At 52.9% G+C, this 137,207-nt stretch overlaps 9 protein-coding genes across 11 annotated transcripts; 3 read left to right on the top strand and 6 right to left on the bottom strand.

Moving 5' to 3' along the window:
* The first annotated feature begins 1,958 nt into the window (after positions 1-1,958).
* Positions 1,959-10,247, top strand: PAIP2 (poly(A) binding protein interacting protein 2). 2 transcript variants are annotated; one of them, XM_059483558.1, is made up of 4 exons: positions 1,959-2,089; positions 5,429-5,594; positions 7,734-7,913; positions 9,117-10,247. In XM_059483558.1, the coding sequence occupies exons 2-4, from the start codon at positions 5,457-5,459 to the stop codon at positions 9,180-9,182; spliced, it is 384 nt and encodes a 127-aa protein (XP_059339541.1). In that variant the 5' UTR covers positions 1,959-2,089; positions 5,429-5,456; the 3' UTR covers positions 9,183-10,247. The 2 variants fall into 2 exon arrangements, with proteins under 2 accessions (XP_059339541.1, XP_059339542.1); XM_059483559.1 differs by having other exon boundaries at positions 2,022-2,089; positions 5,435-5,594.
* A 1,809-nt stretch (positions 10,248-12,056) lies between these two features.
* On the bottom strand, positions 12,057-17,483 carry SLC23A1 (solute carrier family 23 member 1). The gene is given in 17 exon segments (XM_059483502.1): positions 12,057-12,763; positions 12,874-12,969; positions 13,092-13,235; positions 13,396-13,525; positions 13,602-13,707; positions 13,827-13,974; positions 14,131-14,287; positions 14,388-14,508; positions 15,089-15,270; positions 15,898-15,965; positions 16,042-16,130; positions 16,205-16,362; positions 16,451-16,552; positions 16,742-16,813; positions 17,286-17,355; positions 17,357-17,411; positions 17,414-17,483. Coding segments are annotated over 17 exon segments (2,004 nt in total). The 5' UTR covers positions 17,481-17,483; the 3' UTR covers positions 12,057-12,524.
* On the bottom strand, positions 17,475-18,860 carry MZB1 (marginal zone B and B1 cell specific protein). Its single transcript, XM_059483503.1, has 4 exons — positions 18,601-18,860; positions 18,239-18,345; positions 17,959-18,063; positions 17,475-17,883 (listed from the first exon to the last, which is right to left on the bottom strand). The coding sequence occupies exons 1-4, from the start codon at positions 18,790-18,792 to the stop codon at positions 17,709-17,711; spliced, it is 579 nt and encodes a 192-aa protein (XP_059339486.1). The 5' UTR covers positions 18,793-18,860; the 3' UTR covers positions 17,475-17,708.
* Positions 18,861-19,428: 568 nt separating this feature from the next.
* Positions 19,429-24,079, bottom strand: PROB1 (proline rich basic protein 1). The gene has a single exon (XM_059483877.1). It carries the CDS (start codon positions 24,077-24,079, stop codon positions 19,775-19,777), a length of 4,305 nt encoding a protein of 1,434 aa, XP_059339860.1. The 3' UTR covers positions 19,429-19,774.
* A 3,091-nt stretch (positions 24,080-27,170) lies between these two features.
* On the bottom strand, positions 27,171-42,326 carry DNAJC18 (DnaJ heat shock protein family (Hsp40) member C18). The gene is made up of 7 exons (XM_059483783.1): positions 42,227-42,326; positions 41,970-42,115; positions 40,461-40,646; positions 36,845-36,954; positions 34,977-35,086; positions 33,144-33,316; positions 27,171-29,637 (listed from the first exon to the last, which is right to left on the bottom strand). Exons 1-7 carry the CDS (start codon positions 42,262-42,264, stop codon positions 29,513-29,515), a joined length of 888 nt encoding a protein of 295 aa, XP_059339766.1. The 5' UTR covers positions 42,265-42,326; the 3' UTR covers positions 27,171-29,512.
* A 1,832-nt stretch (positions 42,327-44,158) lies between these two features.
* Positions 44,159-62,607, bottom strand: ECSCR (endothelial cell surface expressed chemotaxis and apoptosis regulator). 2 transcript variants are annotated; one of them, XM_059483625.1, is made up of 11 exons: positions 62,473-62,607; positions 52,963-53,004; positions 52,398-52,448; positions 50,976-51,092; positions 50,458-50,511; positions 48,577-48,645; positions 47,947-48,045; positions 47,075-47,173; positions 46,479-46,515; positions 45,283-45,382; positions 44,159-44,778 (listed from the first exon to the last, which is right to left on the bottom strand). In XM_059483625.1, the coding sequence occupies exons 1-11, from the start codon at positions 62,522-62,524 to the stop codon at positions 44,770-44,772; spliced, it is 729 nt and encodes a 242-aa protein (XP_059339608.1). In that variant the 5' UTR covers positions 62,525-62,607; the 3' UTR covers positions 44,159-44,769. The 2 variants fall into 2 exon arrangements, with proteins under 2 accessions (XP_059339608.1, XP_059339607.1); XM_059483624.1 differs by having other exon boundaries at positions 45,199-45,382.
* A 2,140-nt stretch (positions 62,608-64,747) lies between these two features.
* On the top strand, positions 64,748-66,558 carry SMIM33 (small integral membrane protein 33). The gene is made up of 2 exons (XM_059483938.1): positions 64,748-64,840; positions 65,274-66,558. The coding sequence occupies exon 2, from the start codon at positions 65,290-65,292 to the stop codon at positions 65,671-65,673; it is 384 nt and encodes a 127-aa protein (XP_059339921.1). The 5' UTR covers positions 64,748-64,840; positions 65,274-65,289; the 3' UTR covers positions 65,674-66,558.
* A 6,633-nt stretch (positions 66,559-73,191) lies between these two features.
* On the top strand, positions 73,192-83,606 carry PCDH12 (protocadherin 12). Its single transcript, XM_059483602.1, has 4 exons — positions 73,192-76,095; positions 76,534-76,628; positions 77,733-77,944; positions 82,823-83,606. Exons 1-4 carry the CDS (start codon positions 73,192-73,194, stop codon positions 83,185-83,187), a joined length of 3,576 nt encoding a protein of 1,191 aa, XP_059339585.1. The 3' UTR covers positions 83,188-83,606.
* Positions 83,607-84,472: 866 nt separating this feature from the next.
* DELE1 (DAP3 binding cell death enhancer 1) lies at positions 84,473-102,782 on the bottom strand. Its single transcript, XM_059483945.1, has 11 exons — positions 102,667-102,782; positions 102,476-102,572; positions 102,247-102,367; positions 101,644-101,787; positions 95,326-95,381; positions 93,525-93,618; positions 92,666-92,808; positions 91,696-91,854; positions 90,777-90,869; positions 87,341-87,497; positions 84,473-86,496 (listed from the first exon to the last, which is right to left on the bottom strand). The coding sequence occupies exons 1-11, from the start codon at positions 102,771-102,773 to the stop codon at positions 86,177-86,179; spliced, it is 1,491 nt and encodes a 496-aa protein (XP_059339928.1). The 5' UTR covers positions 102,774-102,782; the 3' UTR covers positions 84,473-86,176.
* Positions 102,783-137,207: the final 34,425 nt, after the last annotated feature.

Below are 137,207 nucleotides of genomic sequence, written 5' to 3' on the forward strand. Positions count from 1 at the left end.
TGACTTTGTGTTGCACCCTCACCCGAGGGGCTGCAGTCCCTCACAGAGCTTGAGCCACCTCCAGCGAGGGCAGCAGGATCTGGGGGGCCCGGAGAGGGGAGAAGTGCTGAGGAGCAGCTCCAGTGCAGGGTTTGTTGAAATAGCGCATCCAAATTAAAGTTTTACCATGCAGTGACTCATCCCTGTACAGAGAGCAGTTATTGCTCTGTACAAGACACTCATTAGTATGCAAAGTGATGTTTGGGTTGGTAGGAAATGGATTAAATGTCAGGCACTGATAGAATCTTAAAGCTTTCTGAGGCCCCTGAAAGAAATCACAGGCACCAGCAGCTCTGCCCTTAGAGCAGAACTAAGGCATAAGGATGGGCTTGGAGCCCTGGTTAGGTGGCATTTGTCACTCATCTGTCCTGAAAGGCTGTTGAGTCTGCAGACCAGGCACCCCTTCTCTCTGAGGTGGGCAGATAATTTATTTCCAAGGTCCTTTAAGTTTCCTTACAATGTTCGTTTAAGGTTAATGTATCAAAATCCTACATTCAGTTTTTAAAGTAGCCTTTTGTTAGCTAATACCCATGCTGATCTTGTAACTGTAACTTGTGTGAGTGCTGACCTGTGTACAGGTAAATGTGTACATCATGTTTAGCATTTAAACATAAAGCATTCCCGGGTGTGAGTGATTTTAGGGTGCTTTTACATGTCAGAAGTTGAATCAAACCCACTGCTTCTGCAAAGTGTCTTCTGTTCCCGTGCAGAGGTCAGGAAGAACAGAGCCCTTAGGGTAATTTCTGAGGAAAAGGTGCCAGAAAAACCTGATCTTGAGGACAGATTGCAGACACACACGTTGGTGTCATGGGCTGCTTATTTGGGAGTAACTGCACTGTGAAGGGTGAGGGAAATCCCAGAGCACAAGGGTGAGTGTAAAATGTCAGGCTCTGCTTCAGACACAAATTTCAGTTGTAAGGAGTAACCTGGAGACTGCTGTCCCATTGCTGTGGGGAGTGAGTAGGAGAATCTTCTTCCAGGTGAGAAAACCACATCCTGCTGGATTTGTAGAGTTGGAAATTGTGGAAATAACAGTAGCAAGAGCACAGTGTTGCTTTTTTAAGGATGATGCTTGCAGAGGTGTTTTGCAGTGTTGGATGGAGTGTGGGAAAACCCTTGGGCCCTGGGACCAAGTTGGTAATGGTGGCTGGTAAAATCAGTATAAACTAACATAGACTTGGGCACCTCCAGCTGGGGCAGCCGGCTCAAGGAGGGTTTGTGGCTCCAAATTGTGAGGCTGTGAATGGGCCAGAGAGGCATTCCCACCTTCCCCTGAGGAAAAGGGAGAGCAGAAACAAAAGAGAATAAAAATGGCTTTCTGAACCCATTTTGTAACTGGGGCTGAAGCCTCGGCACGTACTCGAAAGGAGCCTGTTATGTCCCTTTTCCTGATTCAGCGCCGTGAAACACACGAGCCCGGCAGAAACACCGCTGTGAGCAGCAGTGTTGTTCCTCGGTGTTCCATTATCCCTTCCCTCAGTGAGGCGAGGGGTCTGCGCCTCCCGGGTCAGCCGCTGTCCCGAGGGAGGCTGGGGGAGCATCAGGGGGTGCCCAGAAACGGGGAGTGTTGGCACCCCCTGTGAGAGCCCCGGGGCCGTTCGGGGATCCCTCCGTGAGTCCCGGGGGTGTTCGGCCCACGCCCCCTCACCGCCGCTGCCACAAGATGGCGGCCGCCCCGCCGGACTGCGCTTCCCGGTGTGCCCCGCGCCGCCACGCGAAATGGCCGCCAGGTGCCGTGAGGGACTACAGCTCCCAGCATGCCGCGCGCCGGGAGGAGGGTGGGGCAAAAGACTACATGTCCCAGTGTGCAGCGCGCCGCCCCCCCGCCGATGCTGCTGCCTGCCGCGCGCCTGCCGCGGCCGCTTCCGGGGGAGGGGGGGCGGAGCCGGCGGGGGCCCGGCGTTGGAGGAAGTGACGTCAGGTCCGGCGGTGTGTGGCGGAGCGGGGCGGGCCGGGCCGAGCGCGGACCGGGCGGAGCGGAGCGGGGCCGGTGGGTCCGGTGGGGTCCGGGCGGGTCACGGCGGAGCGGCGGCTCCTCTGCGCACCGCAGGTGAGAGTCGGGGAACGGCTCCGGGCACGCACCGCCGGCGCCGCCGCGGGGGCTCGAGGGCGCCGCCCCCTCCCCTGAGGCGGCGCCGGGCCGCGGCCTCCACCCCCCGCGGCGGGGCCGCCCCTCGGTATTGTCTGCGGCGCCATCCGGGGCCTGCGGGGGCGGCTGGTGCCGAACAAAGCGGGGCCGGGGGGCGGCGGCCCTGCCGCGTTACCGCCCGCGCGGGGCCGAGCGCGGGGCGCGGGGTTACCGGCACCGGCTACCGACAACACCGGCTCGCGGCCCCGCTGCTGCCGAAACGTGGCCCCGGAGCGGGTCCGCCCAGCCGCCCAGGGGCCCCGTCCCTGGCGGGGCGCTGCTCCCACAAGCCCCGGCTGAGCCCCGCGCGGGGGAGGCGGCTGCGTTCGGTAACCTCCAGCGCAGCCTCCCAGGCGTTTCTATCAGATAGCGCTGGCGTCCCGCGTGGATTTGATTAAGAAATCTGTTTATTGGGCGAGTATAATTATTAGGCGGTTTTAATCAGCTCCCTCGATAAGAGCCGTGTGCTAATCTCGATAGATAAGGAGGAGCTGGGCCGGTGCTGCCGACTCGCAGGGGCAATCACCGGCTGATAAACAAGTTGCTGACTTCTGTCCCAGCTGCTCTAAAACACCTTCCTTTAATCTTCGGCTCCCACTAAAACCATGTTAGTTTTGGGTGCCTAAAGCAAATACTGTATTTTTTTTTTTTACTTAATAATTCTCTTTTTTCTGTGGCGGGTAAGGAGCTGTGGTTGCTGCTTGGAATTAGGCCTGACCTCACCTCCGGAGAAGGCAGTGGATAATCTTCTTTCGTGACTGGGTTTTAAATGCAGCCTCTTCAGTCACAAAGCTCTGAATTTTAATGATGGTCGGTCAAGGGCTCTTCATGGCTGTAACTGCAGCAAAATTCAGGGAAATGGGTGAATTACTGGGCCTTAGTAATGTTCTGGAGTAACAAGCTGCACACTGCATACAGAAAACAGCTCAGGGTTAGCTGAAAGCCTGTTGTAACAGGATTTTTTACTTCTGTCTTCATTCCTAAGATACAAGTACTATTTTTTATTAATATCTTTCCTTATGCACTTGCAGTGTGCTTGCTCCACCACCCCCACTCCACACCAAAATCCCAGAGGAGCTTGGGTCAGAACCTCACAGTGTGTCACCGTGGCAGAATTCTCCCTGTTTTCTGTTCTTTAGCACTGCCAGTGTTACATTTCCTCTTCTACAGTGAGGAGCTTTGAGCTCCTCTGCTTCCCACCTACTCCCAGATGGAAAATGGGTTATTTTTATTCCCAGCAGCAGTGTAGCCTGGCACTGGGGCTTGTTTCCTGCAGCAGCCTGCTTGGATTGGGACTTTTTGCAAGACTGAGGTGGCATTTGGCTCTGGCCCTCAGAATTCCCTGACTGAAAATGTTGTACCAGTACTGGTGGAACAAGACTGAGCTTGTTCCCACACGTGAGCACAGAAACCTGGTCTGTGTCTCAAAGTGGAGAAATGGGAAGGTTTATTTGTTCTGTTGGAAGCTGCAGAAAATTAAATCAGGGGTGCTGTGAGTGAGGAGCCAGCCTGGGGCTTCCTCAGAGTTCCTGCAGGATAAGTGAGTGTGGGAAAGGCATGAATGGTCTGAGGGCTTCATCAGATAAACTTTAAATGTTCAGGCTGAGAAGATGAGCCTTGAAGATCCTCCCCATCACCCTTGGGCAGTGGTGGACAAAGCTGGTTTGGTCCAAGCTGCACTTCCCTCCCTCCCTCCTAAAGCTGGAGCTCCTGTCTGGTGGGAACGCTTCAGAAATGGGAAAGCTGGCCCGTGATTCAACAAATTACCCTTCCAAGCTTTTACACAAACAAGTAGGGTTGGTTTGTTGGGTTTGGGTTGGTTTTTAAATTATTTTTACCATTCTGGACTTGTCTGGGTACAGTCACCTTTGTGTAGAAGCTGCCTGAGTTCCTCACTGCTGAGGCAGTTACTTTCAGGAAAATAATTATGTCAAGACTAGCTCCATAAAAGAGAAGGTGAAAAGACATGACAGTCAAAAGTGGGGGGGAAAGAAATTTGGGGTTTTTAGGCTTTATTTCCTGTACTCCATTCCATGTGTTGGTTTGGGAACAGCTGAAGTGGCTTAAAGCAATTTCAAGCTTGAATCTGGGTGTTAAACACAACGTCCTTTCCTGTTTTATGTAAATGCTGCCAGTAATCCTCAGCAAGTTTGTGTTGAAAGAACACCAAAAAGAACCTGTTTTCCCTGGTGGAATACCCAGTGGAATACAAGCATCTGCTCCAGTTGTGGCACTTCCCAGGGAGCTGCAGTGACTTCTGTGCTGGGGTTTGCCTTTGATAGAGAAACGTGGAACACAGCAAGCAGGCAGGTTCCTTCTGCTTTGTGCTTTTCTTAACTGGTCACTCAGATGTGGCAGGTTTTTAGCTGGTATCAGCAAGAGTTTTGAACCTGCATTAATTCCCTAGATAACAGAACCAACTGGAATGCAAAGAGAAAATGTGAGGTGCTGGGTGATAAGCCCTTGTACTCTAATAACAACAAGGCTGCATTTTAACACCCTCCTCTCTGAAGAAGGCACTCTTTGATATGCAGACAACTAAGTTTTGTTAGTAAAATAAAAATATTTTCACTTTTGCTGCAACTTTCATTGCGAATTTTAACATGAGAAAAACATTAAAATTTGACTTGAGTAATGGATTTTTTGGTCAGGTTTTTTTTAGGTCTTTTTTTATGACGTTGCCTGACTCTGTGTACTGTTTAGAGAAAATTGATACTCCCAGTGTTAGTATCCAACAAATACTGAGGTTTTCCAGTGTTGATCTGTTTGTTTGGGCATGGCACAGAAGGGCAGCAATGTTGTGTCACCTCAGAACACACAGATTTCCAGGTGGCCCTGTGCAGGGTCAGTTCCTCGTGGTTTCTGCTCACTGCAAGGTTTCCCAGCAGGAAAGGGCTGTGAAACCTGGCTCGTGCCATCACACACAACACTTAGAAGTGCTTTGGAAAACAAATTCTCCTTTTGCGTGTTTAAATATTTTCCTACTGGCAAGTTTCCTACTGTTTTTTCCTGTCACTTTTCATTGGCTGTGGTGCTTGGCTTGGGTGAGGTTCAGTTTGGGAAATTAATTTGTGCCTGGAATCCGCACACAATGGGAACGGAGCTTGCGATGCCGCTCCTTGCTGTGATCTCACAGCTCTGCTGCAGTCAGGGCCAGGCTGCCTGGGGCCCCTGAATGCAGGTGCAGCCTCTGCTCCCTTGGGCTGGGCTGGTGCAGCAGGGAATGAGGAGCCTGCAGGTGTTTGATGGTGCTCTCCTCAGTTGCAGGTTTGGGATCCGAGTGGCAGCCATGAAGGACCCGAGTCGCAGCAGTACCAGCCCCAGCATCATCAGCGAGGATGTGATCATCAACGGGCACTCCCACGAGGATGACAACCCCTTTGCTGAGTACATGTGGATGGAGAACGAGGAGGAGTTCAACAGGCAGGCAAGTAACTCCCTGCTTTGCATGGCCCCTCTGTCCTTTGTCCCTTCCCAGCTGAAGGGACAGAGCTGGGGTCCACCACTGACCCTCCTTCAGATGGGCTCTCTGGAGTGATCCTGGGGAACAAACAGCTCTCCCTTGCCGATCTTCTGCAGTCCTGGTGGAAAATACAGGAAGTGCAGCACATTCTAATGCATCCATTAATTAATTCCCTGCTTCTGCAGGAGGGAGGGGAGAGCAGAGAGCTGACAGAAGTACGTGGCACTTGGCAAGGGCTGGCCCGGGAGGCGTTCGTGTGTGGACGTGCTGAGTGCCCCAGTGCTGAGCTGGGGAATTCCAGGTGCACACCTGCCTTGGGAACAGCCCTGCTGCTCCTCAGGGTGCTGGTGACAGCTGCTCATTTTAATACTTGAGTCTTACAGCTCCCTTCACCATCCCGTGGGAAGGAAGCCTTACCTCCCTCTGCCACCTTGCCTCTGTCACCCTTTTCTCTCCTGCTCTGGAGACTGGGGACAGCCCACCTCTTTCCACACCCCTTTCCCATTCCCAGCTTGCTCTGTGCCCTCCATAGCTGCTGCCTGTGCAAGGTGTTGAGTTACCAGCACAGGATCCTCAGGGTGCCAGCAGCTCTGAGCTCCCTCAGAGCCAGGTTTGCTCACAAAACCTCTCTTCTCTTGTGCATTGTTTCCTGTTTGGTGGCTTTTTCCCCCTGGGAACTATCCCACAGTTGGTATACAGGGGGTGTAGTTCTCTGGAAAGGAGCTCAGCTGTGCCATGATTTTTCAGGCACAGATTCCATTGTCAGAGCAGAGGAAAGGTGGGAGTCAGAGGGGAGAAGGGTCATGCTCAGACACAGTTGGGACAGCCTGGTCACCTGCTGCTGCAGACACAGCCCTCTGGGAGCCTGAGCAAGTTAAACTGGAGCTGGAAAATAAAAACAGGCAGTCCTAATTTCCAGCATTTAGGGAATTAAATGTTATTTAGCGCTGCTGGAGCTGCCATGGAGGCGCCTGTAGGGGTACAGGCCTGTAACCAAGCCCCTGGAGCTGGGCAAGCCCTGTGTAACAGGAGCCTGTGACCATGTGCCCCCAGCAGGAGGGAGGCAGTGCCTCCTGGAGGGAGTGCTGCTCTGGGGAATCACTAAGTCAGCCCTCAGTGCCTCGGCAGTGCCTGGGCGGTGCCTCTGAGCATGTGAGGATGAGTCCCCGTTCCCCAGAGCACCAGGTGAGCTCGTGGGTGTGTTTGCCCCAAGGGCAAGGACCCAGATTGCACAGCACTCCTGATAATCTGGTGTTAATGTTTTTGATTTGGTGTTTGTGGTAACTGAATTTCCACTCCAGGACTGAGGAGGTGTTTGATTTCAGAGCAAAGGGTAGATGGGAAAACTTGTTCGAGCTTCCACTGAGTGAACTTCTAAATCTGTCCTGAATCAATTTTCCATTCCCTTGTGTCTGGGCCAGTCCTTCACACCAGCTTCTGTTTCCCTGCTTTCCTCTCACACACTCTGATTCAGGACATGGAAAGTTTGTAGGATGATCTCGCTCCAAATCTCCTTTACTGAACAACCAGGGAAAACTGCTTTAATCTCTGCAGTGCCAGTTCTGCCTGGCTTGGTTTGTGCTGCTCCCAGGACAGCAGGGCTGCATTCCTCCCAGCTGCTGGCATCAGGTGGGGTTCCCCAGGAGAGTACAGTGGGTGAGCACACGCTGGCAGCCAGCAGAGGCTGCTTGTTCCAGGTGACAGGCAGGGGTTATTTTTTCCCCAGGAGTCCCGCAGGACACTTTCCTGGGGAGTGTTTCCTGGCTCTGTGTCTTGGCACAGCTCCCTTCCTCATACTTGCAGCGAGCTCAGTCCAGACCAGTTGGTACAGCTGAAATCTTTGCTTGGGACCTACATTTTCCTTCTCCTTCAGGTCATAACAAGCTACAAACCAAACAGCTGGGGCTGGGGGGTTCTCCTGCCTCTCCCTTTCAGCTGCAGCCCCAACCCCTTGCACAAAGCACTGATGTCCTTGCTGCATGGATGTGGTGCTGGGGTGCTGCTGACAGCTGGGAAGGTCAGCTGGGTGCACACACCTGGGAATGAGCCCCCCAGGAGCCCAGAATGGATCTGTTGCTGAAACAGTTTCTTTTCGTTGCACAGATCGAAGAGGAGTTGTGGGAAGAAGAATTTATCGAGCGCTGTTTCCAGGAGATGCTGGAAGAGGAGGAGGAGCATGAGTGGTTTATTCCAGCCCGTGATCTCCCACAAACAATGGATCAAATCCAGGACCAGTTCAATGACCTTGTTATCAGTGACAGCTCATCGCTGGAGGATCTGGTGGTAAGCTCAGCTTCTCATTCTGTTTCTAGAGCTCAAGTCTTTGTGCAAGGCTGGGGCTTATTGCTGCTTATGGCAGGAGAAAGTCCTTCCAGCAGAAAGGAGCCTGCTAAACCCTGCCTGGCTGTGCAGAGTAGGTGGGAAGGAGGTGTCTCCATGGGATGTGACCTGTTTGGTGGCTTTCTTCATACCCACGTGGAGCCTTTCCCATGGCACAACTCCAGGAGTGGGTGGGAGGTTATGAAAGAAGGGCACTGAGTGGAGCCAGGGCTGGGAAAGGGTCACTGGGCATCTGCCAGCACTGACACGTTGGGCTGGTCTGGGCCCTGTCCCAGGGTCTGGTTGGGACTGGGAGAGCCACAGCAGATCCCTGGAACAATTCTAGGGAAGGGGAAAGCAGCCAAACTGTAACTGTTTCCCTCTTTTTGCTGTCTGACTTCTGTGCAGAGCTCAGCCCAAAGGAAAGGGCAGCATGTGCTTCTTTTCCCTCACAGAATCCACAGTTGCTCTAACAGAGCACAGACCCCACATGATCCTGTCACACAACTGCTCTGAGATTCAGATGCAGACCATGACTTTCCCAAGCTGAAGCAGCTGCAGGCAGCAGTTTCAGCCTCAGTGAGGATCAGAAAAGCCTAATCCTTCATTTCTTTGTGATAAAGAACTCCTTTTGAAGGTGCTGGTGCCCACCTTGAACTGCAGGACATGGAGCAGCAGCAGCAGCTTGCCAGGGGGCAGGACAGGGGAGCCACAGACAGAGACATGTAAAAAATCAATACAGTGCTTATACACATGAAATTCCCAGAAGTGGCTGAAGTTCCTGGAACAAGTCACCTCTTGCTTAAATAAGCAAAATTTAAAAAGCTCATGGCACGTTTTAACAGCTCAACTTGAGAAAAGGCTATTTCAGCATGAGGAGGAAGCTGCTGTGTTTGGTGCATGCCTGTGGTTTGCTGCTTATTCCCTGAGCCCTCATCCAGCTGAAACTTCAGGTGGAGCTAAGGAAGGTTGGACAACTCAGGGAGTAGCACTCAGGGAGAGGAATGGGCTTTTCTGGGGATTATAGACTGCTGCTAAGTGTAAGAAGCCTATTGTATACCTGATTGTTCCTCTAAATCCATAAACCTTTGCCTCTGATTGCCTTCAGCTTGAAAATGGAAGCTGAAAATAACAATTCACCCTGATTTCTGTTCTTCCCTTCCTCAGGTCAAGAGTAATCTGAATCCAAACGCAAAGGAGTTTGTTCCTGGGGTGAAGTACTTAAACATTTGAGTAGACTGGGCCCTCTTTTGGTGGATGTAGCACAATTTCCACACTGTGAAGCCAGTATTAGAAGATTTAATTGTAAAAGCTCTCTCTTCTTGTCACTGTGTTACACTTATGCATTGCCAAAGTTTTGTTAGTCTTGCATGCTCAATAAAAGTGCTGAGACTGTTATTAAGTAAATCTGTCAAAAGTTTAATGGAAACATAATTGGGCCCTGGCTCTGTGCGAAGGAGGCAGTGAGGTAAGAAGCACCAGTCAAGTTGAGACAAAGTACCACGTTAATAAAACCTTCTGCAGACTCTGACTTTTTAAACAGGACTTGGAATTTGCGGTGAATGGTCTGTTTTTAACTAAAGATGTGTTAACTGGTGCTAGCTTGCACCTGATAATGCCTTAACTTCCAAGTGAAAGTGAGGAGATCTGATTGTTATGCAAATTAGCTAACTTTCCTTTGAGGTATCAGTGTTGTTACTAATGTTAATTTCCCCCCTTACAAAACATCGTGATCCTGGGAAGCAGCGTGAGCTTACCCCAAATCTCACAGACCTGTGCAGAGTCGTAGATCTCAGCTCCTGAACTAACATCCAGGCATTTGGGAGGAAGCAGTTCCCTGTCCTTTGCAGTGTGTGATCATGTTAGAAACCTTCCCTTCCCTTCCCGTGCTGTTCAGGGAGGTGTGAGATCCATCACAGTTCCTGCCAAGAACAGGCATCCCACACAGCACTGCCTATGGAACCCTTAGCATCCAACTCCCCACAGCTGGATTTAACCAGGCAAACCCCAGCATTAGTGATTTGAGTGGTGCTTTTCCCTTGCTTTGTTTAATCATCACTACACAATAGTCTACAGCACAACGACTTTTTGGGTTTTTTTTGTTTTGTTTTGTTTTTTGGTTGTTGGTTTTTTTTTTTCTTTTAATAAAGCTAGAACAGTTTTGGCTTCTTAAACTTCATATTTGGGTAGGTTAAGCTGCCATACGTGTTCAGTGTGAATAGTGTTTAAGTTGAAAATATTGTAAAAAAATTATATTTTTTCAAAAATATTTAAAAAAATAAATAATAGTAGAACTGATGTGGTGGCTGTCTCATAACTGGGCATCTGGCACGGGAACTCACTTGGCAGCGTGTGGAGGACAGGGCTGGCACTGTGGAACCCCCAGGATCGTGGTTGGAGCTGGACTCTTCATGGAATCACAGACTGCTCTGGGTTGGAAGAGACTGGAGAGACCCAGTTCCATGGGCAGGGATGCCTTCCACTGTTCCAGGCTGCTCCAAGCCCTGTCCAGCCTGGCCTTGGATGCTTCCAGGGATGGGATTTGTTCCTCTCCCTCTCCATGCTCTCCCATCATTTTCCCTGTGGCTGTTCCCAGGCTGGCCCTGCTGGCAGCCCCGGGAGCAGCTGAGGGCTCTCAGAAGCTGCTGCTGGTGCCTGGCACTGGAGCCCCAGAGCTGGAGTCGAGTGCTGGCCCAACAGCTTCTGCAGCCCCATCCAGTCTTGTTTCATGGAACACCCTGAGTTGGACCCACAAGGATCAAGCCCAGAGCCTGCTCAGGACAGCCCAGCCTCGCTGTATCTCCTTTTTAAGCTTGGATTAAAGTGAGGCCCAGCTGAGCTGCAGCTTTGCAGGACGGGCAGGGTGAGGCGGGGCCTTCCCACAGGTGCTGCCCTGTGTCAGGAGAGCCTCTCCCTGCTGGGGAAGGTGCACCAACCCTTCTGCTCTGCTCCGCTCTGCTCTGCTCTGCTCTGCTCTGCTCTGCTCTGCTCTGCAGAACGGTCATGGAGCTACCCCGGCTCCGTGCTGGGCACTGCCTTCCCTTCCAACACACAGAGCTGGCAAAATGTCTCCAGGATTTCCACTGACCTGGGAGAGTTTAGACTCGAGCACCTAAAGGAAAAGGTCAGCAAATAACACACAGCTGGTTTCTATCTGCAGTGGGAGTTCCACAGCGAGTCCTGCGTGGCTGCAGTTTGTCCACGAGCATTGGCCTGGCCACTGTCACCTCGGGGTGGTGGCAGCTGAGTGCAGCAGCCAGGAGCCAGGACGTGGAGCAGCCAGGCTGCCCTGACTGCCGTGGCTGCTCTGCTGGAGCTGGGTTTATGCCTCTGCTGTGTCCCGTAGCACTGGGATGTTCACTGGGGAGGAGCTGCCCTGTGATGCTGGGTTTGGGGTGTGACTGCAGCAGAGGGGTGGCACCCAGACCTGGCACAGCAGTGCTGGCCCTGCCCCCAGACTCCCTCTTAGTCCTGCTCCTGCCCCAGCGGGTGGGGACAAGGACATGGGAGGGGATCCCACTGGCCAGAGCAGTGTCACACACTGTCACACTCTGCTCAGCTCCAGGACAGCAGCCAAAGAGGGGCTCAGAGCCTGGCTGGTGCTCTGGGAGGTGGGGAGTGATTGTATTGCATCCCTTGGGGGTTATTTTAACTTGGGGTGGTTTTTTTCCCTCAACTTCACTTTTAACAGATTTTCTCACTTCTCTCCCTGCTCAGGCTTGGGAGTGAGTATGTGACAGTGCCACCCCGGGCTGTGACAGGTTGCGCAATGTTGCCTCAGCTCAACTTTGGTGCTAAATCCAGGCCAAGGACTGGCCTGACCCCGCTGTGGTGTGGGTCAGCCACCTCCGTGGCTGCAGCTGAGAGCAGCCTGGGGCATTGGGGCAGTGTCACCAGCACGGCCAGGACAGGGCCAGCGCTCCAGAGCTCCCGGGCCAGGAAGGGTTTGTGCTGAGCTGCCTCTCCCACAGCCCCGGGTTCAGGCAGAGCCCATCTGGAAGAACTCCAGGGTGTCTGAGTGCCTGGCAGCCCAGGAGGAGCAGGATCAAAGGTACACAAAGGGCGAGGGAACGGCGCAGGAGGCAGCACAGACACTGGTGGCGCACGTGCACTTGAATATATTATCTTATTTAATGCGACATCTTAAGTTAGGCATCCTAAGGCTGGTCTGGACCCTGCCCCACGCAGAGTCCGTGCCAGCTGCTGGCTCACCGTGCCGGAGCCGAGGGCACAGCGCGGTGAAAATCCGCGGCCCCGGGTGGGAATCGATGGCCCCGGGTGGGAGTCGGTGGCTCCGGGGCTCTGGCCGGCTCCGGTGTGGCTGAGGGGCTCCAGCGAGCGCTGCACGAGTCTCAGCCAGGAAAGCTTCGTGTGGAGCCTGGCACGGGGTGGCGGTGCCCAGGCTGTGCCCCGGAGCTCGGGGGGTCCCCAGGAGCAGCGTTGTGTTTCCCCAGCCCCGCGTTCAAGCCGAGCAGCCTTGGCTGTGCCCTTGGTGGGCGCTGCCGAACCCCGAGAGCCCCCCGGGAGCTCGGCTCGGCTCCTCCGGCGCTGGGGCAGGACCTGAGCGCCCCTGGCTCAAACCTTGGTGCACACCGAGCCCCCGTCCGGGCCCTCTGCGGCCACCGAGCCGCTGCCGCCCGGCCGGGCCCGGAACCCGGTGAACACCGGGCAGATGGGCACGTTCCGGAGCCAGCGGCTGCTCCGCACCGCGCCCATGCCGAAGGGGAAGTCGTAGCTCCTCAGGCTGGCGCTGCTCGAGCTGTCCGAGTGCGCTCCTGCCTTCCACTGCACCAGCCCTCGTTCCTCCTGGGTCCCTGCGGGGTGTCCGGTGTCACCCCCGGCCCCGCCATCCCCCCTGGCAGCTCTAAACCGACAGGAACCTGCCCCAGCCCCGCTGCCCCTGCCCGCCCGTGTGCCCCGTTACCCGGGATGGTGTTGTCCAGGATGAAGGCAAGAGTGCCCCCAACGAACATCTCCGTGGTCAGCAGCACCGTCAGGATCTGGTCTAGCTCGGGGACACCTGCGACAGCGTGGGACGGGGCCGGGATGCTGTGAGGAGTCGGATTTCCCCGCTGCTCCCCGGCAGATCTGCGCTCCTGTCTCCCCAAACTGCCCAAACCGCGGCTCTCCGTGGGGCCGTACCTGTGTTAATGGCCCCGGGGTGGGAATCCAGGTAGTTCGGCAGCACCAGCCCGAAAAACATGGCAAAGCCCAGCACGAAGAGGTTTCGGGAGGAGTTCATGTCGACGAACTGCAGGTTGGAGAGGCCGACGGCCGTGATCATTCCTGCCGGCAGAGATGCGGCGATGCAGGCGGCGGAGCCGGGGCTGGCCCAGCCGCGAGTGGGTGCGAGGGGCCCCCGTTCCCCCCATCCCCGCCCTCGGGCTCACCAGCCCCCGGGGCTGCGGGGACCAGGCCCAGGGCTGCGTTTGGGGCATTCAGTTACCGAACAAGGTGCAGAACATCCCGCCGAGCACGGGGTCGGGCAGGGAGGCGAAGAGCGCCGTGAATTTGCCGATGGTGCCCAGCAGGAGCATGATCCCGGCGCCGTATTGGATCACCCTCCTGCTCCCCACCTGCACACGGACAGCGGCAGCCGGTGACGGTGCCTGCGCCCCCCGGCCCAGCCGGGACCCGCCCCGGCCCCGCTACCTTGGTGATGCCCAGGACGCCGATGTTGGGGCTGGAGGACGTGGAGCCATTGCCGGTTCCCAAGAGCCCCGCGATGATGCAGGAGATGCCCTCGGTGAAAATGCCCCTGCGGAACAACACGGCGGGGCTGGTGCCCATCCCACTGTCCTGCAGCCTCCCTGACCGGTGTCCAGAGATGCTGCGGTGCGAGTGAGGTGCCGTGGAGGGGAGAGCAGCCGGCTGTACCTGTTGATGGCGTGCACCGGGGGCGGCGGTGCTCCTGCCAGCCGGGCACAGGAGTAGTAGTCCCCGATGGACTCGATGATGCCCGCCAGCGTGGCACTGAACATGCCCAGCACGGCTGCGGAGGTCACCGTGGGCAGCCCCCACTGGCCTGCCCGGGGGCAGAGCATCTCAGGGCTGGGGACAGCCCAGGACCCCCCAGGCGGTGCTCACCGGCGCCATTTGGGCCCCCCGGGTGTTTCCCAGCCCCGGTGATGCTGCACCAGGTCCCCACATCCCCAGGGCAAAGGGGTATCGGGGCACTCACAGGGGTAGGGGACACGGAACCAGGGTGCCACGGACAGGATCTCCCCGCGCGCGTCCGTCCTGGCCTTGTAGCCGTACTCGTCGGGCCGGCTGGGGAACACTCCGGTGCGGGTCAGCACGTAGCAGATGAGCCACACCAGCATGATGGCCAGGATGATCTGCGGGCACACACGGCACCCTCCCGCACCGCTCCCGAGCCCGCCTGGGGCAAACGGGGCAATGTGGGGCCGCCCCAGGATGCTCCCAGCCAGCCCCTACCGGGAACATCTTGAAGATCTGGACGCGGAGCAGGACAAAGCCGCGGCCCCGCCGGTAGCCGGGCAGGCAGATGGCGACCTGCCGCAGGTACTGGGCAAACAGGACAATCAGGAAGATGGTCCTGGGGGAGAGACAGATGGGATCCCTCTGATGCCTCAGGTTTCAGCTTTTATATTTTTCAGATTCTGTGCTGCTTTAGTGTGTAATTCTGAGCTTCATTTTAGGGGATGATGAGCTCTCTGCACAGAGCATGGAGACAAAACAATTCCTTCTCTAGCTGGGCACCGAGGACAAATTGTTGTGTTGTGATCCAAATCTCAGGCCCAAGAGCAGAAACAACGTGGGCTGAGGAGAGATAAACAAGCAGGATGGGACTGCATGGGCTGGAGCTGTAAATGGACAATTAACTCCAATATGCTAACTGATCAAAGTGAGAGACTCCTGTGACCAGTTGTGCATTTTGTGCCCATTTTGGTTCATCTTGGGTGCAGCCTTGGTTGGGCTCTTGTGCTGCCCAAGGTGGATCCATTGAGGCCTCCTAATAAATCCCTGCTTTATTCTTTAACTCTGTCCAGCCTCTGTTCTAGGGCAACCTTCACAAGGCATCACCTCCCACCCCTGACATCCTCCTGGCTCTGTGTTGGACAACCCTGCCCTCCTGTCCCCATGTCCCCCTTGTCCCCCGTGTCCCCATGCCATACAGCACAGAGATGCCCCAGTGGGAGCCAGCCCGGTCACCGGCCGCCTGGAACACGGAGAGTCCGATGAGGGACACGGTGGGGGTGACGGTCAGCGGCCCGATGTAGCTGAGCAGTGCCCCGGGGAGCCCCAGCAGCCCGATGAGCACTTCCACCAGGCTGGACACTATGATGGCCCCCTGGATCTGCAGGGCACAGAGAGAGTGTCAGCAGCCGTCTGGGGAGTCAAGGTGCCACGGGGTGGTGGTAGGATCATGGCAGGGTGGTGGCAGGGAGTGGCAGGGTGCTGCAGGGTGGTGGCAGAGGGTGGCAGGGTGGTGGCAGGGTCATGGCAGGGTGGTGGCAGGGTGGTGCAGGGTGGTGCAGGATGGTGCAGGATGGGGCAGGATAGTGGCAGGGTGGTGGCAGAGGGTGGCAGGGTGGTGCAGGATGGTACAGGGTGGTGGCAAGGTCGTGGCAGGATGGTGGCAGGGTGGTGGCAGGGTGTGCCAGGATTGAGGGAGGATTGTGGCAGGATGCTGCAGAGTGGTGGCAGGATGGTGGCAGGGGGTGGCAGGATGGTGGCAGGATGGTGGCAGGGTGTGCCAGGATGATGGCAGGATGATGACAGGATGGTGGCAGGATTGTGGCAGGATGATGGCAGGATGATGACAGGATGGTGGCAAGATTGTGGCAGGTTGGTGCCAGGATTGAGGGAGGATTATGGCAGGTTGGTGGCAGGGGGTGGCAGGATGATGCAGGGTAGTGGCAGGGTGGTGGCAGGGTGATGGCAGGATGATGCAGGGTGGTGGCAGGGTGATGGCAGGCTGTACCTCTCGCATGCGGGGCTGCCAGATGTGCGACGTGTTGAGTGGCAGGGACCAGTTGCCGTAGATCTCCTCTGGGGATGGAGGGCGGTGAGGTGGTCCTGGGGGTCGGGGAGCAGCCGGACACCCCCTGCACCCCCCTGCCCTCACCTTCAGGTGGGCATCGCCACTTGTCCAGGGCCAGGATGGACTTGGCGGGCACGAGGAAGGCCAGGGCGCTGGCCTGGAAGAGCGGCAGCCTGCGGGGACAGAGGGATGGATCCTGTGCCTGTGCCCGGGGTTGGGCACGGGGCCCGTGGGGCCGTGGCTCTACCTGATGCCCACGGTGGTCTGGATGAGGGTGGTGATGCCCACGCAGGTGAAGATGGTGCCAATGAGGTAGCTGACGGTGAGCTGGTCCTTGCCCACGCACAGGCTCTCGGCCAGCAGGAAGGGCACGGCGATGGTGCCGCTGAAGCACGTCAGGTAGTGCTGGGGGGCGAGGGGGGCTCAGCAGGGCTGGGGGTGCCCCACACCGTGGGGAACGGGGATTTGGGGTCTGACACTTGCCAGGCTGTACCTGGAAGCCGAGCAGGATGCAGAGGTACCAGGGGGGCACGTCCTCGATCTTGTAGAGCATGTCCACCTCCGGCTGGGGGGGCCTGGTGCCCGTCCCGGGCTCCTGCTGGGGGGGCACAGCTCAGCCTGTCTCACCCTGGGGCTGCGTGCAGGGACGGGCAGCCCACCCGGCCCCATGGGAGCCCCTGTGCCCGCGGGGAGGGGAGGGGTTCCGGCTGGCCGGGCTCCATCCGCAGGTGTGTCACAGATGGATTTGGGGTGCGGTGCTGCCCACGGGGTGCCCGGTACTCACCCTGCCCGCCACAGGCAGATCCTTCCCAGGGGCGTGCGGGGAGCCCGCGGGGCCCAGAGCCAAGTTCCCATTCTGGCAGTGGGGACGAGGGAGGAGCTGGGTCAGTGCGGACCCGGCTGTCCCTCGGGGAGGGGCTGGGCTCTGCTCTGAGGGACGCGGGTGACACCGGGCCATGGCCCAGCGTGTTTCCTGTCAGTCCCACCCGGTGCCCGCTCTGACCTCCAGGAGGGGTCTGGGCTCCCAAACCCACCGATCCCTGCCTTGTATTTTGTTCCTGGAAAGTCTGGAGGGGGATCCCCCCTGCAGGTGATGGGAAAGGTGGCACGGCCGGTCCCAGCCGCAGCATTCCAGCGTGTCCCCTCGGTCCCGCGATTCACCGCAGTCCCCAGGCTCCCCCTGGCCTTTGGCAGCCCCAGCAGGGCATCCTGACCCTGAGCTGGCCGTGGCTGGCTCGGTGTGCCCGGCCACCACCTCCCTCCCCACCGCCCTGGGATGACACCGAGGAAGGGATGGGGATGGGGACAGGGACGGCGCCTGCATTCACCTGGGGCTGAGCCAGGTCTCCCGAGCGGGTCCCCATCCTCGGACGCTTCCCGGCGGCGCTGTCGCTGCTCGGGGGGTTTTATGGCCGTGGGAAGGACTTTAGTCCCCGGCCGGGCGGTGGCGGTGGCGGGGGGAGGGCGGCCATTGGCTGGGGGTTGTGAAAGCGGCGAACGCAGCCCCGGCACGGATCAGCCATTAACTCCTTTAATTGGGGCTGCCCCCGCCCGGAGCAGCGCCCGGTGAAACATTAGAGCCCGTGGGTTACACAGTAATTCCCCGCTCGCCCGAGCGGACACCGAGCGACAGCGGCGACATCGGTGACAGGCGACAGCGGCGAGGCGCCCACCCCGGCACGTGTCGGCTCCCGCTGGGGACGAAGTCGGCTCCGAAGGTCGCCGGGGCATTAAGCATTAACCACGGCGGGCTACAGCTCGTTCTGCGGCGCCTTGCGGGGCTCCGGGCGCTCCTTGCGGCCGGCGCACGGTCCCTTGTCGCCGTGGCACAGCAGCTGCCGCAGCGCGGCCGGGCCCCGCCGGTGCGCGCTGTAAATCTGCGCCTCGCCCCGCTCGCCCACGTAGCCGAGGCACAGCTTGGAGAGCCTGCGAGGAGCCGCGGGGTCACCGGGATAGAGGGGACCCGGCCCGGCCCCCCTGCACCGCCGAACCCCCGCTCACCTGCCCGGCCACGGTCCCCCCGACACCAGCACGCTCAGGGACTGCTGGCTCGGCAGCCCCGGCCCCGACAGCCGCTTCTGCCCGTCCAGCTCCAGCACCCCGTAACTGCGGGGAGAGGGGGGTTAGAGGCAAAGTGGTCGCTGGGGACACCCCTGTCCCTGGGGACACCAGATCCTTGAGACACCGCCATCCTCAGGGACATTCTGACCCCTGCGGACTCGCCCGTAGCCGGGATCACCCTGATCCCAGGGACACCCCCATCCGGGGACACCCTGCTCACCTCTCCCAGTCCTGCGAGCAGCTCCTCTCCAGCACCTCTATGTAGTCCGACTCCTTCAGAGCCTTCTTGCCCACCTTCCCTTCTGCCTTGCGCAGTTGCTCCTCAATCTGGGGTGAGAAAAGGCAGAATCGGGGCACTGGGGGTGGCAGCCTGTCCGTGACCCCGGTCCCCAGCGGGGCTGGGCTCTGCACCCCCGTCTGTGCGGCCCCAGCAGTGGAAGCACATCTGGGTCAGAGGGTCCATGAAGAGCCCAAAAGGCTTCTTTAAGGCGCCGATGAGGAGCAGCAGCATCTCCCCAGGCTGAAGCCTCCCCACAAGGGTTCTCACTGCCGCTTTTGGGGCGCCGTGTCCCCGCTCCCAACCTGGAAGGCGATGGCGTGGCAGGCGTCACAGCGCAGCGATTCGGGCATGTGGGGCGAGAGCCGCTCCTCGGGGCTCAGCTGGGGCGCGGGGACGGAGCGGGACAGGACTGCAGGGGGGTCCCCGCACGTGTCCTCGGCCCCTGTCCCCCCCAGCAGGGTCAGCACCAGCCACGCTGCCAGCGGCGCCCGCATCCTGCTCCGAGAGTGCGGGGCGGAGGCGTGGGGTGGCTACAAACCCCCCGGCCGGGCTGCAAACCGGGCTATAAACCCCCGGGGCGGGCTGTGAACCGCCGGGGCGGGTTATAAACCGTGGGGCGGGCTATAAACCCCCCGGGGCGGGCTACAAACCCCCCGGGACCGGCGAGCGGCGCCGAGGCGCGGGCAGCGCACACCTGCATCCGGCTGGGGCGGCCCGTCCGACCCGGGCATCGCAGCACGAATGGGGAGATGTGCAGGGCGTGCCCCCTCTCCAGGAGGGTTTTGCTGTAATTCCGTCCTGTAACTGAGCATGATCCCTTCTCCTCAACCTCAGTCCTTCCTGGGATGGTGTGGACCTACAGGGGCTGGGCGAGGGTTTGGGGTTAAGGACTGGGGTTTGAGGCTCATGGTTGTGGTTGTGGCTCATGGTTGTGGTTTAGCGTTCAGGGCTGGGGTTTGGGGTTTAGGGCTCACTGATGGCTGCAGAGTCCCCTCCTGCTCCTCGGGACTGGGATTCATGTGGGGGACTCTCCAAGACAGACAGAAGGATTGCAGGTTCCAAGTGCCTCAGCGCCTCCCCTCCCTTTACCACACAAACACAGGATGAAGAAGCAGATTTAAAGCCGTTTCAGCATTTTTATTACTATTTTGGGGTGTCTGTGCTGCAGCTGTGGTTGGGGGAGCTGGGGGTGGCCAGGCCATCAACCCCTGTGCGAACCAGCCCGGGTCATCCTTGGGATGGGACTGGCAGGACAGGGGGAAGCGGGGCCTCTGTGGTCCCTTTGCTGGCCGGGGCCACCTCAATGTCCCCCTCGGGCTGCCAGCTGCTGACACCGAACACGCCCTTCCTGTCCCCGTTTCCATGAGAAGCCACTGAAGTCCAACCAGTGCCCGCTGCCCCTTCCCGTGCCAGGGGTGATGATGATTTTGGGCCAAGCCGGGCCAAGGGAAGGGACGTCCCGGCGGCTCCGTCCCGTCACATGCGGAGCAGGGAGCCCTCGGGCGCGGCAGGGCTGGCGCGGGCCGGGGGCTGCTCGGGGCCGGGGCTGGCCCGCATGCCCGTGGGGATGTAGTAGAGGCTCTCCAGGTAGCCGCAGTCGGGACCCCCGGCAGGGGACGAGCCCTCGCCCTTGGCAGCGGAGCCGGGGGTGCCGGGGTTGTCGGCCGGCGGCAGCGAGGGGTGCGGCGGCGAGGGGGCGGCGGGCGCCGGTGCCGGCAGCCCCGGGAAGCCGCCGTAGGGTGCGTAGGGTGGGCTGTAGACCCCCGGGGCCATGACCAGCGGGTTGAAAGGTGCCTGGTAGAGCCCGGTGTGTGATGCCACCGGCGGGACCAGCACCTCCAGGTACTGCCCGGTCTCGGGGTCGTAGAGCGTTTTCATCTGCGGCTGCCGCGGCGGCTCCATGTAGTAGCACTTGCCGCTGCTGGGATCCACGAGCATCCTCCGCTGGGCGGGCACGGCGGCGGGGAAGGGCTTGGGGGGGCTCTGCCGGCTCCTCCCGCTCGGCGAGGGACCCTCGCTCCTCCTGAGGAAAGGAGGAGCATCCTCCAGGTGGGGCTGGGCTGGGGGCTCCACAGCAGCCGAGCCCTCGGGGGGTCGGGGCAGGGGGGGCTCAGGGCTGGGCTTGCTCCAGGGCACTTCCCCAGCAGGAAGGGAATAGGCACCGGTACCCAGCGGAGCGCTGGCTGGGCTGGGGACAAAAGGGGATCCAAAGAAAGAGCCGGCCACGTTGGAGACTGAGGGATGCCCAAGGGAAGTGGGGACTGGATTGCTGACCATGGGGGACCCAAAGGATGAACTGCCTGGGTTGGGGATCAAGGGGTTCCCAAAGGATGCACTGGATGGATTGGGCACCAGTGGAGACCCAAAGGATGCACTGGATGGATTGGGGACCAGTGGAGACCCAAAGGATGCACTGGATGGATTTGGGATCAAGGGGTTCCCAAAGGAGGCACTGGATGGATTGGGGACCACTGGGGACCCAAATGATACATTGGATGCATTTGACACCAGCTGGGACCCAAAGGATACACTGGACGGATGGGGCACCAGTGGGGACCCAAAGGATGCACTGGATGGATTGGGGACCAAGGGGTTCCCAAATGAGGCACTGGATGGATTGGGGACCAGAGGGGCACCAAAAGACTTGTTGGAGTTGGAAACCAAGGGGGCCCCAAATGATGTGCTGGCCAGGCTGGAGGCTGATGGGAAGCCAAAGGATGAGCTGGTCACGTTGGTGACCATGGAGGTCCCAAAAGAGGCACTGGCTGGGTTGGGGGCTGAGTGACCCCCAAAAGAGGTGCTGGCCGGGACGGGGACAAAGGGGGTCCCAAAGGAGGCACTGCCTGGGTTGGGGACCGAGGGCAGCTTTGGCATCAGCGTGGATTTGGGGGCTCTCTCGGGGATTGCCAAGTAGTTGGAGTTCTCTGCCGGGGCAGCAGGCGGGTAGGGCTCTGGAGCCGCCGGCCACAGCGGCGAGTGCTCCCAGGCCTCCCTGTGCTCCGGCAGCCGCCCAGGGGAGCCTTCGCCGCTGTCCCCGGCTCGGAGCGGGGCGGCGGGGCCGGAGCCACCGGCAGAGCCCCCGCTGCCCACCGAGAGCCGCCGGCCGCTGCCGGGCTGCTGCTGCCGCTGCTTGCCGGCCCCGGGCTCTCCCCCGGCGCTGCTGCCGCCCGGGGCTCCGGCCCGGGGGTCCCGGCTGTCCCCGCTGCGAGGTCGCTGCCCCGGCGGCTCCGGGCCCTCGGCAGCGGGGAGCGCTCCGCTGCTGCCACGGCCGCGCAGCTCCTTCCCCTCGGCGGGGCTCGGCGGCGGCAGCAGAACGGTCTTCTCTGCCCGCAGCAGGGCGCTGCTCTGGGCCGGGCAGCTCTCCGGGCCCGGCCGCCCCACCAGGACGTGCAGATGGGTCTCCACGTGCGGGACCCGCTCTGCCCGCGGGGGCAGCCGGAGCTCGCTGCGCTCCCGGCGCGGGGGCGACGCCGGCGGCTCCTCCGGGGGGGCCGCTCCCCTCCGCGTGGCCTGGACCCTCGTGATGTTGATGGGGGAGCTGTGCGGGGGCCTGGCGGGCCCCTCGGCACAGGCCGGGGCCGGCTCTCGGCCGGGGGCCGCCGGCACCTCCTCTCCCGGCGGCTCCGGCGGCGGCTCCCGGCGCACCGAGGTGCAGTGGATGACCAGAGGGGCGGCTGGCGGCGGCTCCCCGCTGCTCGCCGCGGTGCCGCGGGAGGCGCCGGCAGTCCCGAACTTGAGGCTGTAGCTGCTCTTCACCAGCTTGCGCACGTCGCGGGGCTGCGGGACGCGCCCCTTGCCCTTCTCCTGCGGCTTGGGGGGAGCGGGGGGCGGGGACCCCCGGGGTGCCGGGGCGGTGCCGGGGCTGGGCGGCCGGCGGGGCGCTGCCGGCGGCTTCTCCGGCCGGCTCGGCGGCTGCGGCCTCGCCTCATGAGCCCGGGAGGAGGCGAAGGGGCGGCGCGGCGGGGCGGCGGGGAGCGCCCGGCTCTCGGCCTTGAAGGGGAGGCTTTGGGAATGGATGGGGCCGATGGCTCGCTCCTTCAAGCTGGGCCACGGCCTCGGCGCCCTCGCAAACCGGGGGGCGACATCCAGCACCTTCCCCACCCCGGGCTGGGCCTCGAACAGGGCGCGGGCTCGCTGGTAGCAGATCCTCTCCGACGTGTGCTCCTCCGCGGCCGCGGGCAGCCAGCGGCCCTCCAGCACCTCCTGGTACTTCATCCTCTGGTTGAGCTCGTTGAACGTCTTCCTCAGGTTGCAGACGGTCTCCCTCGTGGCCTCGCTGAGCACCACGCCCTTGGTGGGATGGGTGGTGGTGGCGGCGCTCCCCGCGGCCGCCCTGGCCATCCCGCCGCCCCGCAGGTCCTCGGCCGAGAAGCTGCAGTCCGAGCGGGACAGCGAGCTGGACTTGCCCTCCAGGGCATCCCCCAGCAGGTCGGTGCCGGCCGAGGACGGCCCCGAGGAGGTCGAGCTGCCCCGCAGCCCCTTCTGCTCCATCTTGATGCGCTGCTCGTACTGCATCTTCTTGGCCAGGACGTTTTTCACCAGGCACGAGGCCGCCCTGGTCCTGTCGGTGCCGGCCTCCAGGGACGCCGCCTTCATGAACTGCTGGTAGTTGAACCTGAAGTCCTCTCCGACGGCTCTGCCCTTGCTGGGGGGCTCCTTCCTGGCCGGGGGCTGGGGCGCTGGGCCGTCCCCCCGCGGGCCAAAGCCCGTCTCCTTCCTCTCCTTCCTCTTCAGCAGGATCTGGCGCTTGGGCACCGTCCTCTTCTTACCGTGGCCCTTCCTGGCCTCGCCGTTCTCTAGCTCCACGTCCACGCACTCGAACTGCTCCTTGCCCAGCAGCTCCCCGTCCACGCCGGCGGGGAAGGGCCATCCCACCCTGCCGTGCAGAGCTGTCCCCGCAACCCGGGGCTCCCCGGCGCCCGCCGGCCACCGCCGCGGCCGCCCGCCGTCCTCGGACAGCGAGTTGGAGAGGCTGGAGGAGGTGTGGGAGCTGCACATGTCGAGGCGAGCTCCGGGGAGCCCCGAGAGGCTGCGGAAAGCCCTGGCCGTCAGCGCCTGCACCTCGCCGTCCACCTCGTCCGAGTCGCTGGGAGCCCCGGCGAGCATCGGCCCGGGCTGCCGGGGCACGGCCGGCTCCCCGGCGGCCGGCACGGGCTGCCGGTCCCCGCCGAGGGGACCCATCCTGCCCCCCTGGCCCGGCGCTGGGCTATTCTTAGCCGCGCTGGACAGCTGAGCCCGCTGCGGGCGGGCGAGGGGGCCGGGCGGCGGGGGAGCGCCGGGGGCCCCCGCCGGAGCCCAGCGGGCCGGGGCAGCCCGGCCGGGCGATCCCTCCTCATCCGGGAACTCCAGGCAGTCCTTGAAGGTCTCCGTGCCGTCCGAGCACAGGGCGGAGTGGTAGGAGGACAAGGAGGAGCTCGACATGCTCTTGGTGAGGTCGTCGCGGGGCAGCCCCGGGAGGTGACCGTCCTCCTCCTCTTCCTCCTCGGCGGAGCGCCGGCCGTCCCCAGCTCCGCGGGGACCCTCGCCCTGCGGGCCGGGCAGCTCGGCGGGGTTCAGCAGCACCGGCTCCCTCTTCCCGCGGGGCATGGTGGCAGCGAGCAGCGCGGGGGCTTCGGCCGGGGCCGGGGAGCGCTGCTCGGGGCCGGGGCCGCTCTGCCGGGGCCGCTGGCTCGACCTTGTGCTCCCTCCCGTCCCGGCGGCTGCAGCCGGCGGCGGCTCAGAGCAAGCCCGGATCACATGGACCCGGCCAGCGCCAGCCGGGGCAGCCGACGCCAAGCGCATTGCAGGGATGCCACCGCCGCCCCCAGCCTCGGGGACCTGCCGGGGGCCGCCGGCTCATCCCTGCCCCTCAGCTCGCCCCGCTCTCCCCAGAGCGCCGGACAGCTCCCAGGGCACCCCATACAGGTCCCAGGGCACCCCATACAGGTCCCAGGGCACCCCATACAGGTCCCAGGACACCCATACAGCTCCCGGGTGTGACCCCATGGAACGGCTGGGCTGCCCCTGGACCCGCAGACCCCTCTGGGGATGTCCCATCCGCGGTGCTGAGGGCACGGCAGGACCCCGAGCTGCAGCTCCATCCCCACCACGGCTCCTTTCCCGGTGCCACAGCAATGGTGTGTCCAGCTGGCCTTTCCCCTAAACACACCCTGCCCCTGGCAGGAGCTCCCACACAGCCAATCCAAGCGGCCAGGAGCAAACTCAAGGCTTGGGATCAGCCCAGGCATGGAGCAGCGCTGGGATTCACAGGAGCTGACCAAAGGACTGCAGCCATGTGTGTCTTTTTTGGGGACACTCCAAGCCAGTGGTGGGGTGGCTGGGGTGACATGAGGATCTCTGCAGTTTGCCCACCCCAAGTGCTGCTGGTGCAGCCCAGTCCCAGCTTTTGGGGGAATTTTTGCCATGAAACAGCAGCAGCAGGTGCTTCCCAGTGCTGCCAGTCCCGGAGCAACCCGATGCCCACGTCCTCTGGGTTCATGCAGGGACTAAAATTAAACCTTGGCAAGGAGGAGAGGAAAGCTTCCCGTAGAGCTGGGCTGGCACTTAACCCTTCCCTGCTGAGCTGGGCTGGGCTTGCAGGTGGCATTTGTGCCCACAGGGACTGCAGGGGACCTGCTGTGGGCAGTGCTCACTGGCGTGGTGGCCTTGTGCAAGAAGGAGTGTGGATGTGGGGTTTCAAACCCCCAAATCCCTTTCTCCATGGTCAGGCACAGGCACAGACTGCCAGGGCAGTGCTGGGGTCGCCATCCCTGGCCCTGCTTCTCCACGGGGCTCCAGGGGGTGTCTGGGGCCAGCCCAGCTCCCACAGCACCCACAGCAGTGCCAGGGAGTGCATGGACAGGGGGTGGACAGAGGATGGACAGTGGGTGGACACCACAGCCAGGTGTCCAGTGCTGCTCTCCTGCCACCCTCGCAGCCTCCAGTGGTGGTGTGTCACTTGTCACAGCTCTTGTCCCTGTGACTATTGTGGCCTTAGCAGGACCTGAGTGTCACAGCAGTGGCAGCAGCAGCAAGGACTGTGCTGATACGAGTGTTGGAGTGAGGCAGGGAAAAGGCTGGGAGAGCTGGGGGTGCTCACCTGGACAAGAGAAGGATCCAGGGAGAGCTCAGAGCCCCTTGCAGGGCCTAAAGGGGCTCCAGGAGAGCTGGAGAGGGACTGGGGACAAGGGATGGAGGGGCAGGACACAGGGAATGGCTTCATACTGATACAGGGCAGAATTAGGTGGGATATTGGGAATGAGGAATTCCTCCCTGGCAGGGTGGGCAGGCCCTGGCACAGGGTGCCCAGAGCAGCTGTGGCTGCCCCTGGATCCCTGGCAGTGCCCAAGGCCAGGCTGGACACTGGGGCTGGAGCAGCCTGGGACAGTGGTAGGTGTCCCTGCCATGGTGGGGGGTGGAAGGGAGTGGCCTTTGGGGTTGTTTCCAACCCTCTCCAGTCTGTGATTCTGGGATCCCAAGGATACCATGAACAGCCCCTCTGGGGGTGCTGTGGGAGCAGCAGATCTGGCCGGGCATTGCTGTCACTGCCCTGGCTGCAGCCCCAGGCTGCCACCAGCCCAGGGCACGCTGCACACCTGCACCTCCTGCTGCTGCTCCGGGTTTGTCCCTCGGTGTGGAGGCCATGGAGAGACCCCTGGGCTCCTCCTGCCACAAAAACCCAACCAGCACCTCCAGCACCCAGAGCAGGCTGGGCTGTGCCTGTGGGGCACAAACGTTACAGAACAGCGGGTGGACCCCGGCTGAGCCACACTTGCTAATTAAACGCTCATTTATGTTTAAGCCAGCGTGATACTGCCTGCAGCCTCACCACTGCATTTGCTTATTAACCTGGATTTCGTGCCAGCTCGGTGCGTGCTCACCTCAGTGCTGGCAAGCCTGGCACGGGCAGCGAGGAGCAGGAGGAGGAGGAAGGCTGCGGGTAGCTGCTGAAAGCAGGATGTGCCTCTCCCACGCTGGAGCTACTTTTTGCAGCTCCGGAGGAGCAGGAAACACCGGCCCAGCTTGGCAGGGGCTTTCAGAGCCGCCTCCGTTCAGCAGGGACCGGGGCATCCGGGACACGGCAGCAGCACCGGGACAGCCCCGGGGCTGGGGCACAGGGGCGATGCCCGGGCAGGGCTGTGGGCCCCGAGCCAAGGGACAGAGAGCGGGGCCGGGCTGGGACAGGCGGGGCAGGGGCGACCTGGGAACGGGAGGGGGGAACGGGACCACACGGCGCCGTGTCAGGGGCCAGCCCCGCTCCCAGCCCCCCTGTTCCATTCCCAGCTCCCTTGTCCCGTCCCCAGCCCCCTGTCCCGTTCCAAGCTCCGTTCACAGCCCCCTGTCCTGTTCCCTGCTCCTGCCCCATTCCCTGTTCCCTTCCCAATCCCATGTCCCATTCTCAGCCCTCGGTCCCGTTCCCAATCCCGTGTCCCGTTCCCAGTCCCGTGTCCCATTCCCAGCCCTCGGTCCCGTTCCCAGTCCCGTGTCCCGTTCCCAGTCCCGTGTCCCATGTCCCATGTCCCGTTCCCAATCCCGTGTCCCGTTCCCAATCCCGTGTCCCGTTCCCAGTCCCGTGTCCCGTGTCCCGTTCCCAGTCCCGTGTCCCGTTCCCGATCACGTTCCCGCCGACTCCCACGTCACGTGCAGGCCGCGGGGCGAGGCGGGGCCCGCCCAGGCCCCACCCCTGCCATGAGGGCGGGAGCGCAGCCCCCCCCCATGGACCCTCCGGGCCCTCACACGCGGGGCAGGGCTCGGTCCCCGATCCCGATCCCGATCCCAAACCCTCGGCCATGTCCCGCACCCTGCAGCAAATGGCGGCCGCCTCCTCCTCCCCGGCCCCGCCACCCCCCACAAACCTCCCGGCGCCAGGCTCGGACCACCACAGACAGGCACAGCGAAGTCACATCTTTATTTAAAAATAAATAAATATATATACACACACAAACTCACGTTCAAGCGCTTGGTGCACCCAGGAACACCCTCTCCTCCCGTCAGAGCTCCACAAAGAACCCCAAGTACCCCCTGGAGAAGGACAGCGATGCATTTCCACACTGGGCTCCTTTTCCCCGAGGAGCACCAACAAACACAAGTGTCCTGTTTGTCACCGCAGAGGTCCCAAGCCACACGCCCTCCCTCACAGCACACGCCAGGACCAGCACCCTGACCCTGGCTAGGAACACAACACTTATTGCTTTTGGGGATGTTTTTACCTCCCTCCAGCGTTTCCCAGCTGACTGTGCTTCCCACAGGAGGTCTCCATCAAGTACTCGAGGTCTTTGGATGAAAGGTACAAGCCGGTTTCAGTGCAAAATGCTGTAGAGGAGTTGAAGCTCCGTGCAGGACATTGTGAGTCCAGAAAATTGCCAGATTTGGTCTCCCTACCTGCATCCCTCTACAGTCACACAGGAATGGCAGGGAAGATTCCAACCCTGGAACAAAGTCCAACCACTTAAATAGATTCCTAATATATTCTACAAGCTATTTACTATATAAAAAGCAACATTATTTTCAGTTTTGTACACTCATGTGCTGAAAAGTGGGAAATACCAGCATTAAGGCTGCCTGCTGTGCCAGCCACCAACCTGGAATCATCACCCATTCCTGCCCTTAAACCCTGGCACCAAGAATGCTCCACACCAACCCCCTCAAAATGCCCTTTTCACTGGTGCTTTTCCTGTTCCAGGTGCCCCAAAATTTTAACTCAACTCCCCACATTCCTACAAGGTTTCCTACAAATGGGGCATAAAAATGAAATTTAGAGTCACTGTGTCATTTTTTTTCCTTTTTATGACATCCAACCAGAGCACTGCTGCTGTCCCAGGACTGTTCTCCTCCTCTCCTGGGATGTTCAGGGCTTGTGTGCAGAAGCACCAGGCCTCAAACAACCCCTCATCCTCGTGCAGACCCCAGAAAACCCAGAAAAGAGTTTTTTCCCAGCTTCCTTTCCTGCCAAACCTCCCAGGATGGGACAGGGACATGGAGGGACACACTGTGGCACCAACATCCCCACTTCCATCCAGTGGGACTCCTACACCCCTGCACCAGTGCCCAGCACACAAACAGTCTGAGCTTTAAATCCTGGCATTTCCCAAGCTTTTGAGCAGTTACTCCTTAGGTTTCAGCCAAGGCCACCTGTGCATCCTGTGTGACTCAAGTTTCAGGCTGTGGCAACAGCAGAGCCTTGCTCAGGTGTCACTGACTCCCACTCCCAGAGGGGAGCAGTGCTGCTCTGTGAGCCCCCACCCCAGGCAGGAATTCCCTGGAAGAGCAGCTCATTCCATGCAGGGCACACACCAGACTGCCTCAGGGGGTTCATGGTGCTCAGCTGGAGCAACACTGCTCTAACACTGGTCTGCTGCTCACCAGGACAACCCAGCATCAACCTGCCCTTCAAGGCCTGGCTGTGTGAAGGAGGATCAAGAAAAAACAGGACATTGCCACGTGGATTTTTCTCTTTGCAATATCATGTCTACAGTGAAACATTCATAGCTGCTCAACAGAGTAAAAATATGCTACATGAGAACTGTACCAGAAAATGCAGGATCCTGGGAGAGCTGGGGGAGTGTGCAGATAAAAACTAGAATGGAATAGCCAGCTTCAAAATATGCCACTGGAAACAGAGGAGGGAATGACCACAGTTCTGCTTTCCCAGCAGTGTGGCAGACACTGGAATGGGTGCAATGCCCAGACTCCCATGCCGGTGTCAGGATGGGCACAGCCCTCCCTTGGAGCAGCATGGGAGAGCTGGGAATGTGCTCTGGGGCTGCCCTCAGGCAGGGACTGTCCCTCCCACTGTCCCTCCTGCACTGGAACCACCCCAGCTCTGTGGCACAGCCCGGAGGGACAGGGGGAGGTGACACCAGAGCACAGTCTGGGGATCCAGGGAGCTGCAGATCCATAGGAAACACGGGAAGCAGAGGGGAGCCTGCTCTCCTGGGAAGCACACACAGCCTGGATGGCAGACAAACCACCCAGACAGCTGGGTCTGAGCTCAGAGCGTGTCCTGGGGAATGAATTTACAAAGTGCCACTGGTCCTTGGACCCAAATCTAATGTACAAGATATATTACAGCAAACAGCAGCCCTGCAGCTTGTGCCAGGCCCTCTCTGCACTGCCTGCAGAAGGACTCCAATATCCACACTCTGTACAACAGACTCCTTCCTTTTCACATGGAGGAAAATAAAAACATAAGTTAAACCAGCAATAAATAAAAAGTATGGAACGTGTGCGTCCTGGTCAGCCCCCTTTGTGCATCCCAATCAGACTGGAGAGCTTCTCACAGTGCTCAAGTTTCAGGGACTCTGCTTTCTGTTTTAACCGCTCATCTCTGTAGAGCTTGGCCAAATTGGACAAATCAGACTCTGAAAGATGAAAAAGAAAAAGTATTAGGATGAAGTCCTGAGCCTCCTTTAAAGAACTGTTTCTAAGTGCTTTGCTATTCTTGTGGCACTTTTAAATTTTAATTCTGGTGGGTACTGAAGCCAGGGAGGTGAACAGCTACCCAAGGGACTCGTCTGAAAGGCCTCCCTGCCCTTTCATTAACAATCTCAAATGTACTTTGCATTTTGTTCCCCTTCTTCTCAAAAGCCACATAAAACTGAAATAATCCCATTGTTTAAATTATTTCCTCCCAGTAATTCAGAGAAGTTGCTTTTGCTGATTAGCTGAGGAAGTCTTAATATAGGTTTTTCCCTGCAGAATAATTTGGCTTCAGGATTAGATGCACCGAGGAGAACAGCAGTAATTTACTTCTGAAAAGGTCAACATCTCCGTAAGCACAGGCTACCTGATGACACTCCATTTTTCAAAGAGCTTTTATACACCTTACAAGCCCCTCATTTTACAAAATTATTCAGAGTGGAAAGAACTTCAATAGATCCTTTCATGCCTTACGTCCTCTGTCCCTGTCCCACTGAAATTTAAAGCCATTTAACCCTCCTCCCACTTACTGAAAAGCTTCACAAACTGACAGGCAGGAATAGCTCATTTTAGAGCAGGAATCCATTTACAGGTTTATAACCAAAATGCCACTCAAGCAGTGCTGGGCACAGCCTTGTCAAGCCTCCAGTAAAAACCAGGCTCAGGTAATTGTCCCTGAGCCCAGAGTCCCTGGAGTTGTGCAGTGGAGAATCTCAGTTTACACTTATCCAATTGAGGAAAATGATTCCCTTCACTTTTGGCAGTGTTCATTCCATCACATTTGCTCCTTGTGGGTTTCAATCTGTCACAGAGTGGCTCTTCTGAAGCCTTTTCTTCAAGGAGATTCTAAAATATTGAATTCCAACTCTATTTCCATTGGATATACAGAAGGAATTCCTCCCTGGCAGGGTGGGCAGGCCCTGGCACAGGGTGCCCGGAGCAGCTGGGGCTGCCCCTGGATCCCTGGCAGTGCCCAAGGCCAGGTTGGACAGTGGGGCTTGAGGCGGCCTGGGACAGTGGGAGGTGTCCCTGCTCATGGCAAGGGGTGGAATTGGATGGGCTTTAAGGCCCTTTCCAACTCAAACCATTCCATGATTCTGTGATACTTATCCTGACTTGGTTTTCAGCTGCCTCTTTGTGACCCCAAGCTCTCTGCAGCCTCACTTCACAACTGAGCCATCCCAGCTGAACCATCTCCTGTAAAACCTGGCATGTGCTTTTTGAACCCAACTGTGCCCCAGATTTCAGAGGACCCAAACCAACAGCACACCCAACTTTCACACAGTGCTCTGCTGAGAGTCTGCTGCAGCACTGTAGAACTGCCTGGCTGAACGACATACAACCAATCCATTATATTAAATGTTTTCCTTAAGGTTGTTGGACACCAGATAATGCTTTTCAAGTCTTAAAATCAAGGACTTTAAAACCCAAGCTGTTCCTGCACTACTCATCTCTGTCTGTTTTGCTGGTGCTCAAGGGAAACGTGCCCTCAGTAAACACAACAAATGGACTATAAATAGACATTCAACTGACAAGAGGCTCATCACACCAATTCCAACACTTCAGCAAGGATTAAGGGACCAACAGCGTGCAGCAACAGCTGACTAAGAACTGCCTCAGCATCTGCAGAACTTTCCCCCAGCACTCCATCCTGCATTCAGAGTTTATTTTTACACACATGACTGTCCTAAGGTCAGCCCAGTCTCAGCTATGGCCAGGCTGGGAAGCACTCTGAAAACGGTGAGTTTTTAGTGACAGCAGTGGCCTCAGGCTGTGCTAACTGTGCCTGCTGTGAATGTATTTGCAGCTGGTGACTAACACAGCCCCTGAGTGCACAAAGCTCTGGGGGAGCACGGCTTGGCAGGCACTTGGCACTCCAGGCTGGATCATGTCCCCTCTCTGGGCTCCCTCAGCCTCACAAACCCTGTCCCCTCTTTGGGGCTGGGCTCTGCTCAGCTCCTGCTCTCTGTGGAAGAGACAATGAGGTGACTCTCATCTGCAAAAGGTCAATTAAAGGGATTTTTCTGTAGGAAAGAAACTCTCTCCCTTTAGCAAGTGTACATTAATAAGTATGAACACCCACATTATCCTGGAGGCTGCTCCTGCCAGCCACAGACACTCAAAGCTCACAAATCAAACACACCAAAAACTTCAGGGCTTTTATGGTCTTATATTGTATGTTCTTTTCCTTTTTCACTTCAGAGCCTACATCTTTTAATTTCTCTTTAAAAGCAGGATTGGTAACTTTCATGTAAAATAAGCCAAAACAAACCTTCCCATCAAACACCTGTAAAGAGCCTGGAGTCAGCAACATTACTGTTACCTCTCCTTTAGGATTAAATGAGTCTTCTTTAGATAAATTGGTAAAGAAACTGAAAACAAAGTGCAAAGGCACCTTTTAGCAGTGTGCTGAGGACTGTTCTGCACAGAGCAATTAAAAGCCCCCACCAGGGTGTGAAAGCAGCTTGTCTGCTGCTACTGAACACTCACACAACTTGTTCAGCTTCCTTTACACACAGCACTACTTGGTGTTGACTCTTTTGAAGGTGCTGAGCTCTTTAAGTGAATTAAATCAGCGAATAAAACCAGTCACAACATCCCAGCCTAAGCTACTCCTTAGGATTTGATTTGTTACTTCTTACCATTGTGCAAACAGCAGGAATTTGCTGTCTCTTCAACAAAACAGATTAGTAGCAATTAACAAGCAATAAAATATGGGGTAACATGCCTTTATTTGTGCCACTGACCCACTCAGGGCTGAGTGAGAATAATGATTTTGAATTTTTGCTCACATCTGTGCTCTTCCTTTCTGCATTCAATTCTTGTTTTTGAAAGACTTGAAAATGGTGAAAAACATGATCTCCAACCTAGCTAAAGATAGAAAATGCAAATAACAACCAAACCACAGAAGCATGCCCTGAAAACTGATACTAGGAACAGCCCACTGCAAGGGAGCCAAGAGCACCTGGACACACTCTGGACTCTCTTGGAGAAATTTTAAGGAAAACGTTACAGGAACTTTTTGTGGAGACAGTCAAAGCAAAACTGATTCTGCTCCAGCAAAGGAAACATGGAATAGGTGATGTCTCAAGATTTTTCCAGCCTAGCAATCTGTCAGGGCTAGAAAAATATGGTGGGTTGTATGTTTAAACCATCACTAAGGGTTATTCAAGCATAAAACCTGAGCGGAAAAAAGTGTCTCAAATGGTGAACTCTACTTTCCACTCATCTTTCAGAATCACTTAAAACATCTTTCAGAATCACTTAAAATGGATTTTGACAGATCTCAAGAACAGCAAATTCAGTGTCAAGAGCAGATGTGAGACACTTTAAACCAGGCAAGGCTGAGATGTTACAAGGATTGGAAACTGAGGTTAAAACCAGCAGAGCTTTGTGAAGCACAGCCACCCCCAGCCCCTGAAACACCCCTGGGACAGAAATAACTTACTTTGCTGTTTCTCCTTCCAGCAGCTGGTCTGAATATAGTCTATGTAATCTTTCTCAACTGTTTTCTCAAGCTCTTGAAGTTCTGCTCCTTGATAATTCTTTTCAAAGTTTTTATCAACATAGTAAGGCACCTGCAAGTTCTCTGTTTCTCTGCTCACAACGTGGCCTATGGACCTGTGTGAGCAGCAGGGAGAAATCAGATATTTCAGCAGTTCAGACCTCAAAAAATCAAGAGCTATTTCTCCATATTAGCATTTCCAGAGGAAAATATTTACAGCAATATTTGTACAGCTCATTTCTGCAGGATTATGGCTCCCTCAACCATCCAGTCAGGAAATTACAATCTCAGGGACAGCAAGCTGTGCAGAACAAACAGAATCCACCCTCCTGCTACAACCATAGGAAAATATCCCAGAATCTATAAAAACTTAGGGAACAATGCAGTTGGATCTGGATTTTCCCATTTTTTTGGATCCTTTAGTAGGAATAAAACTTAGTGGGGGAGATTCTAGTTACACTTTTCTTCAGGGTTTTATAATCATAAGTAAGCAAAGTGAGGCATGGAACAGGCTGGAAAATACCCTGTAGGAAGAATCAGCCCCTCTGACACAGTCACTGGGTTAAACCACACTCCTGGAGTGAATTTCCTTATTTGAGCAGATACCCAAGGCCTCTGCTCAAATCACTGCCCACAGAGAGAGGCAGGCAGCCAAAACACCAAGGTTACACTCAAAACAATCCTGTTTGCCCCTTTTTCCTGGACTCCTCTTTTCCTTCTCCTCCCTGTGTCTCAGAGGTGTCCCCAGTTTCTCTTGGTTTTTAGGCTGTTCAGTGTTTTAAGGCCATGATTTAGATAAACAGCCTAACTGTGAACTCAGGCCTGACTATCTCCCATCACCAGGAGAAGGGGAGGTGGTGAAGAAAAGCAGCTCAGCTGCTGTGGGGGCAGCGTGGGAGGTTTCACATGGGACTGGCAGATAGCAAAAACACTCCCTGGGAAAAAAAAGCCACCCTAAAAACATCCAGCCTCCTGCTCTTTTCTGAGGGCCTCACACTGACATCGTGTGGTAAAACAATGAGGGCTGCTGGGCTGCTGTGGCACAGGAGAGCAGGGAAGGCTGGACCTGAGCAGTTTTGCTCCCAGAAGGGAACAAGGGGACTGTTTGGAACACTCTGCTGGCTGCCCCAAACCTGCCAATCCTACTCTTTAAGGGCCAGCCCAGGTCAGCTCTTTCCCTGCTCCAGCCCTGGAAGCTGAGAGCAGCACATGGCTTTCCCTCTGCCCCACAAGCTCCCAGGACAGCAGCTCTGGTGGGGTCCTGCTGCTCCCAGAGACCACCAGCCCCCAGGACCCTGCTTCTCTGGAAAGGTTAAACCAGGGCATTTCAAGGCTTTAATGATTTGTTGAGCTTCCAGTGCAATTCATGCTCCAGAAAAGATTTGGATTTATACTGCAAACCATAGGTTTCATTTTTTAGCTGCTTTCCAGAGGAACCTCAGGGGTGATCCACAGATTCTGGGAGTTAGTCAGATGAGAGGCTGATCTACATCCACACTCCCCATCCTGTATCACTGTTCAAAACCATCCCACACCAGCTGAGGAAGGTTGCTGACCCTCACAGTTCAGCACCCTGTGCACTGAAGCTCCCCACAGGTAACTTCACAGCGCTCAGAACTCACCAGTGCAGGCTGGTGGTATTTCCTTATTTACAAACTGGTAACATTTTCTATAAAGAGCAGAACATTAATGTGCATTTTGTTATCAAACCCAACTTCCATCAGCCTCCATCCTGCAAACAGCAGCAGCAGAAAAATGTGGTTTGAAAGGACTTACGATTTGTAGAATAAGCTGTAGGGTGGGTTGGTGGCCATCAGCTGGGTTATAACTGACACTATTATGATGATGAAAACTGGCATCAACTGGATAAATGCGGAGTATGAATTCTGAAAAGTATAAGGATTAGCAGTCAAGAAAATAGAGATGGAAAAAGGCATCTGTTCACAAAAGCCAGGCTATCAATCACAGATCAACGTGTTCCATGTAAACTTTGAAGAAAAAAGAGGAAGTATTTTGGGATTTTGAGAGGGGAGACATTGTAATTTCTAAATAACCTTTATTAATAATATCAGAACACTCCTGAACACAATTTTCTTTCCATGATCTTTTCCCCTTCCTTCACAGTGCCCACAGCACTACTGTACCTGTCAGTGTCCAATCTAGCCTGCATCTCCTGTGTGCCTACAGCTTTCCTGCAGCCTCGGAATTTGCTCCCCTTTGTAAAGATCTCAGCCTCTGCCCAAGGCCTGCATTTAATGCCTGAGCAGTAAAGGGTTAAGAGCTCCCAGCAGTGTAACTTCAGACAGGATGCAAGCACTGGGGCTTTTGATTGGATTCATTTGGCAAAACAAAAGAGTGGAAACACTATCAAAGAAAAAACACTGCTGCTTCCTTTTGCTCTTCAATTTCTTTCTAAACTGGCTTCTAAAATGCCTTTTCTTATGCACAGGAAAATAATATATGCAACTCTTTAGGCTTTGCCCTCTGGCTTGGGATAGCAACAAGGATTCCTGATGCAGCACTAGGTGGGATTCACAGGATCCCAGCATCACTGAGGCTGGAAAATCCCTCCCAGACCATCGAGTCCAAACCCTGCCCCATCCCCACCTTGTCCCCAGCCCAGAGCACTCAGTGCCACCTCCAGCCCTTCCTGGGACACCTCCAGGGATGGGCACTCCAAACCCCCCTGGGCAGCCCCTCCCAATTCCTGAGCCCCCTTTCCATGGGGAAATTCCTGCTGTGCCCACCCTGGGCCTGCCCTGGCCCAGCCTGAGGCCGTTCCCTCTGCTCCTGTCCCTGTTCCCTGGAGCACAGCCCGACCCCCCCGGCTGTCCCCTCCTGGCAGGAGCTGTGCAGAGCCACAAGGGCCCCCTGAGCCTCCTTTGCTCCAGGCTGAGCCCCTGCCCAGCTCCCTCAGCCTCTCCTGGGGCTCCAGCCCCTTCCCAGCTCCGTTCCCTGCCCTGGACACGCTCCAGCCCCTCAGTGTCTCCCCTGAAATGAGGAGCTGGATTCACTTCCCCCAGCTTAGCTGTCTGTCAGCTGTACCAGGCTTTTTTCCTGAGCCTGAGACTCACAAGGCAAAGCTCATCTTCCTTGGAGAACGATCCCTGGAGGTTAACAGACTGTCTCCAGAGGAAGATCTTGCCAAGGCAGGTGGCAGGTGTGTATGTGCACTGACAACAAAGGACACCTTGTGTCTCATCTGTAAGTCTCAGCAGGCAGAAATGTGTCCCAGGCCCATCCTGTCCCCAGCTGGAAGAGGCCTGTGCAGCCCCTGGGCGCTCATTTACTGAAGGATTAAATACACCTTGAGGACAAGCCACAACTTCCACATCCATCACCAGTCCCCATCTGGACTCATTGCTGGATTACCAAGCACTGGAGCTTGCAAAAAGCAAGCAGCAGCAAAACCTCAGTGATAGAACCTGGAGGGCCTGAGATGCTGTAAATACAATGGATCTTTACAGCAGTGGTTCATAAAAGCCAACCCAGTGACAAAGAAAACATCCTCTGTGGCTGCAGCCCTTGAGGATGAACTCTGAGCACTCCAGCATGGGAGGGCTTGTCCTGGCTTTGCAAGAAGATCCCTCACCCTGCTGAGCTGTTGAATTATTTAAGCTGAGCAGATCTCTGCTCCTGGCTACCTGTGGCCTGTGCTCCTCCTCCTCTGGCTCCTGTGTCCACGCCCGCTCCCGGTGCCTCCGTGGGTAGTAGTGAGCATCTCTGGCTACATTGGAGAACATGTGGATATTCCCTGCAAAGAAACCAGCACAGACCCATGGCTCACCAGCTGCTGCTGCTGCTCACCTGGACTCCTCAGCTTCCACTGAATTATACTCCACAGCCTGAATTACAGCTGGGAGATCTCAGAGTAAAAAGCACAAAGCACCTCAGAATTAAACACCAGCACAATGTTATTCCAAAAAGCCTACCAGAGAAATTGTAGTGTGCCCCAATCCATCTTAATTTGAATCAAGCTGCAGAAACATGTTCTGATTTGTATGACTGCATCTCATATTTTAATGCTGTTTGTGTCACATTCACTTGCAAAGCTGTGGCAGGAAAATGAATTTGCTTCACCAGGCTCAGGCTGTGAATTATGGTCTCCCATAATTACTGAATGTGGTCTTCTACCCTCCATTCTAATTCCTCTGCCTTCAAGCCATTAATAATTTCACTTAATTATTTTATAATAAAGAAAGAGATTTTTAAAAGAGTAAAAAAGTAGAACCATTCAGGATTTTCTTTCTTGCACACAGAATGTGGTTGATTTATTTTTAAAAAATTTAAAATGAGGGAAGAATTGCATTTGCTGCTTCAATTTGAAGCTCAGGATCTGATTTTATCACCATATGAGTATCTTAATAATAGCCGTGCTCTCCTCTTTTGAAATTCAGAATATCTTTGTGTTAGAGAATTAAAATCTGTGGCTTATCATCACAACAGAAATGCAAAACTATTTTTAAGCCCTGGGAAAGATGTCACATTATTTCATACTCTTATCCTGTCCTTTTTTTTGAGTTTCCCAGAGAATTCTGCAAGAAACCTGGGCAAAGGTGACCTCTGCTATTGTGTCAAAACCTCTGTTCCACTGCTTGTTCAAAGATTTTCCAAGCTCCAGGCATGTGTGCAGTCAGAGCTCCAACAGTGAGCCAAGCCAGGCTGGCCCCAAGGAGGAAAGTCTCTTTTGGGAAAAAAGAAAGTTTATTTCCATCATTCAACATTGCTCAGACAGGATTTTATCAAGCTGGGAAAAGAAGAATGGCTTTTATAGGGGTGCCTAGAAAAAAGTTTTCCCAAATTTTCAGTTTCTCCAAGGATTTCTGGCAGTTTCTTTTGTTCCATTTGCATTTATTTTTTATGTGAAGAACTTGTAGCCTCTCTTCATTACAACTGCAACACTGCCAAGTGGAGTCTCCTTTGAGTTTCATCACATTTAACATTTTAAATTTAACTCTTTTTCCATGGAATATCCACAGAGGAAAAATGCTCAGTAAAAATAAAGCCACAGACCTGCCCTCAAAAGCCCAGTGAGGAAACTCTTGTTTACTACCAACACCCACTCCTACAAAATTATATTTTTATTTTCTTACTCTTTGCTGCTTTGCCAAAAATTCCCATTTTCTCCTTCATGCCAGTCTCCCTGATAAACCTGCCATGCCCTGTACCCAAACTCTTCACACAGCTCCTCAATTTTATGTCCTCAACTCCTGTCCCCCCCAGCCCACTCCACAAGGGTGATGTCCCACACAGGGCACATCCAGGTGCAATTCCTTGCACAGTCAGAGATGGAAAACTTGCAGACTCCATGCTGGGGTTGGCTTTGCATATCCACTGGTGCAAGTCTGGGATCTGAGGTCCCCTTAGCTGCAAGATGCACCACTCATCATCTGTGTGTCTTCAGGCTGTAGTAATTGGTGTGTACCTCACTTTTTGTGACACCTTGAAGGTGAAAAGTTCCCAGGAGGGCTAAAGCAACTCCTTAGATGCTGCCAGGAAGGCCCTTGAAGTCCCCACAACTTTCAGATTTCCTTTTAATCCATTGATCTTGCAGGATCTTTTTATTTTTCCTACAAATCCAAACACCAAGGCTGGGCTGAGAGATGCACAGAGCTACTCCAGGTGCAGCTCCCATGGCTGTGTCACTGATCCTGCACAGCCCTGGATCCTGCACAGTCCCTGGGATCCTGCACAGCCCCTGCACAGCCCCTTCATCCTGCACAGCCCCTTCATCCTGCACACCCCCTGGGATCCTGCACAGCCCTGGGATCCTGCACAGCCCCGGGATCCTGCACAGCCCCTGCATCCTGCACAGCCCCTGGGATCCTGCACAGCCCTGGATCCTGCACAGCCCTGGGATCCTGCACAGCCCTGGGATCCTGCACACCCCTGGGATCCTGCACACCCCTGGATCCTGCACAGCCCCTGGGATCCTGCACAGCCCTGGATCCTGCACAGCCCTGGGATCCTGCACAGCCCTGGGATCCTGCACAGCCCTGGATCCTGCACACCCCTGGATCCTGCACAGCCCCTGGGATCCTGCACAGCCCTGGATCCTGCACAGCCCTGGATCCTGCACAGTCCCTGGGATCCTGCACAGCCCCTGCACAGCCCCTGGGATCCTGCACACCCCCTGGGATCCTGCACACCCCTGGATCCTGCACAGCCCTGGATCCTGCACAGCCCCTGGGATCCTGCACAGCCCCTGCACAGCCCCTGGATCCTGCACACCCCCTGGGATCCTGCACAGCCCTGGGATCCTGCACAGCCCCTGGGATCCTGCACAGCCCCTGGATCCTGCACAGCCCCTGGATCCTGCACAGCCCTGGGATCCTGCACAGCCCTGGGATCCTGCACACCCCTGGGATCCTGCACAGCCCTGGATCCTGCACACCCCTGGGATCCTGCACAGCCCTGGATCCTGCACATCCCCTGGGATCCTGCACAGCCCTGGGATCCTGCACAGCCCTGGATCCTGCACAGCCCCGGCACATCCCTGGGATCCTGCACATCCCTGGGATCCTGCACTGCCCCTGCACAGCCCCTGGGATCTTGAACAGTCCCTGCACAGCCCCTGGATGCTCCTTTCCTGGCAGGCAGCACTTGCTGAGCTCCCAGGCTGTGATTCCATTACAGGCCAGGCTGCTGTGAGGCACAGGAGCTCCTGCTCCCCCTGAGAGCACAGCTCCAGGAGCTGGCCCCTGCTGGCCTGGAATGCTGGCAGGTGCCTCAAGTACAACCCAGGCATGGAACTGCTCATGTTGGAAAAGACCTCTGAGGTCACTGAGTCCCACCATCATGGAAAACAACTCTGACCCCTTCTCATTCACAGCCTGTATTACCTCCCATAGCATTACTGGCTTCAGATGATGGAGGGAATAAAAGAGAGGCAGAAATCCAATGTGAAAAAGTTTCTGCTCTTTTCAAATGTGTCATCAACTCCCTGAGCAGTCCCAAGGGAAGCTGAACTTCCTCATGGTTTACAGAATATGCTGAGTTGGAATGACCTCCCAGGGATCATCTAGCCCCTGGCCCTGCACAGACCCCCCAGCAATCCCCCCTGTGCATCCCTGGTGCCCAAAGGCTCCTGGAGCTCTGGCAGCCTCAGGGCTGTGCCCATTCCCTGGGCAGTGCCAGCACCCTCTGGGGAGAGAAACTTCTCCCAAAATCCAGCCTGAGCCTGCCCTAGCCCAGCTCCAGCTGCACCCTCAGGGTTAATCAGTGCACTGCCCTTTGAAACCACTGCAGCCAGGTACTGACCTGTAGGGAAGTGCCCACCAAAAAACACATTGAATATTTCTTCTGGTGTGATGTCTGCTTCGAACTCAGTGTAGTAATTGTAGTGCCTGGCCTGGCCAGAGCTGACGTGCTCGTGGTCACTCCCGAGTTCATCGTAGCGGAGCCGCTTCTCAGGGTTGCTCAGGACTGCAAAAGCATTGCCTATTGCTGGAGAGGGAATTAGAACCCGTGTTACATTCCCAGAGCTCACACTTCTGGAAGTGGAGCAGCAGAAAAAGCCCAAACAAGCCTAGGAAATTTGTGCTTGATCAAAGACCGAGCAACTTCTGCAAAAGGTGTGTAACAGCCCTGCCATTACCTGTGATGGAAACCACTTCCTGCTGTCACTGATGCCAGCAGAAACACAAAAGTGTCCAGGAATATGGAGAGACTTGAAATATTTGTAAAACTGACATGAGAGTTCATTTCAGCCAAGAAATTGGTGAGAATGGAGCATTTTATCAGGTCAAGTTTGGTCTGAATGCACCTCCATATCCCACAGAGAGTTAACACAAAGTTAATAACTGCAGGCACCAATTAAAATGCATAGGGCTATCCCAAGTTTCTCCTGCTGCCTGAGATGCTCCTGAAGCTGTGTGACACATCTGTTTCACACCTCACATCCAACCACTTAGGAGGGTGAGTTTGGCTCATCTTCTTCTTTGATCTCTGACAGAACAAGTTCATAGACAAATACAAGCCAAACACAAACAAATAAAGGACAGCTCTCCAGAAGCTCCTTGTTTAAACAGACTGAATGAGTCACTGGTTTTCCTCGTGCTGGGCTGCATGGAAAGGGGAAATATGTATGAGTTTAGACAGTAACACTGCAGCAAAACTGGGAACTCCAGACACAGCACATTGGATTCAATTTCATATTCCCATACATATATATAAAAATAATAATTTATTCATGACAAGGAGTAGTTATTGATGACAAATACCCAGTTCTCCTGCATGGCCAGTGTCAGTTCCAAGTTCTGAACCTTCTTCAGTATCATGGAATCCCAGAATGGTTTGGGTTGAATGGAACCATGAAGATCACCTCATTCCAATCCCCTGCCATCAGCAGGGACAGCTCCGACTTGATGAGATTGCTCCAAGCCCCATCCAAGTTGGCCTTGGACACTTGCAGGGATCCAGGGGCAGCCACATCCGCTCTGGGCACGCTGTGGCAGGGCCTCAGCACCCTCACAGGGAAGAATTTCTTCCTAATATCCCACCCATCCCTGCCCTCTGACAGTGCAGAGGCCCCAACCTGTGTCCTGTCCCTCCAGACCCTTGTAAAGCTCCTCAGAAGTATCTGGGAATGACACCTGGGATGCATTTCCCATCGTTTCTAAGGGAAACGTGTATTTTGCAGACAGAAATGCAAACCCTGCCGAGCCGCAGCGGGGTTCTGTGAGGCCGCTGCTGTGTCCGTGACCCCGCCGGGCTCCGCGGGCCCCTCGGCACCGGCGCTGCCCTCACGGGCCCCCCGGGCCCCCTCACCTTTGAAGGCCTCGGTGGCTCCGGGCGCGCGGTTCTTGTCGGGGTGGAACTTGAGGGCCAGCCTGCGGTACGCCCGCTTCAGCTCCTCCTCGCCGGCGTCCCGGCTCACGCCCAGGATCTCGTAATAATCCCGGCACCGCTTGATCCTGAGGGCGCACACGGGGTTATCCCGGGGCCCGCTCCCCGCCTTTCCCCGGGCCCACCCTCCCCCTCCCCGCGCCCCCCTCGTCTTCCGCGGGCCCCGCGGCGCCGCTCACCGCTGCACCCCGTCCAGCTGCTCGGCCGTGTAGGTCATGTCGGCCCGCGGCCGCTGCCGCCCCTCGCTCACCGCCCGCCGCCCCGCGCCGCCATCTTGTGCGCGGGGGCTGCTGGGAGCGGGCCCGGCGGCGCCGTCGGGGCGTGACGTCACGGAAAAGCATGTGACGTAATGAGAGGGGGTTCTGAGGGGAGCGGGAGGTCATGGAATGGTGGAATGGTGGAATGTCATGGAATTGTGGAATGTCCCGAGCAGGAAGGGATCCACCAGGACCACCCCATCCAGCCCCTGTCCCTGCCCAGATCCCCCAGGAATGCCCCCTGTGCATCCCTGGTGCCCAAAGGCTCCTGGAGCTCTGGCAGCCTCGGGGCCGTGCCCATTCCCTGGGCAGCCTGGGCAGTGCCAGCACCCTCTGGGGCAGAACCTTTCCCTGGTGTCCATCCCAAAGCTCCCCTGCAGCCGTTCCCTCCTTCCCCGAGCTCTGCCCTGGGCTCCTTGTGCAGCTGAACCAGCCCAGTGCCCTCAGCCCTCCTCGGGTGGCCCCTGCAGAGCCTTCCCCAGCCCGGCCCCTCCTTTGGGCATCTGGAACAGCCTCAGAAAGGCCTTGGGGACACCGGTGACAGCAGCTGAACGTGAGCCCAAGGTGGGCAAGAGGCCAAAGGCTGCTGGGCTGCGCCAGCCCTGGTGTGGCAGCAGGGCCAGGGCAGTGTCTGTCCCTGTGCTGGCACTGCTGGGCACCTCAGAGCTGTGTCCTGTTCTGGCCCCTCACTACAAGACATTTCCTGGTTGCTTCCATCGCTGCTAATGCTGTTGGTGGTTTCCCCTCATCCCACCTGCCAGAGTCACCTTCCACCATCCCAGGGTGCTCCAAGCTCATCCAGCCTGGCCTTGGGCACTGCCAGGGATCCAGGGGCAGCCCCAGCTGCTCTGGGCACCCTGTGCCAGGGCCTGCCCACCCTTAATTTAAGACCTTCAAGGGCCTATGGGAAGAAGGAGGTCAAAGGAAGGAAAACTAAAGCAGTGGTGAGATCCTATGGAATCTCAGAGGTCTGGGGAGATTTGTTAAAGCTTTACTTTCACTAAAAGTCTACTTGTTCTGCTTGATGTGTGGAATGCCAGGTCTCTGGGAAGTGGAGCTGTCTGGGTCCATCACATTGGGAATTATCTGGGACTCTGTGTTAAGGAAATTCACCAGTCTGGTGGAGCCTGGCTGAGTGTCAGCATTTTACTTTTCATGAATATTACCAGAAAAGCTTAATTTATTAAGAAACAACTTATCAAACTACCCAGTGAAGATGTCAGAGGTTAAAAGTGTGTTGGCTCTTACCAGGAGCTTTGAAAATGTTGCATTTTTTTTTTTTTTTTGCTGAACATTTCCTTGCCAGCTCCATAGCACAGCTGCCTCTTGCATTGCACAAGGGGATGCTGCTCTTCCTGGTCCCAGGAAGCTTTGGGGAAGCAGTGGTAGAGATCACACAGAATTCACAGAATCACTGGGTTGGAAGAGACCTTCAAGATCATCGAGTCCAACCCAGCCCCAACACCTCAGCTAGACCATGGCACTGAGTGCCACATCCAGGCTTTTGTTAAACACATCCAGGGATGGGGACTCCACCACCTCCCTGGGCAGCCATTCCAGAACTTTATCACTCTTTCTGTGAAAAACTTTTCCTAATATCCAACCTGAATTTCCCTTGGAAGCTCTCCTGGCAAACTTGGGCTGCCACACTCCAGGAGCTGAAGGAGATCAGCATTTTGCTCGTGGCCATTCATTTTACACTGAGATAAACCCTGATCTATGCAGGGACTTTGTTCCTTACACTCAGCTGAGCACGTGGGGAGATAACGATCTGCCTTCCTGAAGCTCATTTGTTATGAATAATAATCATAATAATAAAGTGTTTCAGATGGCAATTTGCATTTCAGCAGCACCTTTAATTCATGGCTTTCAAAACGATTTACAGACAGGGATTAACGAGGCCTCACAACAGCCCTGTGAGGTAGGGGGATGTGATGTGACCATCCCACTGCTGTGGGGACAATGAGGGCACCAGGGATAAGGGGCTCTGAGCAGTCATGCTGAGATTTGACCCAAAACTTGGGCATTTCAGTCCCATCAGGCCTTCAGCTTCGGATCAGGCTTTCCCAAGCACAGGTCTGGCTCCACGTGGGGCTATGCTGATTAACGAGCCCCTGACTGCCTGGCACAGACTATAAAGGCCATTCATCTAAGGCAGAGGTTTATTAGTGGAGTGCATGGTGCCTTGGTGCTTCTTGCTGCTGGAATTATCTGAGTGTTTGAAGGCATATCAAAAATAGAGTTAGATATCAACCACCGAGTGTGGCAGGCTGTAACTGGAGAAAGCCCTTAGGCCCCAGGTGGGGAAGCTATGTAGGACACTACTGTAAATGTACTGATCAGAAAGGACATAATAATTTAGATATAAAGTCCACCCTTGCTCTTTCCCCGAAGGAAAAATAAAAAAAACCTAGAAAGCCACTGCTGGTTGTCACGTGTCAGCTTCAAGCTCTGGGCTCTTGGCTTCATAGCACCTGCCAAAAGAACAAAACGTGGTCATCAGTGGCCTGGCTGGGCTGACAAAGGCAGTGGAGCAATGTGTTCTCCCAAACTCAGTCCCAAATCCAAAACAACTGAAAATGATAAGAATTCCTCATGTGGGATGGACCTGAGAGCCCTGATGTGCTTCAGCCACCTGAGGGGCAGGAGTGGATAAGCTGGGCTGGAGGGTGAGACCTCAATTTCTCATCGACCGCCCCATTTAATGGCCACAGGTGATGTCTCCTGTGTACATGAGGTAAAATTGGCACCTAAAGTTCAGCCAGCCCAGCTAAACCTGAGATGGGCACTCAAACTTTTCACCAGGCTCACTGGAAGCAGTTTGGACCTTTAGAAATTTGGTGGCAGCTGTTTTTTTGTCATATTTTTGAAGGAATAAAAGAGCAAAGAAATACCTCAAGGCATGCTCTTATGCTCTTATCCAGCCAGAGAAATGATCCCCAGCTGATTCCCTAAAAAGCAAGGCTGAAGAGGGAAACCTTTTCTGATGGGGGGTAGCTCATGCTGTTGTTGGTGTTGATGTTCTTCATGGAGATCAGAGTGATGCTGTTCCCCTTCTGGCTCGCATCTGCCGAGCAGCTGCCAAGGAAAGGAGATAATTGATTACTCTGGGAAACAAGAGAGGGAACCACAGAATCCCAGGGTCACTGGGGTTGGAAAAGACCTCCAAGGTCATCGAGTCCAGCCTTTGGGCAATCACCCCCTGGTCAAGCAAACCAGAGCACTGAGAGCCATGTCCAGGTGTTCCTTGGACACATCCAGGGACAAAATTTCTTTGCAGAGAGCTGGAGACAAACAGGCAAGGCCAAGGCTGGTGTGCGGAACCAGGTTTGGTTTCCCCCACCCACTGATTCAGGCCCATCTAGGGAGTTACAAGTCTTGGGAAGGTGGAATTCCCCTTTTTTCCTATCTTGAGGGCTGGGATGTGCATTCTTTGCCAGTGGAGGCTGGATGACTTTGGGATCAGGAAACCTTAGGCACTGTCCTATTTTCTGGCATGTTCTGCCTCAGTGGCTTCAGATCCCTTGAATCATGATCATTAAGGGTATTTAGTGACCACTGATGCTGATGCAAATTTGGCACCTAAATACTCACAGACTTTGCTCCCTGTGTCCCTTTCCAGGGTTTAGGAAACTATCAGATGGAAAAATAGCAGCAATATGTTTTGGTCCCTTCCAGCTCTTGTTTCCTGCTGTTTTCCCACATTCAGCCTCTCCTCTGGAATAGCAGTGATGGACCATGGGGTTCTGGTGGACCATTCTCTGCTTGATGCTTCTCTTCCAAAAGTCTCTGAACTGGGCCTCCTTTGTCCTGCTCTCACTGGGAAACAGTAATGGGCATCTTGGGAGATATCTGAGACTGCTCTGAGATCCAGAAACTCGAGTTTAGACATCAAGACTCTAGCTAGGCAAGGAAGACAATCTGCTTTGGGAAGGTGGGGAGTCTTCTCTCAGTTCAGCTTTGAGATGAGCCCCCTAAATATTGATCTATTTATGTCTCCATCAGAGGATGAGGTGTTATCAAAGCTGATTTTGCTTTTCTAACTCTCTCAAAGATGCTTTGACAAGATTCCTTCCACCTGAAATAACCAAAGCAGATTCTTTTCCTTGCTAAAATTAGCTCTGGGATAAAACAGGCACTCTCAATCAGATGTGGGTGGCAGGAGCATCCTTACCTCTCTGATACCATGGAGGTTCCTGGTTTCTGTTTGTCTGGGGGGAGAAAAGCAGGTGGTGATGTAGAGGTGAGAAGTCATAAAATGAGTCAGCTCTATTCTGAATTACTTTGTGCAGGGGTATAACTGAAATCTGAATGAGATTTGAGACACTGTGGGGGAAACTTGGGAGTTGATTAGAGAAAACCCTTCAGCTGAGGGAACATACAGGCAGGAACTGCTGGCCCTGCTGGGCTTCAGGAAGGATTCTGCCTTGCTGCAGAGCAGCCTTGCCCTCTGCTGGGCACTGCTTCGTGGAAAATGGGATTCCTAAAGGAAAAGGAGTGCCAAACTCCACGATTTTTGCTGGAAGAGCTGCCCACCTCTTGGAATTTGAGCTGCAGGAAATTTGAGACCACATCCAGATGAGGCTGGGCTGGGGCTCTAGTGAGGAGGTCACACTGCATTCCTGACTGCTCAATCCATGTTCCAGTCTGGCTTCCAAACCTCCCTACCACTGTGTAAGCTTTTCCAATGCATCTTTTAGGAATTGCCAGATCCACATGGAAACTGGTGATTTGTTGATTAGGGAAGCACAGATTCCCTCAGACAGATACCTTCAGAGTCCTTGGAGTGGTTGCACTTGAACCTCAGGCTGACCACGCTGACCAGGATGATGACCACCACTATCAGGATAACGACAAAGCTGATGACACCTGGGGATGGAGGAAAGAACTGTCTGAGCAGCAGAGAGACTGACATCAAAATTGGCCAGGAAATCAATATTTTAATTAATGTGAGCATGGTTCGTAATAGGCAGAGAAGCAAACAGTTGTTAGAACAAATAGCTTTATCCTCCTGTGTTTTAACCTCAAAGGGCTGCTATGAATACTTAATCAATAAATAATTAATTGGTAAGGCAGTGCCAGGAAGGCAGAAGTCAGCTGATTACACTGGGGATTGATAAGAGTCCGTATGTTCCTGCTACAGTCGGTAAATCTTATCCCAAAAGTGTGTAAAGCCAGATAAATAAGTAATGTAACAGGGAGAGACAAGCTAGAGCTGTGGGTGATGGTATCTGTCCCATAAACCATCTTTAGACACTTTAAATCAAGTGTGGATTTGATACTGACATCAGGGCTCAATAATTCAATTCTTTGCACAGGAAATTTGTCCTGCTAAGAATCCCTTGGACTTAGAATCCTGGAATCATGGAATGGTTTGGGTTGGGAGAGACCTTAAAGCTCATCCCACCCCTGCCATGGCAGGGACACCTCCCACTGTCCCAGGCTGCTCCAAGCCCCAATGTCCAACCTGGCCTTGGGCACTGCCAGGGATCCAGGGGCAGCCACAGCTGCTCTGGGCACCCTGTGCCAGGGCCTCATGGAGTTTGGTGTCCAAACCAGCATTTTCTCTCCCAAAACTGCCCTAAACCAGGACACCTGGTGAAAGAGAACCCCTCCTCCCCCCAGGTGGCACAAGACCTTACCAAAAGCTGCCACTGTCAGCGGTGATTTCTCATCTGTCGGGGTGGGACTGGGCAATTGGCCGGAGGAGTTGGGTGTTGGGGTGATGAGTTTTGAGGTGCCTACAGAGGGAAGAAAGGTAGATTTACATAAAAGTCATTCTTCCACAGCTGGGAAGAGGATTTCTAGCAATCCTAGAGGCCCTTACTCTCACTTGCACTTAATGAAGAGACCAAGTTTGGATTCTGGCCAGGCCCATCAATATTAACAGCAAAGTGAGCGAGACCTGTGTGGAATCATTGCCTTGGTGGGGTCCCTTTTATGGACAAGCTGAGAGCACCCACAGGGTTTCCTTCTGGGACCCCAGTGGGGAAAGATCAGAGTTAGCACTGGCACTGTGTTTGAGGAAGGAATTTGTCCAGCCTTCCTGCTTTTACAACCTTTTGCCATAATGGCACCTTTCCTGCTGTTCCCAGGCTCAAGAGGTTGCCCTGAAGTGCTGTTCCGCAGAGCTTTACAGGCTTTTCAAGGGCTGGATGGGATGTTCATCACCCCTCAGGAAATCCTTGGTGTCCATGCTGCCTTGAAGACAGCTGTGTGATGGCCTTGCTGCTGGCTGTGCAGAGGAATATAAAATATGGAGCAGGAATCACCTGTCTCTGAGGAGGAAGCACCTTGAATCGCTGATGTTGTGGTGCTCTCATTTCTCATGGGATCCTGACCTGCACAGAGAGACACAGAATGTGAGCATTGACCTCCAGTGACATTCCAGAACCAAAGGAATTGATGGAGAGGAGAATGGATTCACAATAGTGCCAGTGATATCTGGGGAAACCTGGAATTAATATTCCCACCTCCATACTAAAAGCTTCCCACCAAACATATTTTGTCCCATTTTCCATGTCCAAATGGAAACCTAGGGAACCACAATTCAAATCCCCTTTTGTGAACTCTTTAGGGTCTGCAGTCCCAGTTACAGGTTTGGGGCAGAAACAGCAAAGCAGGGCTGGAAGACTGAGCTGGGAAGGTTATAGATGTGCTGTAGGTCATGAACATTGGGACTTTAAAATAAGTCAGATTAGGGGAAAAAATATTGCAGAATTTAGGTGTGGATTGAGTGTTTGGCTTGTCCCTGGACTTGAAGTGAATGGATTTGCTATGCTGGGTTGTCTAGAAGTAATTAAACCTGTTTGAGTTGGGCTAACTTGTACACCATAGGTAGTCTAGCTGTGGCAGCACAGAGGATTGTCCAAGCAAGGACTCCAGTTCTCAGTGGGATAAACTGGCTTGTGTGAAGCTGCCTGCTTTGTGACAACTGCTTCCAGTGCCTGTGCAAGGAAATGTGAAGCCAGCCCGTGTGTTTTACTTGAACAGAAAAGAAATATCCTTTGCTGCCTCCAGGCTGTTGTTGAACAGCCAGTGTGTCTGCATCAACCTTAATGAGCATCTACAGGCCCTGTCAGGAGACTCAAAGTGATACTTCACAGCTTCACAAGATCATCTGTAGGTCAAGCAGGATCTTCTTCCCTGCTTTCCCATGCCCAGGCTCCCAGCAGCAGGGCTGGCCAAGGGTTTGTGGTGCCTGGAGAGGTGTGCACAGCTCCTGCACTGCCTGGGGAGCTGCTGAACCCAGGTCCTGTCCCACAGCAAACATCCCTGATTTGGAATGGCATTTTGCCAAAAGTCAGGAAAAGGGGAAAAGGTATGAAATAATGAATCTAGCTATTTCACAAGGAGCAGAACAGTCTGGAGAAGCAGAGTCTGCTGCTGTACAATTTTTTGCCCACTCATCAAATTCTTTGTTTAATTCTAAAATTGTTCTTCTAGCCACAGGCAGAAGCTGTGGTTTGCTGAGCCTGGCACGGATACCCCATCCGTGGGAAATGTTGGGTCTCACACAATGGGAGACATGGCTTTTGGAAGCATCAGCATCTTTATTCAAAGATGTGTGGAGCTTCTCAGTGGCAAATCAGGGCTGGAGTGGACAGCAATCTGCTCTGAGCAAAAGGCTCCTGGCTTAGCTGGGCACAGACATGCTGGGTGGGCATCTGTGTGGGCACAGCTGACCACAGCTTCCTCACCTTGCTTGTGTTTGGAGATCTGAGAGGTACTTGCAGAGGCAGAGCACTTTCTTAACCACTGCAGATTTTTGGGGCTGAATTTTTAATGGAGAGTCAGCTCAGCTGTCAGATTTCAGTTTTCCAGTCACTTGGATTCTGCCCTTATTCTGAGAAAACTCTTACTGAATTCTCTAATTTGTGCTTACAGATTGGGTTAAGCAAACTGTCAAAAGCAAATTTATATTTATTTAAAAAGATTTTCAAAGGGCTTCCCTCTCCTAAACATACATCCATTGTTTGGCTGCTCAAGGATGTTAAGAGCATTTATCTCATGTTTTATCACTGCTTATAAAGACACCAGATGTGATTTTGGATGGCTCACTCCCCAAAAGAGACTCGTGCTTAGAGAACCTGTGCCAATGATTGCCATCAAATTATCTGATCTTATTGTTAGCCTCTAAAAGGACAAAGTACCTTGAGGTGCTGGAGAAGGAGCTGCCGTGCTTCTGTTTCCACTGGACTTATCATCTAGATAAAGAAAACATGGGAAAGGACAATTAACTTGGGAAGCCACTACAGATTCCACTGTGGAGAGCTGCTGGGTGTCCATGGAGTAAAAATCTTTATTTGCATTTGTCTCTCCACACAGACATCAGGATGGCCAGGTAGCCAGGTGTGCAGTCAGCTCAGAGTGTACCTGATGGGTGAGCTTGGGAGAGGGAGCCTGGGCAGACTGGAGCTGCTCCAGTATTTGATAAACCACGATCTGGATTTTCTCATATGGGCTTGGCCTGGCTGTGTCCATCTGGGGAGCTGGAATGAGCTGCTCTTTCAGCAAAAAAACCTCTGAGAAATTCAATATTTGCAGAATTGCTGAATAACAGCACAGTGTGGACTAGGCCCAATATTTTGATGCCTGCAGTTTGGCTTGGATAAGGAGGGAGGCACAAACAGGCCCTGCCTGAGCAAATATTTGAGTTTTCCATCCTTACCTCTCTCAGTGATTGCTGTCAGAGTTGTTGTAGTGATGGGGGAGGGTTTGGCTGTAGGAGTTTGACCCACAGAGGTGAGGCTCAGTTTGGTCGCTGGTGTTGATTTTACTGATGGCTCTGTAGAGAAATTGTGGTGTTACTTCAAAAGGTTCAGCTCAGAAACAGCTTGGAGAGGGCACAGCTATTGCAGAGTCCTCAAATTTCTTGAGAGTTAAGAATCATCTGCTAGGGGAAGCATGGAAACAGCCTTCATCCTGCTCAGAGTCAAGGAGCTCTTGTACTTTGGAATTTCCTTTTGCTCTTTTTGCTGTGAGGAGATGCTGAGCTGGCAGAGCTCAGCAAACACGAGGAGAAAGTCAGGGTCTGCCACTGCTGCTTTCCCTGCTGTGAAAAGTGAAGGTGTTTTTGTCACCACACACTTGACCTGCCTGCAGCTGCCTGGCACCACGTGATCATTTCCATTGCTCTGAAATGCCAACTTCCACCTTTCATTCACTGAGAGTCTCCAAGCACAAATAATTCAGCTCTTGAAGTGGTCTGCAGAGTCCATCCTCTGCCTCAGCCTGCTCCAAACTGCCCCTGATCCAGAGCAAGATGTGAGGGGGAAAGCTTTCAATAATCCCTCTGCAGGGAACAGTGGATACCAGCTGGGAATTTGTAGGAAACTTCCTTGCCAAGCCTGCTCTTGGCTTCACAATAAATTGAGAAAATGGTGAAATGGTTTCAAGGTTAGTGTGGTGGGGTTTTTTCCCCTTTATCCAAATGCTTCAGTGAAATATTAGAATTTAGGATGAAGTTTTAAGTTTCTCTCTCTTTTTTTTTGCAAGGCTTGGAAGCAGAAGCAGAGATCTTTTTGAGATCTTATTCCTTGATATTTTTGGGATTCTCCTGGAAGGGTAGCTATGTTTATATTTAGTTTTTTCCCTGACACATAGCAGGAAGAGATCTGTCTCCAAATACCAAAGTGGACACTAACAGACATGGAGCTGGAGAGATCATTTCTTGTGCAATTGGTTTTCTGTACATATCAAAAATCATAGGAAGGCTTGGATTGGAAAGGATCTTAAAGATCAGCCAGCTTGGACAGGGCTTGGAGCAGCCTGGGATAGTGGAAGGTGTCCCTGCCCATGGGGAATGGGATGAGCTTTAAAGTCTCTTCCAACCCAAACCACTCTATGATGATCTCATTCTCCCTATTCAATTTAGTGATTATTTCTTTTTGCCCCTGGTTTTGCTCACACCTGTGCCTTGATCCCTGTGAGGTGAATTGGCAGGATCAGAAGCCCTGACACCACAAAATGTCCTTCCTCCTCACCAGTGTCCCCTGCACAGCCCCAGTTACTGTGGGGTGGCCCAGCTGGACTGAGGTCAGGCCAGTTCCCCACTGGGATGTCCCCAGGCCAGCCTCCAGCTGAGCATTACCTGGGCTGTGGTTCTTGGCTTCAGGGCTGGGTGCTGTTGGTTGGGATGGACCTGGAACACAAGCAGAGGCACAGAGGTGACATTTCCAGGCTGTGGGATCCCACAGGGAGGGTTGGAGGATGGATCAGAAAGGGGCCATGGTAGCCAAGGAGAGCAGAAAGGGTGAGGGGAACAAGAGATGCTGAGGAGAGGGTTTGTCCCTGGTTTGTCCCTGTAGGGACCAGCTCCATGGATCCACTGCTGCTAGGGAACAGGGAGCAAAGAGCAGGCAGGATCCCTCTGCCTTCCCCAGGCTTCCTGGGACACAGCCTCCTTCCCTTCTGGACAAAAGGGAGCCAAGGCAGGTCAGCCCTGGGGCACAGTGCCCTCCATGTCCCCTGCAGGTCTGGGGGTGCCTGCTGATGGATAGGGCAGGCAGAGGCAGGATCCTGGGAGAAGATCCCTCAACAGATGGGAGTTTGGAATCAGAGTCCCATTTGGGGCTTCTCCCCAAGTCTGCATCCCCCCATTTCTGCGTGCATCCACGTCCAAACAGACACATAAAGCACACCACAAGCAGAGGTACCTGTTCCAGCAGGGGTGGAGGAGTTTGTGGGAGCTGTGGAACCTGAAAGGAAAGAGCAGAGGGTGAGTGCTGCTGATCTGTGGCGGTCACTAACACACTGCTGATCTTGTTCCCTGTGGGGTTTGGCTTTTCCTCATCTTCTGTTGAAATTATTCAGAAATATGGGATTGCCCCAAAAGCTTTAGCAGAGAAGTAGTAGCAAAGAAGTTTTACTGAGTGTAAAACTATCAGGCTCTGAGTAGTGGAGTTTATCCAGCCAGGATAAACATCCTCCTCCCCTTTAGGGGAGCCACAGAAATCCATGGGGTCATTCCCTCCCCTGAGCTGTTTGTCTCAGCCCAGCCCTGGCACAGCAGAGTGTGTGTCCTGTGCTCTGGAGCTGTTCAGAGGTAAGACACAGATGAACACTTTGTTCCCTTGAGGAATGGATGAATGAAGTTTGTAAAGGCTTCCAGGAGCTGGTGGGACTGCTCTCCTTCCTATCCTGTGTGTCCTGGGAAACTGAGTCTGGAGGGAGCTGCAGCCCTGGGTTGTCCTGCAGGTCCATACAAGGCTATGTAGGTGTTCCCTGGATCCCCAGTTCCTCAGCTGAAAGGGAGCTTTGTTTGGTTTATTTGTTTGCTTTTCTTTTGGATTCATGACAAAGCATCCCTGCCACAATCCCTCACATTTCCTACTCTCAGCTGTCACAGACATGTTTTATGAAAAATCCTTTCCTTAGGATTTTTTCTCCTGAGCAGCTGAGAGGCCTCAGGAACAAAATGTAAACATTGATTATCTGCTGCTGTGGAATGCAACAGGTGCATCTGTGATTGGTCTCATGTGGTTGTTTCTAATTAATGGCCAATCACAGTCCAGCTGTCTGGACTGTCTCGGTCAGTCACAGGATTTTGTTATCATTCCATTCTTTCTCCTTTGCTTGCTAGTCTGATGAAATCCTTTCTTCTATTCTTTTAGTATAGTTTTAATATAATATATATCATAAAATAATAGATCAGCCTTCTGAAACATAGAGTCAGATTCTCATGTCTTCCCTCTTCCTGGGACCCCTGTGAACACCATCACACTCAGCATCTGTGATGTTTCCCCTCCCAGCTCCAGGGGTCCTGTGCTCATGGAGTCACAGAGCAGAGTGTTTTAGTATGGAAGGGAAGTTCCAAGGTCATCTAGTCCAACCCCAAGGGTTAGATGAGATGGCAATTAAAAATGCTGCCCTTGAAAATGGGAGAAAGAAATGCTCCACACTCGAGGACAAGACCTGAAAAATGTAAATACACTTTAAATGCTCAAATCCAACCCAGCTGGTTTAACTTTGGGAAAGTGACTTTGAGTCTGTCATTGCTGGAATGCACATCCTAATTGGGATTTTCAAATGTTTATTGCTGGTGACCCTGGTGCTCTCTGTGGTTAAGTTTAATGACAGAAATGACACCACAGGTACAGAAAGCAGCTGAATCTGACTGCCCTGGTGATCCATCTCACCAGAGTCCCACGGGAGAAAAGGGATTTGGGGAGAAAGGGACAGCAGGGAAGGTTGAATCCTTCCAGCACACTGTCCCCTCATGGTGCCTCAGGGCTCTGTGGTGGGAGCAGTGCCTTTGAAGGGTGTGCAGGGGAGGGTCCAGCCAGGGCAGCACCAGCCAGGGCACAGCAGTGCCCGTTTCAGCCAAACCTGCTCTCCTGGAAGGAAATTCTCCCTGTGAGGGTGGGCAGGCCCTGGCACAGGGTGCCCAGGGAAGCTGTGGCTGCCCCTGGATCCCTGGAGTGCCCAAGGCCAGGCTGGACAGGGCTGGGAGCACCTGGGACAGTGGGAGGTGCTCCTGCCATGGCAGGGGTGGGATGAGATGAGCTTCACGGTCCCTCCCAGCCCAAGCCACTCTGTGACTGCAGGATTTAATCCCAGGAGCTGCAGGGGTGGTGTAGATGAGCTCAGGGGCAGGTCCATGAACTGCTGGTGCCTGGGGAGGCAGAGGGCCTGGGCAGGAAGGGGTGTCTGGAGGGAGACCTTGAGCACTGAGCGTGATTCTGGCTCAGAGCTCACCCTCAGCACCCTCTGGGTGTAACAAGTTCCTGATTGATCTCATTTTCCTCATGGAATTGCTCTGAAGCCGTAATTGTTTTTGTGTCTGAGGCTTTATGACAATGATCCCAGCCAGACAGGAAGCGTGTAAACCATGGTGAACATGTAATAAAATGTGGTTTATTCCCAGACATGGCTTGGCTGTGAAAATCAGACTGGACTTTTCAGACCTTTTAAATGTTTTTCTTTTCTGATTTACTGGGCAGCAGGCTGAGAAAACTGTCCTGTTCAATCCATGAAAAAGGAGTCAGGATCAGGTCTTTAAACACACAGAGAGGAAGGGACTGGTTGATTTTCTAACTCCATTTGGAGCAGGATCAGATCAGGAACTAAGGACCTTTATGTTCAGCAAGGAAAATGGAGGCTGGGAAATAGGAACCTGCTTTAGCACAGGGCTAGTGAGGTGATTGTGTTGGAGAATTTATGGGATATCCTTCCCTGGGGGTTTTGAAGAGCAACTTAAAGGAGCATCAGGGTGATGCCTCAGGTTTTAGCTTTTATATTTTCAGATTCTAAAGATGCTGCTTTGCTGTGTGGGCCTGGGCTTCATATTATGGGATGGTGAGCTCTGTGTACAGAGCAGGGAGACAAAACAATTCCTGCTCCAGCTGGGGACCAAGGACAAATGATCCAAATCTCAGGCCCAAGAGCAGAAACAACGTGGGCTGAGGAGAGATAAACAAGCAGGATGGGACTGCCTGGGCCGGAGCTGGAATTGGACAATGAACTCCAAGATGCAAATGGAGCAGAACTGATCAAAGTGACAGATTCCATGACTGGTTGTCCATTTTGTGACCATTTTGGTTCATCTTGGGTGCAGCCCTGGCTGGGCTCTTGTGCTGCCCAAGGTGCATCCATTGAGGCCTCCTAATAAATCCCTGCTTTATTCTTTAGCTCTGTCCAGCCTCTGTTCTAGGTCGGCCTTCACAAGACATCAGGGCAGTAAGAGACAGGGTTATGGGCAGCTGTACCATCACCTACTAAATCAATTAATATAATGGGGAAAAAAAGAATGTTTTAGGCACATGTTTGCCCTTCCTCAAGAGGTAGAGATGCTTCTTTTGAGGAAGGAGGATGATTCTGGACATTGGTTTGCAAATGCCTTAAGATACTCTCTACATTCAGCACAAAAAATAAAGTGCTGAGATTGTCCTGGGGGTCAACATCCTCCAGCAGCTGCCAGACTCACACAGCTCCCCTTTCTCCAAAATTCCTTGCAGGACCCATTGCCATGTTTTCCTGAGGGGAGAAGTAGCTGTGGCACACTTATAGAAATGCTCCCAGGTACTTTTTCATGGACATGGTGGAAGCAACCAGAATTGCTGAATAAAGAGCTGCTGTCTGCATTCAGCCTTTGCCAAACGGAAAGGGAAAATGAAGGTGCTCAGCTGGACATTTAGTCCATCATTTTTGGTGCAGATGAGGAGAAATCTATTGAACAGAGCCTCTGGGGATGGGAGGAAGCTGAGGGCAAGGGAGGTGACATTGCCCTGCTCTGCCATCCCTGGTGGGACAATCCATGGGCCAGCTCCAGCATCCCTTGGACAGGAGGAAATTATTGTACTCAACACTTTCTTCACTGCAGCTCCTCCTGTCACTGAGGGTCACACTGGAGACCTTCTGAAGTTCTCTGTTTGCAAACCTAAACCTCGTGATTATTGTAAAAAAGATGAAAAAGCAGATTTTCCCCCACTGCTCAGTTCCCAGAGCTGCTGTGGCTGGGCTGATGCTTGCCCTGCTGTGGAGAGGCTGAGGGCTGGAGATCCCTTCTGGCATTGTGCTCCGGAATAAACGGCCTGGCCTTCTCTAAACACATCCACACTCACTGCAAAGCGCAGCCGGCCTGGCTGCGGCCTCTGGCTGCTGCTGCTGCTGCTTGTTGTGCCTTCCCTGCCAACTCAAATAAGCAAAAGCCCTGTTCTAGTGGGTGTTTTCCTTTGGGGAGGGTGCTCAGCATCCCCAGTTCCACAGGAGCAGGATGGATCTGTGCAAGGCAGGATGAGACCCAGCTCCCATGGTGGGGCAGAGCAGCAGCATGGGCTGAACACAACGCGCCACGTGTCACAGCTCCCTGCAGATATCCCAGGGGATCCTGGAGCTGGAAACAATTCCCTCCCAGGGCTGCTGCCAGCACAGAGAGCCCTGGCTGCAGAAACAGCTCCCAGCAATAATCAGGACACGGCTGGCGCAGCTGGAAGTGCAATAAACATCAAAGCCCCTCCACAAGGGCAAGCACTGCCAAGGAGCTCGTTGCGTGTTTGGGTGCAAAGGATTTACAGCTGGATTGTGCAGTTCTGGGTGGGGACTGGGAGCTGGCTGAGGGATTTACCATGGGAAATAGGGCTTTGTGCTCGTGCTGTCATGGGAAAGTCCCAGTTAGGCACGGGAGCTGCAGGTGGGGGCTGCAGCTGCACTGTGCTCGCTGCGCTCGCTGCTCTCCCGGTAATTTTTCCAAAGGGTAAACAGGAGAATTTTGGATTTCTGTTCTTGGCAGTTGTTTTTCTGTGGGGCTAGGTGTGTCTAGACTGACCTGGAGCCTTCTCTCATGGCAGCTGAGATATTCCCAAAGCCAGCAGCTCACCCCACTCACTCCTCAGCACAAAGAGGGTGATGCCAACCAAAAGACCAAAAGACAGGTGAATTTTAGGTATTCCTGCTTTGGTATTGCTTTTGGCAATTGTAGACTGGGAGTATCTATTCCCAGTGACAATTTAAAGCATGGTTTTTTCAGCTGGTGACCAAAGAGAGGGACTACTTTAAAGCCCCAAATTTTGCAGGGCCTCCTATAGAGACCTGAGCCAGCTGATGGAAAGGCTTCAGCAGGGTTTAGATCAAGCTCAAGGCAGGCTTGTGGTGTCCAGCCTGTGTTCATGGAGGGCTGGAGTCACTGGGGAGGATCTCTGGCACTGGTGTGGAGTCACAGGGACTGCTCCTGTCCACCCAGAACTGCTGATGGGGAGGGAGCATCTATTCCCAGTGACAAGGAACGTGGACTCGTCCCTTCCCTGGCAGTTTTGGGGGACGTCCCACCTGCAGAGCCCACAGGGCAGGGCTGCACCTCTGTGTCACCCTGTGCTGGAAAACACTTTCAGAAAAGAGATCCAACAAGCTAAAAATAGGCTCTGCAACTCAGATATTGGCACTTCTATCAGATGACCCAAAACAAAATAAAAACCACCAACCACTTAACACAGGTGCAGCTGTTTCCTGGGTGAAACACAGCAGCAGTGAGCAACACTCAGTGCTTAGGACTTCCACGTGGAAAAAAAATCCTCTTTTAGGAAACCTAGAAAGCAGAGAGGCCTGCCAAAGCCTAGACCCTGTTTTACTAAGTGCCTAAATAAGGTGTCTCTGCCTTGAGGGTCTCAGAGCAGAACAGGTGGGGTGGGAATTGTGGAGGAGAGAGAGGAAAAATGTTGTTCTGCAGGGTGGATAACTGACAGCCCAAATCAGGGCCAGATCCACACAAGTATTCAAGTGCCTAATTCCCAAATGGCATGGGGGGGTTGGCAACTGGCTGCCAAGTTGTTCGGAATTGTAATGACTCAGTCAAAGTGTTATGGAAAGTTTAGAGAGCCGGGAATTAATCCCGGATCTCATCAGCAATTAAAATTAATCGTTGCCTTCCTCTGCCCGTCCTCAAGGGCTGGGCCTGGGCATCCTCTCCAAGCACCACATTCCCTGCTCCTCTCTGGTGAGCCAGTCTGGAAGCAGATCTTAGTGGGAGGCAATTAAAACCCACTTGGATGCAGAAAGAACCCGGGAGACAAACAATGTGGGGAAGCTGCGAGCATGGAGCAGCTCTGCTGCACCCCTGTGCTGCCCAGGGCTGCTTTTCCCATGTGAAGGGAAGGAAAAGCAGCCTGGCTTTTCTCCTGGCTGCACCACCCCTGCTCCACCAGGCTGCTGCTCCATCACCCTCCCAGCTGTTTATTTTAGAGTTCTGGTGATGTGGGTCCTGTCCTTCTCCTGGCCCTGCTGCTCCTCAGGTTTGGAGCTGGGTTTGGGATTTTGGAGGGGAAATCACTCCATGCCCAGGGCAAATGAAAAATGGGGGCACCACCAATCCAGGCTTGATGGGACCCAGAGCCCAGCCTGTGCTTTTTGCCTACCTACAGTTTTTAAATAATATTATTTATTAGCAGAACTCAAAGCACTTCACAGAGGAGATTTTCCAAGTGTTTTTCCCAAACTGATTATTCTTTCCAGGGATTATGAGATTCCCTAGGTTTATTTGAGTGCTGCTCTCTGGTGTTTATGAACCACCAAGCAGGAATGTGACCTGCTGGGACTGGTTCAGGACACAAGTTGTGGAAGGGGCTGGAAGGGGCTGGCTAAGGGATTTTTTAGGAAATGGATTTGTAGAGAATTTTCAAAGCTTGATAAAATGTTTACATAGTATGCATCTGTATGTGAACTTTGAGATAAGAAATGCTGACTTAGAAACGCTATGGAATAGGACAGACATTGTTGAGAGAGAATAAAAATTCATCATTCCTGTTCTTTCCACCTGCTTTTCTTGAGTGTCCTGGCTTGAGTGCCAGGGAAGCACTTGAAGGATAACCCTGCTTGGAAGAGGTTCCAGTCTCTCAGAAGCAACAGCCACAGACCAGGTAAAGCATCTTGGTCTGACAGTTCATCTGAGTCCAGATTTTGGGTGAATGACCCAGGTTTTGCTCCCACATTTCCTAACTCTTCATATATGCCCACATCTCATATCCCCACGGTGTGGGCAGCAGGGCAGGGGGGGTTCTGCCCCTCTGCCCTGCTTGGCTGAGACCCCACCTGCAGAGCTGCCCTCCTTCAGCTTAAGGACATTCCCCTTTGTCCTGTCCCTTGTCCCCAGTCCCTCTCCAGCTCTCCTGGAGCCCCTTTAGGCCCTGGAAGGGGCTCTGAGCTCTCCCTGGAGCTTTTCCTTCTCCAGGTGAGCACCCCCAGCTCTGCCAACCTGGCTCCATCCCTCTGCCCATGCTGCTGCCTGCTCTGGACTCAGATGGGAGCTTCTCCCCTGCTGAGGTGATTGGGTCGTGCTGGGTGGGCTCCTCTGGGAGCTGGGGCCAGGAGAGCTCCCAGCTGGGACTTTGCTGGTCCTGCAGAAGCCCCAGCTCCCTTCTCCAGCCTGGCTTCCCAGCAGGAACGTTCCTGCCTTTGGGACAGCAGCACCACCTCCTGCAAGGACACCTGTTGTTGACTCACCTATTGTAAATGGGACAGAATTCCTGGAAGCTGCTTCAGTCAGAGCTGCAGAGTCACCCAGGGGTTTTGTGTTACCGAAGGGAGCAGTTTGTTGTGTGAGCAAACATTTCTCCAAACCACCTCCTGCTTTCTCTTCCTTGTGCAGCACCTCAGGGCTGGGCTGGCCTCGCCCTTGGCTGAGAAATCTCCTTTAGGATGCTCTGGGTTGAGGATGCAAGTCTGGAATCTGGGTGCCTGTCCTATAGCTACACCCCATCTTGTTGATTATATAAAAATATATCTCAAAACACATGTCTGCTTTTGAAATACCACATTTCTCATGGCATTATCCATCCACAGGCTGTGGCACAGATAAGGAGAGCAGTGGATGGAACAACAACAGTGGGAAATCCTGCTGGGTTTCCATCAGCTTTGAGGAGGAATTTTTGCAGTGGAAATCTTTTGTCTGGGAAATGCCTGCCCATTGTAATGGAAAGGGTCTATAGGAAGAGGTTTGTTTGGATAAATTTTCTGCTAAGTGTTTCTAGGGGGAGGAAAACCAAATTGGAAATGTGCCAGACCTTCCCAACTCAGCAATTTCAAAATAACAGTTTGAAATTCCCTTGTTTGAACCTCCCTTCAGAAATAACCATGAGAATGGAGAAATTTAATTTAGGAAATGCTAAATTAATAAAATACTGAATTTGCACCAAGCAAAAGCAAGAAAGACCTGTGTGGGACCAGGCAGGTGTTAGTGTCCAGCCTAAGCAGATTCTGTGTCTCCTCATGGTTACATCCATCTCCCCCAGGGCAGGGAGCCTTGTTCCAGAGCCCCTAATTCCCTTTTCCAGCTGCTGGGTGTGCTGGGAAACCTGCGGCACCACAAAGCCTGACTGCCCCTCTCCTAAGCTGCTGCTTTGCCTTGTGCAGAAGCTTCCCCAGGGGCTGCACCACCTTTGGGCCTTGCTGTAAAATTAAAAATGAAATTAAAAAGCCATTTTGGGGCTGTTGGAGCACAGAAGAGGGAGGCAGGACATGCCAGGGAGGGCTGGTTTGGTGGGAGAGGTGTGACAGTGCTGTGAGCATAGAGGGGGACGGTCCCTGCCCCTGATTTTAGACAGGTGGCTTTGAAAGGACAGAAGGATGGAGGGTGGCATCCCTTCCACCTGTGCTGCAGCCCTAGGTGCTCCTGGGAGCTGGGATTCTGGGATTCTGGGATTCCCATCCATGGACCTTGGCATGGTGCAGCCCAGCCAGGGAAGGGGCCTGACCCCCTCTGTGCCATTGCTGTCCCATAAAAGCCCTTCTGAGCAGATTTAAAAGGAAAAGCAGCATTCTGGGTGGGCATTAAGGAGTGTCACAGGGAGGCCAAGGCACTCAGAGCCCCCTGGTGTGATCCTTGCTCTGATCCCAGACACAAATCCCCCCTCTGCTGAAGGCAGCAGTGTTGGCCTCTAATGAAGAGAGAAAATTTCCAATCCATGTGCTCTTATTTCATGGAATTATACAGCTACAAACCGAATTGCTTTCTATATTCTGCAGAATGAGATGATCTTTCCTTTCCAACACTAACCATTCTATGATTCTCTGCCTTTAAAAAATCCCATTATTACCAGCACAGTGGCTGTAACCTGAGGCAGCTTCTATGGTTTAATGATAAAACCTCGAGTTGGAGACACATTATTTTATATTCCTTTGAATGTATTCCAGCTCCCAGCTACTACAGCTGTCAGCAAGGGAAGAGGGGCCTGACAATGCAGGGAAAAGCAACCTGTCATCCTTTGGAGCAGGAAACCAGCTCCTTCATCCCACACCTCGACTCAGATGGGAAACAGAAGTTAAAGAATAATTACCCCAAAGCAGCAGAATTATTACAGCAAGGACGAGATGTGCTCTGCACGAGCCTCACACGTGGGGCTTTGTATTGATACTAATGAGAGCAAAAAGTGCAAATAAAAAGTATTTTTGAGGAAAACAATGTCCTGTACATTGAAACATTCCACCTTGACTCTTACTTGACAAAAGTCACTTACTCCCAACGCCTCAGCAGAAACACTCCTTTCATTAAGCTGCAAACAAATCCTTGTATTCCAGCAGTGCCAAACCAACCCTGTGAACCTGACAAAGCCACGATTTCCCCAGCAGCCCGGCTGCCACCCCTGAGCTGCGAGGCTGCAGTGGCAGCTCCAGCCTTGCCTTTGGAGCCCCCCGTGAAGCCGGACCCCCCAAATCCCCCGTCCGAGCCTGGCTCTCACCTGGGAGCAGCAGGAGGAGCCCGAGCAGAGCGCGGAGGGACGGGAGCGGCATCTCCGCGCTGCTCCGAGCCTGGCGCAGCTCTGGCCATCCCGGGAGGGACCGCAGCAGCGATTCGCCTGCCTGGGCTGACTCTCGCTCAGCTTCCTGTCAAAGAATAGGAGGAAACGGGCTCAATCCACAGGGGAACTGTGTTTTTCAGCCCATTATGGCCGGGGAGGATGTGAGCCATCGCTCACAGACGGCGGAGGAAACCTCGCCGGGCTTTGCCGGGGCTCGGTCCCGCTCGGAGGGATGCCCTGCTCCGGCTGGGCCTCGGCGGCTCCCGTGCGGTGCCGGGGCTTTTTGGGAGGTGTTTTGTGTGTGGGGCAATGTGCCTCAGGTCCCACTCCCCACATCTGCCCTGGGTCAGAGCTGCTGGAGGAGCCTCCCTGCCACCTGAGAGGGGTTCTTACACATCCGTGAGGAATTTAGGGATTACTGCTCCTTGTGGGGCCAGGGTGGCTCAGCAGCTGGGCCTGCCCTGTGCCCTGTGCCTCCCTGGGCAGCCCCAGCGAGTCTGGGTGCTGGGACATGCCAGCTTTGGGATGGTGGCTTTGGGATGGTGGCCTTAGGATGGTGGCCTTGGCATGGTGGCTTTGGGATGGTGGTTTTGGGATGCTCCTCTTCAGGCAGCACCCTCCAGGACACACAGCACATGCTGGGCTTGAATCTACCCCATTCCCAGTTCCTGGAGAAGGGCAGGAACTGGAAAATTGGGCTGGTTCTGCCCCACCCAGCCCAAGGGGCTCAGGGATTTGGTTTTTTGGCCCTGACCTTGTGTTGCGCTGCTCTGTGCAGGTCCTGCCTGTCACAGTGGGAGCCCCAGAGGTTCTGGTTTGTCCTGTGCTGGGTGTCAGTGGTGTTTGCAGGAGGAGAAGCATTTTAGTGTTCCCACCTAGGAAAGGCTCCTGTGTCCTTCTCAGGGATTCTGTGTGGGTGTTCAGGATGCAAAGCCAGAGGATTCTGTCTGCTGGTCTGAAGGGCTGCTCCAGTCCCCTCCCACAGCCCCCAAAAGCCACAGAGCCTCAGCCAAAGGCCAAGGAGACTCTCCTTCACTGCATGGAGAACATCAAGGGTGTCCTATGCTGCCAGCAGGATCCTTGTTGCCACATCTAGCAACATTGCCCCCTGCTCCAGCAGCACTGGAGAGAATCATCCCCTGTGCATGGCACCGCTCCTCACATTCCGTGGGTCTCTTCCAACCTCTCCAAACCCCCAAGAAAACCACCAGGCCCAAGGCTGGAGGCCTCCACAGCAGCCTGGCTGGGACAAACCCCCTGCCAGCAGCCCCCCCATCCTTTTGTCCCTTGCACAGATGTGATGCTCAGAGATTATGCTGTAGATTAAGGTTTTACTGAATCCTGAAATGAGTGCAAATACCCAGAAGCTCACACGCAGTTGAATCTGTTCTGGATGCTCGGCTGGATGGGAAAAGGCATTTCCCACCGTGTCGTCCCCACGTGCAGGAAGGACAGAGCCCAAATATTCACCCCAGCCTGTCTGCTGAGAGCTGCAGGTAAGAGCAGTGGTGGTGTTTTGGGGTGGAAGGATGGGAAGATGCATTTGGTAATGGCTGAAACTCCGAGGGATCCATATTTTCTGCTCTGCGATGTGCTCAAGGTCACTGCTGGGGCAGAGGCTGTGGCACACAGCACCCCTGGGCCAGGGATGTATCTTTGTGAGGGGAGGGATGTGCCAGCCCTGACCTGGCTCTGGCTCCTGCCTGTGACCCCCAGCAGCTCACACAATCCTTTCGGTTGGAAAAGCCTCTAAAATCATTGAGTCCAACCATTGAACTGGAGGCCCAAAGCAACCAGAGCTCCCCATGCTGTGCTGGCAAATGGGCAAATTCTGCAGCAGTGGGACCCCCGGCGGGGACCATCCTCCCTGGGGACAGAGCCCTTCCAGCCCGGAGCACAGCGTGAGTGTGCCGGGCTGTGCGGACAGCTCACATGCCCAAGGGGATTTTTTACACCCATTCCTTCACCGCATTCAATTTTCACGCCCCGCCGGTGGCAGCAGGGAGGTTTCCTGCAGCCGAAGGGGGGAGGGAGGGAAGGTGCTTCTCCCCAGACAAAGGGCGCTTGTCCCGCCGGGGGACAGGAGGGTCGCAGCGCTGATGTGGCAGCGGCGGGATGGAGCCGCGCTGCCCCGGGATGAGCGGGCGCTCCCCGTGTGCCCCGGGAGCCCCGGCGGCGGCGGGGCCGGGCCGTGACGTGGCAACTTCCGAGGTGAGTCCGGCTGCACCTTCCCCGAGAGCCAGTCCGCAGCTCCAACTGCTCGCCCCGCCGGCGGAGATGATGATCCCCAGGCAGCAGGGACGCCCAGGTACCCCGGGGGGCTGGCAGGGCTCTTCTTCCTTCCTTCCTCACTGCCCCCTGCTCCCACCCGTGCTGGCTCCACGGGATCTTGTGTTTACCGAGGGGTTGGGTCCCCCTGGGAGGTCCCCGTGGGGTTTGGTCCTGGATCAGCACCGTGGGGATGGGGGCGGAGAGGGGTGGGCAGAGGGCTCCCCACAAGAGCCGGGTGTGGTGTCCAAAGGCACCCAGGATAGGGGATGCCGGGATTACATCATCCTGCGAGCCCCAAACTTCAGCACCAAAACTTCCCCCGTGCTGCGAGCCCGAGGGAGGGAGGGGACACTCACGGGACCGTCCCATTCCCTGCCAGCTGCACGTGTGCGGGAGCTGCGGGCTCGAGGGCAGGACATGAGGACAGGACCGGGCTCGGCTCGGTGGTCACCACCGTGTCCCTGTGGCAGGTCACCCCGCTGAGCCATGAACGCCTCGGTGGCCGGCAGCCAGCTGAGACAGCACGAGCCCCAGGACGTGGCCGCCTTCACCCCCGTGTCCATCGTCAGGAGCGTGAGCAAGAAATCGGACGCGCTGCCGGTGATCTCGGTGATCGTGGTGCTCTTCGTGCTGCTGGCCGTGTTCATCGTGCTGCTGGTGCACTACGGCCCCCAGCTGCGCACGGTGCAGGTCACGCTGCACCACGAGCCCATGGCCCAGCACATGGACACCGTGCTCCTCACACAATGGAGGTGCCTGGATGCCCACGGCAAGATGGGCTCGGCTGGAGTGACCTGCCACTGCTCCTGCAGCCACCACCTTCCCCTCGGGAGTGCTGAGCCCAATGTCATCGAGATCACCTACCTGTGACACGGCCTGGGCACCCAGGCAGGGCTCGAGGGACGTGTCCCACTGGAAAAGCTGGGGTGGGATGTTCGGGTATCTCAGGACTCACTGCTGCCCACTCACAGAGGCTGCACCTCCCCAGACCCGTGTCTGGCCCCAGGAATGTCAGCCAGGAGGTTCAAGACCCATCTCCAGCCCCCAGAAGTCCAGCTCAGGGGTGTCACTGTCCCCAGGCAGGAGCTGGGTCCCAGCTGGGCTCTGAGGCTGGCTCAGCCTGCGTGGGACAGCTTTAGCATCTCTTCTGGTTTTACCTGCCCTGGTTTTACCTGTCCCACACTGCCTGGGAGTGGCCAGCAGAGCTGCCTGGGTCCTTGCCCCAGCTGGGGAGCTCTGGAGCTGTGCTCAGTCCCCTGGCAGTAGCTGGAAGTTGCATCATCTGGAATTGTTTTCCAGTGAAAGATATTTCCACACTCCACGGTGTCCTCATTACACTGTTTATATGTCACAGAAGAGCTTCCAGCCTCTCTCTGCCTCATGCTACAGCCCCTTTTCCCACACTGGGGGGCTGGAACATGGTCCTGCCCCTGCCAGCCCCCCCGGCCCCTCGGGCAAACAGCCAGGGGAGAGGAGGGCAGAGGATGCAGCTCCTGATTGTGTGTTGGGTGGAGCCAGTGACAGGGGACACGTGTCCTGCCCCCAGTGGACGTGGGTGACAGAAGAGCAGTGACACAGCAGAGGCAAGAGGTGATAATGGCACATCACAGCTGGCTGAACATCTGGAGGTGCTGGCACCAGAGAGGAAGTCCACGTGGGACTCTGGGCAGAGCCTGCAGCATCTCTGTGCAAAAGGAAGGGGAGACCTGAGGTCACCCTCGCTGTGGTCACCTTCACAGTGGTCACCCCACTGTGGTCACCCTCAGTGTGGTCACCCTCGCTGTGGTCACCTCTCTGTCCCCATCCCTGGGTGCTGTCCCAATGGTGGGGTTGGCACTGTCACCCTCAGTGGGGTGATGCTGAGGTGGCTCTATCACCCTGGGGAGACCCTTGTTGAGGTGGCACAGAGGGATCGGGAGAGGTGAAACCAGAGCCCTGCAGGTTCCTGGGGCTGTCAGAGCACGGTCCCTGTCCAGCCCTGGGGTCTCTGCAGTCCCAGCTTCTCCTCCCATGGTGGGCACAGGCCCTTGGTGTCTGCAGAGCCTGGGGAGGGAGCAGCCTCTGAGATCCCCCCGAGGATTTATTCTGCTGGACAGCCCCAGAAGTCAGGATACAGCTTCACCTCTCCCAGACTGGAAAAGCCAGGTCTGTGTCTGCCCTCAGACCCCTGGCACAAACCCTGTGGGCACAGCTGGACAGAGATGGCTTTACCTGTTCCACCAGGAGCTGGAGGTATTCCTGACGTGCCAGATGCTCCAGGATCCCCCCTTTCACTTATTTCCAGCCCTTCTTTTGCTTTAAAGCTGGACTTGCTGGAAACTTTTTGTCTCCACAAAAAACATAATTTATATTACTTTTTGGGAGGGTTGTTTTCTGTTTAGAATTTGTTCCCATTTGTTTTCCAGGGCTGATAGGGCATTATCAGCTCTCTTACACCCATGTTAGAGGAGATAAGGGCTGTCATTTCCATTGAAAATCGTGGAGTCCTGCTCCCCTTTCCGTGTCAAAAGAGGGCTTTGTTTGCAATGTCTATATCCCTAACAGCACCCCTGAGGAGATAATCACCTCCAGGGACTTCTCCTAATTAAGAAATTCTCTCTGTGACCATGGACAGGCCCTGGCACAGGGTGCCCAGGGAAGCTGTGGCTGCCCCTGGATCCCTGGCAGTGCCCAAGGCCAGGCTGGACAGGGCTTGGAGCAGCCTGGGACAGTGGGAGGTGTCCCTGCCATGGCAGGGGATGGCACTGGATGGGATTGAAGGTCCTTTCCAACCAAAACCATTCCATGATCTCTTTAAATGGCATCTGTGGGTTGTGGTCACCCCCACCAAGAGCTGGAGAGCATCACAAGATGACCCCTTGTGACCGTCACAAGATCTGCACTGTGACACCCAGAGAGGCCGCACCCTCCCCCTGGGGACATCACCAGTGTCACCTGCCCAGGCTGAGGCAGCAGAGCCGTCCCCAGCTTTGGTGGCTCTATCATTCCTGCTCAGGGAGCAGCTCCATCCAGCACAAAGCCTGTAATTAGAGGAACAGGAGCTTTCCTGACAGCTCCCTCTGAAGGACACCCACAGCAGGGAAACGTCATGTTTAGAGAGAAAAGACTAAAAACGTCTAAATACTAATAAAGAGAAAGACAAAATGGGTAATTATTGCTGGCACTTATTGATTTGCAGCCGCTGGGGACTCGTAAAGGTCTGATTGATGTCACAGCCCGGATCCATCACTTACCCTGTGCAGCACAGGGAGCCCACCCCGGGCTGGTGCTCAGGTGTTTTGGGTTGTCAAACTAAAATCAAATCACAGTGGCAGTGGAAGGTGGTGCTGCTGGGTGCCCCCTGCCCCCGTCCTGTCAGCAGCCCCCTGCACTCTGGGAAGATCCAGCTCTGAGGCCCCAGCCTTGGGGAGTTCTTCCATGTGTTTCATTTGCAAACAGAAATTTAGATACAAGTTATTGGAGCACAGGAAAGAAATTACTGTAAGACTTAGAATAGCAAATTAAATCATACAAGCGAGCGACAATATGCTGCCAGCTTTCTCCTCCAGAAGGACATCAAGGGTTAGATCTCAACTCATTGCTTTCTCCCACACAATAAAACATCATTTTTACAGCTTCTCCTCATTTCTCTTTGGCCAGCTCTCCCTCTCTCTGCTCACAGAATTGCTTTTTGTAGCACCGGGCTTTATAAAACACGTCAGGGTCCTGGAGCAGCAGAGCCGTGCATGACATTACCATAACATTATTCCTGTCTATTCAAACACCCAGCCTGGCCCAATTTACTTCACTTACAACTTTCTTCCCCTCCTTAATAATAATTCTTTTATGAGCACGGAGCAACAATAACTCTCCTTATCGTCCCTTCTGTGCAGGGCAGCTCCTGGAGCCCAGCAGGCAGGAGCTGCTTTGCTCAAAACCAGGTTTTTGCCTGGGGAAGCTTTCAGGAGCTGCTACATCCATAATTAACTCTGTCCTCACCAGGGATTGCCTGCACCCCCTTTTATTTCCCCCCTAATTAACGTGTTGCCCTGCAGGAAGGGAGGCACCTCTATAACCCCCCCAAAAGAGGATTTAGCGGGGGTACAGCGGGGTTTGGGGGAGACTGCTGTGATGCTGCAGTGCTGCCTAAAATCGTGTAAAACCCAGGGAAACGCCCTAAAATCGTGTGAAAGCGAGGGAAACACCCTGAAACTGTGCAAAACCGGGGGAAACACCCGAAAATTCTGTGAAACGGAGGGAAGCACCTGAAACCCGTACCAAACAGGGAGGGACCCAGAGCATCCGCTGAGGATGGAGGGGAGGCAGCTGCAGCGTCGCCCAAGGCTCCCTGCAGGGCTGGGGGCGACGGAGCCCCCCGGGACCATCGGGGGAAGGGCGATCGCAGCCCCTCCGTGGGGAGAGTTTGGGGGGCTCAGCACCCCCAGCCCCTGGGGCGGCGCCGGGGACAGGCGGGGACAGCGGCGGAGCCCAGCGCGGAGCAGCAGTGGGCTCTCGTGGTGGAGCGATCCAACTGCACAGCGCAGGCACCGCCGGGGCTGCTGCGCCTTCCCCGGCCCGCCCGGCCTCGGCAGGCACCGGGAGCCCCGGGCGGGCAGCGCTGCAGGAGCCCGCAGGGACACCCGGGTGGTTGGGATGGAAGGGGAGGATGAGCAGCACTGCCCAGGATGGAGCAGGAGGCACGGGGAGGTCACTTCAGCCGAGGTCACCTTTAGCCAGTGTCACCTTCAGCCAAGGTCACTTTCAGCCAGTGTCATCTTCAGCCGGTGTCACCTTCAGCTGGTGTCACCTTCAGCCGAGGTCACCTTCAGCCAAGGTCACTTTTAGCCAGTGTCACCTTCAGCTGGTGTCACCTTCACCCGAGGTCACCTTCAGCCAGTGTCACCTTCAGCTGGTGTCACCTTCACCCGAGGTCACCTTCAGCCAGTGTCACCTTCAGCCGGTGTCACCTGCTGGTTGTACGGAGATGAGCTCAGCTCACCCCGAGGGAAGGTCCCTGCACCTCCCGCGGAGCTCCGTGCCTGGTGTGAGAGGGGGAATCATGTCCTTCCTCCTGAGAAAGGGCCCCCGGGAGCCTCGCGGGTCCCTGCAGGCAGCTGGGGATGGGGAAGGCTCTGGGCTCCTTGTGCAGCTGCTCCTCACACACCTCATGCTCAGGGAGGGATTGCTGGCCACTGAAAATGGAGGGACACTTCTAGAGGAGCAAAGGGCTGAAAATTCATGGAATCACAGAATGTCCACAGTTGGAAGGGGCCCACAAGGATCATCCAGCCCAGCTCCTGGCCCTGCACAGACCCCCCAACAATCCCACCCTGTGCATCCCTGGAAATGGTGCCCAAACCCTCCTGGAGCTCTGGAGGCCTTGGGCACTGGAAGGGGCTTCAAAGTCTGCCCGGAGTCCCCTCTTGTCCAGGTGAACATCCCCAGCTCCCAGCCTGTCTTCATCAGAGAAAATTATTAGATATGAAAAAGCCTCTTCACTCTCATTTTGAGCTGCCCTCTGCTCCCTGCTGTGTTACGGCACAGCTCCTGGTCCCAGGCTAGCACCGTGTCAGCCCAAAATGACAAAGTTTGAACATCTCCAGCTGTGCAGTGGAGCTTGAAATAACCTGATGGTGCTGCTCTCTGCCAGGTGATGGACAGGGAGAGTGGTGCCTCCAGCACAGCTCTGCACCCCTGGGAGCTCAGGGTGCGCCCGTGCCCTGCTCTGGAGCCTGGGGAGCAGCTGAGCTGCAGAGAGCCAGGCTGGCACTCCTGAAAATGGCATTTCCAGCTGCTCTGGGCACGGACAGAGTCGGGCAGGAGCTGAAGGAAGCACAGTGATTGCACACAGTGAATGCATGAAGTGCTGTAATAATTCAATTCTTCCTGAGCTTTAAATGAAAGGGTTCAGGTGCAGTCTAAACCTTAGAGGAGGATTTTTGTGTTTGTAGCCACCGCAGTGGTCATGGAGGTCCTGAAGCACGTTGGGAGCCTGCTGGGGTGTGAACAGGAAACAGGAGGAGACATGTTTTGTTTTTAGCACCAGATCTCATTTCCCTGCCTGTGCTTCTGGCAAGTCTCAGCTCGACCCCGTTTTTCTTTCCTATTTTCTTGCAGCTTTCTGTCCATCTCCCTCCACGGCACTGATTTGCAGCTCAGCCATGCTTTTGCAGCACCCTCCTGCCAGCTGGGAATGTTCTGCTGGCTGAGGGTCACAGGCCTGGTCTGTAGGGGTTTATTCCTGAAGAATCATCAATAATTCATGCAGGAGCTCCTCCAGCTCCTCTTGGGCAGGCCAGACCTGTCACCAGTGCTGGGATCTGTACAGACAGGCTGGGGACAGTGCTCAGGGGGCTCACAGCCTGGTGACAGTGACTTCTCCTCCCAGTCTTTCCCTGAGCGAACTGGTACTCAAAATCCCACCTGGGGAGAAAAATGAGTGGTTTGGAGGTTTGGAATCCTCCCAGCTGAGGGGTGGGGATGGCAGCAAGTGGGATCTGGCAGGTGGGTGCTGGAGTCGGGGGGATTCACCTCCTGTGGTGTCAGTGATGGGTTAAACACAGGCACTGGGGGAGAGTGGCTGGTTCTGCAGTGGGATTGGGAGGTGATGGGGCAAGGAAACCCCAGGCAGGGCTCCTCAGGGAACTCTCACAGTCTTGGGGTGTCATATTTATTTCCTTTCCCTTGTGATGCTCCAGCGTGGTTCTTCTGTTCTGCTCCATCCCTGAAAAGGAAAAGCATTAAAAACCCGGGAGGTGGAGGGATAACAGCCCCAGCAGAAGGAAGTGGCCTTCCCACCTCCCCTCCCAAAATCGGGCACGGGCTGTGAGACATCCGCTTCTCCAGCCGGAGCTCCGCGGGCAGCGGGAGCGGGCGGGATCAGGCGGGATCATCCCTCCGGGAGAGCCCCGGGCTGCGCAGGAGGAAGCGCGAGCACAAAGCAGGGAAATGACTTGGCAAAGGTCACCTGGAGCTGGGGCCGAGCCCAGGAATAGCACCGGGCTCCGGCCACCCCCCGCAGCACCGTCCCTTCCTCCCGCGGTGCTGAGGGCACAGCTCGTGGCACTGCGGTGGCTTTGGCTTTGCTGCTCTTTGTGACACCAAAATTCACCATGGCAAAGGAAACTGATGACAGCAGAACCTCACCTGGGAAATCCAGAGTGTGAGGGGAGCTGGGAGGGATGGGAATAGGCTGGGGGGGACAGGGGTGCCCATCAAGGCTGGAAAAGCAGGAGGAGAAGGTGAGGACAGGACACCAAAGGCTGCTGGAGGCTGCCTGGAAGGTGTGGAGACACAAAGATGCTGTGGCTGGTGGGGCTTCAACCACACCTTGAGAATGCTCCAGAGCACCCAAGGGAAATTCCAGATGACCTTCCCTGTTCTGAATGCCTTCTGTCACCTCGAGACCAAAGCAAACCCAGCCTGGGGCCTGGGGGCTCTGCAGGCTCAGGAGGAATATGTGGAACACCTTCAGGCTGTGCTACCTGTGTGTGTACAGCTGGCCAGCTGTGGTGATACTGGTACAACAGCTGGGCAGCCTGAAGGTGGGGGCTCAGGGTGAGGTGCTGAAATAAGGCCAAGAAGGGATTTGATGGTGCAGGAGTGACGCCAGGGAAATCAGTGCTGAGCCAAGCTGGGATGGAGCACGTGCCAAGAGAGGGAGCAGCCAGGACAGCCGGATGCAGGGATGGGGAGAGGCCTGAACGGACACAGGCTGTGTCTGCCAGCACCTCCCTCCTTCCCTCGTGCCCTCCCGGCTGTGTTTGGCGTGGCCACGCTCCTGCTGATTCATCAGCTCATTTTGGTGTGTCCAGCTGGAACTGGTGACATCAGCACCTCTGTACTGGGAAAGGTGACTTGGGCTCATCGCCCTCCAAAGGCAGAGCAAGGAGCAGGGATTGCACTTGGATTTAGGGAAAATGTCAAAGTCTGAGATGTAGAAGTGTGAAGAACAAGGCTTTGCGTCAATGAAGAAGCAGGAGTCCATCACCTCTTCCTGAAGCGCAAGAGGCTTGTGTTGGGTCAGGGCCTGCAGGAATACCACCTTCTGAACAGTGTGCGCTGCAGGTGACAGCGGTGACGGTCCCCCGAGGCTGGGATCGGAGGGCACTTCCACACCCTCTCACTGCCGGGCCTGTGCCGCCCCACAAGCCCCCACCCAGCCCCGGCATTGTACCAGCCCGGTCCTCCCTTTTCCTGTAGGAGGGGTTTCCATAGGATGTCTGCCGCTCCATCCCCAGCCCGGCCAGCCGGCCGGTGGCTGCTCCGGGGACGGTCCCTCCGCTCCGGGCTGTCCCGGCCGGGGAGCCCCGGTGATGGCAGCGCGGGGAACAGCCACCAGCCCTGCTTGTGACTTCCCCTCCTTTCCAAGCTCTGGCTGGAGCCCACGGCCCTCGGAGATGGCAGAGGATGGCGAGGCCCTGCGGTGGCCCTGAGGACTCTGCGGGGATGCGGTGGCCGGCGGGACAGCCCATGGCAGCGCGGCGGGGCCGCGGGGGCTCTGCCAGCAGCGTGCTGGGGCTGAGCCGCTCGGCGCTGCGGCTGCCGGCGCTCTGGTGGTGGTACCTGTTCCTGAGCGCCGATGCCCAGGAGGTGGCCACGTTCACGGTGCAGTACCGGGTGCTGGAGGAGGTGCCCCCGGGAACTGTCATAGGGAGCCTGGCCGAGCACTTTGAGGGCGGCGAGAGCGGCGAGGCGGCCGAGACCTTTCAGCTGATGGAGACCCCCGGCAGGTTCCCGCTGCACGTGGGCAGCGGGGATGGGGTGCTCAGCACGGCTGGGCGGGTGGACAGGGAGCAGCTGTGCCGCCACAGTGATCCCTGCTGGGTGTCCTTCGACGTGCTGGCTGCCCAGAACCCGGCCCTGATCCACGTGGAGGTTCAGGTGATGGACATCAATGACAACGCGCCGCGGTTCCCCACGCCCGAGCTGGAGCTGGAGATCTCAGAGAGCGCATCCCTGCGGACACGGATCCCGCTGGATCGAGCCGTGGATGCTGACGCTGGCTCCAACGCCCGCTGCTCCTACGCCCTCTCCCCCAGTGAGCACTTTGCTCTGGAGGTCGTCTCCAGCTCTGATGGGATGAGGCACGCGGAGCTTGTCGTGGTTAAGGAGGTGGATCGGGAGCTGCACTCCTCCTTTGACCTCGTGCTGACGGCCACGGATCATGGGGAGCAACCAAAATCAGGTACTGCTTTGATTAAAGTCATTGTCCTCGACTCCAATGACAACAGCCCCGTGTTTGCAGAGAGCTCCCTGACGGTGGAGGTTCAGGAGGACGCCCAGCCCGGGACCCTCCTTGTGACCGTCACGGCCACTGACCCTGACCAGGGTCCCAATGGGGAGATCGAGTACAGCCTGAGCAGGCACGCGCCCCCCGAGGTGCTGAGCACCTTCAGCATCGACACCCGCACGGGCAGCATCCTCCTGAGGCTCCCTCTAGACTACGAGGAGACCCACGCCTACGAGCTGGACGTGCAGGCGCGGGATCTGGGCGCCAACCCCATCCCGGCACACTGCAAGGTCCTGGTCAAGGTCCTGGATGTCAATGACAACGCTCCTGATGTCCATGTCACCTGGGCCGCGCGGGAGCCTGTGCTGTCCGAGGCCCTCCCCAAGGACAGCTTTGTGGCCCTGGTGACAGCCAGCGACCCTGACTCGGGAAGCAACGGGCAAGTGCTCTGCTCCCTCAGCCAGGGCTACGAGCACTTCAGGCTGAAGAGGACCAACAGCCACAGCTTCGCGCTGCTGACCAACGCCTCGCTGGACCGCGAGCGGCGCGCCGAGTACAACCTGACGCTGGTGGTGCGGGACATGGGGGACCTGTCCCTGGCCGTGCTGAAACACCTCACCATCTGCATCAGTGATGTCAATGACAACGCCCCAGCCTTTGAGAAGGCCGCCTACGAGGCTGCTGTTGCTGAGAATGGTGAAGCACCTGCCTTCCTGCTCACTGTCCGTGCCACTGACCCTGACCTGGGCTCCAACGGGAAAGTCACCTACAGGATCCTGGACCCCTCTGCTTTGGGGCTGGTCTCAGTCGACCCCATCACTGGAGACATTTTTGCCCTCCAAGCTTTTGATTATGAGCAGGTGAGGAGCCTGGAGTTCCTGGTGACAGCAGAGGATGGAGGGCATCCCAAGCTGGCATCCAACATCTCCATCAGGCTGGCTGTGCTTGACCGGAATGACAACGCACCCATCATCACCACGCCAGCACTGGTGGGAGGGGTGGCCACGCTCTCTGTCCTGGTCAATGTGGACACCGGCTGCTGCTGGGTGGTCCCTGGGAATGGGAGCACCCAGGGGGCTGCAGCAGTGACCAATTCCACACTCATGTCGTGCCCTGCCAACCCCTTCCTCTTCACCATCGTGGCCCGGGATGTGGACTCCGGCACCAATGGGGCTCTTCGGTATGATCTGGTGGGTGGGGATGATGCCGGGCTCTTCATCCTGGACCCGCTGCTGGGGCAGGTGTCCCTCAACGCCAGCAATGCCAGCAGCCTGGCCGGCAGCCAGCAGGAGCTGCTGGTGCGGGTGAGTGACCAGGGGGACACTCCCCTGCACACCCTGGCCCGGCTCCGCTTGCTGTTCCGGCGGCACGGCGCCTTCTCCAAGATGTCAGCGCGGGATCCCGGCTGGCCCAGCCTGTCCGTGCTGCTGCTCATCTGCCTGGCCGCTCTGCTGGGCGGCTGCGTGCTGCTGCTGGCGCTCACCCTGTCCCTGCGCAAGAAGGACAAGAAGGACGGCATGGCCTACAACTGCCGGGAGGCGGAGGACGCCCGCAGGCAGCAGCAGCTCAAGAAGCCGCACAGGCAGATCCAGAAGGCCGACATCCACCTGGTGCCGCTGCTCCGGGGCCGCCCCCGGGAGCCCGAGCCCCCCCGGGCCTGCCAGGAGGAGCAGCCCGACATGGCCACCCCTGCGACCGGGGAGTCCCCGCAGGCTCCCCTGCACCTCACGCCCACTCTCTACAGGACCCTGAGGAATCAGAGGACACAAAAGGGCTCGGAGGAGCAGCAGGGCACCTTGGAGCTGCCCGTCCTGCAGCGCCGGCCCTGCCCGCCCCACAGAGCCAAGCACGCCGTGAGGGAGGCTGCGGGCCCCGCGGAGGCACCGCCGCACGGCAAGAGCTTGGTGAAGCCACCCATGGGAGAGCCCCGAGTGCCAGCCGAGCCGCCCGTGGGTGCGGGGGGACCCGGGCAGCCCCAGCCCCACCAGCAGATCCTCAGGAGCCTGGTCCGGCTGTCGCTGGTGGCCCTGGCGGAGCAGAGCCCGACCGGGGAGTTCGCCATGGAGTCGCCCCCAGTGCAGGTAGGAGCCGTTCCGGGCGTTCCTGGCGTGTGGGCACCCCCAGCCCTTCCTTGCCCGGGCCGTGCCCACCCTGGCGCGGTGGGAATGGGCAGCCTGAGGGTCTTTGCTTGGTCTCTTCCCCAGGCCTGGGTAGGATGAGCATCCCCTCACCCAGCAGGGTCACCCCAGCAGGGTCACCCCAGCGGGACAGGCGGGAGCGGGGCTGGCACAGGGTGTGACAAGGGGACAATCCCAGGGACAGGGACAGCAGGAGGGCTGCAGGGGAAGCTCGGGCCCAGGTGGGCTGCCCAGTGCTTGTTTTTCCCCGGTGTGGGGATGCTGAGCCATCTGCAGGAGGAGGAAACGCTATAAAAAGGCCGGGGGGCTCGGAGGGACGTCCTGGCAGGAAGCAGCTTGAGTGGCCGGCCCGGGGCTCAACAGGCTTTTCCTGCCTTGCAGCAAATCTCCCAGCTGCTCTCCCTGCTGCACCAGGGCCAGTTCCAGCCCAAAACAAACTACAGGGGAAACAAGTACACGGCCAAGAACGGCAGCAGGTAAAGCTGGCTCCCAGCACTTCCCTTCCCCACGCCCCCTTCCCCTGCCCCAGCCCCACCAGGCTAAAACCTCCGAGGGCAGAGACACACAAGGAAAAGCCTCATCTCCTGAGTTTGGAGGTTCTCCCTTCAGGGGCAGGTTGTGCTCCTCATGGTATCCAGCTGCTCTTTGCCTCCTTCCTGGGGTACCTTTGGCAGGTCCCTCCATACTCACTTGAGCTCTTCCATGGCCATGAGCCATCCCTTGCCAAGAACTCTGATGCTTCTGGGTGCTCAGGAGCACAGAGGGGCCCAGCTATGGAGGCAGCAGCACAAGGATGAGTGTTCTCATAGCTCTGGATGCTTTCTTAGTGCCTGTCAACATGAGTTTGGGACACCTGACCCTGTGCCAGGGGGCAGATGAGTGAGGAACTGCAGCAGGGCTGGAGGCACTGAGATATCCCAGCTGTGTGCTAAAGATATCCCCAAACTTCATGGTGTTCCCATTAAATTATGCTGTGTGCTCTGGGTACACACTCCTGAGGATGCTGAGTCTTCATCACTGCCTTGCTGTGTCCCCCTGTCCCCACCTGGCCAGGCCACGGGCAGACACAGCTTTCTCCACCTTTCTCACCTGCAGCTGCAGAGGATGGAGAGGGAGGGAGAGCAGCTCCAGGGTATCTGGGGTGCTCCTCACTTGGTCCTGCAGGGGAAAGCTCCTCTGAATTAATGGGGAGGAGCCAGCAAGTCCCTGTTTGCTCAGGATATGCCCCTAGACCCCTGGAAATGTTCCAGACCAGGTTGGACTGGGCTTGGAGCAAGCTGGGACTATGGAGGGTGTCCCTACCCGTGGCAGGGGGTGGAATGAGATGGGCTTTAAGGTCCCTTCCAACCCTTCTGTGGTTCTCTGATCTTGCTGCAGAAGGATAAAAACCCTTTCAGGCAAGAAATGTGGAGCAACTCCCCAAACCTCATTAACTGATGGGCATTCAAAATGCCTTTGGTTCTGTGGGTGGTGCATGGGGAGGCTGCCCGGAGCCTCTCTTTGGGGCATTTTGGGGAGATAGAGACCCTTCCAAAGGCTCACTGGGGCTGAAGTGACCTGGGTGTTGTGACCCCTGGCAGGGCTGCAGGGCTGGACACGGGGCTGGACACAGGGCTGGACACGGGGCTGGACACAGGGCTGGACACAGGGCTGGACACGGACTGCCTGAGCACCAAGGACAGCGGGCACGGCGAGAGCGAGGCCGGCGACCGCGACTGCGACAGTGCCTTCGAGCTCTCCGTGCAGCAGCTCGTGGGAGAGGAGCTGGAGACCCTCCTGGAGCCACAGGCAGGTGAGGTGACCTCGCTGCTGGGACAGGCTGGGGCTGGGGGGGCTGCAGCAGTGGGATATCCTCAGGTAACCCACACTAACCCTATCCAGGAGGTCCTGCAGCAACCAGGGCATGTCGCACCTCCCAGAGAGGCTCTGGCAGGGGCAGTGCTTGGGGCAGCATGTCTGGGCCATCGCAGGCTTTTGGTAGCAGGCCAAGGGACTTGCTGAGCTTCACATTGGTCTTTCCATGTGTTTATGGCTGCTCTTCCCTCCCATGGACGTGTGAGCTTGGCCTCTGTCATTGCTGAGGGGTGAGGGCCAGTTGCACATTGCAGCTGGTGAGCTGCTTCCCATGCTGGCCTGAGCCCTCCCTTCGTGGTCTCCTGGTCTGTGCAGAGTGAGAAAGGTGAACACTTGTCCTTGTCAAACCCCTCAAGATGTTATCTACCCTCAGAGCCCCACTGGATCCTCCTTCCTCTTCATCTCCTGTGACCAACCTGCTGCTAATTTTATCTTTTTTGAGATGTGTGACCAGAATTGTTGTGCAGTGTTTAGGATCCACTGGGGGTACAAGGAGGTTTTCTTGTGTGTTCCTAATTCCTCTCCTGCCCAAGCTCCACGCTGAGCCCTGTTTGTTGTGGCTCCCAAATCCCTCCTCTGCGTGGAGGGAGAGCCATCAACACATGACAGGTTGTTGTTCCCTGTGACAATTATCTGACAGTTGGTGACACAGAAATTCACCAGCCACACTTTGCTCATGGCAGTCAGCATTATCAGGTCCTTCAGCAACCCTCTGCTTTTGGGTGTTTTAGTGGAGTCAACACCAACATTGTCCCCTTGCCATATCATTTATCACTGTGTTGAGCAGATACTCTGGGACTCTGCTAATGACCTCCCTTGGTGAGGAAGATTAATTATTCCTACCCTCACTTCCCAGCTTTTAAAACATATTAGTCCCTACAGAACCTGGCTGTAAATTCAGGCACAGCTCAGGTGCCCTGCAAGCCTGGCTGGTGCTGTTCCATCAGCTCAGGTGACCTCTGCCTTCACAGAATTGAATTCTAGAACAGTTTGGGTGGGAAGGGACCTTAAAGTCCATCCAGTGCCACCCCTGCCATGCAGGGACACCTCCCACTGTCCTAGGCTGCTCCCAGCCCTGGCCTTGGGCACTGCCAGGGATCCAGAGGCAGCCCCAGCTGCTCTGGGCACCCTGTGCCAGGGCCTGCCCACCCTGCCAGGGAACAATTCCCTCCCAATATCCCATCCAGCCCTGCCCTCTGGCTCTGGGAAGCCATTCCCTTGTCCTGGCACTCCAGACCCTTGTCCAGAGCCTCTCCATGCAGGACTCTCCATGCAGCCCTTCCAAATTTCAGAACACAATTCCCCATGTGACAATGTCAGGTGGTTCCTCTGGGAGCAGCAGCTCCATGGCTCTCTCTGCTGAGCCTTGCACAGAAGGATTTCTCTGAATCTGCCTGGGCTGGGTTCACCTTCACATACTTAAAAACTCCTGTCACCATTTCCACCTCCCCTCCTGCATTCATTTGAAGCAGTAGTTAATGAACAGCAGCTAATAAACCAGGCAATTTCATAACTGAGTTCCTCTGGCACTCCGGGGTGAATACCATCTGGGCCTGACATTTTCTACATGTTCCTTTTATTGATTTGTTCTAAAAATCTCCTCTCTTGGCATTTCAATTTGAAAGAGTTGGGCTGACTCATGTCCTGTAGCAGAAATTTCATTGTGGAGCCTCTGTGCTCCTCCACAGAAAAGAAACTCCTTGAGCTTTGCTGCTGGGGTGGTTTGAATTCCAGAGCTGGGCATTTTTGGTGCTGAAGGTAGAAGCTGCTGCTTCTCCCCCTTTGCCTCCCTGCTCTTTTATTCCAGTAAGGAGCAAACAAAGGAAAGGCTGAGACCTAAAAGCTTCCTTGGGTTCTGAGGTCCTGCAGCCAAGAGCAGGGAACCAAGAGGAGCCCAGCTCCATCCCAGGTGCACTGACATGCCCTGATCCCAGAAAAGGGACTGGGGGAGCTGCCCAGCAGCTCTGGATCCAGTCCTGCCCACACAAGGATGGAAAATCAGAGCTATGGTGAGGCTGATCCATGAAATGCCATCTCCCATGATTCTTGGATCTGACAGGACAATCATCCAGTTGGCCAAAGTCCTGGGATTCCATATGATCATTAGATCTGGAAAAGCCCTCCCAGACCATTGTTCCCCAGCACTGCCATGTCCACCAGTGACCCGTGTCCCCAGTGCCACATCCCCATTGCTGGGATGATGATTCCACCAATTAATTCCCTGGGCAGCTCCATGCCAGCAGGGAGTGCTGAGGCTGTGTGGATTCCTGCTGGCCTTGCCTAGAGGCTGATCTGTTCCAGAGCTGCAAACCCTCCTCAGGAGCCCAGAACTGCAAACTTTCCTCAGGAGCTTAGAGCTGCAACCCTTCCCCAGGAGCCCAGAGCTGTCCCAGGAGCCCAGAGCTGTCCCAGGAGCCCAGAGCTGCCAGTCCTTCCCCAGGAACCCAGAGCTGCAAACCTTCCCAAGGAGCCCAGAGCTGCCAGTCCTTCCCCAGGAGCCCAGAGCTGCCAGTCCTTCCCCAGGAACCCAGAGCTGCAAACCTGTCTCAGGAGCCCAGAGCTGCCTGCACAGACGGCCGAGCGCAGCCGCCAGAGCTGCCGGGCTCCTTCCTCCTCTCCCAGACACAAACAGAGCCGTGGACTTGCATTCTGAGAGGGAGGAAGGAAGCACTGCTGGTGCTCAGGAGCATCCTAACAGCTGGCTGAGGCTGGCTGGGCCTTTGTGCTGTTCCCAGCGGGGGGACTGCAATCCCGGGCAGCTCTGGGATTGTTGATGTTGTGGGATGAACTCGCAGCACCGTCTGTTAGCTCTGATCCCCCAGCAGCCCAGCACAGCACTCCCAGCAGCAGATGAGAGATAGAACTTTATGGATGATAAAAACAACCCCTGCTCCCCAAACACCATTAAAACAAGGCAGTAAAGAGTTATTGGTCAAATTAAACATACCTAATTATGAGGTTTTCATGGCCATGGGACCGTCAGCCCAGCTCTCCCTGCAGAGAGCAGACCAGTTGTGCCCTGCTCCAGAGCTGAGGCAGCCAAATATTCAGGGAATGAGGTGGCTTCGTGCAGACTGGGGAGGAGAAAACTGCATATTTTACAGCAAAATCTGCAGCACACTTGGGTGGTGTCTCAAGGAGCAGTCACTGCAACTCAAATACTAAGATTGCAGAAAGAAACCCTGGATGTGAAGCAACACAAAAGAATTTTGGGACTCCAGCTGAAACAAAAATCTAAGGGATGTACCTGCCCTTTTCTGCTTACCACGCTGGAGTCCCAGCTCTCTCCCCCAGCCCATGCCAGGGCAGTTATTTTCCAGAGGAAAAGGAGCAATTGCTTGGCTGGCTGAGGGAGGAGCCTTGTCTCAGTCACTCACTGCAGATCCCAGGTCCCAGCTGTGGCAGGGTATTGACCACCCTCTGGAATTAGCAGGACAAGAGCATTGGAATGGGGACCCTCCTTTCAGATGCCACTTTTTAGTCAGAGTCACACAATTATTATTACTACAGTGACACCAGCCCTTGCCACCCTGGGACTGCTGGGTTTAGTTACCAGTGAGGTTTTGCTGCTCCCAACACCTTCCCTAAACTGGCTGGTTGCTCTGAACTCCCCTGAGGTTCTGGGATGTGCTTTGGGAAGGAACAATGAGGGGCTGGAATGCAGCCTCTGTGCACCACAGCACGGACTCTTGTTTACCAGAGACCTCAAAAAACAAGAATCCCTGTTCCCCTTCCTGCTGTCTGACGAGGAAGCTATTCCAGGCTCTCCTTGCTATGGGGTCCTTCCTTTATTTTCCAGGAGATGTTTATTCATGGACATCTATAATCACTTCTTCTCTTGCCAACACTATTTTAAGCATAAAGATTTCCTCTGCTGGCGCATATCTCCTCAGGCTAATGACAGGTTGCAGTCAGATCCCTGGAGAGCACTTGCTTCCTTAGGAGCAGCAACCCCCAGCTCTTGGGGTCTCCATTGTGTCAGCCTGGATCACTCCTGGGTTCATCTCCAGAGTTTTCCCTGCTGGTGTGGTTTCAGCTCCCTCTCCCACAGATGCATAATCAGATTTGTGTGTAATTCCCCTAATCAGACCCAGTAACAATCCACCCTGGCTGTGCCTCCCTGCCAGCAGGGAATACCCTGAGTCCTCTGTGTGATTCCAGTTGCCCATTGTGGGCCACAATCAAATTACTGCTGCACTAACGAGCCTGCCCCAGCCCCCAGCCCAGGCTCCCCCTGCTCCTCAGCTGTTTCCAATCGAGGAACAACTACTTTAGAGCTCAATTGTTCAGTCCCAGTCTCCAACCATCCAGCTGTGCATTTTATAATCCAGAATTTCATTCTGGTGTTATTGTTTTCACAGTAACCCATTTCTTTTCGGTCTCAATCTGCCTCCTTAACAGCAAATTCCCACCCTGGAGTGACCCTGAAGGGAAGTCCACTATCTTTGTGTCCAACACTTCCCCCTGGAAAGCTTTTCATTGTCTGCTCCCCTTCAGCCAGTCCTGAACCCTCCCTCTCTCAGGCTTTGCTAACAATTTAGTGAAGTGCCAATTGAGACTGCAACAAATGAGAATGCACAGTGATTCTAATGGCTATTATATTAAAATGGCTATTACATATTATAGTAAAAACAAAACAAAACCCCCCATAGTTTCAAACCAGTTCTATTGTGGCTTTTTTTAGCTGCTGGTTTGCATGGTGTCACCGGTGATCTGTTTACCATCATGCCTCTCAGCTGATTTTAGATATTTTCATTTATCAATATTTTTATCAATTTATTTCCCTCCTTTTCTCTGCTGTGCTGTCCCTCCCCAGAGCTGGCCCTCAAGAGGCTGACAGCTGCAGACCCAGAGTGGGTGGCCCGGCTGTCCCTGCCCCTCACCAGCAGCTACAAGGACAACGTCTTCTGCCCCGACTCGCTGCGCTCCGCCGAGGATGAGGAGGCTGCAAGGCAGGAGACACCGAGGACCTTTGAGACCTTTGGCAAAGGTGCTGGGGCTGACCCTGGTGGCAGCGGGACGAGGCTGGCCAGCACCTTCCTGTCGGAGATGAGCACCCTGTTTGAGATGATCCTGTCCCAGAAGGTGCAGGTGCACAGCGAGGCGGGCGCGGGGCTGCTGCGGCAGCTGTCGGCCCGTGGGCACGGCCTCGGCCTGGGGGATGCTGCTCCAGGGCTGTAGCAGCTCTGTGGCTGTGGCAGGGAGAGAACACTCAGAGATTTGGGGTGCCCAGCCCTATCCCCAGCCCCAGCAGGGTCACTGTATGACCCATGCCTAGACAGGTGTATTCCTTCCTTTGCCTCGCCCCATCGAATTTCTCCACAACTGATTTCACCTTTAGTTCCCCTCCAGCTGCCTGTCCTTGCCTTCCTCCTCTCCCACCCTGCTCTCCCAGTGCTCTGCCAGCCTCCCATCCCACCCAGCAGCAGGAGGGCCTTTCCTCCCAGGACAGGCCCAGGCAAAGGGGTTGTGAGAACAACCACAGCACAGTGAGATACATCCATGTGATCACAGACTGTGAAAATACCTGTCACGGACACTGCTGCAGCTGGGCTCCAGGGTTTCAGTTATTTAAATAAAACTGTTTTTTTCTAACACTACCCTCTCTGTCAGCAGTGGAGCTGACATAATATATGTGCAGAAAGCCTGAAATGGCAGCTGGGGAAGGGGAGATGAGCCTGTTGTCTCCCATGGGTCCTTCCAGCTTCTGTGGTTCTGCCACTGGGAAGTTGGCATTTTTTAAAAGCCCCCAAAATCAGCACTGGCATCTCTCCTATGGCTGCTCCAAGTGCCCACCACTTCCTTCTCCGTAAGGACTGGATGTGGCACTCAATGCTCTGAGCTGGGTGACAAGGTGAGGATCAATCACAGGTTGGACTTGATGTTCTCAAAGGTCTTTTCCAGCCCTAATGATTCCATTCTATTCTGTTCTCTCCTTTGAGGCCATTGGATTTTGGAGCACAGTCCTTATCCAAAAGCAGACACCAGATGGCTGGAGTCTGCCAAAGGTAACCTGGGAAAAAGGAAGTGTGAAAACACTGTTTTGAAATATTCAGTCACAAGCTTCACCCTTTTTATGGGTTTTCACTTTGATCTGTCAGTCTGGGAGCTGTAAGACAGTTTTGGGATAATAGCATGGGTGGGGAAACCAAGGTATTGGTGACAAAGGAAGAAGCACACAGGTGTCTGTGCCTCTGCACTCCTCGAGAAGGGAAGGGTGGTGCTGACCCATGGGCTCATGCAGCAGTGTGGGGATGGCAGGTAAGGGCTTCTGGGCTCTCCTGGACCATCTCAGGGTACCCTACCCCTGTTCTTTTCCATGTACCTGGAGGTGACATTCCCAGCTTCAGCTGTGTACACACCCGAGCCACAGCACCAGACAATCACACAGAGCATTTAAAGCACAGCAAATGAGAAAGTTACCTCTTTCTGTTGCTCTTGGGGCTAAATGACAAGAACAATAGAGTGATATTTCCCCAGGTGGACTTTTTAATATCCAAAATGTTGTTTTATTTCTAGTCTCCAAAATGCTTGTACAGATGAGCCCATGTCTGGCATCCATCCATGGATGGGTTTGGCCTGGCTAGCTCGTGCTGCTGCTCTGCTAACACAAATCTCTTGCTGGTTTGTTTTACAAACAAAACAAGTTCTCGCACCAAAACAATGTCAGAGAGCCAGATTCTAACTGAGATGCAGCTGTGCAAACCATGAGGGAGGCATTTGTGACTGAGCCCTGTGGGATTCCTCTGCACCTTGGGAGCACAGGCAGAGGGACAAACAGCCAGCACAACCTCTGCAAAGTTCTTTGATGTCCCTGTCAGAGGAAAGTTCTTACACAAAAATACCTAATAACAAGCAGGTTTAAAAGGAGACAAATTCCTCCCTCTTGCTTCAATTTCCTGATTGTGCAAACTGCTTTCAGCCCCCCCAGCCCCTCTCCCATCCTGAGCGATGCGTAAGCGCGCTCTGGATTATCACAGCATAGGAAATCCACCCCAGGAATTTCCTGCTCCTTGTATCCTGCTTGATAAAGGAAATGGTCTAAGAAAGTTTGGTCTGAGCAGAAGGAGAGAGCAGACCAGAAGAACAATCAGATGTGTTGAGGGCTGGCTGTGCCCCTCCCTTGCTGCTGGAGAAGTTCAGAATGGGGCCATTGCCTTTGTTTTGCAGAGCCTGATCTACACAGAGCACCAGGGCCACAGGAAGCTGGGCAGCTTGCACAGATGCCCTTGAACCAGTTTAAACTGGTGTGAACAAATGCCTTTTTCCGGATTCAGCTGCCCCAGTGGAGGAAATTATCACACCAGCTGCCTGCTGCTGCTGCCTGCCAGCGGTGCCTTCCCGCTGGGAGCATCCCTTATCCACTCTGCTGAAAATGAGCTGGCGTGCTCAGCAAACAGGGACACGATGGATTTCGAAGCAAACCTTGCTCACTGTGTCTCAGAGAGGTGGGATCAGCTCCCTGCCAGGGCTGCAGGAGCAGGAGTGAGGACAGAAGGACACTGACATGGTGCAGGATGGCTGGGGACAGCTGTCACCTCACTGCTACAGGTGGATCTGTCACATCCCATAAAAAACTCTGCCCAATGACGACAATTCCCTCTCTTGCTTGCCCAGGTCTGAATCAGAATAAACTGCCATAATGGCAACACAGAGCCAGCCTACACTGTGCTGGTAGCAGGGGCACTGTGAGGACTTGGAGAGAGAGAAAATTGCCTCAGAGGGTGTGGGCCAGGACAATCCCAGGGTTAGTTGCCAACGTCCCCATATGGTGGCTTGTAAACCTCCCTAGGGGACCACGAGCAAGACTTGCAGGGCTACTGGAATTAGAACCCCAGACCACACCACTGTGGTGCAGAAACACAGAATGGTTTGGGCTGGAGGGACCTTAAAGCTCATGTTGTTCCACCCCCTGCCATGGCAGGGACACCTTCCACTGTCCCAGATTGGTCCAACCCTGTCCAGCCCGGCCTTGGACAATTTCAGAGATCCATGAGCAGCCACAGCTTGGCTCTAATACAGAAATGCAGGTGCAGAAGCAACATCCCTGTGTGGAAGGCAGAGTACTTCGTGGTGCAGGTGGTGCAGGAGATATCACAAGGTTTATTCTCAAAGCTCAGGTATTTAAAAATGCCTCCTGTTCCATGAACAGAGAGCTTTCTCTTTCCTTTCACTGCCAGCCTGGTTCCAGCCCACACCAAGGGCTGCCTTGCCCTCTGCCTGCTGGTGTCACTCGCTGCCAGCAGTGCTGGGGCTCCCAGCCCTGCAGCTCCAGTGGCACTGTCCTGGCTCTGAAGGCACAGCTCCACCCTGCACTGCTGAGCAGCATCACCTGCAGTGTGCCTGTGCTCCAGGAGTGGGGCAGGGTGAGGCCACACTGTCCTGGCTGGCTGCTGTGCAGGCCTGCAGACACAGACTCAATAGTCCAGAAATCAGGGCTGGAGGAGGAGGCTCTTAATCCTGAAGGGAATGGATGCTCTGTGTGCACATCTGAAAGTACAGAAAAACAAGGTGTTAATGACACTGGCAAAGGCTGGGCTTGATCATACAACCATAGAATCACAGAATACCCTGAGCTGGAAGGGACCCTTAAGGATCATCAAGTCCAACTCCTGCACAGACACCCCAACAATCCCACCCTGTGCCTGAGAGCATTGTTTAAATGCTTCTTGAACTCAGACAGGTTTGGTGCTGTACCCACTGCCCTGGGGAGCTTGTTCCACTGCTCAACCACTCTCTGAGTGAAAAACCTTTTCCTGGTATCCAACCTGAACCTCCCCTGACATAGCTACAGCCATCCCTCAGGTCCTGTCCATGGTCACAGGGAGCAGATACTGGAGCCCTGTGCTGCCCCTCAGGAGGACACTGAAAACCACAATGAGCTCTGCCCTCAGTCTCCTCCAGCTGAACAAACCAAGTGCCCTCAGCTGCTCTTCTCAAGGTGTCCCCTCCAGACCGTGCCCCATCCTCGTGGCCTCCTTTGGACACTCCCTAATGGTTTAATTCCTTTTGTATACTGTGGTGCCCAAAACTGCCCTCAGGACTGCAGGTGAGGCTGCCCCAGTGCAGAGCAGAGCAGGACAATTCTCTCCTGGCCCAGCTGGTGATGCTGGGCCTGGTGTCCTCCAGGACACAGTTGGTCTTTTCAACAGAAGTGATTCAGTGACCCATCATACTATGGGAACAGCTTCTCCAGCTGGTCTGGAAAGAACTGAGGAGGACAAGTGACGTCTTCTCTTCAGCACAAAGAACTCCTTCGTGCCGTGGCCCTGTGGGAGCCCTGCTCTGGCAATCCAGGCCCCACCTGCCCATGCAGTGCCCCTTGCCCTGGTACCTTGCAGCTCCTGCTGCCATGCCTGCAGCCTGTCCCGGGCCTGCCTGTTCCCCATGGCCGCCGACTGCCGGTAGTGCCCCAGTGCCTCCGCCAGGTCCCGCTGCACTCCCAGGCCCTGCTCGTAGCAAACGCCCACGTGGAACCTGCTCTGGGCATCCTGGCACAGCAATCACAGCAAAGGAAACAGTTTTAGCACCTTCTTCAGAGTTTTATGCTCTGTCTTTGGTCACCTTGCTAAGTTTACTGCTCCATCCCCCAGGCTCTGTCTTCAGTAGTTTAGTCCCCTGGAGAGAAGCATAATGTGTGGCTCTGCTCCTTCCTATCCTTTTCCAATTAAATTCACTGTTTTCCCTTCAACACCCAGGGCTGTGGCAGGGGAACAAAGGAGCAGCTGGCTCTGCAGAGCATCCCAGTTGTCTCAGAGGTCAGAGCTGAGGTGCCTTGGGCAGCAGTGACTGCGCCACATCCTGATCCCACCCAAACTCCGAGCACGCCCTGAGACTGCCCTAAGAGAGTTCAAGTCCAAGTCTTGTAAAAACATCACAAATGGCACAGAGGTACTTGCTGCCAAGGGTTGGGAAATTCCCCTTTAACACAAGAGTGCAGCACTCTCCTGCTCAGCCTCACCTCATTCTATTCCAGAAGAAATCTCAGGCAGCAGAAATGAAGTAAATGAAGCAAATATGCACTAGAGAAAAAGCACCTGAACCACTTGGATATATGTAACTGCTGGGAACAAACTGGAAAGCAAAGGTTGGCACTGCAGTGAAGCCAAATCCAAACCCATGACATGTTTATGTGTCAGCTATACATTTTATCCTTGAGATCCAATGGGAGACAAAGGGTCTCAGAGAGCAGGAAAGCAGGATGACACTCCTGAAGACATTAAAAAGACTGCACAGACTTGTGGTCACACAGACCTTTCCAGCAACAAAGCCAGCAGCACAGCCTGAAGAGTGTGACTGCCAGAAACATGAGCTAAACAAGGCTTTGCAAAAAAAAAAAAAAAAAAGAAACAGAAAAAAACCCCAAGTAAGTAGCAAAAAACTCCAAGTAAGTAGCAAGTTTTAATAAAGCCACTAGAAAAGAACATATTGCAAGTGCTGCTGTCTAGGATGTAGCTGGTAGAGGCAAGTGAAGAACTCAGTGAGTGGGTGCTTTGCAAAATGTTGCAAGTCTCAGCTTATGACAGCAATAAACTCCTTTAGAGATGAGATGAACACGTTGAAGGATTGGCACTTCAGCTGTGACAAGAGATAGGGTTCAATCAGGAGAGCTGCACCACCATCTCTCACAGGATGAACACCTCAGGGCCGAGCCTGCAGTGAGGGGAGAGCCCCAAATTAGCAGGGCAGGAGTGACTGACACCCTTGGAAATCTGCAGGTCAGGCCCAGTTCCTCAACAGAACTTTTTATTAGGGGTTTATAGTCTGTGGCTGCATGTAGGAAATCAGGGAGGATAAAAAGTGGGAAACAAAGTAGAACACAGTTCTTGTGTTGGAAAAACACTTGTCAGAGTTCCCAGCTCAGCTCTAGCAGAGAGAACAACCAGAGAAATGCTGAATCTGTGACTTTTTGTGCTGTTTTCCTTTTTCTGGATTTGTACTAAACCATGCTGTCCTTGCCTCATCCATGCCAAGAGTTCTTTCAGCCAACTAAACATAATTCCAACTGCAGGGTAATGGGAAGTGAACCTGTCCATGGAGCCCTTCTCCCAGGAAAATGGGGACATCCCATCCCAGGGAGCCACCATCAGCCTGCCCTCAAGGCTGAGACCCTGAAGCATCCACAGCATCACAGCACGGGGAAGGATGCTTGGGGTCTGAAACTCTGACCAAAACATGCCAGGGGTGCACCTGAGGACCTGCAGTTACCTGCCAGATTTTGTGTTGTTAAGGCATTACCAGTCAATGCCAATCATGTGTTTAATGGGATAACTCAATGTGATGCTGTTCAGCATAAACCTCTGACTCCAGGCTGGAAAAAAGGAGCCAAGGATGAAGCTTAGGAGAGATCTTTAGCAGATTTAGAACTAAATGCTGTGTACTGTGATGTCTGAGCTGCTGTGGCAAGTCAGGCTTTGTCCCAGCACACTGAGAGTGTCTCCATGCTGGAAAGAGGGTGAAACCCCAAGTGGCAAAGTTTACAATGATATAAAAATGACCATTCAAAATGGTCAAACTTACTATAAGGAATTAATTAAAGATCTCACACACCTAAGGAATGGGCAACACAATCACGAAGGAAACAGTGCTGCCAGATGCAAAGTAGTGCTGATAGGGAGAAATTTGGGTATCACACTGTGATAGTTCCCTGAGACCATCTCATCAGTGCTCAGTGCCAGGCAAGGGCAAGCAGGGCTAGGAATTATTGGAAGGGAATGCAGAACAAAGCAGAGGAGCTCATTATGTGAGATCCATGGCATACCTCCATCCTGAGTCCACTTTTAGTCCAAGCATCTTAAAATGGTCAAAGGAGAATTAGAAAAATAGACAGAAGACTGACAAGCAAAGTAGAACAGCTTAACTACATGGAGGCACAAACTAAACCAGCACTGCAGCCTGCAAAAGAAATGACTCAGAGAGGACACACTAAAGGGCACCACAACCACAACTATTAGCCAGCAGAAGAGGCAATAGCTGTTCATTATTTTCCATTGCACAAAAGCTGTGGGAACTGCAGTTAAAAATGAACAAGTTCTTCAGGAAAAAAAAACCCTGGCCATTAAAATGCAGCTGAAAACAAGGGGACAATGGCAAGAAACAGAACTGTGGGATGCAGAAACCTGGCTGCAAGACATGGGATCCACACTTGTGCTCCTCTAAATCCTGGTGGGAGTTCAGGAGAGTGCTGTCCCCACACTGTGGCACTGCCCTTCAAAAAAGAGAAGCCTGCGCCACTTGGGGAAAGTGCATGCAATAAGATTCTTTGGGATCTGACATGAGTTGTGAAGAGGAACAGCAAAAATGGGGGAAGGCTGAATGGAGATTCAAATGTTTCAGTATGCTAAAGGTGCATGAATTTGAAAATAAATCCAGAAACAGTCTTTCCATCTTCTGTATAAAAGGAGAGAAACAAAGGGCCAATTTTGAAGAACAGATTTGAGATAAACACAATGAAGTTCTCCATGTGGTGCAGTAGTGAAAGATTTTGACTGAAGAGGGTGTAGATGCTCCATAATGGGAAAGCTGCACAATGCTGGAGGCTGGATACAGGCCCTGGTGCTGTAGGAACTCCTCCAGCCCAACAGGGCTGTCTCTGCAGGGTCTGTGCCCAGGGTCTGTCTCCTCTCCAAGAGGCACCAAGGCTCCACTCTGTCCCTTCACACTGGGCAGTAAAATCCTGACACTCACTCCCGTTTCCAAGAAACCCTGAAATCCTCCACCTGCAGGTCCCAGGCTGAGGACAATCCCTGGCAGAAGGAAGGATTACCTACCCCACTGTTTGCTGCCTGCAGCAGGTACTTCAGACCTCTCTTCTCCTGAGGCTGCAGCCCCCTCATGTAGAACACTCCAAGATAAGCCTGTGCCTGCAACAAAGCCACACGGTCCAGATCAGCCAGGATTTTAATTATCTGGCTTTTTAACTGACTTTTCAAGCTGCTGGGGTTACTGTGGCAGTGTGGTAAGGACCCTGCCTGTGCAGGGGCTCTTGGGAGAGTCAGGGCTGCCCTAAGAAAAACCGGCATGACTTGGTAAACACAAAGAATTCACATTTGAGAGCCAGAGTATCATTTCAAACTTCCTGTGGGAGTCAGAGCCAGGGAATGGTTCCCACTCATGTCCTGTCCCCAAGACCCAGCAGATGCACCCTGTGGCCAGTGAGCTCCAGGAGGCACAGGCACTGCCAGCCTGGCATTCCCAGGGTGAGACGGCACATGCCTAAATGCATCTCCTGGAGGGGGAAAGCAGGGCAGGAGACAGATCTGCACAGATGAGTCATCTCAGAAAGCCACAGACACAAAACGAGGATCTGTTCTTGCTTCAAGCACTGGAATTTCCTCCAGTACAGTGACCTGTACTCTTGGAATTGAGAGGAGATGAAAACTGAGCTGTGTTTTCAAGCACAGGTGAGCTCTCCCAGGCAAAGGTTTAATGTAAGAGCCCCACTGACAACAGCCAACCAACGTGTGGCACAGTGGCTCTGTCTGCAGGCAGGGCTGTCTCCCAGACACTGTCAGGAATATACACAGACAATCAGAGAATGGTTTGGCTCAGAAGGGACCTTAAAGATCCTCTAGTTCCAACCCCCATGCTGTGAGCAGGGACAAACACACTGGAAGGCTTTCCCTTGCAGTGCTGTCTAGATGTGGCTCCAACCCTTCAGTCAGGGCTCTCTGACCTAGGGACACCAACCTCTGTGATGCCAGCCCCTGCTGCTTGCTCCAGGAGTGCCACAGCCTTGTGCTGCCTGTGCCAGGGGCTGCCAGGGCCGTGCTGCAGCAGGTACCTGGCGTAGCGGTACTGGGCCATGGGGTGATGGCTGCTGGCTGCCTGGCAGTAATAAAAACCTGCCTGAGAGACAGAGAGAGAGAGAGAAAGCCAGCTGATGCATGCCCTGAACATGACATGGCTCCCTTCAAGCTTCACCTCTCAGGCAGACCCATCACAAGCTGCATCCCTCCCACAGCAGAACATCAGCTGGCTCAGGTGGGACAGTGAGTACCCCCAAACCCTGGCACCACCCTGCCCGAGCTGAAGGGGTGGCACTGGGCCAACCATGACTCAAACCAAGCTGCCTGTGCAGCTCTTCCCAGCTCCAGCAGCTGCTGGCCAGCTTGCACTAGGTGGCAGGCTGGAGTTACAGGAGCCAAAGCAGAGATCTGAGAAGCCCTGGGATGTGCAGTGGTGTCTTAAATACAGCAACATGACAGGTTTCTCCTTGGAACCCCGCTGGGTGCTGGTAGCACAGCCTGTGCACCTGGAGAACCCTCAGAAGCTGTGGGAAAGGGATCTCAGAGCACCTCTGAGGGGATTGGTGACACTGAAAGCAGCTCTGCAAAGCTGCAATTTTTATTATTTCCAGCATTTTCTACTGAGTCTTCAGAGCCTGGGCTCTCCCAGGCTCCCCAGGGAAAGGGCACAGCCCTGAGGCTGCCAGAGCTCCAGGAGCATTTGGACAGCATTCCCAGGGATGCACAGGGGGGATTGTTGGGGTGTCTGTGCAGGGCCAGGAGCTGGATCAGTAATCCCTGGGGGTTCCCACCAGCTCAGGACATTCCATGACTTTCCCAGCCATGTAAAAGGAAGAAAGCTCCAAGCACCCAGCACAGATCCCTCTCCTGATGTGTGCTCCCACCCCCACCCCCAGGCAGGCCCTGGATACCTTCTCCAAGTCCTTTTCTGTGCCCCTGCCGTGCTCGTAGCACAGCCCCACGTTGAACTGGGCTTTGCTGTAGCCCCGATCTGCCGCCAGCTTGAAGCAGGTGAAGGCCACCCGGCAGTGCCCCGCCCTCATGCTCTCGGTGCCTGAGGAAAACACAGCCCAAAGCATGGAAAACAGGGAAAAGCACACAGCCACAACCCAGCCTCCAATGCAGCAACCTCCCCCACAGCCACTGGGCCTTCCTTGGCTCACACCAAGTGCTCTGGGCCACTTCCAGCTGGCTCACCAACCCTCCTTCCACAGTTTCCATAAGAAAAATGGCAACACTGCATTTTAGGGATTTTTCTGGGCTCGTGGCAGAGAGGGATCACAGGCTAACACAACGTATGGCTCACACAGAAACAACTTGCTTTTCAGTGCTGCAACTAGTGGTGTATATAGGGCAGGGACTTTTCTAAGCTCATTGCATCTTCCTTCTGCTTTTCTTAGAGTTGCAATCCTGCAATTGCTTTTTCAGCTTGCCAGGAAAACCGTGAGCTCAGACAATAAAAGAAGGATACAAGGATATGACATCTTGTGTTGCAAAAAAAGACAGAGATGGCTTAATTTCCAGCTACACATGTCAGGACAACAGTGCAGGCTTCAAGCAAGCCTGGATTGAAATATGCTGAGATAAATCAGGAGGTACGATGGGACAAAGGGCAATAAATCTCTCCAAGCACAGTTAAAATTGCTGAAAGGAGGCTTCAGCTTGGGTATTTGCCATCCCTGCCTTCTCACAAGACCTCCAACCATTTGGAGGTCCTCCAAAATGAGAAACCTGTGGTTTAAGGGCAAAACAAAACCAACTCCACATTACCAAGGATATTCAATGCAATGGAAATATCAATTCGGAAAATCTGCTGCAATTGGAAAGCGGCTTCCTCTAAATGCCCTCGCTGAGCAGGGTCACCCTGAGGAGTCAGAGAAAAAAGCTATTAAAGAGAGCTAAATCATATCAACCCTAGAGGAGATGCTGGTTTGGAAACCAAGCAGTGAGACCTGTTAGTATGGTAGTTCAGGCATCAGGAGGGTGAGGTCATGTGTACACACAAAACCCTCCCTGTCCTACACAGCCACCTTGCTGGGGAAGCTGTATAGACACTGCTGCCCTGCCCCTGGCCAGGGAGCTTGGTGCAGCCTCTCAGGCACCAGGAGACTTTCAGAATTCAGCAAATACCTCATCCTACTCAGCAGTCTGCAGCTCCTCTGGAGGGGCAGCGCAGGGAGAGCTCTGAGCTCTGCTCTGGGACAGGGACAGCACCCAGGGAATGGCTGTGGCTGGGCCAGGGCAGGGCCAGGCTGGATTTTGGGAGAAGGTTCTTCCCCCAGAGGGTGCTGGCACTGCCCAGGCTGCCCAGGGAATGGGCACGGCCCTAAGGGCGCCAGAGCTCCAGGAGCCTTTGGACAGCACTGCCAGGGATTGTTGGGGTGTCTGGGCAGGGCTGGGACTGATGATCCTCGTGGATCCCTTCCAAATCAGTATATTCCATGATTCTAAGATAACTCCCCCCTCCAAAAATAACATTAGCCCTTGTTCCCTCTGCCACACTGTGCCCAGAGCAGGGTCCCTGCCCAAACACCCTCACACCTTTGCTTTACCCAGTGCCAGCTGAGCTGCCCCCCCAGCTGCACTGAGCACTGCCCAGTGCTGCTGAAACCCTGCAGGGCACAGCAAATCCTTTCCTCCTAGGCAATGAACAGCCTGGGACATGGGAGGAGGCTCAGCCCAGCTCCACACCCCGAGTGCCATCGAGTGGCAGCAGAGCTCAGTGCACACAGGGAATCTGGAAAATGCCCCTTGGCTCAAGGGGCCAAGCCAGGTGCAAGGCCCCTCCCTGAGCTGCTCCACGAGCCAGCTGCAGGCTCTTCCTCCAGCCCTGCACAAGGGGCACCTCCCAGGATGCAGAGATCCATGCTCACCCCCTCAGCAGATCAAGCAAACTCCTCCTTGGTGCCTTTTGCAGGAACTCACTCTGCTAAAAGCTAAATTTACCTCACTCTGCTCACAGTGTCCTTGAGCGATTGCTCAGCCGAGTGATTATCTTAAAAATGGAATTATTTGCATCTAAGATGTGAATTGCAAAAAATTGGCAGGTTTAATCACAACAAGAACAATAATATAATTTATGGCCTTGTGACTCTCGAGCTGATGCACTCTCTTCAAGCCCCAAGTGCTTCCCTCTTTACCAGACAAGAGCCAGCCCTGATTTGCAGCAGTTGGAGTGACACCACCTTCTCCAGTCATGGGTTGTCTGGTAAACACCAAAATAGCAACAGCATGTAATCACCTAGTGAAAGATTGCATCAAAATGCATATACACAGCAACACACCGGTGCTGCTCAATTGATTTTTTTGTTTGGTTGCTTGGTTTGGTGTTTCTCACCATTTTCTTTCAGTGCTTCCCTGCCAGCAGTCCTGTTACACAGATACATCAAAGGTTGGGGATGGCAGTTTGTAAATCCTGGAATTTTCTGGCTATAGCAAAGGTCAGTATATCCCATCTCCCCTTTTTTTCCCAGTCTTGTGTGTGAGTGTTGCTCAGGCTGTGCTTGGGTAGCTCTGGGATGTGTTCCTGCAGGGAAGGTGCAGACACAGGGGCTGGAAAATGAGACCTTACCTTTGCACTGTGGAGAACTGGCCCCACCCTGGAGCTCACAGGGATTTGGAACTCCCCTGAATTAAAAAAAGAAATCCAACAAAAAAGCAAAGTTAGCAGTGCTGCATCTCTGCCTCTTCTCATCCTCTCTATTCCATACCTCTTTCCTAAAAGTCTGATCTCCCATTGAGCCAGGGACATCAGGAACAGCAGGAATCCCAACCAATCTGACCTTTGGAGCAAAAGCAAGCTCTGGAATCCAGCCCTGTGGCTGCAGCGCCTCCAGAAAGGCCCCTGGTCTTGATCTGAAGACACCAAAAGTAGAGAATCTTCTGCTTTTCCTAAATGTTCCAGTAACTTGTAATCACTGCTTTAAACCCCTGTGCTTCATTTCAAATTAAAGTACTCCTACTCTGGGTTTCTGCTTCCAGGCACTGGCTCTTCTAGGTTTTTTCTTCTTTACTAAAAAGCCAATTCCTCCTTTTGAAAGTCCTGACATGACTAATCAGCCCCTCTTGATTCCTGTCTGTGATTCTAAAAAGACTGCACCATTCACATCTTTCAACTGCAGCACTTTTCTGCCAGCCTTGCTTAATTTTATGACTTTTTGCTCCTATTCCTGAATTTCCAACGTGGTTACTGAGGCGCAGCCCCTCTCAGCAGTGTCACAGGAGGGGTGACATTGCCTCCTCCTGCCCAGTTTGCCTGGATCAGAACTGCTGCAGCTCCCACCTCGCCCAGGGCATCACAGCCAAGCCTCAGCTGAGATGCTGCCTCCCCATGTCCTTCTCCAGGTGATTCCTCTGCAGGGTACAGCCCTGCTCCTGTGCCAGGGGGTGATCAGCCCTCTCAGACACACTGGGACAGCCACTTTGTCACCAGTTTCAATCAGAATTATCTCACAGAGCATCTCCAGCCCGAGATAAGCCATCTTGCTCAGAGTGGTCACAGTGGCATCACTCCTGCCAAGGGGACAATGACCTCACAAAGAGGACACAGCTGGAGGCTGAGGATTTTAAACCTGGATCACCACAAGCAGCTGGATCCCACAGGACATTGAACTCCAGGTGGTGGAGCCTGGACCACTCTGAGCCAGAGCTGTGCCCTCCCTGTGCCTCCCTCTCCAGCTGTGTGAGAGCCAACACAAGCGACACAAAATGTCCTTTTAGGGCCTGATTCCTGGCAGTGTTTGGCTCCAGGAGCAGCAGCAATGAGGTGTGCAGCAGGCAGGAGTGCTCCTTGCAGTGCCTGTGCTGTACAGCATGCAGGGAGCCATGGCCTGTGTGCCAGCTGCAGCCTCATTATTCCCAGACAAACAATTCCCCCCTGGCTGTATTGAAATATGTGTTATCTCAACAGGCCCCACTCACCCAACAAGCAACATCACTGTGGCAAACATGACTTCTATGCAGCATTCCACCTAAAGTAGTATAATCTGTGAATTTATTAGTTGTGCTTTCTGTTTCTTTGCAGAGCAGGCATCAAATTATCTGATATTTCTCACTGTAAGGCTCTATCGTGTATCTCCCTTGTGATGTAATTTGGGTTTTTGCCACACAAACAACTGCAAATCCCATGGAAAAAAAAATGGTCTGTTTTAGGAATTCTCCCACTACTTGTTTAAACAGCATTAGTACATCCACACTTTAAAGAAACTGTACATTTTGCATGGGTGTCTACTCCTGAATCAGAGACTCCTCGTTTACTGTGAAAATGTTGGAATTTGGACAAACCACTGAACCATGAAAAATAAACAGCACTAATTCTGAATTCTGTCAGCCTGCAGAAGCATCTTGTGCGCCTCTACCATGGAAAGCCCTCCTCACTCAAATCTCCACAGACAGGGTTACCAATTCCAGAGAACATCTAGAAAAAAGCACAGGGACAAACCTATCCTGACACCCAGACCCAGTCCTGAAGGATCAGAGTCTCCCAGGATGGTTTGGGCTGGAAGGGAACTTACAGTTCACCCAGTGCCACCCCTGCCATGGCAGGAACACCTCCCACCATCCCAGACTGCTCCAAACCCTGTCCAGCCTTGGCTTTGGACACTTCCAGAGATCCAGGGGCAGCCAGAGCTGCTCTGGGGGACCTGAATTCCCTCAGAATCACCTTTGAGGCTGGGCAAGATAAATTATTCTTCAGGTTATGTTTAAAAGATGGGAATATCACAGCTGGAATTTTCTGTGCAACTTTATTTCTACTACTTCAAACCCATGCTATGATGCAACATGACTGCACATTCTTTTTTCCATGCAGTCTTGCAGCTTTCAGTGCTCTGGATGCCCAATGCTCACATCTTCAGCAGTTCATAAATATTTTTGTCTCTCTTCACTGTTCATCCTGGACTAATCAAGTGTTGCTCACAGCTAGCTCCAAATGAGGAATTAATAATCTTCTCCTAGACAGCCTAGATTGCTCATCCCAAAACATCCAGGAGAACGAAGTCACAACAAGAGCTGGCCAAAATCCAGCATTTCTGCCTCATGGAAAATTTCACTGTTTCCAATTGGTTTCATTGTGCTTTGAAATGAAAACACACTTTTGCAATGTCTGTAATCTCGGAATTGAAATAACGAATTTTACAGTTCTGCCAGGGGTAAAATACAACTCCCCAGGGGATCATTCAGCTGCTGTAACACTGAGACTGGCTGTAATCACCTGCTTGCTCACTCTGTGCCTTTAACTCCCAGCAAAAAGCCTCTGAGTGAGGCAGAAATTGCATGGGAAAAAATAAGATGTGAACACAGAGCTAGTAGCAATATCTAGAATGCTACTTAAAGTAAGTTTTAAGCTAATTTCCTGAAGTTTTCTTTTTAAACAAAGGAATAGATTTTGTTCATATTGTGCTCCAACAAAATTGGAATGGCTCTTGTGGAAAGCTGATATGTTGGGACCCATCCCACAGATCTCTGCCACAACAACAGCAGATTGTCACTGCACAGGGACACCAGCACCAGCAAGTGTGGAAATGAACTGAAACACCCAGAGAAAGGGGAAGGACATGGAATTCTCTGCAGAAGATCCCTTGCCATTGCTGGCAGCAGCCAGGGTACATTCTGCTGCACTCTGAGCTTGCTCTCTCATGGCAAGGCTTTGCTACCAGATTCCCCTGCATCATCTGCCAGGCGTCTGTCCTTCCCCTCCTTCTGCTCTCCCCAGCTTCCTGCTGCATCCTCTTTTTGCCAGCCTCACCCTCTTTCACTAGCTAAACACCAGGGAAAAAAAAAATCCTGTACCTCAGGCAGGTTTTTCTGTAGAAAGCAAAACGTAGTGAAAGAAAGGCATCATCAAGCTTCACTTTCTGTGGAAAGATTCCCAGGACTTCTCACATGACAAAACCCTGCATTTTTTCAGGCTCTTCAGTGCAGATTACCAAATCTCTTCCCTCTGACTTTTCTCCATAAATTCCCACAAAATGGAGGCACAACAAAATGTGGAATGTAACCCGAGGACTTATGTAGAGAGCAAAATCAAATTATTTCTGACATATATTATCTCTGACAAGTGACAGTTGGAGATGCTTGGGCAGAAAGGGTGAGGAGCAGGGATTATAAAGTCACGCTCTCCCTGGCAGAACTTTCCAGCAATCAGCTGTTCTGTGATCTGAGCAGGAGGCTTGGCTGGACCAATTAAGTCTCATTTCAATGTGTAATTTTACCTAATCACTTCTTGGAACCCACTTGTATTTCTGGCCCGTAGCAGCGAGTTCCACAATTTACCTGGGCACTGGCCAAACACAAAATGCCTTTTGCTTTTTTCCAAACTTGCCACCTGACCCTTCTGTGCTGCCTTTTAACATCAGCATTATGAAAAAGCCTGTCCCTATTCACTTTCTCTCAACACTTTTGGTTTCACAGAGCACCAGCACATTTTCTGCCACTTCCTTTTTTAAGCTGAAGAGTCAGTCTGTGTTTGGATGTAATTGTCTCCCTGTCATCTTTTCTCTGCAGTTTTGTCCCTGTTTTTCAGGCACTGTCTTTTCCTTAAGTGCTCAAGACATGGCTGCATCCCAGATTCACATGAACCCACAGCACTGCCTTGTCCTCAGCTCCTTCCTTCACCATAATTAACATTTAATTGGCCTCACTGCTGCCGAGCACTGCCTTAACCTTATCAAAAGCACATCCACAGTGACTTTAAATGTTCCCTCTGCAAGACAATTATTAAATTGACACTCATAACTCTGTGTGTGTATTTACAGCCACACTCCCCTGTGCACACTCATTTAACCCACCTGGGGATTACCCTGGCTTTGGTTCTGTGCAACCTTTGCCTGTGACTTTCAGATGTGACTGTCCTGAAGAATTTTGTACCATTTGCTGCTTCTGCTGCCTCGTTCATCACCTCTTTTTTCCAAAGCACAGCTGACTGTGCTGAGCAGAACAGGTTTAACAAAGGACAGGGGAATCCTACAGCAATGGCTCTCCACTGTGAAAACTTTCTTGTGCTTTAAGGAGTTACCAGCCCAAGTGTAACCCCTCCATGTTCCCTCATAACAGCTTTAATTCTTTGGATAGCTTTGGTTTAGGTCCTGTCCTGTCTGGATGATTTTCAGAAAGCTAAAAGCTGGATTATCTTGCTCCACATGCCTGTTGACTTCTCCAAAGAAGTCTTAATAGATTTACAACTCTCTCAAGTCCCTGCAAGGGAGCAAGCTGGCCTGAGAAATGGCTTCCTAAATCCTTCCAAGACCTCTGATACAGCCCACTCATCCCAGCATCTGACACCTCTACCCTGTAACAGAGTTTCTATCAAATTAGAATCACCTTTTTTGCAGTTCTGTGCCTTAAACTAACAGCCACCCACCCCTTTTTAAAAGCCAAGCTGTGCAATCTGTGAGTGCTCATTCCCCTGGCCACGGAGCAGGTTTGAGCATGGGATTACAGATTGTTCTTGGAGGCTCGGTGATCTCCCAGCTTCTGAAGAACATCTGAACAAAGACCACGTGGCCTTGGTGCCTTGTCACTGTTCAATTTATCAGTTTGCCCAAAAGCTCTTCCTGTTGACTCTCAGTAGGAGCTGTTTGTCAGACACACAGGCACTCCAGGACGTTCAGCTGTGCCAACTGCAGGCACTGCTGTCTCCACTTCTTCCCACCACTCCTCCCAGAGGTCCATGTCCAGTCACCTGCCAGTGCTGGAGTGCTTCTTAATATGCTCCAGGCTAAAGCAGATGGGTTAAACAGTCTAATTGGCAGTTTAGGTAAATTAACCTGGCTGTTTTCCTGGAGTTAATTAGGAGACATGGAAACAAAATGCTCCATTTGCCAACTGATGGGAATGGTAACCTCTGGCAGGAGAAGGTTTGATAAGCAGTGATGGGCACTAGCTGAAATCAGCACAAAAGGAAGCCAAAATTCTGAAGGCAAGCAGAAAATGGGAAACAGCTCCAACCTTTTCTGCAGCACCTTCATTATTTAAGTTCTCCTCGGTGAGGGTGCTGAGGCCCTGGCACAGAGCAGCTGTGGCTGCCCCTGGATCCATGGAAGTGTCCAAGGCCAGGCTGGACAGGGCTTGGAACAGCCTGGGATAATGAAAGGTGTCTCTGCCCATGGCAGGAAACAAGAGGAGCTTTCAGGCTCCTTTCAACCCAAACCAGTTTGTGATCCTGTGATTTAACCAACATCTGTGGTTGGTTTCCTGATGTGCCTCTTCTACACCACTACTGAATGTTGTCCCCTTGCCACCTGTTCCAGCAGGCTTCCTGCTTCCAAAAGCCTTCCTGAGGCCATTATCAGTGTTTCTATATCAGGTGAGCTGTAGGCCTCATCTGATCTTCCTTGGTGTGACTTTAAATTCCCTATGTAGGACACGCTTTCCTGGGCGAGACTTCAATTTTGTTGGAGTCTATCTTTCTATTTTTATAAAACTCATTTTAATAATGTCTTTGATACCTCCTTCCACTGTCTTATCTATGGCATAAGAGCTCAGAAATGCATCCTCATCTTGCAGGAAGAGAATAATTCCTCCAGTTTCACACCATGTACACCAGTCTCCCAGATCAATGGTGCAGCATCCTCCTGAATCCTTCTGGCTGCAAACATCTGTCCACAGTAAAAGAACAGGACTGGATGCTGCAATCAGTCTGCTAAGGCAGAGCACTGTTGGGAAAGCTGTTGTCACCTGCAGTTACAGCACAGCCTTGTCTCTGCCTTCAGGAGGTTTATTCCTCCTGTCTCTGGACCCGGATTCATTTTTCTGAAATTTGCCTTTCCACTCTCACCTGCCTCCTGTAATGTCAATAAATGGCTACACACTCCTTGGCTCCAAGCCTGCCTTGGAGGAACTCCCAGGTCCTTCTGCCACAGTATCCTGCCCTGCAGCACATGGCACATACCTGCTTCTGCCCAGGGCAGCCTCTCTGCTTGCCCCGAGGGGATGCCTGAGGATGAATTCTCTGCTACAGCCTCTGGACTCGCTTTCTGCAGGATCTGGGGGCCCAGCTGCTCGCCAGGACTGCTGCTTGAGGCTTCAGTCACCACTGTAACACAGAGCACAGTGTCTGCTCCGGGTGACAACACCGGGCTGTGCATGCACTCAGTGTCCTCTGACCACACAGACAAGCAGGAGGAAAGTTCGTGCAGCAGAATCCAGAACGGAAAACAAAGGTAAGGGCACACAGTGTGGGATTGCACCAAACCATTAAGAACCACAGATTCTCTTGACACTCTCCCCAGGGCCCGAGAGTGGCCCTCAGCCTTTCCCAGCCGTACTGGGCACAGACCAAGCAGGATCCCAGCCCGAGGCAGGAATCCCAGCCGAAGCAGGAATCCCAGCCGAGGCAGGATCCCAGCCCAAGCAGGATCCCAGCCCGAGGCAGGAATCCCAGCCGAAGCAGGAATCCCAGCCGAGGCAGGATCCCAGCCCAAGCAGGATCCCAGCCCGAGGCAGGAATCCCATCCGGCCGCCCCCCGCCGCCCTCCCGGGCCCAGCCGCTGACCTGCGGGCTGCGGGGGCAGCGGGGAGCGCCAGGGAAGCCTTCGCTCTGCCCGGGCGTCCTGCAGCGAGCGGAGCCCCGCGATCTGCCGGAGCAGCTGCAGCAGCAGCGCGCCCACAGCTCCCTGCGGAGAGCGGACACGGTCAGGGAACAGCCCCGCTCCTGCTCCCGCTCCCGCTTCCCCCCGGCTCTGCTCGGGGATCCCCCCAGGTGTCCCCGCGCTGCTCCTCACCCAGGTGACGGCCTCCCGCACGGAGTAGCGGGGCACCAGGCCGGGCAGCGGCTGCCGCCGTCCTCCTCGCTCCGGGCCATCCTGACACGCGGGCGCCCTGCAACAACCGCACACACAACACGGGCGCCGTGAGGCCGGGCCGCGCCGCCGGCCCCGGGACGGGGGGACGGGGACCCCCGAGCCGCACTCACCGCTCGGGGCTGCGGCCGCGGCCGCCGCCCAGCCCGGGGGCACAGGCGGGGCGGGCGGGGGTGGGCGCGCAGCGGCCCCGGCCCAGCAGCAGCAGCAGCCGCCACATCCCGCCCGCCCCGCCGGAACGCGCGGGCCACAGAGACGGGCGGGCGGCCGGGCACGGCGTGGGCACGGCGGGCCGGGGCTGCGGGCACGGCGAGCACGCAGGGGACAGCGGGGACAAGGGCGGCTACGGGGAGGGCGGGCGGAGCGGCAGCACCGCCGCGGAGAGGAGATCCAGCGGCACGGGCAGCACGGAGCGAGCGCAGAGCGGCCGCAGCACCATAGAGCGCGGGTAGAGCGGCCCCGCCGCCACGGAGCGCGCACAGAGCGCCGCCCCGCCGGGAGGTCCCGTGTGGGCACTGAGGGCGCGGGGGTCCCGCTCCGCAAAATGGGGAATGTGTGAAACATTTTTAAGAAAATGCGTTCACCGGGGTCTGATCTCTGTGTGCTTTCCAGCCTCATCAGCAACAATGGTGATTGTGTCCGTGAAACAGCAGCTCGCAGCTCTAAGCGATGTCCAGGTGTTCCAAAGACCGATTGCTTGTTGGTAGAGTCACCTTGCAAATGACGCTGACTTTTCAGACTCAGAAATATTTAACAATTTGTCCAGAGTGTAACAAGGAATGAGAAGGGGGTTATGAAACAGAGTGCTGCCTTTTGTTGCAGAATGCAGAATAAATTAAAATTAAGGAAGGATGTTCTTTGGTGCTTGATCTTTGTATGCTTTCAAGCTGTATCAACAAGCAAGGAGATTTAATCCCTGGAACAAACAGCATCTAACAAGCTCTAAGTGATGTCCAAGTGTCAGAAGGACAAATTACTTGGAATTGCCTTGCTGAGGTTTAGGGCTGGACACATTTCAATGACCTCAGACCCCAGGGAGGTTGAGGAAACTGTAAAGAAGGACGTACCACGGATGGTGGACACAAGGCAGGATTTATAGGCACGAGGACATTTTGCAGAACCCACAAGATAAGGAAGAATGTGATAAAGCCAACTCAGCAGCTGGGCTGAAGGCAGCTCCGATTGGGTAGAAGGTAATTCCAGCAGGGGCAGGTCACAACCACTGACCCATGGCCCAAGAAACCACTGACCCAAAAGAGGAGAAGGACTGAGCCTGGGACTAATTAGCATGAGAAGCGAGAGACTCATTAAGCAATAGAAAATAGAGTACTAATTAATAGGAGAACTAGGTGACATGTAGCCAGTGAACACTGATGCCTTTGTTTGCTAAAATGTAAACTAAATAAATCAAATGCCTCGGGTCCGTGTGGATCAGCCTCTTGCACAGAGGACAGAACCAGTTTTGGGCTAACAGGGATCCCTGGGGATCTGCTGTTGTGTGGGATGGGGGGTAACTCCTCAAGGAGAGCAGGGATAGGGACACACCCCAGGCTTGTCATACCCAGGTTGTTCCTGCGGCTTTGGGGTGTGTGTGAGTGCTCCCTGAGCCCTGGGGGTAACAAAATACAGGAACCACCTCAATAGTGGGGAGTGCTGAAGGATTCCTGTTATTGTACTGTAAACTGGTAAAGTGCCTTTCCCTTACCCAGAGCTGCACCCAACAGAGACCATACCATGCCAGCCTGAGAAAAAAACAGCTTCATGTCCTCCTCACCCTGGGTTTCCTCCAGGAGAAAGAATATTGCCCTGCTCATTCCAGCTAAACACTTTCATTTATTTCTTTGTTCCGTAGGCACTGAAATTCTTGGTCATTCCAGCTTGGTCTCTTTCTGGAATGTGATGTTTTCTGTGCTGGTAATTCCTGTTATGAGCTCAGAATTCTTGTTCAGTATTAGCTGTGGTTTATGCTTGAATGGCTGCAGGTTTAATTCCAACTGTGGAAGATCCATAATTGCTCTCCTTCATCAACCTAAACACTTGCTCTAAATTACCAAATTTCTCTTGGTGCTCCACAGCCTTTTTTTTTTTTTTTTTGGTAGTGTCATATGGGACACAAATCCTTTATCCTTTTCACCCCAGATTTGGCTTAATAGTGTAATTACAAAGTCATTTAGTTGCCTGTTTCACTAAATGTGTCTGTAATTGTCTCATGTTAGTAGACTGGTGTTTGCTAAGCTACTACAGTTTGTTTGGGGATGAAAATTACATGCAAAATAGAAATATCAGCATCTCCACTCTATAATCTTGCCTTAATTTTCTTGCTCATCAGGTTGATACCACTAATTAATGCTCCAAAAACTGAACCTGTATTTGTTGGTATTGGTTCATCCACAATCTTCTCAGCTGATCACTGAATTTTTAATGCTTTGGTCCTGGGTTCCTTTCAAGTCCCCAGGCAGGTGCTGAGGGATACTCTGATTTTCTGTGCCAGGCAAGGCATGAGCAGAGCTGCTCTGTTTGGATTCCTGTTGTGGGGATTCCCCAGGAGCTGCAGTGTCCATGGTGCAGTTGTGGGTTGGTGTCTGACCCTGGAGAAGGAAAATCACCGGCTGAAGGTGAGGGGATGAAGGTGAGGGGATGCTGAGGGATGAGGAAACAGCTCTGCAGGAAAGGACCAAGGAGGAGCCAAGGAGGCCAGGGGGATCCTGGGGTGCTTTTCCAGCAGGACAGGGTTGACCCTGCCCCTGTGCCCAGCCCTGGGGACACCTCTGGGCTGATCCTGCCCCTGTGCCCAGCCCTGGGGACACCTCTGGCTGCTGTGTCCAGCTCTGGCTCCTCAGCACAGCAGGGCCAGGAGCTCCTGGAGCTGAGCAAGGGCCTGGAGCAGCTCCGTGCCCAGGAAAGGCTGAGGGAGCTGGGGCTGCTCAGCCTGGAGAGGAGCCCAGGGAGAGAGAGGGGCCTCAGCCCTGGGGGTGCCTGGGTGTCCCTGTCTGGGTGTCCCTGTGTTCCAGTCTGTCCCTGTGAGTCTGTCCCTGTGTCCCCCAGTCTGTCCCAGTGTGTCCCTGTGTCCCCAGTCTGTCTCTGTGTCTCCAGTCTGTCCCTGTGTCCCCCAGTCTGTCCCTGTGTCCCCAGTCTGTCCCAGTGTGTCTGTCCCTGTGTCCCCAGTGTGTCCCAGTGTCCCCCAGTCTATCCCTGTGTCCCCCAGTCTGTCCCAGTGTCCCCCAGTGTGTCCCTGTGTCCCAGTCTGTCCCTGTGTCCCCAGTGTGTCCCTGTGTCCCCAGTCTGTCCCTGTGTCCCACTCTGTCCCTGTGTCCCCCAGTCTGTCCCTGTGTCCCCAGTCTGTCCCTGTGTCCCCCAGTCTGTCCCTGTGTCCCAGTGTGTCCCAGTCTGTCCCTGTGTCCCCAGTGTGTCCCTGTGTCCCCAGTGTGTCCCTGTGTCCCAGTGTGTCCCTGTGTCCCCAGTCTGTCCCTGTGTGCAGGCTCAGGGCACCCCAGGCTCTGCTCCAGGCCCAGCCATGGCCCCAGAGCCACGGGCAGGGCCTGAGCCCAGGAGCTGCCCCTGCCCAGGAGGCAGAACTGCTGCCCTGGCAGTGCCAGCCCTGAGCAGATGGTGCAGGGGCTGTGCAGTGTCCCTGCCTGGGGACATTGCAGAGCTGTGAGCACACCCTGCTGTGCCCTGAGCTCTGGCATGGCCCTGCTGGGGCACGAGGTGACACAGCTGAGCCCTGGGGTCCCTCAGCCTGACCCACTCTGGGGTCTGTGAAGGGACCTGTGCAGAGCCAGGCAAAGCTCAGAGCTGGGGCTGCTGTGCAGGAACGTGGCTGAAGGAGGAAATGTTGAAGACAGAGCTGCCCAGGCTGAGGCAGGAGAATGTTCAGACTCTTCCACCTGAGGTTGTGCTGCTGGGGTTGCCCAGCTCAGCCAGTCTGTGTCCTTGAAGGCAGAGTGGAAAGGACATTGAGGAGCAGGAGGTGACCAGCCCTGAGGAGCTCCTGCAGGTGCAGTGTCTTGCTGCAGCTTTTCTGCCTGCTGGTGCTGGGATTTTGTTCTGTGCACCCAGGGGCGGTGGGGGACGTGGCCAATGTCATTGCAGGGCCCTTGGCAAGGTCACAGCAATCAGGAGAGATTCTGCTGACTGAGAAAGGGCAAGCAGCAAACACTCAGTGAAGAATTCCTCCCTGGGAGGGGGGTGGGGAGAGAGAAGCTGTGGCTGCCCCTGGATCCTGGCAGTGTCCCAGGCCAGGTTGGACACTGGGGCTTGGAGTTCCCTGGGACAGTGGAAGGTGTCCCTGTCCAAAGCAGGGTGGCACTGGGTGATCTTTAAGATCCCTTCCAACACAAATCATTCTAGGATTTTATAAGGAGGGTAAGAAGAAGGATTGGACAGTTGTAAAACATTTGATTTAACCTGACTCTTGAGAAGGTGATGGGGAGCTTTCTTCTGGAAACTGTTTTAAGCAAGATGGTGATGGGGAACAAGGACAATGATGCCAAAGGAACCCGATTGCCTCAGTGATGAGATGGCTGAGAGCATAATGGGTGTTGTTTACTGGACTCTACCACAAAGGTGTCGTTTAACCAGCCTGGTGGATGAGGTGTGGATGGGCAGATGGGCTATAAATTGGATTGAAAGCAGCCTGGATTGCTGGGCTCAGCTGCTGGTCAGCAGAGGGTTAGCAGCACACAGAACGTACCAGAAGGGGCTGAGAAACCCATGCTTGTTATCATGATAATTTTAGGAAAATAAATACTTTGCTCCTGAGGGAAATAAATACCGTGCTCCTTAAGAAATATATTTATTTTGGTTGGAAGAGGGAACCAGGCTGGTTGTGGAAAGCAAGCTAAAAATAGACATGGAAGTTCTAGAAGGTTATACACATTGTGAGTTCTTTTAAAAACCTTTGCAGTTGAAATCACTCTTTCAGTCACTGGTTTGGACAGTCACTAATCCCCATTCCCCCTCGAAGTGCAGAAAAAAATGAATGTATTTCCAAGGTTTTGATTATTTTTTTGAGGCACATTTGGCACCGGAACTTTATTCTCTGGAGTTAGTTCCTCTTGTCTGAGAGTGGCCTCCTGCTAACTTAAGGTTTCATCTGCATTTTTATTTTTCTGCATCTTGTGCAAAGTAACTTAGTGGACCATGTAAGCTTTGATAGATAATAGTTGTTATTTTAAACTAAACCCAGAAATTTATGACCAAAAATCTCGCCATCCCCCTTTGACCAAATATACTTCAAACAGTGTAATTACAGGGGATATCTCGTTTCACAGCTCACAGACAAAGCAAATGTGTTTGTTTTACTTTATTAGATTTCTTATAATACGTTCATACAAACCCAAATGGGCATATACACACTCTGTCAATAATGCCAACTGCAATTTATTAAGTTTTATAAATTTTTTCCACTAGGTCACTATATTGTTAAACAGAGAGTGAAGGCAGGATCAATGCTAAAGATGAGAAGGCAAAATTTCCAAGTAAACAATCTCAGCTTTCTCTTAATAAATTTATAAGGAATATTATTGAGGAAGGCTAATTAATCACACGTCTGAGACCTCTCTTAAGCAGTTGTACAATAAGGAAAGAGAAGAGAATAAGAAATAAAGGTGTTTGGGCATAAGCTGTGGCTCATTCTGCTGCTTCCCTGTTCCTGGCATGCTGCAAAGCCCCTCAGTCAGTCACTGTAATCCAGAGCTGGGACTGGGAGCAGCTTTGGGCATAGATCTCGTTGCTTTGTGATGAACTCAGAGGCCCTGGGAGAATCTCTTGGTGTTGACAGCCCCTGACAGTAAATGTCACATGGATTCAGAGGGAGCTCAGAGCCTTCTGGTGACTGCTATGAGAAGAGACACGGTGACAGCAAACCTGATTGATGAGCCGTGCCACGAGGACAGGGAGCTCTGGGTGGTGATTGTCTGTAATTGAATGGTCCAGGGAAGTTATTTCTGGGTTTCCACAAACACTCCAGGAGAGTTTGCACAGGGGAGGGGTGTGAATTCAGGCTGAGGTGTTCAGCAAGTCCTTGTTAAGTCAGCCCTAACAGACTTTAAAACTTAACGGGCTGCTTTAGCTGCGTTCCCAGAGCTGTAATGAAACAAACGGCACATGGAGATGGTCAGTCCTGCAATTACCTTTAGGAACGTTCATTGTCAGCTTCTGCCTCCTCTTTTTAGTGCCCCCTCCTCGTGGCTGGGCTGTGTGATGTTGGTGACAGAGGCTGTCCCTGCCTGTGACACGGCTGTGCTGTGACACCGGCTCGGCCAGTGACGCTCCGGGCGTTCACTGTGAGTGTGAGACCTCAGAGCCCCTCACCCAGCCAGGCACTGCTGGCCCTGACCAATTAAATTGACCTCTCTCTCATTAAAACCCCTGTGCAGGCTCTGGTGTGTCACAGATCTTTAAAATCTCCATTATGAATTCCACTTTCTTGTGGGTATTTTTAGTTTCTACTTGAAGAAATGATTATTGTCTCTTGCACTTAAACATATCAGTTTCAGCTCTGCAGACATCTCCTCTGGGCCATAGTCAAAGACCTGATCTGACTTGAACTGCTGAATCCTCAGGGAGGATTTCAACACAGCTCCAAGCACTCGGACATTGGAACCGTGCAAGGAGGAAGAGGGAAAGAAATCCAAGCCCTCCCCCCTTCCCTTTGGTTAGGCAGGAGCACATCTCTTACAGATTTACTTGGTTGTGCCAATTTAATGTGATTTCTTCTGAGGGCCTGGAACCACTCAAGGAAGGCTGACAGGTTTTATCAACAGAATGGAAACTGAAGTGATAAGGTGAGAGTTGTTGACCTGATAACTAACAAACAGAAAACTCCAGTGTCCCTCCAGCTAAATATTGCACTCCTCAGGTAAGTAAACGATGGCAGCAGCTGTGGTCTTGTCACTGAGCGAGAGTGTGTTTGAGTGCAGAGGAGCAGGAGGTGAACTGTGAAAACAAACACATTCACTTTGCCACAGACTATTTCCCTCTATTACTTTTAATGAGAGTTAAACTCCAAAATGCACAATGGGACAATAATATTGTGGGGAGAAGGAACTCTGCGTGCAGCTCCAAAATTCCAGACGCCCATCTGCAATTAAAATGATTGCTGGTGTGTTATTAATGGCTTGCCAGGAGCTGGAGGCTGTTACCAGGTTTGGGACCAACTGGTACAAGTCAGTGCACAAGTGACTGAAAGGCAGAGCTGAGTTAACAGCCTGAACCCACAGTGCTCAGAGGAGCTGGGAAATGAGGGAAGTGTGAAAAGGTGAGAGGAGCTGTGTTAAAACACATCCCTGAAGGGGCTGGCAAGAAGCAGCTGGGTCATCATGGGCAGATGTTAGTAAACACAGCCTAAGTGTGTGGGGGGGGCTTGTTACTTTTATTTATTTTAATTCTGAAATTGTGGTGTAGGAGGACAACTGGGGAAGGAAGTGGACACCTCTAATGAGCAACGATTTTGAGGTAATGGGCACAAAAAGCACTGCAAGCCATTCATTCCTCCTTTCTCCTTACATCTCCCTGAAAGCACGCTGGGATTATGTAGGAAAGGGAGCTGTCACAGGCCTGCCAGAGCCCTGAGAGTTGTTGCCTGACAGGATATGAAGGCTTCAGCAGCTGAACAAAGCGGCACACGACAGAGCTCGTGTTCGGTGTCCGTCTCCCCTCGCTGGCAACTGGCCTGCTCGGCACAATTGGCAATGACAAATGCCAAGCCAGCCCTTCCTGCTCAGCCTCTCATTCCAGCTAACTCCATGTCTCACATGAAAGCACTTTGGTACTCCCCATGTTTGTCATCCTGCCATGTAGCTTTTCTTTTTGCTGTTAGAGTTTCTTTTTGTCTCAGGTGAGGGTACCAGAAACGTGCTGCCAGTTGGAGAAGCAGAGCTACTGTGGATGCAAACAGGGGCAGGGCTGTACTTCTCTCTCCTAGGAATTTGAAACTTTGGGATTTTTTTGCCTGCTCTTGAGCAATGGGGTCATATATTCATAGAACAGCTGTTATAATGTTGAGATGCATTTCCTAAATTGTGCAAACTAGCTCAGAGCCCATCACTCTGCATGTAAAGTGTTGCTTTTTGTGGATAACCAGACTATAGTTGTCAGGGCTGAAATTTATCTTCCACTTTGTCATGAGGCTTGCTCAGTGTCATGGCATCTTGAACTTTTTGCAGTAAATATTATCCTAATTAATTTAGTTTTTATCAGAAAACTTCTTCACTTTCCCCCCAACTTGTCAAATTGTTTCTGAGCACATTGAACACCGTGAACCTTAATCCCCATGGAACTCCACTGCTGATCATCTTCCACTGTGAAAACTCATCCTTTAGGATAATCTTCTTTTTCCAATGCTAAATTGTAACTCTGTGAGGTCCTTACCTGTAGTCCCTGGCTGTTTTAGTTTATTTAAAAGTCTTTGATGAGACCTTCTATGCATGAGGTTTCTGGAAGCTTGGGGTGAGTTGGAAATGCAGGGAAAAATTCTCAGCTGGAGCTCTGCTATTTACATGCTTTTGACTCCTTCAAAGAATTCCAGCAGATTTAGAAGGCTTGGATTCCTTTTACAAAAGTCATATTTACTTTTCCTTAACATGTTACTTTTATTCATGTATTCACTAATTCTGTTCTTTACTGGAGCTTCAGCCAACATGACCCATATGGACATTGGGCTTAGTGGTCTGAGGCTTCTTGAATCACCACTGGATTTATTTTAAAATCCTGATTTCTTATTAGTTACTTTCCAGTCCTTTGATAATCACAGCAATTTTCAGCAAAAGGTTACGTACTCAGGGTATTAGCTCAGTGATGATTCATATTTAACATTCTATAAAAACCTTGGGTGAATTCCATTGGGCGCCCAGCGAAATGTTGTTATTCTTTTAATCTGCTTTATAATCTCCACTTAACAACCTTAAATTAAGACAAGCCTTCTGTGAAGGCCTTATAAACAAGACCCTGGTTGTAGAGTTTCCAGGATTCTCCAGGTGAACAGAGGTTTGAAAAAAAATCTAAGAATTTTTGGGGATTTTTTGTGATTGCATCGTGTTTTCTGAGTGCTCCTTCCACACCTGTGTGGCTCTTGCAAGCTCCTTGTTCCTGACGTGTTCAAGAAGGATTTAAAACATTCTTTCTATTTCTTTAGCAAACTGCTTCTAAACTCTTTCTTCCATCTATGTTATTGTGCTTTTACATTTAGTCTGCCAGAATTTATGTTCTTTTTAGATTTCCTTTTTCAGACACAACTTCAGCTTTTTGCAGGATACCTTTTAACTTCCAAGAGCCTCCCTGATCCTGCTGTTTTATGATGCAAGCTTTTTGTTTTCCTCTCAAGTCTTTTTTTTTTGACAGGTTATATGCATTTGCTTTGAGCCTCCAATATAAAATCCTAAAATAGTCTACCTGCCATCTGAAAACATTTTACCTTTCTGGCTGCCACTCTGAGTGTTTTCTGTAACAAATTCCCTCATTTTCCAATTTTCCTTTTGCTGGAATCAGGCACAACCACTTCATTTGCCAGCATTGCTTCATTTCAGAGGATGCAGTCATGAGTCAGATAAAAGGATTAAGGGTTTAGCCTAACCCAGTGTCTGGGAAAGCTGGAAATACCAGCCATTAACATTTCACTAATGGTAATTTCCCTGATTTCATTACCTGAGGAGCAGGCAAGGAAGCAGCTTGCCAAAGCTGGTGATGGTGAAAATTCCTGCCCTGGAACATCCACTTCTGTCTGGAGCCTACAATGGACCAAATGACAGAAAATTGGGGAAATAAAACCAATCTGAGCTGATCACATCACTGAAGTTTGATACTAAGTGGTGTGATTTAGGGCAGGGTGTTGGTGGGAGGTAGGGTAAGGAGCAGAGGTACAATGACAATGTCCAGCTGTCACACCAGCAGATCAGGAATGATCCAGGGTGAGAACAAGAGGTTCTTCACACCAGAGAATCACAGAACCATGGAATCCCAAACTGCTTTGGGTTGGAATGGAACCAAAAGCCCATCCCATCCCATCCCATCCCACCCCTGCCATGGCAGGGACACCTCCCACTGTCCCAGGCTACTCCAGCCCCAGTGTCCAGCCTGGCCTTGGGCACTGCCAGGGATGCAGGGACAGCCACAGCTGCTCTGGGCACCCTGTGCCAGGGCCTGCCCACCCTCACAGGGAACAATTCCTCATTCCCAATATCCCATCCATCCCTGTCCCCTGGCAGTGGGAGCCATTCCCTGTGCCCTGTCCCTCCATCCCTTGTCAATTGTCTCTTTTCATTTTTCCTGTAGCTCCTTCAGGCCCTGCAAGGCCACACTGAGCTCCCCCCAAAGCTTCTCCTGTCCAGGCTGAACAATCTCAATTCCCTCAGCCTTTCCTCATGGGAGAAGTGTTCATCCCTCTGAGTATGACAAAAGCTTCACAGAAGTCCAAATAATCAAGAATTTAGACCTCATGACTTCAGTTCCCATCTAACAGAGCCCTGGGTGTGCTCTGACCCACAGGCTGAGTTGGATTCCAATTATCTTTGTCTCTGCAGTGAGTGCTCCTTGCAGAAAGCAGGAGCTGCTGGTGGGCAGCTCCAGAGTTGTTTGGGCTCAGCAGCAGTGGCAGGAGGTGAGGAAAGCCTTCTGTCAGGTGAGGAACCCCTGTGAGGGGGAAAGGCAGCAGCAGCAGGGACTGCAGAGCACCTTGAGCCACCCCACAGCGTGACAGTGGCACTGCTGAGTGGCACTGAGTGCTTAGCAACGGTGAGAGTGATGGGGATACAGATGAATTGACTGTTTTCTGAGCAAGCTGGGTAGGAACAGAAGTAATTAGCTGCTAGCTGATGAAAAGGCATGCTTAATTATTAGTATAATTATAGATATAATAGACCAGGAATTATTCAGTAAAAGTAAGAAGGCCAATATGTTACAAAGAAGGTAATGGGAATGGAGGAGAGAATGACAGCACTGTGAATTCTTGAGAGGAGATGTAAAGAATTAAGATGATAAATCAGGAATCTTTTGGGTTTCTACTCTCTGACATATCAACTCAATTTAGCAGTGGTAGAAGGGTACACAGAGCTAACGAGGTCTGTGACTTGCATGATTTCTTTTATATAAGAACCCCTATATATAAGGGTTTATATAATGTTGATTTAACTGATGGAATGCCAATGAAATCGAGCTGTGCTTTCATAAATCTCAGAACTTGCACAATTTCACAGGGATCTTTGCTCTTCTTCCAGCACAGCCATTTAATTCAATGGATCCTGCAGGAAGCTCAGCTGTAGCTGCTTCTGATCAATATTGGTAATTGATTATAAGTGTTTGATAAAACAGGACTGCTTTCCCTGACACCCAGAGAATTCATCTGCCTCAGAAGTTGTTGTGTTAGTCAGCCTGGCCACTGCAGCTGAAACTGCTTTCATGGGAAAATGGCTGGAGAAAACAGGCTGAACTGCACTAACAACAGGGCTACATGGCTGGTGTAGGATGTAGAATCACTGAAATGGGTAACCTGGGGAAGATTAAAGTGCTTGAAGGTTTTTTCTGATGTCAGAATGGACACAGGGAGAGCTGGCCCTGCCTTTGTGCCAGGGACTGGTCTGGGTGCTGGAGGCAGCAGCAGTGACCTGGTGTCTCTGTGACAATCTGCAGCTCAGACACCCAAGTGTCTACAACGTCTGCTAAAATTGTATTTGTTTCTAAAAGGCTGTCAGTGGGATGGGAGGCTGGCACCAGCAGCTCTGATCTGCATCCTGTGAGTCTGAGGGAAGCAGTGCCAAGGATGACGAGCCCTTTTGCTCATTGCACTGCTTGGGAAGGAAAATCAAGGTCCAAAGATTTTATTGAATTAGTATTTGAGGACTAATTATTAAAATGGCTTTTGATGGATGAGCTGTGAGTCATGCTGGTCTGGCAAATAGCATTTTGATAAGGTGTTTGTGAGATAGGGAGTCCTAAGATGGTAAGATGAGCATAAACCACTAACCTTAATGATGATGTTAATGCAGAAATGATACAAATGCTGTGTGAAGCTGCTGGGGTACATCTGGGCAAACTGGGGACAGACAAACTCTGATCAGCCTCAGCTGGGCACAGAACCCTTGAGAAGTGAAGCTGGATGAGCTCTCATCTGATCACTCAGTCCATCTCCTCCTTCCACAGCAGATCAGAGCTGTTTGTGCTCAGCAGTTGTTTCAGTTGCATTTTTAGCAGACTGACCTGGCACAGGGCTGTTCCTGCCCCAACCTTGCACTGCCAGGGCTGTCCCTGCCCCAACCCTGCACTGCCAGAGCTGTTCCTGCCCCAACCCTGCACTGCCAGGGCTGTTCCTGCCCCTCTCCATGCTCTGCTCCCTGTTGAGCACCTCCTGTTCTCAGTCTCTGCATTCAGGTTGTGTTTTCCTTGTCCTGCTGCTGTGCCTTTCCTGAGGAGCAGCACCCAAACCCGGCCATGCCTCTGCACTCAGGTGTTTCAGAGGACCTGTGAGATGTCTGGCAGGAAATTCTGCTAACAGACCTGCTCAGGATAATAACCTCTCTCTCTGCTGAGGATAATAACCCTGGACAGCCTGTGATCCAGCAGAACCTTCAGATTGTTTGTTCTTCCAGACTGCTTTGTGCCAGCTGGTGTCTGTCCTGTATTTGTGCACTTTACTCCTGCCCAAGTGAAACCACTCTGCTTTTTACCAGAGAGATGCCTTCTGTATTTATAGACTTGTCCAAGTTGTCAAAAGTTTTTAATACTGCTCTCCCCCATGTATTTGCAGCCTCTCTTCACAGATTTAATCTTGGCAGATTTAATAAACACACAGTCCATTCCCTCATCCAGGCTATCAATAAAATATTGAATGGATCTTCTGAGCAGCTGAGTAACCATTCAATTTGTCCTTTGCATTTCACAGGGAGCCATTGGAAAGTGCTCTCAGACTGCAGATTCCAACCCGATTTGTGTCAGGACTCCAGCCAAGGCATTCATCACTCGTGGATGCCACATGGGACCGTGTCAGGAGCCTCAGGTGTGTGTGGGATCTGCTGCTTCTTCCTTATCCACAAAGTCTCATCCACTGGAGAGCACAATTGGGTTACATCAGCTTGTTTTGTTCCTGGGGGATTCATGTAGACTCATCTCCCTGTTAGTTTCTGCACACTTAGAAAACATCCTGATTATTCTGCTGTTTTACTTTTCCTGGGTGTTAAATCTTGTGATATCTTACTTGTCCTGTTTGATTTGTGGACAGCTCCCAGTGTTTGAAAGTGTGAGAACTTTGTGGACAGTTGGGAAGGCAACAGATCCAAACCTCTCACTGGGAGAAATGCTGTGCCAAATGTGAAATTCCTGTGATAATTCACAGAGTCACAAGTGGTTTTCAAGAGAGTGGTGGAAGGAATGTTTTGACAAAAAGAAATTATTTCATTTCAGTCTGAGAAATGATGATGCAAATCAGCATGACTTAAAAAAGAGATTTCAAGGGAGTCTTGAGAGAATTCTGAACAGTTTGAACTGCAAGTCTGAGCAGCCTTGTAGAAATTGTCTGGTAGATTAGGAATTGGGAAGAAATTCTTCCCTGTGAGGGTGGTGAGACCCTGGAATGAATTTCCCAGAGCAGCTGGGGCTGCCCCTGGATCCCTGGCAGTGTCCAAGGCCAGGTTGGACATTGAGGCTTGGAGCAGGCTGGGACAGTGGAAGGTTTTCCTGCCCATGGCAGGGGGTGGAATGAGATGATTGTTAAGTCTCCTTCAACCCAAACCAGTCTGGGACTCTACAATAAATGTCGCCAGGATCATGTAAAAGAAGAAATTGTGAAACCCAGTTTTGGGGTGAACTGACTTCTTTATAGTAGATTGGTAGTGAGCATCAAAGAAAACAGAACTAGAGATTAGACTAAATTTCATAACCTTTTAACCCAGAGAGCCTGGCTCTTGTTTGCAGAGTGTTTTCTGAACTCTCCTACAGGCTCAGTGTTGACAGGAGCTTAATCACAGCACAGGGTGACCTTTGCACAGCTCAGTGAGAAGTGCCCCTGTGCTGGGCTTTAGAATCTCCTGCTCACTGCACACACGTGGCTGCAGGTTTGATCCCTCCAAAACAACGGATTATCCTGGGCTCTGGAGCACTTGTGGAGTGTTTGATACTGTGTGGGTGGGAAGTGCATGCATATTTATGTGAACACTCCAGCAGATGAGTGCAGCAAGAAAGAATAACCATTGCAGTTGGGATGAGCGATTTGCTGTTAACCAGAAACACTGATTTTGCCTGAATTTGGTATTTTACAAAAAAATATCACCCAACAAACTCTTAGCTATGTGTGCATTAACAAGCCTTTGGGTCAGTACCTTTTCTGCTCTGCATTTTTTGTTATGTGGAATTATCACCATGGGAATGCCTTGAATTGGAATAACCCCAGAATGCCAGACTGGTTTGGGGTGGAGGGGACCTCACCCAGTGCCATCCCTGCCATGGCAGGGACACCTCCCACTGTCCCAGGTGCTCCAGCCTGGCCTTGGGCACTGCCAGGGATCCAGGGGCAGCCCCAGCTGCTCTGGGCACCCTCAGTGCCTCCCACCCTCACAGGGAAGATGGAATTGTTGGTGGAGGAATAAAAATAAAAATGTCATCAAACTCCCCAAAGAGAGGCAGTTTATTCCATGCAGGAATACTGAAACGTGAGCAGGGGCTCTGTTATGATGCTTCCTTTTGTATCCCCCATCTTCTGCAACAGAGATCCCCTTCTGCTTCCCCATCCTCACAGCTTCAGGAGCTGCAGAAGTATTTTAGATGCCATTTGTGTGTGCAGAAGTGCTCTTGCTTGCTGCTATTCTGTTTTTTTAATGTCCCCAGCACAGGCAGGGTCGGGAATGTTCCCGGTGACGAAGCAGATCCATGTGAATGTTCTGAGAGAGGGGTACAAGGCAGTGTAGAACAGATTTATAACACTGAGGTGAGTCAGTTCCTACTAGAGAGGGCTCGGGAGTGTTAACTCTCAGTGACTTCCACTACAAGGCAGCTGTTAACATATTACTGTGAATTGGTTTAGGGGAAAAAAAAAAAAGGATTAAAATTGCATAAGTAGATAAATTTTAAAGCGACAGAAATAATAATGACATGAAAATTGGCTGCAAGACCTGAGAGACAGTAACAATGGAACGTTTTAAAAATAAATGGGTAGCCAGGAAAGGGTGCAGGGAGAGAGGCTGCCTGCAGATCACAGAGGCACCTGAGCTTGACAGTTTCTATGACTGCATGAAACAGAGCCACAGCCAAGCCCCCACTCTCAGCAGCACATTCTCCTGCACAGCAATCAGCCTCAGCACCAGGCTGCTGAGGAGAAGCCTCCCACTATTTAGTATTCATTAGAGATGGCATTTTTCAGATTGCAGTGCAGAGTGTAAACAAGCCACGCTGGAGGGAGAGTGGATAGCAGCCTTTCTCCCAGCTCTGATTTATTCCTTGTTGATGTTCGCTCACTCCACAAACCTGTGGTAGCACCAGTTTTGAGGACCTGTCAAGCCAGCCCTGTTCCAGTGTTCTCTGCAAGGAGCCAGCCCAGCAGGAGGCACAGCACAGTCCCTGCAGCAGGACAGGAGAGGGGCTCCCTTGTGGGGCTGAACATCTGGCAGCTTTGTTTGTGGGACCTGCCAGCTGCCTGCTTGCTATTCCATGGCCACTGCAGCTTGGAACCTGCTCTGCAGGAGCGGGGAGCCTGTCTGGGCAGAACTGCCTGGACACATCTTTTATTGTATTTCCATTTAAATATTCACACACTTCCTCCCCACATGGTGTCAAACACTCCACAAGTGCCAGGATCAGGATCTCAGGTACTCTGAGTGTGGCCAGCTGCTGTCACATCCAGGCACCAGGAGAGCATGGCCCACACTGATCCCCTCTTGTGCTGCTGGGAGATTGGCTTTTTCCAGGGGACCTGGATGCCAATCACCCAGAAAAGATCCAGGGGTGCTTGTGCAGCAGCTCTGGATTCCTGTAAACCATAATTCATGAGTGCTGGGGTGTGAGGGTGCACACAGGCTCTCACCCCAAGCTTCCCACAGCCCCCCCAGATCCTGCTGTTAAAGCCAGGCCTGGAATGCTGAGGGGAGGCCACATGAGACAGCTCTGCCCCTCTCTGTGTCACCTCTCTGGGAGTGCAGGGAGCCTGGAGCTACAGGAGATCCTCCCAGCTGAACGTGGGGCTCACATCATCCTGCTGGCACAGGGGCATCCCTGCTTTTGAACAGATGTGGGAACTCAGCACATCACTCTGGATGTCCAGAGTTACCGGGGCAATCCTTGGGGGGCTCCTAAATCCTGGAATGTTGCCAGAAGCACCTGGTGGCTTGACTTTGACCCTTCGAGGGATGTGCCACCTGTTTGAGGACAAGAGAGTCACTTGGGGATGAATGGTGTAAGAATTAAGTATTTACAGGGTGGAAATACAGATTTTAGGATTTTGGTACAGGGGGGTTATGGAGACAAGATGGAGGGATCAGGGCGTGTCTTGTCCTTCTTCTTTCTTCTTCTTGTCATCCATTTTCTGTGGTGATGTTGGCACTTTGGGACTGGTTCTTGGTGAAGGTGCACTTGCTAATATGGGTGAAAGGTATTGGGAAATAAAGGTAAATATGATGTACATAGTTTTTAGTATAAAAATGGACGACCTCCCAGTGGGAGGTCAGAGTGCCCTTGGATGCCTTGCTGGTCTGTCGGGCTGGAAGAAAATTTTGTAGATAAGAAATAATAAACAATAGCGAAGACTGAAAATCTGCAGAGTCCAGACTCGTCCTTTGAAGCACGGGCTGTCCCAGAGCCATCCTATGTGTGTCTGGGCAAAGACAAACAGCCAGAGCAGTCAAACAGGGATTTTCCTTTGGGAATTGCTTCTCTGAGTTCCCTCCCTGTCTTTCACCAGCCCCTTTTGTATGTTGGTGCTGGGAGCTCCTTTGCCCACCTCTCCCAGCCCCCAGGTCCCTGCAGGGCCAGGGCAGAGCCCTCCCCATCCTTCCCTTCCACATCCTCTCCTCCCCAGCTCCCTCCTTTGAAGCCCTGGTGGATCCCCCTCTGTTTTTCCAGAGAGATTTGTGATGTTATCTGAGGAATATTTGATTCCCCCCCAACTCCCTCACAGTACCACCTAACTTAAAAATGAGACCTATTCAAAAGTGCAGGAGCTTCCTAAAAGGAAATTAAAAGCAGCTGCTCTAAGGATGCAGGAGATGAGAAAGGAGATAAACCCACCCCATCTGAAGCTCAGAGCAATATATCACTAAGTGAAATAATTCTACTAGGGACCAAAAAGGCAATATTCTAACAGCAGAGTGGAAAGAGAACATTCAAAACCAGAGGTTTCTGAGCAAATAAAGAAACTATGGGAGAAAAAAACCAAAAAACAAAAAAAAAAAAAAAAAAAAAAAAAAAAAAACAAACCCTACCAAAACCCATTAACTGTGAAGCTAAACCTGTAGGGCAGGCAAGGGAAAATTTTAAGGTGCAAACTCACTAAACGAATCATAAAAATATTGTAAAAATATATTCAAAATTGCCCAAATCCTATTTTTCCAGAGGCTGGGTAAACAGATGAGCAGTCTCTAATAGGATTTCCTGTAGGAGAGGAAAGCAAAGTGAGTTTGTGTTGGTGCTGTCTGTAGTTGAGGGAGGTTGTTCTCCCATGAGAACCAAACTTATGGGGACAAGTGTAAGGAACCGTCTCAAATTAAATGACAATAAAATTCATTTTAGGACTAATTGATAAGATGAAGAGTCAGAAATTACCAAGACCATCTGGTAATCACTCAAGAGCTCTGGAGGAAAACAAATATGCAATTATAGAGCTACAATAGTGTGTAACCTGTCACTTAAATCAGTTTCCCTGCAGGAGGGATGGAAGTTGGGAGATGTCACAACAATCCTGGAGAAGGTCCCCAGGAGTGAATGCAGAACTGCAGATGGGCACGGTGGAGGCTGTGCTGAGCAAGGCAGGAGAAATGATAAGGAAAAAACAGAATAAATGGATAGGCCCCAGTGTAGCTGGGAAATGTTTTCTAGTGAGTAACCACAATTCACAAGTTTGTGAAAGGGCACTAAAGGACCTACTCAGAACTACACAAGAAATGATCTCATGGGTGAGACCATGGTTCCTCTGCCTGCACTGTCCACCTGTCCTAGATATGACCAGAGAATCCCAGAACTGCTGAGGTTGGAAGAGACCTACCTCCAAGACTGAGTCCAAGCTGTGACCAATCTCTACCTTGTCCCCAGCCCAGAGCACTCAGTGCCACCTCCAGCCCTTCCTGGGACACCTCCAGGGATGGGCACTCCAAACCCCCCTGGGCAATCCCTGATTTCCATGGGGAAATTCCTGCTGTGCCCACCCTGGGCCTGCCCTGGCCCAGCCTGAGGCCGTTCCCTCTGCTCCTGTCCCTGTTCCCTGGAGCACAGCCCGACCCCCCCGGCTGTCCCCTCCTGTCAGGAGCTGTGCAGAGCCACAAGGGCCCCCTGAGCCTCCTTTGCTCCAGGCTGAGCCCCTGCCCAGCTCCCTCAGCCTCTCCTGGGGCTCCAGCCCCTTCCCAGCTCCGTTCCCTGCCCTGGACACGCTCCAGCCCCTGCAGGGCTCTCTGGCCATGAGGGCCCAGAACAGGACACAGGACAGGAGTGGTGGCCTCACCATCATTTCACAATCTCACTCACATCCTCCTGCTCTCTCCAAACTGAGGAGCCCCTTTAGTGTCTCTTGCAAAGCAACAACTGAGAATCAGCATAATGTGGTTGATGGTTCTTGACAAACCTCGTGATGGAGCTGTAAAATCCCCTGCCTCGGGATATTACGGATACTCCGAGTTTACTTGTGCTCCGGGGGTAGCGGCAGAAGTTAATGGAGGGAAGTTAAAGCAGAACCTGTTCAACAGTAAAACCAAGGATTGTGACTCGCAGAGTCCCAAGGCACACATTGTTGGGAAACACAATAACATTCCGGGAAAGCGCTGCCGCCTTCCCGGTGTGCTCCTGCACCCCTTCCCTGAGCATCTGCATTGGAAACTGCTGCTGGAGCAGGGGAACCTTCCCTGACCCAGCGCAGCCTTTGCTGGGCTTTGTTGTGTTCTGTCAGGAGCAAATGGAACGGGGCTCGGAATGTAAACACTTGTGATGGTTCCTCTCCCCACTACACAGGCAAACAATGAATTTGTATTCGAATGCTAATGAAGATCTCACCACGAGGCTGCTGGGGCTCAGCGAGCACTAGAAAGAGGAAAGCTACATGGGAGAAATAACGAGAGGGTCTTTAGAAAGGGATGAATATGTATTGGAGAGATTGATGTCATTAACCACTCACGGGTCAAAAATACACTTGAAGCTACTGATGTAATTTGAAGTAGGTAAACAAGTCTAGGGAAGAAAGTTTCTTACAATTGGTGCATCTGTTGTGATCTGAAAAGGAGAAATTTGTACTTCTTGCATCGCTTTAACTCCAAATGATCTGGGCTTTGTAGTCAAAAAGCAGCTCTTTCCACAGGCATCTAATCTGGATCTCTTTTGGTTTTTGGATCAGAGCTGAGACAAGCTCCTTTTACAAATTTGTGCTGCAGTCTACTAAAAGAGCTGTTCCTTGCCAAGAGAATATTACACACAGTTCTGAGAAAAATGAACAGAGTCAGCTCGTTTGAGAGCTAACTGATGCTTACTCACAACGCTGATAAGCCTGACATTTACTGAGGAGTGCCACAATTCTCAGGCCAATAAAAAATCCCCAGAGGATGCGGGTTCTCTTTTTTTCAGTGATGCTTCACATCCTATTGATTCAGGATGAGCTTCACTCTTCTGAAGTATTTGACTAAAAAAACTCCAAGGATGTGGAGCCCAACTCCTGAATTCCACGCAGCTGTACCAGCCTGCCTCGGCGCATTTGTTAATGGCTGTGGTGTGCTTAATGATGCTCACAACTTGTCAGCGCCTCATGTGTCATTTTTCATTCCTGTAGTGTATTAAAAGCACTTGTGCAAGAGTTCTTGGTGCCTTGATTGCAATTAAAAATGATCCTTGGAACGATGCCACTTAACACCTTCGCCGAGGAGCCCGGGCTGGGAGGAAATTCCAGTTTGTGACATCAGGGCTCTGCCTGGTGCCCTGTCTGTGCCTTGCACTTGGGAGCATCCACAATTTCAGGATTCCTCGGGATTAGCCCTGCCTGAAAAACACTATCTGAAGGCTCTCGAGTGCTCAAGTAGATTATGTCGAGCAGTTCCCTTTTGATCATGATTATAAAGAAATGTTCAAATAGTTCTGGAATATTAGTGATGCAAAATTTTCATTACAGTCGCTGTGATAATTAACTCCTGCCATATCGTACTCCTTATCTAGGAATTCCATTATTCTGCTTTTATTATCATTTTGACCAACTTTCAACATACAAAGCTGTTTCTCTGTCTCATCTTTTATCTTTTTTAAGTAGACAAGAAACCCGAACAGTGGCGAAGAATTTTCTGACAAAATTATTTTTCAGGGAAGAAAAAAAATCCTTATTTATCAAAACTTGAACTTTTCACAGGAACATATGTTCCAGATGTCAAGAGTTGAAAAATCCATCACTTCAGGTGGTAGTTTGTTCCCAAATTTAATCATCACTGCTGTTAAAAAATGTGGGTTTCATTTCTGCTTTGAATCACTTTCATTTTTCAGTCCTCAGTCTTTCTTCTGTCTCGGCAAGATTAAAAAGCCTTGGTTGATATTTCCCCCTTGTGAAATTTCTTATGGAATTGCCCCACAATTGAGCTGTTTAAGCTTCCCAGCTACACATTCTCCTCTCCTCATATCCTTTTTATGGCTCTTTTCTGCCCCCAATCCAATCTTCCCACATTGTTCAATGGGAACACCAGAATTGGATGTACTGGAGCTTTCATTGCTGGGCTTGATGGTCTCAAAGGTTTTTTCCAGCCCAGTGAATTCTCTGATTCTGTGGGATTCTGTTTCAGTGCTGCTTGGGGGGGAGTGAATTCCTTGTTTCTGACCCTTCCTCCCATTTCATCTGGCTTCACCTTGAATTGTGGGGAGCTGAGGCCCCTGAGGTCTGCATCCAAGGGGAGTTTTGTGCTCCAAGTTCTCTGCTGCTTCATCCCTTGCCTCTTCTTGAACTGGCTCCTCTTGCAGCTGGCAGGAGATGAAGCAGGAGCAGCCCCTGGGTGCCTGCTCGAGCTCTGCTCAGCAGCCTCTGCTCCTGGAAATTGCTTCTCTAACCTTTTTTTTCCCTTTGTGCCATTATATCCATTTATTTTATGAATAATAGAGGGGCCCATGTTTAGTATTTCACCTCTCAGCATTAAGCACTCAGTCTCCTTTCTCTGGTGACTGATGGGGTAGCTCTGCTCATATATTTACATTCTCACTGCCAGACACTTTCAGTGCATGGTCTTTTCCAGTAAGAATTTCAGGCTGACTAGATTCCTTAAAACATTCTCTTTGATATAAAAAAAGAATCTTTCACTTTTATGACTTATACTCACTTTTCTGTAGTTTATGGCCATATATTTTAGCACTCTGTTGGGTTTGTCACTGGGATTTGCCGTTTGCTGCTGATTTTATTACCTGCTTTTTATTTCATCTAGTTTGTTTTTTTTTTCCCTTTAATTTAACACCGCCCCATTTTTATACGCGTGTATTTATAGTTCTTAATTAAGGGGGCAGTTTTGTTTAGCTTTTTAGTCCATTTTGAGCTATAAAATTTCACCCATTATCTGTACTGAGCTCTTTCTCTGCTCTGGCTCGATACACTGAGTACTTGTGCTGTACCAACCCTCAGCAATCTGTTTACCCTTAGCTCATGACAGATTTCCCCCAGCTCCCACTTAATTAAACACATCCTATACGTTTTCCCGAGCCTGATTTCCCAAAGTCTGATTTCTGTGCAGTTCTGATGGAGCCCATCACCTCCGGAGAGCATCTCCTCCCCCTGTGCCTAATTGGAGCTGCGTGTGGAACTGGGAGCGTTTCAGAGAAGCTGCCAACAGCACCCTGGGGCTAAATCTTCAGCCAGCAGCCTGACTCTGCCTCCCAGGATCCTTCACTTGCGTTTTCCTTGAGGATCCGTGCCATGCAGCAGGACCTGGTGCTCCTCCCCAGCGTTTCCCACCTGGGTGTCTCAGGAGAGGCCCCTTTGTGCTCTCTGGAAGTCAGCAGATCTGTCAGTGCTTGTGCAGCTGCTCCCTGCTCCTGCTGTTTGAATCCCCGGCAGCACAGTCGACCAAAATTTCTCAATTTCAAGTGGATTTTCAGGCAGAGCCTTCCTGGAGCTGGCAGCCTGCTTCTCCTCAGCTGGAAGGCAGCTTCCTGCTAATTTAACACCGTGTGCCATTGCTGCCCCGTCCCTGGGAGTGCCCAGGGTTGGACAGGGCTTGGAGCAGCCTGGAAGGGCTGGAATCATGGCAGGGAGTGGAACAAGATAAACTTTAAGGTCCTCCCAACCCAACCATCGCATGATTGTGCACTGGGCTAAACCATTTATTGTGAGAGGAGAGCAGAGGGCGAGCGAGGCCTCGTCCCTCTCGTCCTTTTACTCGGGATTTGTGCTTTAGATTTGTTCTCTCTTTGTCTTCCCAGATTAGCAGCTCTGGCCTCACACTGCTCTGGGGCTGTGCTGCCAGAGCCACGTGGGCAGGGCAGGCAGGAGCTGCAGCAATTATTGAAGCATTAGTGGCTGCCCTGGAAGCTCCTGCAAGGCAGGTGAGATCACTGAGCTCTGTCCAAAGGCAAACACAGTTCACTCCTTTGAAAAAGACAAACCATGGAATGAGGGACCACTCTTCCCAGAAAAAAGGTCTGACAAAAAAAAAAAAAAATTACGTGATCAATTTAAAGGAAATAGGAGATAGAAAGGCAAAGACATAGATTTAGCAAGAATTAATCATGCGAGCTCACTGTAATTTCTTTCCTTGAGAAAATAATGTCTAGGAGATGAAGAGGAGGCAGCAGATGGGACATATTTTGCTTTAGGAAAGCTTTTGAAACTGTTCCACATGATTCTCTGAGAAGCAGACTAAAGAAATATGGTCTGGATCAGTGTGCCCAGCATTTCTGGCTGGGCCAGCCACTTACCTTGTTTCTGTGTGAGGCAGAGCCCATCTGCTGCAGCCCCTGCTCTGATGGATGGCAGTGCCTGGTGCAGGCACAGGGACGGGCCTGGGGCACAGATTTATTGCTTTTGGGAGGGCAGGTCCATGAGCAGAGGCACTGGGTGGGCTCCCAGCAGGGCTGGCCTGCCCTTGCCCACAGCAGCCCCTCTGGCAGCCCTGATCCGTCCAAATTCCTCATCCTGGCGGCTCAGAGCTGGCAGTTCCTTGTGCAGAGGTTTTTATTGTAATGTGGGTGCCCTGTTGGGGCTGGAGTTTGGGCTGGGATCCTGCTGCTCTCTCCTGGGGTTCTGTTCAGTTGTTTAATTAATCATCGATGTGATTTTACAAAGAGCTCGCTCAAAGGCTGTGGTAAAAGCAGGATGCACTTTGAAGGTCAGGAGCAGATTTTATAACCTGGAGAAGAAAGTGATCAAAAAATCAACAGATAAATAGAAACAAGTGCTTTGTACCGCATTTATGAAAGAGGAAACAGATACCAAAATATATAAAAAAAGATCCAACTGCCTGCCTGAAGCGTGCCAGGAACAGACATGGGAATTAGAGAAAATAAAAAATTTAACAAGAGTGAGCAATCACCAAAGTCTCAAACCAGGAGGTGTTAATGAAATGTATTACTGAAACATGGGGGGGAAAAAAGCTTCATTTTCTGCAGTGCTTTGAGCTCTGCTGGACTTTCGTGTCCACACTCGGTGCTAGAGGGAGCTGGTGGTGTGAGTGATGTGGGTACCAACGTCAGCAGTGAGTAGGAAAGAGACTTGGAAGTGAAATCACTGAGTTATAAATTGTCACAGCAGCAGACAGGCAGATTCTGAGTCGTTGGTGAGGTAGTTTTTACAGGGGAGATAAGCTATATAAATCAACATTGCAAACTAGGTTTTAACATTCCGGATCAAGGAGGGATTTTTATAGCTGGCAGTTGTGGAAACTCACCAAATAAACAACTGCACATGGCTCCAGATCACAGCTCCTCTTCAAGAGAAAGAAGAAAATTAATGTGATTTAGAAAAATGGAAGGAGCTGAAATCAATAACATCAAGGAAGGAAATAGCAAAGAATGGGCCCAGCAATTAAAGTCCCAGCTAAGCAGGTCCCATGAAAAATAGGTAATGAGATCAATAAAAAATGTAAAAATATATCTATAGAAATGCTGTAACTCTGGAGCCCCAAAGAGGTGAACTAGACTGATTTTAAAGGAAATTATTGACATAATAAATGCCTCAGAAACTTGGCAGAAGGGTAGGAAACCGTAATAATAGGGAACAAATTACAGAGGAAGGCTGGGAAGGGGTGCATTAGTGGTGAAGCAGTGGAGGGCATGAGGAATTGTCCCTAAATGAAGTTCCAGCAGAGGACATTTTGGAACAAATCAATAAAAGGAGCAGTCAGAAAGCAACAAGATAAGATGATACTTGATCAGGAGCTCTGAAAGACCTCAAACAGTAGATTAAGAGAAAGCTAAATGTAGCATGAGAAGTGTCACTGGAGTTGACCACACTGCAAGAGGGATGGACAGTGGCAAATATGTCTTCAGCCTTGAGGAAAAGGTCTCCAGAACAAATGGGGAAAAGCAGGGATCAGTAAATCTCCCTTCAGCCTGAATAAGTGGGTAAAAACTACAATAATAAAGAAGAGAACCAGGAGGCAATTTCATAAATGTGATTTATTTGGAAGAAGTCATTACAGTTCTTGCAGAAGGAGGCCGTGTCTCATCAATCTCCTGGAGCTCTTTGGAGATGTCACCCAGCTCGTAGGTAAGGCTGGTGCAGCTGATAAAGTGCATATGGACTCCCAAACAAATGCCAATAAGTCTTTCTCAAAAGACTCTTCAAGTGGTTAAGCTGAGGTAATCAGATGTCCTCTGTAAGGAAATAAGACTGAGATAAAATGGGACAAAAAGTGGGAGGAAAGCTGGGTTTTCCCAGAGAAAGGAGCTCTGCAGCCTGGCCATGGTTAAGAACACATGAGTGATTTGGGAGGAGGGTGACGGTGGTGCTGGCAAAGTTTGGGGTGACACAGCATCAGCTGGGACAGTCCAGTGTGACCCTTGGAAGAGCAGCAGATGGTTCCTGTGGCTGTCAGGAGCAGCAGGTGGAAGTCAGAGCTAAGAAATGCAGAATAATTTGTCTATTCAATTCTATTTTATACTTAATTTAAGAGCATTATTATCACTCAGAAATAGAGCTGCTGTAGGAAAACTCCATGAAAACATTGGAGCAGTGGCCCCAGCATTAAAATATTCCAGCTGAATGAGAAAGAAAATTTCAGCAAAGGGGGAAAAAAAGGAAAACACGATTATGTGATCATGTCACTGTATAAATGTTTGGCAAACCCACCTATTGATTAATATCTGCAGTTCTGCTCATCCCGTCTCCATAAAGAATAAAACAGAGCTAAAACAGATGGGTGGGAGTTCTTTAGCTCAGAAATTGAGACTCCTAAATTTAGGTTTCTACCTGGAGGTGTCAATCTATGAGGTAGAGCAACTCCAAGAGGAAATCAAAGCTTTTTAATCTGAATTCCACCCACAGAAAGTGAGGGCAGAATGGTTTTGGGAGCAGGACAGGAAATAGTCAGGCATGGGACAGAAACCTTGAGGTCTCCTAGCTAGGAAAAAATAAGAGGGAATGGGAAAAGTTAAAATAAGAATAGGAAAAGTTCAGGATACCCCATGAAATTATGAGGCATCAGGTATAAATCAGAAAGTCAGATGTTCTCATATAACTGATTAATAAATTGTACTGCCTCGGGCTGCTGTGTAGGTCAAAAGTAGAAATGAATTAGGAATTCCTGGGAGGCTGATGGGGACTCACTGTCCTGCCAAAGAGAATTAGGGAGGCTCCTTCAGCTGTCAAAAGCCAAGCAGAGAGACCTGGGAAGGGCCTGGAGCAGGTGAGGAGGACAATAAAGGCAATTTTGGGGGTAGAACAGACACTGTGAGGGAGGAGCTGGGGAGCATCCCACCAGCAGTGGGGCACCAGGATGAGGGAAGCAGAGCTGGGATCTTGGGAGCAGAAGTGTGGGATGCTCCAGCATGGCCTTGGGGAAGGAGAGGGAAAAGCAGAGAGAGGAATCCTGTGGAGAGGTTTAGAAAAGGAGGGAAGACCCATGGCAGCCATAAACCAGCATTCCTTGCAGAGGCAATGTGTGAATGTGGGATCAGGAGTGTTTGCAGCTGGGATTTCAGCACCTTGGGGCTCCTGGACTGACACCATCAGGAGCAGTGCAGCTCTTCCCAGGAATTCCCAGCCTGGAGCTGGGAATGCAGGCCCTGGAACTCACCTGCTGACTCTGGGCTTTGCCAGGTGCCTTTTGAAGACTGAGATTGCTCAAACCCACGTTCAGCCCAGTTTGTCTCCCTTTCTCCAAACTCCCTGTTTCTCTGGAGAGCAGAATTTCATTATCAGATGTGACGGTGGTCACAGGGGTTTTCAGGTGAGGCAAGAGATGAGAATGTTGACTCCATGTTTCAGAAGGCTTGATTTATTATTTTATGATATATATTACATTAAAACTATACCAAAAAGAATAGAAGGAGAAGTTTCATCTCAGAAGGCTATCTAAGCTAAGAATAGAAAGGAATGAATAATAAAGGTTTGTGTCTTGGACAGAGAGTCCCAGCTAACTGGGCTGTGGTTGGCCATTAATTCTAAACATCCAAGATGGACCAATCACAGATGCACCTGTTGCATTCCACAGCAGCAGATAACCATTGTTTACATTTTGTTCCTGAAGCCTCTCAGCTTCTCAGGAAGAAAAATCCTAAGAAAGGATTTTTAATGAAAAGATGTCTGTGACAATCAGAGAATCACACAATCATTAAGGTCAGAAAAGACCCCCAAGGTCATCAAGTCCAGCCCTTGGTTGAACTCCCCCATGCCCACATCACCAAGTGCCACATCCCCTCATTCTTTGAACCCTGCCAGGAACAGTGACCCCTGTCCCAAAGCTCCTATCACTGAAGGGAACTTGAGTACAATCCAGAATGATCCAAACACGGAGATTTTAGATGGATTGGCTCAGAGGAGCAGCTAACAAGTTGTGCAGGGCTGTGGAGAGTAAGGCTGGAGAACATCTCCAGCTCCTCCACATGGGGGAGAGCTGAATTATGGATGTGGCTGCAACTGTAGCTCAGTTGGTTCAGTCTAAAACTGTGTTTAGAGATTCCAAACTTCCCTCTCTCCATCCTGCTTTCATTTTCCATGTTGTTCGGCTGTATTTTCATCCTTCATTTCATGCTTTAGAGGAACACTTGTTCCTGTTTGGAGTTTCCGTGCCAGCTGTCCCCAGGGTGTTTCCACCTGCTCAGAAATGGTTGCAGGTATTTGCTGTGTGCTTGGGCAGCCACAGGTTTGGCTTGGGGAGCTGGGAAGGACATGGAGTGCTCTGGGAAGCAGAGTTCCTCATCTGCAGGGTGCAAACTCAGGGAATGATGACTTAATTAGTTTGGGAGCACTACTTAAAAGCAAAATTGGGATCTAATGCAGCTGCCTTTAAACTGCACTCCAGTGTTACATAAGGAGCCCATTATAACATCAGAAGTGGAAACCTTTAAATGAAGGGAAATTGGATGGCAACTTTATTGTAAAGTAGGTCAAACTGCAACAGGATCAGGGAATATCCTCAGATGGAAGGGACCCCAAGGATGATCCAACCTCAAGGATGGTCCAGTCCAACCCCTGGTTCTGCCCAGCAATCCCCCTGTGCATCCCTGGTGTCCAAAGGCTCCTGGAGCTCTGGCAGCCTCGGGGCCGTGCCCATTCCCTGGGCAGTGCCAGCACCCTCTGGGGGAAGAACCTTCTCCCAAAATCCAGCCTGAGCCTGCCCTGGCCCAGCTCCAGCCATTCCCTGGGTGTGTCCCTGTCCCAGAGCAGAGCTCAGAGCTGTCCCTCTGCTTTTCCAAAATCATGGGATTCTTGGGGTTGTCCTTTGCAGGGCCAGGAGCTGGACTTCAATGATCTTTGTGAATCCTTTCTGATTCAGGATATTCTGGGATTCTGGGATCCTCCTATCCATCAGCTCAAAGGTGAAGTTCCTGTACATTGTGCTGCTGCTGTTGGAGGAGGTACCAACCTCTCCCAGAACACCCCATGGCCACAAGCCTGGTAGGAAAATATTGTCACTCAGGAAATTCCTGCCTTGTTAAGGAATATTTATTTATTTCTGTTCTATTTATCAGCCAAATTTCACCATCACAGGTCCCTTTCTCCCACTGCAGGATGAGACTTAAGCAGTTTTCACTCTGTGCCCAGTCCCCTTTGACCACGACGAGGCTGCCCAGGAGCCTGGGACAGATGAAGCTGCCCAAAAAGTCCTTTTCCCCCAAAAATGGGTGGGATCCACCCTGATCTGGTGTAGCCCCAACACAGCAGAACTGTCACAACTGTGGGGGTGTCGGGGAGCCTCTTACACTGAAGAGTATTTCTTCTACAGCCTCTGAAAGGAAAAGATTTGTAATTACAGGGAAAAAAGGGAGTGCTGGGAGTAATCTCAGAGCTTTGCTATGCATATGGATGTGCTTCAGTCTCTGGGTAGGGATGATCTGCTTTACATGAGGACTTGTCACCAAAGCAGGACTCTGAACTTACTGCCTGATGCTCCGTGTGAATCCTGGCACTGCAGGACCGTGCCTGCCATTTCTTGCCTTTCCTGACCTAGAAAATATTTACTTCTTTTTTTTTTCTTTTCCTATAAATCAGAACTGCTATCCCTCGAAAAAATTTAATAAGGTATTTTGGTGCCTGCCAGGGAGTTGCCAATTGAAATCGGGGTCAAACTGGTAGCATGGTTCTGGACTTAATTAGATAGGCTGCTGCTTTTGGGAAGAAGTTATTTTAAAGAGTTGGACACTGGGGAATTTTCTGCATGGAGTTAAGAGGAAAGCAGCTTTAAAATGTGTTTCTCCATTTCCTAGAAAATGAAGTTTCTACACGGTTTTGGATTGTTCAGCCAAATGTCTCTGCTTTTTCATGATATGTTTCACAACATATTTGTTACGTCCAGACATAGAAAGTTTGAATTAATCAAACCTGAAATATTTATGGAGAAAGCCATTTCACGTCCATCTCTGTCATGAGACTGGCTGCTCTGATAGGGATTAGAGGTTGCTACACTAATGACTTAGACTTTTGTCTCATTGCCAGAGCAGTTTCCCAATTTAGAACCTTTTCTTCTGATTAATATTTGTATTCCTCCCACAATTCCTCTTCTTATAGGAACTCGTACTGGGAATTATTCCAGACCTACATAATGTCTCTAAAATCTTTTTATCCCTCTGTTTGCTGATCAGTGGAAAGGATTTTAATGCCAGGTTAGGTAATCGAGATAAATCCGAACTTCATCTAACTTTATCCCTCAACCATGTCTTGGATATTCTGGAAACATTTTTTGTGATCCATAAATAAATTCACGTAGGGTTTTGATTAATCTTTTTTTTCTGCTCCTCTGTTTTTGGTGAAGCCTCATTACGTTAATGGGAGATCCAACAGTGTTTTACAACTTCCACTCCGCACAGCTTTGTTTAGGGCAACGCTTTTTTGGGGGGGGGTCAAAACATCAGGGACTTGCAAAGGGGGAGTTTTGTGCCCAAAATGTTTGGGTTTGGGGTGGTCTTTGGTGCTGCCCTGAAGCAGAAAAGGCTTCTGGTATCTCTGAAATCTTCCCAGCCCCCTCAGCTCTTTGGAGCTTACACAGGGGTGTAAAGTGAACAGTGATTTAATTCACTTCCCTTCTTGCTGGAGAAAACAGGAGTTAAACCTGTTTAGAGCAGCTCTGGAGCTGGCACTTGGAGCCAGCAGAGGTGTGGGTTTGGGAGAGGGAGGGCTCCTGGCTCTGAGAGCCACGGCACAGCACTGCAGGCTCTCTGTGTGCCCATTTTGGGGCATTTCATGGCCACAAACCAGCTTTGCACAGTCACTGGGACCAGTGTGCAGCCAAGGAACAGCTTCACAAAAATCCTGGTAAGAAACTCCTGCTTTTGGGCAAGAACAGAACACAGCTTGAGCCCAGAGCTTTTTTTGTTTGACTCTTACCTCCAGCAGAAAGTTTTAAGCTGGCTAAGAATTCAAGGTTTTGTCATGGAGAAGAAAACCTTGGTCTGAGTGAGTGCCAGGTGACATCCCTGTACCACAGAGCCACCAGCCTGGGAAAGAGGGTGACTCCAGTTTGTCCAGAACCTTCTGGACTCAGTGCTGTGTGCTCTGGGGTGACCCTGCTGGGGCAGGGGATCAGCTGAGCCCTGTGGTCCTTCCCTACCTTCCCCCTGATTCCGTGTGGCTCCAAGCTCCCACTGCCCAGGCGAATGACAGACAGGCTGGAACAAACCCTCCCTTGCTGTGACCCAGAGCTGCTCCTTCCTCCCATGGTTCATTGATTCCTGCTGCTTCCCTTCTGCTTGAGCAGATTTTGATAAGTTGGGCATTTCCAGATCTGCTGCTGCTTCCATTCAGCATCAGCAGGGCCCGAGCTGCTGTGCCAGCGGTGCTGGTTTCACACTCCTCATTGCTGAGAGATCCTCACATCCCTCTCAGCTCCTAATAGACTGGAAAGTATTTCATCATCTTCCAGCAATGAAAGCAAATCATCCTTCTTTCCAAATACTGACTAAAAGTCTGTTTGAACCCTTCTGCATTTTCTGCATAATCCTTCCCAATTCTCCTGTCTGCACTGAGCAGTGACCCCGTACTGTTGCTAGGATTTCTTCTGCAAACACAACTTCCCTGTGCTAAGCTCTGTCAGCCATGGATTTTATTCTGAGGTTTCTTTGTTTCCTGCTTCTGTTCATGTAGGTCAGGAGTTTTTCCTGGCGATTGATTTACAACCAGCTCGATGTCATAGCAGTGTTTGACATTTTGGGGCTTTGTTTTCCTTTGCTGATGTCACCACCAAACTTTGACCATGCCAGTCAATTTTTTTAAGGTTTCACATCGAGTGTTTGACTCTGTGATATTTTTTAAAGTGTCAGGTGAAATGGCAAGAGGATTAGGGAAAAGACACCATTTTCCCAGTGTTTTTGATACATATCTATCTCTGTATAATATGTTATTACGTGTTATCCATCAGGAGCTGCAGTGGTAGGACAAGGGCTCAGCCTAAAAGAGGGGAAATTTTTGTTGGATATATGGAAGAAATTGTTCCCTGTGAGGGTGGGGAGAGAGAAGCTGTGGATGCCCCATCCCTGGCAGTGCCCAAGGCCAGGTTGGACATTGGGGCTTGGAGCAAACTGGGATAGTGGAAGGTGTCCCTGTCCATGGCAGGGGTGGCACTGGATGGGCTTAAAGGTCCCTTCCACCCCAAACCATTCTGGGATTCTGTGATTCCCTTTTTAATAGATATATTTATATTTATTATGTAAATAACTCTCCCAATATCAATGCCAAATTTGCCAAGCCAGTCTTAACATTTAAAGGCTTGAAATTTAGGAAAGGAATAACCCCAGTGAAAAATGCGCATTTTTTTCCCTTTTACTCTGAGATCTGCTTTGTTCTGAGCTCTCTCCATGCCAGGCTGTGGATGTTCAGCTCTGGATGCACAGAGCCCCTGTGCAGCAGCAGCAGCCCCGTTCCTGGCTGAGGCAGGAGCAGCAGTGCCCTGCAGGGCAGAGCACGGGAGCTGGGATGTGCCAGCAGAGCCCACAGCCAAGGCAGGAGGGAGCATTTAGAGGAGAAACAGATGTAAGGTAGGAAGAGAAACAGAAATAGCTGGAGAGGCACAGGTGGGACCAGGGAAAATCTGCAGCACAGAGGTAGAAAATTGGTGCTTTTCCACGTGTGATGCCTGTTGAGAATGTGTGATGGAGCCCAGCACCACCCTGTGCCTCCAGATTTGGCCAAGTGAAAGTCTTTATCGAGGGTGACAACTTCCTGTTGATCTCAGAACCCCCTTTATTTGTACATCCCAGGTCAGAGAAGGGGATGAGGACACTGCAATGCTGTTTTCCTCCTCAGCAGCGTGTGGGGAAGAGCTCAGGGCTAGCTGTGCTCTGCCCTTGGCATCCTGATCCATTCCAGCAGGGCTGCAGGTACAGGAGATCATCCCTGATGTTCAGGTGATCCCTTTCCAAACCCTTCCATGCTCCCCAGGCTCTCCTGTGCCTTGTGCTCCATCCCCAGCTGTCAGAGATCCTTTCTCACATCTCATTCCTTTATCAGAGCTCTTATCTCCTCCTCCCAGCAGCCTGCTCATGGAGTCACAGAATCCCAGACTGGTTTGGGTTGGAGGCACCTTAAAGCACTGGAGGAGCCAAGGCAAGGACACCTCCCCTAGCCCAGGGAGCCCTGTCCCCCTGCCTGGCTGGTTCCCTGTGCTGTCCCTGGGCTGGGTGGGCAGAATTCCTGCCTGGACAGATCCATGTGTGCAGCTGCTCCTCCATGGCCCAGCAGAGCCCTGTGCTCTCCCTCCCTTCACTGCTGTTTGCTCTGGGCTGCAAATGTTGGTGGCCACAGGCCAGGAGCTGATACTGAGACAATTAGCCAGGAGCAGTGTGTTTATTTGTCCTCTCTGTCAGGCTTTCCCACAGCACTCACTACAGGCCACAAGATGTGAGCAGGGAGAGCCCCTGGTCCTTTGCTCTGTCTGAGCAGGAGGATTTTTGTGTTCTTTGCACCTGAAAGCTTCCGGCTTTCTTTTCTTACAGCTCCACTTGCAGCACTTCCAATCTGCAGGGCTTTTCCTTAGTGAACCTTTCCTTGTTCTCCCACCACTGTGTCTCTTCATTTTCATTATTAGCAGATGGAGTGTGAGTCCCAGTTCTTCCCTCCCATCCTTCCTGCCAAGAGGTCTCTGGGTTTATTTTCTGGATGTTTAATCTTGCGCTGCTTTTCTTCCACTGGTTTTGATTAATTTTATTCAGGTACATAAAATTATTTTGTGAGTGACACTCACCATTAAAAAATCCTGTGGAAAGCTAGAGATGCTCTAACCTGATTCCAGGGAGAACATTTCAGACATCCTTCTTCAATCTGAACTCCATGATTATTTTTCTGTAATCCATTTTTAATTGCCAGTCCCCTGCACATGAGGTGGCTGCTGGGGAATATGGAAATTCCATGGAAATGTGAGGTCCATCCTGTGAAACAGCCTCTCCAGGCAAACCCATCTGGGGTGACACATCCTGCCACGTTCAGAGGGAGCTGCAGCGCTGCTGGGCTGGGGCTGTGCAGCTCTAATGAGCCATTGCAGCAGCCAGCAGCTTCCCACTGCATTTGATGCATATTCATGTGCCTTCCTTCCCCTTGCTCCAAAATTCTTTCCAGTAGATTAACCAGGAATTCTCAGTTGTTCTGTCAAGTGCTGTGGTGCCCAAGGATGGTCCTGTCCGCCCCAGCCTTGGCTGGAGAGTGGGGCTGGTGTTTGGAGAGCACCAAACACTTCTGTGGAGCCTGGGAGAGCTGGGGGTGCTCACCTGGAGAGGAGAAGGATCCAGGGAGAGCTCACAGATCCTCCAGGGCCTGAAGGGCTCCAGGAGAGCTGGAGAGGGACTGGGGACAAGGCATGGAGGGACAGGACACAGGGAATGGCTCCCACTGGGATGGATGGGATATTGGGAATGAGGAATTGTTCCCTGTGAGGGTGGGCAGGCCCTGGCACAGGGTGCCCAGAGCAGCTGTGGCTGCCCCTGGATCCCTGGCAGTGCCCAAGGCCAGGTTGGATGAGGTTTGGAGCAGCCTGGGATGGTGGAAGGTGTCCCTGCCCATGGGATGGGATGGGCTGTAAGTTCCCTTCCAACCCAAAGCATTCCATGACTCCATGAAATTGGAATTTTCTCCTGTCTCATCCTGCCCATAGCTCAGAGCTGCCTTCAGGCTGGTGCCCAGATCCCAGGAGAGTTAATTGGGGCATTAATGAAGGGCCAGGCTGCCCCTGGGGCTCAGGCCTTTAGGATCCTTCTCACCCACCCACAGCAGTGGGGTGAAAACCCATCTTCCTTTTCTAGTGGTTCTGGCAGGAACAAACCTCTCTGTGCTGGAACCAGAACCCACTGAAGGTGCCCGTGGTGCCCCTGTGGCTGCCCTGGGCTTGGGGCTGAGCTTTGGCTCAGATTTTGCCTTGCCCAGCTGGGCTGGAGCCCTGTGTCCTGCTGAAGAAGGGAAGCCTGGGCTGGGCTGGGGCTGCTGGAGCAGAGGGGCACAAATCCACATTCACATCTGCTCCTGGCTGGCTAAAAACAGAGCTTTCAGTCCTATTGTTTGTAAAGGAAAAGCTCCCAGAGTGTCTTTGCTGGTATTTCTCTTTCCCTAGGTGTTCATTGCTAAGAATAAGCTGCTGCTTCACCTCTTGCCCACCCTCCAAGCTGCTTGGGGCCAGCATTTCAGACTTCAGCTGGAGCTGCAGAGAGTGGGTGACTTTGTTTTCCAGAGAGCTTCCTCGAAGGAGCAGGAGCTGGGTTTTGCCTCCATTTCCCCTGAAGGAGCTGCCCCAGGGGGGAAAGGCAGCTCCTGGCTGAGGAGTCACACCCAGGAGGCCTGAGCAGGAGCCAGCCATGCTGGGATAGTTTTCCTCTTGGAAATCAAAAGTGGAGTGAGCCACAGGCTGAGACAGGCTGATTTTTGGTTTATTTAATGTGTTATTTGCTT

This window comes from Ammospiza nelsoni, chromosome 16 (genome assembly GCF_027579445.1).
Source record: "Ammospiza nelsoni isolate bAmmNel1 chromosome 16, bAmmNel1.pri, whole genome shotgun sequence".
NCBI classification, from domain to species: Eukaryota; Metazoa; Chordata; class Aves; order Passeriformes; family Passerellidae; genus Ammospiza; species Ammospiza nelsoni.

Bases quoted from the DNA above. Each gene is read 5' to 3' on its own strand.
- PAIP2 (XM_059483558.1), top strand. From the start codon at position 5,457: ATGAAGGACCCGAGTCGCAGCAGTACCAGCCCCAGCATCATCAGCGAG. The intron at 5,595-7,733 runs GCAAGTAACTCC...TTCGTTGCACAG, and splicing joins AGGAGGAGTTCAACAGGCAG to ATCGAAGAGGAGTTGTGGGA. The intron at 7,914-9,116 runs GTAAGCTCAGCT...TCCCTTCCTCAG, and splicing joins CATCGCTGGAGGATCTGGTG to GTCAAGAGTAATCTGAATCC.
- MZB1 (XM_059483503.1), bottom strand. From the start codon at position 18,792: ATGCGGGCGCCGCTGGCAGCGTGGCTGGTGCTGACCCTGCTGGGGGGG. The intron at 18,346-18,600 runs GTTGGGAGCGGG...TTCTCACCCCAG, and splicing joins GCCACGCCATCGCCTTCCAG to ATTGAGGAGCAACTGCGCAA. The intron at 17,884-17,958 runs GTGAGCGGGGGT...GGCTCCTCGCAG, and splicing joins GGGGGACCGTGGCCGGGCAG to GCTCTCCAAGCTGTGCCTCG.
- PROB1 (XM_059483877.1), bottom strand. From the start codon at position 24,079: ATGCGCTTGGCGTCGGCTGCCCCGGCTGGCGCTGGCCGGGTCCATGTG.
- DNAJC18 (XM_059483783.1), bottom strand. From the start codon at position 42,264: ATGACCTACACGGCCGAGCAGCTGGACGGGGTGCAGCG. The intron at 42,116-42,226 runs GTGAGCGGCGCC...GTGCGCCCTCAG, and splicing joins CAGCTGGACGGGGTGCAGCG to GATCAAGCGGTGCCGGGATT. The intron at 35,087-36,844 runs GTAGCCAGGAGC...TATACTTTTCAG, and splicing joins AGGAGGAGCACAGGCCACAG to AATTCATACTCCGCATTTAT.
- ECSCR (XM_059483624.1), bottom strand. From the start codon at position 62,524: ATGCCGCTCCCGTCCCTCCGCGCTCTGCTCGGGCTCCTCCTGCTGCTC. The intron at 51,093-52,397 runs GTAATGCTCAGC...ATTTCTCTACAG, and splicing joins AGCCAAGAACCACAGCCCAG to AGCCATCAGTAAAATCAACA. The intron at 45,383-46,478 runs GTAAGGATGCTC...TTTCCTTGGCAG, and splicing joins ACCTCCATGGTATCAGAGAG to CTGCTCGGCAGATGCGAGCC.
- SMIM33 (XM_059483938.1), top strand. From the start codon at position 65,290: ATGAACGCCTCGGTGGCCGGCAGCCAGCTGAGACAGCACGAGCCCCAG.
- PCDH12 (XM_059483602.1), top strand. From the start codon at position 73,192: ATGGCGAGGCCCTGCGGTGGCCCTGAGGACTCTGCGGGGATGCGGTGG. The intron at 76,096-76,533 runs GTAGGAGCCGTT...CCTGCCTTGCAG, and splicing joins TGGAGTCGCCCCCAGTGCAG to CAAATCTCCCAGCTGCTCTC. The intron at 77,945-82,822 runs GTGAGGTGACCT...GTCCCTCCCCAG, and splicing joins CCTCCTGGAGCCACAGGCAG to AGCTGGCCCTCAAGAGGCTG.
- DELE1 (XM_059483945.1), bottom strand. From the start codon at position 102,773: ATGTGGCGGCTGCTGCTGCTGCTGGGCCGGGGCCGCTGCGCGCCCACC. The intron at 102,368-102,475 runs GTGAGGAGCAGC...CGCTCTCCGCAG, and splicing joins TGCGGGAGGCCGTCACCTGG to GGAGCTGTGGGCGCGCTGCT. The intron at 87,498-90,776 runs GTAGGTAATCCT...TTGCTGTGCCAG, and splicing joins TGCAGGCAGCAAACAGTGGG to GATGCCCAGAGCAGGTTCCA.